Genomic DNA, 142,592 nt, shown 5'->3' on the forward strand with positions numbered 1-142,592 from the left:
CTCTGCAGTATGTTACAGGTCTGAAATACTCATTAAAAAAATCTATTAAACCTGACTACCTACTTTTCTTGTGGGTACACGAGACAAGACAGTTCTTGTTTTGCCTTTAAAAACTTTTTCTGTTTAAAAAATATTCTTGGCATGAGTACTTGGAAATAGTGGCGGTGGTTTATTCACTAAGTTGTGTCTGACTCTTGCAGCCCCATGGACTGTATAGCCTGCCAGGTTCCTCTCTGTCCATGGGATTCTCCAGGCAAGAATACTGGAGTGGGCTGCCATTTCAGTGGGTAATAAACAATTCACAACTGAGAGACTACGTGAGGGGCGGGAGACTATGTGAACTGGGAGACTATAAAGGTGCCATACTGGGAAAAGAAAGATAATAAAATTACTTCTTTCAATCATACGTAGATACAAATAGATTTTATATCTAGTAACTCTGTATCATATTTAAGATACAACTAGATTACTATACAAAGAATATGTTAATATAGTTTATTATGCACAACTAGAAATGAAATGTGAATAACCAGTGCTGTGGGTTCAAAACAGCATGTTTGGACCACTGGAAAGCAACATCTTATAGGAATTAAAAGTCGCTCAGTTTCTCCACACAGACAGTAGCTGATATATTGCTTTGTCATTCTTCATGTCAGGTATTCAGAAACAAACATTTAGTACTGCTTTAGGAACACTGAAAGAGAACCTACTAACATATGTGCATTACAGTTTCAGTGATATGTTTGTGATAAATGAAGATCATTTTGAAGAAATGAGTTTAAATAATATTTTGTGAAATTTCAGGATCCTTTCTTCCTTTAATACATCCTCTACTTTTCCTCTGTCCATTTTCTCTTTAGTCCCATGACTTTCCCTGGGTAGATGGGTAGGCTGCGTGGGCAATGGTCATGGATCTTATCTCAAAGAAGAGCTGTAAGAGAAGAAAACACACTGAGCTTTTTGCATCCAGGTGGTAATCCTGATTTTGTTGTTAACCAGCTCTGGGATGCTGACGGAACTGAAGTTCTTCACCTTGCTCCTGTCTGTAAATTTGAAAAAAAGAGAAACGAGACTAGAGAATTTGCAGGGCTCCTTCCGGCTCCAGTTCCCACCAGCTTTTCTCTTCTAAACTGAACAGTCTCCAGCACAAGGCCACTCTGGTACGTCACCATGCCTGGACTCTGTTTCGGTGCTTTTTGGTCTGATGACAGAAGACGGCCGGCAGACAACACGTCAGCGATGTAACTCGAAGCAGATAATGAAGCTGGCTGGCTCCATGAGTGGACAGGAGGCGACTGGAAAGGAAAAGTTTACCTCTTTCACATGCCCCTAAGACCAAGATGTGTCAGGCTGTGAAGGAGGTCAACTCACTGAACCAGAAGGGACTGATTATGTGTGGAGCAAATGCTCAAAGTTGTAGCTCTCAATAACCATATCTGCACACACAGATATTCATTTTTCCATGCTAGTTATCAGTTATTCAGGAGGGAAGTCCTGTTAAATTATACTGATTCCTAGTTACTGGCTTAGTAACAAGAATTTACCTAGGGTCATAATGTGCTGATAAAGACAGGAGTACAGAAGACATTTACCACAGTTACCTTTAATTAAAGTAACTTCATAATTTTTCACATACCTTCTGTGTTTCGTGTTTTCATTACAATTATGAAAGGCAGTGAGGACAGCCAATACATCTCCAGGTTACAGTGAAAGAAGCTGGGACTCAGAAAAATTAGGGAGCAGCTTTTGCATCAAAAGGTCAGATGTTTATAGATGATGAAGCTGAGGTCAGGTCCAGCTACCCTTCCTGCTAGTCCAGTGCTCTGTGCAAACTGCCACCTCGTCACCTTACAGTGCATGATGCTGATTACAGAGACCATGCGGACGGTTCCCCATCTTACATCATCACCATCTGAAAAACAACTTGTCGCGATGTTCTGGCTCAGACCTCTTAGATGACTTTAAAAAGCGGACTTCTAGCCTCTGGGATGTGAAAATGGAAACGGATAATGAGAGGGCTGTAACAACACACTGACAGCACTAAAGAGAAAATTATTTTCACAAGTACCTAGTGATGGAAAGCGTTACTTACATGCCCAGGCACACCCATAGAGCAACCACAGTCAGCCTGTCTTTTGACTATCTGCTTTTAGAACATGATTAAGCCTGCTTAAAGTTTTTGTTCTTTCAAAGGATCATTAGAGGTATTCAAAAAGTTTATCCACAATATTGTTTGAATTTAAATGTACCAGAATTTTTTTTGTGTTTCCAACATAACAGAACAATTTTAAAGTGCTAATCAATTATTAGTCATCCATTTTTTCTTTCAACATTTTTCTAAAGGGAAATTCTCTTTCCTGGTTTCTAAAGTAACCTGACAAATAGAATTTTTAAAATAATGGATTATACCAAAATTAAAATTGTTTCTTTTCTTTCAGAATTTGAGCCCAAACTCTAATCTAAAATTTTTACATTTAAACTATATAAGTTACCATTTGGGTAACTTTGCCTTTTTCCATTGAAATAAATACCTTGGCTATATGTACATACTGCTGAGGGCCTTGCTTATGGATAAGCAAGGGCCTTGCATGAGGATCAATTTGGTTCAGTTCAGTCGCTCAGTTGTGTCCGACTCTTTGCGACCCCATGGACTGCAGCAGGCCAAGCCTCCCTGTCCATCACCAACTCCCAGAGTTTACTCAAACTCATGTCCATCAAGTTGGTGATGCCATCCAACCATCTCATCCCCTTTGTCGTCCCCTTCTCCTGCCCCCAATCTTTCCCAGCATCAGGGTCTTTTCAAAAGAGTCAGGATAAGCCTAACCTTATCACAACAAGGAATGAGTTCAGAAAGGTATTAACATATGAAAGTATCTAACCATTTTATACAAAACATCTTTAATTTGTACAGGTGTGGCATTTTTGGAATAATTGTTCCACAGACGATAGGAATGCCACTTCAAACTCCTGATCGGAGAATCTGCTTACGGACGCACGGGCACTGTTTCTGATTTGGAGCCTCTGTTCTGCAGACATGGAAAGAATATGGGCCATAGTTTCAGCATAGCCCTCTTCACTTTCAGCCAGGAACCCAGTCCTCTCGCCGTGGTGAGGAATGACAATGTCGAGCTTCGGGCCCCCTGAATTGTGTGCGAGGACAATCGTGCCGGCTGCCATACACTCAACAATTCCTGAGGAACAGAAATCACGTCTTTTAAGTCTCTGAATGTGCTCATAGAACAAGGAGGAGCAGAGCCCTTTACAAATTTCAAAAGACTCGAGCAAGTTAAGTAAATGTCTGTGTCTTTCCAAATTTACTCATTTAACTTCTCTGGTGCAAAATAAAATGTAAGTTTTTCAGTTTTCAAGGCTTCACAATAATGCTGCTTTGTTCTTTTTAAAACAGACAAGTAGACACAAGAACTGTCTCAGATAATAAAACAAGACTGGAGAACGTTATTAGCAAGACGGCAGATAATAGGTATTAAAAGATAAAAGAGGTAAAAAAAGATTTAAAAAAACCCAGTATGTTAAGAGTTCAAGTTACAGCACTAGGAGAAAAAAGGGGGAAAGTGAGCCACCTTAGGGACACATTCCAAGTGAGGCTGGTGTTTACGCTACTGCCTGGATTTCCGGCAAATTAGACAGAACTGTGCGCCCAAAAGCAGCGCTGAACTACATCAAAGTTTTGGTTAGTCTCTGCCAATGATATAAACCTGGCCTGCCTTTCTGATCCGTTTCTAGAGAGAAATAAGCCCTTCAGCAAATGATTGAGGTGACTGCTTTCTTACTTCAAAGGAGGGTACAGAGCTGCTATCATCCCAGCCACACGGGAGAGAAATGGAACCACCACAACTCTCTTCAACACTGGTGAATCTCTACAGAACAGAATCTTCTGCTAATGCTTTGATCTGAACTCTTATTTGAAAAATATGAATTACACCATTCTCTGTTCAAGGCTGAGTACCATTCCTCTGTACTTACACAAAGTCTTAGAGACTCTGACCTAATCAGTTTTACTCTCTCCAGAAACTTCCACTTCTCCCTCTCTACTGGCCCTTCCTATCAGCACTTAAGCTAGTTCAAATTTGTGAAAGCAGTCCCCTGTGAGCGAGTACACACACACCCAGCCCTCTCTCCCGGTCACACGTCCTCCCCTGGCACTGTCTCTCCTTCCGTCTCTGTTTGGCAGGCAGCTCGGGGCCAGCGTGGTCTGAGCTCACCAGCTCCGCCGGCTCACCTGCACTCAGGGCTCCCTCACCGCCCCCTGGCCCTCTGCCCTCTGCTCCACTGACACCACCCCCACCCATGGTGAAGCCCACCGTGTCTTCGTCTCGCCCAGCCTCTCAGCAGCACTGAACCCTTCGCTGCTCTGCTTCCCCCCTCCACCCTCCCCTCCCGCGGTTCCCACGGCTGCTCTGCCTGGCAGGCCCCTCTTCTCCTTCGCTGGCCGCTCTTCTGCCAACTTGTGACCTGTCGCTCTTACACTCCAGGCAGCCTCTCGCTCTCCAGACTCTCCTATGCCACCCCAGCCACGGCCACAGGGCTGCAGCCACTCACTGCACAGCTCCTCACTCTGCGTTCCCAGGTCAGGCCCCTCTCCTTCCTTCAGGCTCACATAGGCTGCAGCGGCCGCACACACACTCACATGCCCCACAGCCAACTCCCACTCCAAGCGCTTGAACTCAGCGCCTCACTGGCCTCTGCTCTCAGCTGCCTCTCTGGGTGAAAGTCTTCACCCGTCACATGGCTGTCCAAACCCAACACCTGAGCCATTCCAATAACAGCATCAAATAATGAACAAAAGAACCATCAGAATCAACAAAAGAATCAAAAGTGACTGGGAAGAGCCCACCTGGGGACAGGGGTTCTTGGCTCCTGGGGCACCACAGAATCACCTGAGGGGCTTTACCAAATCTCCTCCTGCACCCACCCAGGGATCTTGATGTGGCCCCTGGGTGGGAGGCTAGGATGAGGTCCAGGGATCTGAACCAGCACACAGACGGGGTGAAGTATGGAGAGAAATGTGGGAGTTAAGAGCAGGCACTGTCTGGATTAGAATCTGCCCTCTTCTCTTACTGTGGGACTGGGCAAGTTCTAAACCCTCTCTGTGTCGTTGATGAGATGGAAATAACCATAATACCTATCGAGTAAAGTTCTAGAGAGGATTAAATCAGATAATACTTGTAAAGACCTTGAAAGTAACCACCATACAGTGAGTGGTCAAAAAATATTATCATTGGTTAAATGTTTTGTGTTAGGTCGCTCAGTCATGTCTGACTCTTTGTGACCCCATGGACTGTAGCCCACCAGGCTCCTCTGTCCAAGGAATTCTCCAGGCCAAGAATATTGGAGTGGGTTGCCATGCCCTTCTCCAGGGGATCTTTCTGACCCAGGGATCAAACCCAGGTCTCCTGCACTGTGGGCAGATTCTTTAACGTCTGAGCCAACAGGGAATATGTTTTACAGGGTCTCAAATGAGGAAAACAAACTTGGTGGACTCCGGGAAGAGACTGAGGACTGGATGAGATCAGAGTACTATTATTTTTTCAAAACCACTGAAAATGTGTTATCTCATTGCACCACCACAAACTGTTTACAGCACAAACTCACCAATCCCAAAATGCTCGTTCCACATGGTATGCAGACCAACTGTTGCTTCAGACAAGTAATTCTTTAACTCATCAAACGGAATGTTTATTTTAAATTCCACATCTTCTTGAACTCCAAGGTCCTCAGCAAGCCTTCTCAGTTGGTTTACCCTGAGTTCATCATCTTGGTTACGACAACCTCCAATGAGCACAAGTTTAAGTGGAGGAAGAGATTCACTCTCCTTCTTATTCAACAATTTAGCAAAGGCTCTGATCTGCAAAGGATGGTTCTTTTCAGGCCTGAACTGGCCAATCGAAACCACTAAGTGTTCTGAGGTTGCCTTCTCTTTATGTAAGGGAAGATCCAAGAATGTTTGTACATCACAAGGTGGATAAACAATATTAGTGCAGTTCCCAACCTTCCACAGCGAGAGAATATGGTTCAGTGTCCAAGAAGAATTGACCATGACGATGTCACTGCAAGAACCAACAAGCCCATACATAAAAGCAAATAAATAGTAGTAGACGAGCTTTACTTTGCTGAGAAAAGGATTCCTGGTAATGAAGGCTGCGTTGTTAAATCCCACATTCTGATTCTTCACGACGGAGAGCATGTCAGTGCTGATGGTGGGGTAATGAACATAGCTTCCAACTCGGCAACCACCTAGATACTTAAACAGAGGAAGCGTGAAAGCGTAGCCCATTGAATCAATGTAAACATCGGGAACACACTGCATTAGAGCTTCCCAGCCCAGAAAAATGGATCCCAGACTTTGGCCCAGCAGTGTGAAATGAGGATAGAGTGAATCTTCCACAAGGTAGCGCTTCCTTAAGAAAACAAACTTCACTGGGCGAGTTAACCTGATGTTAAATCTTCTGAACGCGCCTTCCAGTATCTGTTGGTCACTGACATCGGCATCGCCAGTATAAACAACATAAAGTGCTTCTGGATACCTAAAATAAGGTAAGAATTTCAGTAGGTTAGGTGAAAACAGCAAAGCATTGTAGATCATCATTTTTCTCATGATCATAAAGAAGCTTATTTTCAGACTAAAAAATATATTTTCCACTGATTTTATGACTCCACTCTACCTGGGTCTTTCACTGCCCTACAACTAAAACGTTAGTATTCCAAAGGAAACTTCTAGTTCTTTGCTATTCCCTCTACTAAGAGTTTTGCATATAGCAGACATCAACAAAATAGCCGATTTATAAATGAGGCATTTTCATTCTTAAGAAATGTTCAAAAATGTTATTTCGACAACTTTCTCAGTATTAAAATGGTGATTTAGCCTGTGCTCAGTCATGTTGAGCTCTTTGCGACCCCAAGGACTATAGCCTGCCAGGCTCCCCTGTCCATGAAATTTTCCAAGCAAATCTGGAGTGGGTTGCTATTTCCTTCTCCAGGGGATCTTCCTGAACCAGGAATCAAACCCACATCTCCTGCATTGTCAAGAGGATTCTTTACCACTGAGCCGGTAGTGAAATATTAATAAAATATTCATAAACAAGAGTTAACCTTCACTAAAAGTATCTCTGAGGAGGGCATGGCAACCCACTCCAGTATTCTTGCCTAGAGAATCCCCATTGAAACAGGAGCCTACAGTCCATGAGGTTGCAAAGTCAGACATGACTGAGTGACTGGGTACAGCACAGCACAGTATCTTTACACAGGATCAGAAATGCTAAAGCATTACTCAGGGATTTTCTGTGTGTGTCTCATCATTTATTTATTTATTTTTAACTTTTTATTTTGTACTTGGGTATAGCTAGTTAACAATGTTGTGACAGTTTCAAGTGAACAGTGAATATACAAACACATGTATCCATTCTCCCCCAAACTCTGCTCCCATCCAGGCTGCCATGTAACATTTACTCAGGGTTTTAATCTGAGAAATGCACAAAGGTTTTAAAAGCTGGGCCTTGAGCATGCATCACAATTATATATAATGAAAATATAGAAAAATACCCTCTTGTGATTTTAACACTTTGGCCGCACTCTGGTTGTGTTTACAACTATTCTCTGAGTCAGAGAGAGAATGGGGAGACTGACTGAAAATCCAGTGTCCTGGATCTTGTGTCGAGTCAGGAAAGATTTGTAGGAATTAACTAAGGAGAAACAGGTTGTTTCAGGAAAAAATAGTAACACTAGATGAAAAGGCAAGGAATCTTATAAAGGTATGTGCCCTGAGTTCAGTAGGCTGGAGCAAAGTATATGTGAGGGGGGTGGCGAGGGATGAGAGACAAAAAGTGGCAAGAGAAAGATACAAAAGTATCTTCCATGTCGTACTCATTATTTGGAGTTTTTTGTTTGTTAGTGAGCTGGAGGAGTAACAGGGCCACTGGGGAGTACGCGTACACATCTCATGACACTTGACTACTGCGCTGAGTTCAGCAATCCAGAGACAAGGCTAACGCACACTGTCCTGAGAAGAGCATGGGCCAGAGGAGGGAAGGCTTCAAGGAGGTGGGGATCAATAACAGGATTTAAGAAAATTCTCTGCATTTAGGGATTTATGGGAGATGGCAGAGGACACACAGAAATGGTGGCGAGAAGCCAAGATGGAGCTTACAGTGGAGAAACAGAGAGCTGAGGGCATTACTCATGAGGACTTTGAAACTGAATGAAGGGCATGTGCCAGGAAGTAGGGTCACTATGGAGAGATAACAGTCTTCCTTATACGATAAAACAATAATGGAACCTGTGTTTTGCTATGCTTTTTCTTGTGGGACTGGAGTGGGGAGAAGGAAGCCTAAAACATTAAAAGATGTGTAAAACCAAATTCTTTCTATTAAATAACATGGTACCTTACTTAAGACTATCCAACTGGTAATGATATGAAAATCAGAATCAGATGCTTTCATAGAGAATATTTGCTGTGTATCACCACTGACTCAAGGTATTCGGATTTAAAGTATTAAACGCTTCATAGTATTTGGTCAATATCTGTTTATTATTCAATCTCCTCCACATACTCTCCCAAGGTGACCAGTTATCCCCACTAAATTATGCCATAAAAGGGCAGATACTTTCTGTTTCTTTATCCTATCAATGGTAAAGATAAAATTCAATGGGATATTTAAAAAAAAGATTCACGCATTTTTGGTTCCACTGGGCCTTAGCTGCTGCGCACGGGCTTCCTCTCGCTGCGGCTAGTGGGGGGCGCTATTCTTCCTTGTGGTGAGCGGGCTTCTTATAGCAGTGGCTTCTCTTGCTGCACAACACCGGCTGCAGGCGTGTGGGCTTCAGCACTTGTGGCGTGGGGGCCCTGGAGCCCTGGCTCAGTAAACTGCGGCACACAGGGCTTAGTTCACACAGCACGTGAGGGCTTCCCTGACCACGGGCTGAACCTGTGACCCCTGCACTGGCAGGCGGATTCTCAACCTCTAGCCCACCAGGGAAGCCCTTCAACAGGATCTTAAAAGATAGGTCGGCGTATGAAAGAAGTGTTTCCTTGCTAAAGAACAGTTTACAAAAGGAATCCCAGGCTAGGAATAAGGTACCAGAAAAGACACATTCTGGGTAATGATTTTTTAAAAACAGTAATAATATACCAAATTAGCTAAGGAAGATGCATACCTACTTTTTCTGTAGAGCCCTTAAGGCACACCATAACACTCTTTCTCCTCCTCCGCCAGCATTGCAGTATGGATGGAAAAATGCAATCACTGTTTGATGTTTCCCAGTTTTGCTAGATGACGCTGACTTTTTCTTTCTCTGTAGCCACAGTCGGAGTCTCCAAAGGACAATAATAAGTAAACACACACACAAAGTTCCACATACAAATAGCCAGGGGAAGATTAATGAATAAAAAAACCTGAAACGAGAGGGGAATGGTGAAAATGGATATCATGTAATTAAAAAATGGTCCTGATGAACCTATGTGCAGGGCAGCAATACAGACAAAGACATACAGAAAAGACTTGTGGACACAGCACGGGAAGGAGAGGGTGGGACAAATTGAGAGAGCAGTGAAACATATATTGGAGACAGAAATGGCAACCCACTCCAGTGTTCTTGCCTGGAGAATCCCAGGGACGGGGGAGCCTGGTGGGCTGCCTTCTATGGGGTTGCACAGAGTCAGACACGACTGACGTGACTTAGCAGCAGCAGTGAAACATATATGTTACCTATGTAAAATAGACAGCCAGTGGGAATTTGCTGTATGATGCAGGGAGCTCAACCTGGTGCTCTGTGACAACCTAGGGGGTGCGATGGGGTGGGAAGTGGAAGGGAGGTTCAAGTGGGAGGGGACATATGTACACGGATGGCTGATTCACGTATGGCAGAAACCGATACAACATTGTAAAGCAACTATCCTTCCATTAAAAATAAATAAATCAAAAGAATAATAGGAAAAAATGAGAGGCTACAAATTGAAGTCTAGTTTCACATAACTGTTTTATATATTAGTAGCAAAGAAAGAAAATTTTATAGCTTATGAGTCTAACAAAATACACAGCTATTAAAATTCTAATGCTACAGAATATCTAATGTCAAAAGTGCAAGTCCCCTTTAATTCCACAGAGTGCTGCCAAGTCAATGTTCAAAAGTGCAAGTCCCCTTTAATTCCACAGCATGCTGGCAAGTCAATGTACAAAAGTGCAAGTCCCCTTTAATTCCACAGAGTGCTGCCAAGTCAATGTACTTTTTCTTTTTAATCAGCAGTAAAAATCAATGTTGATCCATCTTTCTCCTAATTCAGTATAGGTATTAAAGGATTAAAATAAATTTAATTATTAACCTAAACAAGATATGACTGGGAATGGCATCTGACCCCAAGATGACAACACGTAATCCAAAGAAATATGTCTTCCAAATGCTGAATATTCCACAGTTCAAAGTCTGGTGAAATACTAAATCATTTTTCTTCTCTCACGTCACCTTAAGTAGAACAAGTTTTGAGGGAAGAGGAAACTTAGATGTCTCCAGTTCTATTCTGAGTGCCATGTCTGATCTGTTTACATGCCCCTGAAACCACTGCTTCCCTAAATGTTTCTGAACCTGTTACTTATTATTATTATTTTTTTCTTAGCTGCCATGCAGCCTGAGGATCCCTGAACACTCCCAGAAAGTGGAGGTGCGGAGTCCTCACCGCTGGACCGCCATGGAGTCCCAGTCACTTGTTTTCTTTGAAGCAAGAATCAATTCCTTCATCTTCCAGAAAATACCTACTAAATGCCGAGTCAAAGGAATCATGGTTTGTCTGTCAGTTGTTCTTCCAAATAAGAACTGTGTCCTCTAAAATGTATGTCTATTTCACTTTGCGACGTAGACAGTCATACAAGAGGTTTTCCTTAACTATTTCACTCTGGTATGGAGAAGTGCTTTATGTGTTCAATCCATTTTGTCATGTAGAATGTTAGAAAGGTATGTACTCAAGATTTAACAAAATTAATAATTTTTACTGCTTCATTAAGGACATTTTAAAGAAAAAAAGAAAAACTGGCTTTATCAAGTGCCTGGAGATGAAAAACACAATGACTACTAGTACGGTTTGAGAACACTGACTTGATTTGTGCTAAGTAGTGGTTTTATCCACCAAGACTTTTGCACTATCAGTGCAAATGTCAACAAAACAGAAACTGTGTCCTCTAAACACTATATCTTAACATTATATAAAAATAATTTTTACCCAGAGGAGTCGCTGAAAGGGTCTTAGGGACTCTCAGGTGCCTACGAGCCACAATGAACCACAATTTAAGAACCACTGCTGGGAAGAATGGACAAAAGTTTGACAGAAGTGGTAAGACTGGCCACAACGTCTGGAATATATCAGTTCAGGAAAGCAATATTATCTTAACTAGTTAGCTTTCCTTTCCCAGGACAAGACAAGAAGCTGTTTAATTTAAAATGTTGCTGACTCAGAATCCAAAGATTTCCATGACATTTTCTTCAAATGACTTAAGTAGGAAAATAAATGTGATAGGATTTTCAAACCGAACTATTCAACTTACAATCAGAAAAGAATCATATTAATCACTAAAGTTAACCCAGTTCTTTTGTTTTCAATCTGTTAGTTTCAAAGACACACATACAGGTTCTATTAAGAAATTTTATCAAATATCCTACCGTACTTGTACATCAAAACTACCCACATAGAATTTGTTTAAATATAACTAAAATGTGTCATTAAATATTTATTCATATTCAAGCACAAGACTTTAAAAAGGTAAGTATAATCAACAGTGAGCCATTCCATTCAGCAAATTTTTATTTAGTCATTATCATGTGCAAAGCAGGGAGTTAAGCATATTTCAAATAGCAGAGAAGAATATGAAGGCTCTGAAAATAGACTTTCTCGTTGGAATGTTTTAAATAATCATTACAGAATTTGAAGTAGGGGGGACAAAAGTGAAAAAGAAATAATACCTGAATTCTGGAGAGAATACATATACACTGCTATTCAGGATGCTATCATATTAATGATAAAATTTCAACCTGAACAGAAATACACAGGCGTTAAAAGAGCTGTGTAGATAGAATATACTAGGTCTTCTGTTTTATTAGTGTAAGTCAACACATACAAAATACAATAGTATTACAACAACAAACGTGGGGAAAAGGTTTGGGAGTTTTTCACCAAAATGTTATCAATAGTTATCTCTGGATTGTAGCATTTCTGAAGACTTATTTTTTGCACATCTATTTCCTAACTTTTCTACCAAAAAAACCCCACAATATATTATCTATACAATAAAGACAAAAAGGTAGCTTCTCTGGTGGCTCAGACAGTAAAGAATCCGCCTACAATGCGGGAGACCTGGGTAGGATCCCTGTGGTGGAAAGATCCCCTGGAGGAGGGCATGGCAACCCACTCCAGTATTCTTGCCCGGAGGATCCCCAAGGACAGAGGAGGCTGGCGGGCTCGCAGAGACTCGGACACGACTGAGCAACTAAGCACAGCACACAGAAAATATATAACTACATTTCCATCAATCAGAAAAGAAATCAAAGGAAAATCAAGACGAGGACTCAACATAAACTTGACATTAAAATGACATATGTTAACAATGATAGTTTGGATGAGTGAAAGACGGCAAACTAAGACAACAGAAGATCCGGTTTCTTCACCAAAGAGCATGACAGAATGGAGAACGAATTCGTAGCTCAATCATAAAGGAAAATGAGGAACGAATATGAATAATTTATAACAGACTAACTGCAGCGAACGCAAGAGAAAGGAAAAGCTAAAGCAAAGGGAAAGCGAGCTCTCAGAGAGCAGTGAGGCGGTGAAAGTAAACGCGGTAAACCGAGTCTTCAACTCAACCTTCTCGTGTATACACAAGACCCCAAAGGGAATGCTCACTGGCCTTGAGAAAATAGCTTAAATTCATGACAAGGAAAGCCCCTGCCCACACACATTAGTCACACTGGGCAGATACGTAGCATTTCAGTACCGAAAACGCCTGCGAGCCCACACCACCTGCTCCTCACCTCAATAACTCACACAAGCACCAGCCCTTTTCAGCAGCCGCCATCTTCCGCCGACCCTCGAACTCAGGAAGCGTTTCGTCGTTCCTCTTCTCTATTGGCTCCTGAGGAACCTTGCGGCACTCCGCCCGCCCACACGGGGCCGACTGTGCCCCTCAATTGGTTGCCGGTAGTAGCTTCCCACGGCCCTCCAGCCAATAGAATCTCCAGGGGAGTGGACAAATTTTCCACGTGGCGCCCTGGGTCCCGGCCCCCTCGTGGGCGGAGCCGTGGGGGGAGTTGGGCATAGGGAGGGCGTGGCCTGTGATGGACAGTCGGTGCACCCGCCCTCGGCCCCCTCCCCCACCGAAGCCCCCGCTCGGGTGCCCCAGCCCCTATTCTAGAGTCCCGCCGCTGGTCGGAAACCAATGGGAGGCTCTTGCGCGTCTGGGATCGATTTTCCAGGTGCGGAGTTCACAACCGCAGCAGCTGCAGCGTTTCTGATCCGCGGCGCCCTGGAGTCAGGCGCGGAGCCCCAGAGGGAGTTGCGCAGAGCGGACCCGACTGTGACCCCCGCCACGCCGCACCTTCCCGGCCGGCAGTGGGCGAGCCTGGGGATCTGCATCTCCGGCCCGGGTCTACGCGGCTCGCCCTGGCTCCTTCTCTCCCTTGGCACACGCCCAAGGCTGAAGACAGACCGAGGCGAGAGCGCACCGGTCCAGGAGGTAGCGGAGATCGGTGAGGGGGGACGGGCCCGCCCCGCCTGGGTTCAGCTCGGCCGAGTACACTCGGGCACCGACAGGCCCATCTCCGGGTGTGGGTGAAGGTCTCCGGGTGTGGGTGAGGGTCTCCGGGTGTGGGTGAGGGTCTCCGGGTGTGGGTGAGGGTCTCCGGCCCACCCTCCCCTCAAGCTCTCATCCAGGCGCCCCCCAGGGCCAGGGGGAGTGGCGCGCAAGTTTGAATTAGCCGGTGGGGGTCGAGCTGCAGATTCCTCCTCTGAAATGCAGGTGCCGGATTGGGTTAGAACCGAACCACGCGGATGCCACCCACGGGGCGCTCCTCCTCTCCCTGGGTTTTAACACCGCGCTTCTCGTCCCCTGACCAGGTGACCTTGGGCTCCGGGCTGAATCATAGAAGAAATTAGTTACTCCGCGAGATGAAGCCAGAGGACGAGAGACCGATTATAGATCGCGAAAAGGCCAGTCGGAGAGTGAGTTACCTTCCCCGGGTGCTGTGTGCGCAACACCTGCCTGGAGGACCTTCAGCGCTCACCTACCATCCTTGCTGCGCTCGGCGCGTGGTGTGCGCGGGGGAGGCTCCCGGGCGCGTGGTTTGTTAGAGAACACCCTTTAGAAAGGGCGTGCTATTAACTGGTTTTCAGTAACAGTTTAAAACCCAACACTTTTCTGTTCGTCGGATGTTGAGGAGTTTGATGCTGGAGAGGTAAAGTGAAAGCTGACTTGTTTTGTAAGATCCCTAATTGCCCAGTTCGAGTAAATTAGCTGTCCTGAAAAGGTCCTCAAGAATTGATGCGTCGACCCCTTCATGGTCTATCCAGGTCCTGCGGTGGTGTTTTGTTGTTGTCGTTTGCTTTTGAAGAACTATTTTGAGTTCATTTAAATTATGCAAGTAATTTTAGTGTGGTCTCTTAAAAACAGGACACAAATATTTAGCACGGAAAGCAAATCTATTTTCCAATGTTTTTCTGCTCATATTCACAGATCTTCATTCATTCAGCAAATACTTACTGAAAACTTATCATTTCTCAGGCACAGTTTTGGAAAAGGAAATGCAGTGGTGTTCATATATCTGTTATGTTAATGCATATCTGTATCTCCAGAGAAATCTTTTAGGTTCTTGTGTATGTGGTTTTGTTGCAGGAAGAGGGACCCCTTCCAGGGCCCGAAACTGGGCTCTTGTCTAACACTCGGAAATGAATTGTCCGAGGAGACACATGTGCTGACAAAGCAAGAGATTTTATTGGGAAAGGGCGCCCGGGTGGAGAGCAGTAGGGTAAGGAAACCGGGGAGAACTGCTCTGCCATGTGGCTCACAGTCTTGGGTTTTATGGTGATGGGATTAGTTTCCGGGTGGGCTTTGACCAATCATTCTAATTCAGAGTCTTTCCTGGTGGTGCATGTATTGCTCAGCCAAGATGGATGCTAGCGAGAGGGATTCTGGGAAGTAGACGGACACGCAGTGTCTCCTTTAGACCTTTCCTGAACTCTTCCTGTTGTTGGTGGCTTATTAGTTCCCAATTGCTTATCAGGATCTCCTGTCATAAAACAACTCATGCAAATGGTTACTATGGTACCTGGCCAAGGTGGGTGGTTTCAATCAGTGTGCTTCCCCCAACAGTTTTAGAATATTTTTTAGTATTAATTGCTTAGTTGTGTCCAGTTCTTTGTGACCCTATGGGCTGACTGTAGACTGCCAGGCTCCTGTGTCCATGGAATTCTCCAGGAGAGAATACTGGGGTAGGTGGCCATTCCCTTCTCCAGGGGGTCTTCCCACCCAGGGATCTGAACCTGGGTCTCAGGCATTGCAGGAGGATTCTTCACCATCTGAGCCACCAGGGAAGGTTTTACCTAAAGGAGATCATATTGTGTGTGTGTGTGTGTGTGTGTGTGTGTGTGTGTTTTACCTAAAGGAGATCACATAGTGTGTGTGTGTGTGTGTGTGTTTTACCTAAAGGAGATCACATAGTGTGTGTGTGTGTTCCAGTTTAACAGTATATTTTGGAGATTGTTTCATGTTAGTACATAAGTGTCCGTGTAACTTAATTTCACCTCTGTGCAGTATGGATGCTCCATAGTGTATTTCTTCTTTTCCCATGGGTAGACATTCTGATTGCTTCTGTTTTTTCTCTCTCACAAATCATGCTGTAGTGGACATTGTTGTATGTGATTTTTCATGCTGACCTTTGAGTATCTCTCTAGGATAGATACCTGTGCTTAGTCACTTGAGTCCTGTCCAACTCTCTACAACCCTATGGACTCTAGCCCCACCCCAGGCTCCCTTGTCCAAGAGATTCTCCAGGCAGGAATACTGGAGTGGGTTCCCATTTCCTCCTCCAGGGGATCTTCCTGACCCAGGGATTGAACCCAAGTCTCCTGCATCTCCTGCGTTGCAGGCAGATTCTTTACTGCTGAGCCACCGGGGCAGCCCAGGATAGACGCCTAGGCCAGGGTTGCTGATATGAAGAGTAGACTGTGCCTTTCCTACAGATTGCTGAAATTCATTGGACAGCATTGTTGCACTCCCTTTGGGGGTGAAATTCATCTAGGCCCTGGTTGTGTAGAAAGGAAGGAAAAATGGACTATGGATGGGCAGAGAGAGGCTGCTCAATAGTTGATTCTTACTGGGATGACTCTGCATTTAATGGAGGAGCAGGGAGAGCGCCTGTGGGGGAGGGGCAACTCATAGAGGAGAGGAGACTTAGACTGCTTAGGGTGCCCGCACAGCTCTGTCCAGTAAAAAAATCCTTATCTTTCCAGGTCAAGCTCGAGACTTGCCTCTTCTTGAAACTCTGTAACTGTCTCTGTTCATGCCATGCCTCACCCTCTTCTGGATTCCACTGATAATGCTGCCAGCCAACATTATTGAGCTTCCTATGTGCTGAACACTGTGTTGAAGCACTTTCTATTTCTCTCTGTACACGCTCATTTAATCCTCATAAAACCTTTTGATGTAGGTATTTTCTTGTCTTCACCATTTATTTGACAGTTTGTTTCAGTACAAGCATGCCTTAGAGATACTGTGGCCTCAGTTCCAGACCACCACAGTAAAGCAAACAGGCTTTGTTTGGTTTCCCAGTACATATAAAAGTTATGTTTATACCATGTTGTCGTCTGTAAAGAAAGCTGAACGCCAAAGAATTGATGCTTTTGAACTGTGGTGTTGGAGAAGACTCTTGAGAGTTCCTTGGACTTCAAGGAGATCAGACCAGTCCATTTTGAAGAAAATCAGTGCTGAATATTCTTTGGAAGAACTGATGCTGAAGCACCAATCCTTTGGCCACCTGATGCGAAGAGCTGACTCATTGGAAAAGACCCTGATGCTGGGAAAGATTGAAGGCAGGAGGAAAAGGGGATTGCAGAGGATGAGATGGTTGGATGGCATCATCAACTCAATGGACATGAGTTTGAGCAAGCTCTGGGAGATGGTGAGGGATGGGGAGGCCTGGCGTGCTGCCGTTCATGGGGTTGCAAAGATTTGGACACAACTGAGCTGCTCAACAACAACAACAAAGTGTACAATAGTATTATGTCTAAAAAAAGTTCACATCCTAATTTAAAAATAACTTGATTGCTAAAAAACCATCATCTGAGCCTTCAATGAGTCATAACCTTTTTGCCAGTGGAGGGTCTTGCCACTACCAGCTAAGAATTGTCACTCGCCACATGATTCTACATGTATGAAGTCACTGGCCCCTGCAACCGTTGCCCTGCAGCACACCCTGCAAAGAGCTCAGGGCAGAGATCAGGAATGAGGTCCTCTGTGCTCTCAGAAAACTAGCAGAACAGGCCTTCAGATAGTTAGATACTTTCAGGAGATTTTATGAGCCCAGTTTCTTGGATCTTCTCATACCTAGGAAAACACTAAAGTCATTAGTGGAGACCTCTGCTCCTTGTGACTGGCAGCAGGCAACCTTCTTGAAAGAGGTATGCTTAACTGCATATATCCCCTGTCCCTAAAATCATATATATATACTGACTCCCTGCACTGTGCCGCAGTTCCTCAGAGCTATCTCATTGTAGGCCCACATGAAACTTAACTCACAACTCTCAGTCTGAGCATTTTTTTTTTTTTTTTGGTCAATACCTCATTGTTAATGAATGCTGACCAATCAGGGTGGTGTTTGCTGAAGGTTGGGGGTGGCTGTGGCAATTTCTTAAAATAAGACAACAGTGAAGTTTGCCACACTGATTGACTTCCTTTTATGAATGATTTCTCTGTTTGATAGCATTTTACCCACAGGAGAACTTTCAAAATTGGAGTCAGTCCTCTCAAACCCTGCCACGACTTGATCAACTAGTTTGATAAAGTTTATGTAACATTCTGAATCCTTTTTTGTCATTTCAGCGGGTCTTCACAGCATCTATACTGGGAGTAGATTCCATCTGTGAGCAAATCACAGTCTTCGTTCATCCATAAGAAGCACCTCCTCTTCCATGAAAGTGTATCATAAGATTGCAGCAATTCAGTCACTTCTTCAGGCTCCCCTTTAATTCTCCTTCACTTGCTTTTCCCTGGTAGCTCACTTGGTAAAGAATCCGCCTGCAGTACAGGAGACCTGGTTCGATTCCTGGGTCAGGAAGATCCCCTGGAGAAGGGATAGGCTACCCACTCCAGTATTCTTGGGCTTCCTTTGCGGCTCAGCTGGTAAAGAATCCACCTGCAATGCGGGAGACCTGGGTTCAATCCCTGTGTTGGGAAGATCCCCTGGAGAAGGGAAAGGCTACACACTCCAGTATTCTGGCCTGGAGAATTCCATGGCTGTATAGTCCATGGGGTCGCAAAGAGTCGGACACAACTGAGTGACTTTCACTCACTCACTCATGCTTGCTTTTCCAGCACATCTGCAGTTACTTTCCTCATTAAAGTCTTGAACCCCTCAAAGTCATCCTTGAGGGTTAGAATCAATTTCTTCCAAATTCTTGATAATATTGGTATGTTGACCTGTTCCTATGAGTTGTGTGTGTGTATGTAGTTGCTCAGTCATGTCTGACTGTTTGCAACCCCATGGACTGTAGCTCACGAGGCTCCTCTGCTCATGGAATTCTCCAGGCAAGAATGCTGGAATGGGTTGCCATTTCCTTCTCCAGGGGATTGACCTCAGTCTCCCCACATTGTTGTCTGAACCACCAGGGAAACCCATGAGTCATGAATGTTCCTATGAAGAGTAAACAAATAATTGTTTTTCTGATGCTAAGAGGTGTGGTGAAATAGATGAATCAGGGGAGAGGCATTAGGATGGCATGGAAGTGGAGGGCCTCTTTTAAGCAGGTGATTGGGGAGTTCTTCCTGGAGGAGGTGGCATTTGCGTGGAGACCCAAATGATTCCGATTTGGGGGAAAGTGTTCTAGGTTGAAGAACCAGGGGGTGTCAAGCTTCTAAGTTAGGAGTGACCTGAATGTCTGAGGAGCAATAAGAAAGCCAGAGTAGCTGGAGCAGAGGGAGGTGGGGGAAGAGGTAGAACACAAGGTCAGTGTTCATCATCTTTACAAATGGGGCAACTGAGGCAGAGAGAAGATAGGTACCTTGCTGGAAGTCCTGTGGCTGGTAAGGGCCAGATCTGGGATTGAGTCCCACTCAGCTTGGCCTTTCTTGCTTTCTCAGATATATATTTTCTTCCAAACTTACTTGACAATTGGTTGTATACCACTTGCCTTTTATCAAACTTTTCTTTGCCATCTAGTTTTGAAACAGAGCTTTCCTTTGCAACTCTGTGCTTCTTGAAAGTAGGTAGCAGGTTAGAATCATCTAAAAACTACTCTGCACAGCACATAGTAGGTGCACCACAGTGGCTGTTGAATAAAGAATTAGACCATGATCCCCTCCTCTGGTCTTCTCCCTAGAGGCCTCCCTGTGGGGCGGCAGTGACCCTTCCTAAATAGGAGGTGGCCTGTGACCTGGCCATTGGCCTTCAGTCCACAAACACTGGAGCACCTTCTGTTCACTTGTGGGGGCCGAGCAGAGGGATGCAGAGATGAACAGAGGTCCTCCCCGTGCTCTTGGAGCCAGCAGTCACAGGTGCTGGGCCAGAGGTGTCCTTACAGTGTAGGTTGCACAGACAAGGGTGACCGGCCTCTCCTGGGAGGGAGGGGGTGCAGAAAGCACTCCAGAGGCAGTGGTGAGGTCTTGGAGGAGGAGTGGGCATTGGCCAGACTCACAGTGGACTGGAAGGAAGGATGTTGCCAGTGGAGACTAGCATGTACACCAAGGACAGGACTGGAAGGATGTATTTGGGAGGCTGTGAGTGGCTTGGAAAGTGATTATAGAAGGCCCGGTTTTTCAGATCAGGGGTTCGGACTTTATGCCCAAGATTGGAGAGTTTGAGCATAGGACAACAGTCTTGAGACACTCCTCAAGGGAGTGGAGCTGTTGGAACCTTGCTAGAGGCCTTGGACAATGACCTGCACCATCCAGACCGCAGGTGGCTGAAGAGCCTAAAGGGGAACTGGGAGACGGCTGTTTGTCCCTTTTTTTGTGGCCTCTACGCTCCTGAGGGTCCAAATGTCAGAGGCCGGTGGTTATGCTGACAGCCCCAACACAGAGCACATTTGGAACTCTAGTAACTGGGGACTACATTACAGGGGGGTGAGCGTGCTGGCTTTATAAATGTGTGTTTACCTGACATGCGTTCTCTTCTCCATTGCAAGCATGGGGATGGGCCAGGGACATGAGCACTGTTCACTGATAGCGTAGTGTAGATAGCGAGGACATATCCGAGATCAGGTGTGTGCAGTGTTATTTCTATCTGTAGAGTTGGAATCCCTGCCAAGTGGAATTCGGGAATGTTTGTGACTTTTTTTTTTCTTAATTAGGTTAAAGGAGAAAATCTGAGTGGACCAAAGGTTGATGAGATAAAAGTAGAGGGCAGAGCAGAGAGTGACTCTTTTATTGTGATGTAACTAACACTGCAAATAAGAGTTTTAAAACACCAGTAATTGTGAAATCCATGGTGCCTGAATCTTGTAACTGTTGAAAGCCGGGTTCCTCCCCAAACTAAAAGCCACCCCTAGCATCGGGCATTAGAAACATTTAAAATTCATTGGGAAATTGCTATTATAAAAGTAATTTACCTCTATAACAAAAATCTGGAAGATAAAGACCAAAAGGAGCAATTTACTTCTATTCCTGCCACTCTCAGGATTCTTAAAAAAAAAAAAAAATTCATCCAACAACACAAGAGAAGACTCTACACATGGACATCACCAGATGGTCAACACCGAAATCAGATTGATTATATTATTTGCAGCCAAAGATGGAGAAGCTCTATACAGTCAACAGAAATAAGACCAGGAGCTGACTGTGGCTCAGATCATGAACTCCTTATTACCAAATTCAGACTCAAATTGAAGACAGTAGGGAAAACCGCTAGACCATTCAGGTATGACGTAAATCAGATCCCTTATGATTATACAGTGGAAGTGAGAAATCGATTTAAAGGCCTAGATCTGATAGAGTGCCTGATGAACTATGGAATGAGGTTTGTGACATTGTACAGGAGACAGGGATCAAGACCATCCCCATGGAAAAGAAATGCAAAAAAGCAAAATGCTGGCTGGGGAGGCCTTACAAATAGCTGTGAAAAGAAGAGAGGCAAAAAGCCAAGGAGAAAAGGAAAGATATAAGCATCTGAATGCAGAGTTCCAAAGACTAGCAAGAAGAGATAAGAAAGCCTTCCTCAGCGATCAGTGCAAAGAAATAGAGGAAAACAATGCAATGGGAAAGAGTAGAGATCTCTTCAAGAAAATTAGAGATACCAAGGGAACATTTCATGCAAAGATGGGCTCGATAAAGGACAGAAATGGTATGGACCTAACAGAAGCAGAAGATATTAATAAGAGGTGGCAAGAATACACAGAAGAACTGTACAAAAAAGATCTTCACAACCAAGATAATCACTATGGTGTGATCACTCACCTAGAGCCAGACATCCTGGAATGTGAAGTCAAGTGGGCCTTAGAAAGCATCACTACGAACAAAGCTAGTGGAGGTGATGGCATCCTGAAAGATGATGCTGTGAAAGTGATGCCCTCAATATGCCAGCAAATTTGGAAAACTTAGCAGTGGCCACAGGACTGGAAAAGGTCAGTTTTCATTCCAATCCCAAAGAAAGGCAATGCCAAAGAATGCTCAAACTACCGCACAATTGCACTCATCTCACACGCTAGCAAAGTAATGCTTAAAATTCTCCAAGCCAGGCTTCAGCAACACGTGAACCATGAGCTTCCAGATATTCAATCTGGTTTTAGAAAAGGCAGAGGAACCACAGATCAAATTGCCAGCATCTGCTGGATCATGGAAAAAGCAAGAGAGTTCCAGAAAAACATCTGTTTCTGCTTTATTGACTATTCCAAAGCCTTTGACTGAGTGGATCACAATAAACCATGGAAAATTCTGAAAGAGATGGGCATACCAGACCACCTGACCTGCCTCTTGAGAAATCTGTATGCAGGTCAGGAAGCAACTGTTAGAACTGGACATGGAACAACAGACTGGTTCCAAATAGGAAAAGGAGTACGTCAAGGCTGTATATTTAACTTATATGCAGAGTACATCATGAGAAACGCTGGGCTGGAAGAAGTACAAGCTGGAATCAAGATTGCCGGGAGAAATATCAATCACCTCAGATATGTAGATGACACCACCCTTATGGCAGAAAGTGAAGAGGAGCTAGAAAGCCTCTTGATGAAAGAAAGAGGAGAGTGAAAAAGTTGGCTTAAAGCTCAACATTCAGAAAACAAAGATCATGGCATCCGGTCCCATCACTTCATGGGAAATAGATGGGGAAACAGCGGAAACAGTGTCAGACTTTATTTTTGGGGGCTCCAAAATCACTGCAGATGGTGATTGCAGCTATGAAATTAAAAGATGCTTACTTCTTGGAAGAAAAGTTACAATCAACCTAGATAGCATATTCAAAAGCAGAGACATTACTTTGCCGACTAAGGTCCGTCTAGTCAAGGCTATGGTTTTTCCAGTAGTCATGTATGGATGTGAGAGTTGGACTGTGAAGAAGGCTGAGCACCAAAGAATTGATGCTTTTGAACTGTGGTGTTGGAGAAAACTCTTGAGAGTCCCTTGGACTGCAAGGAGATCCAACCAGTCCATTCTGAAGGAGATCAGCCCTGGAATTTCTTTGGAAGGAGTGATGCTAAAGCTGAAACTCCAGTACTTTGGCCACCTCATGAGAAGAGTTGACTCATTGGAAAAGACTCTGATGCTGGGAGGGATTGGGGGCAGGAGGAGAAGGGGACGACCGAGGATGAGATGGCTGGATGGCATCACGGACTCGATGGATGTGAGTCTTAGTGAACTCTGGGAGATGGTGATGGACAGGGAGGCCTAGCGTGCTTTGATTCATGGTGTCACAAAGAGTTGGACACAACTGAGCGACTGAACTGACTGAACTGGAGTAAAGATCTAATTGATGGGGAATTCCCTGGTGTTCCAGTGGTTAAGATTCTGGGCTCCTAGTACAGAGGGCCAGAGGAGGCGATGGCACCCCACTCCAGTACTCTTGCCTGGAAAATCCCATGGACGGAGGAGCCTGGTGGGCTGCAGTCCATGGGGTCGCACAGAGTCAGACACATCTGAGTGACTTCACTCTCACTTTTCACTTTTATGCATTGGAGAAGCAAATGGCAACCCGCTCCAGTGTTCTTGCCTGGAGAATCCCAGGGACAGGGGAGCCTGGTGGGCTGCTGTCTATGGGGTCGCACAGAACTGGACACTACTGAAGCAACTTAACAGCAGTAGCAGCAGCAGTACGGAGGGCCTGGGTTCCATCCCTTCTCAGGGACCCCACATGCTGCAAACAGGAGTTCACAGGCTGCAAGTAAAACTTGGTGCAGCCAAATTAAAAAAAAAAAAATCTAATTGGCTTTATTTAATTATTCACGAATCAGTCAGCCTCCTATCTTCACAGAAAGAAAGGGGCTCCAAGGAGCTTTACAAGGTAGAGGACGTATAGGCATAGGAGAGACAGAGCGAATTAGTTGTTCTAGCAAAGAGACGATTGTTTCAGATCAGGTCACCTTCCTATTGGGGAAAGCAGGGGTCTGTCAGGCAGATTACCCGCCTAGTGCTGCCTAGCTAGTTGCAGACTGGACTGGTTGAAGGTCATGATGTTCCCGGAAGAGACTGAAGGTGCAGTTAGGTTACATATTATGTCTTGTTTGCTGATTTAGGGTTAAGTGCAGGTGACTCCCTAAGGGTTGTGTTGTTTCTTTTCTAACAGGATGACTGTCATAAGTCTGTTGGTAAACTTCCTTTGTTTGCTATTGCTGCACTAGCTGTTGGTTTTTAGAATTAAGGCATACTTTCTTGCAATTCGAAGAGAACCGGCATTTAACGTCTTTGTCATATTTTATCCCAATCTCTTCATTTTTTTCCCTCTAAACCCAGTGGTGCCAACATTATAGATACACTTTTTAAAAACCGTTTTAAAAGCTGTCTATCAATGGGTCTGTTGTTATTATTACCATTATCGAGTCTCTGACCTCTCTTTCTCTGTCCCAACAGACTCTTGGTTTAGTTTGAATCATTCTTTCACTGGCATGCTGGACTTTCTTGCCCCTCCATCCTGTTGCTCCAGCATCAGCATACAGACTGCCCTCTCTGCTCCTCACCGGAGCCACAGAATTGCCACGGAAATTCAGGCAACCGCGTGGCCGGTGTCCCTGACAATTTGTTTCTCATCTCGATGGTGACTGCAAATGCCTTTGTCTTATTAGTCAACCTGTGAGTCAGTCTTTCAAGCCTTCGCCACCGGCAGCGAGCCCTCTGCTCAGTCCGTCTTCCCTTATTCTCAACAAATGACCACACTTCTTACCTGGAGAAAACTGACACCACCACGTGTGATTTTCTTCAACTTTCTGCCTGTCTCTCTGCGCCTTCCCTCCAGATTTTGTGGAGCTCACTTGCCCATCCCTCGTCTCAGGAAGCCCACCTTCATTTTCAAGGTCCTCCCATCTTCCCTCCTCTCTGCTGGCTCTGGAGCCTCTGTTGGTCTGATCAGGGCTTGTTTGGTCTTCTCTTCGCCTCTAGTCTTTCCCTCTCTCTGCAGGCTTCTCTCCTTCAGCCTTATAAAGCCGTCCGTCTGCCTTCACCCTGAAGTCTCCTTGCCTCGTGCCTCCCGCTGCCTGTTGGACTACTCTCTCTCCTATTCCTCAGCCTTTGAGGAAGAATCCTCTGTACTTGCTTGTTTCCACGCCTCCACTCACTTTAACACCTTCCCTTTATTATTATTAGTTTATTGAATATAAAAGACATTGATATATAAACGTGCACACATACATAGATAGTTATAAAGCATAATAAACCAGAGAGCACCTGACCCAAGAACAGGAGAATTATCAAAGCCATGGCTTCTTGGCATTGAGGGAACTCAGCTATTCCCTCCTTGTCTTCGTGTGTCACCCAGAGAAATACCCACTACAGAGGCAACTACCATCCTCAATTTTGTGCTTCTTGTAACCCAGCTTTTTTTTGGGGGGGTGGTCTTATCACATGTATGAATGCCTGAACGATATATTATTTAGTTTTTTGCTTGTTTCTGAGCTTTGCCAAAATGATTTTAAAGTGTGTTTGGTTTCTGGGGCTAGCTTGTCTGAGAAGAACACTGTTTCTAAGCTCCACGGCGGTGCAGTGTGCTGTTGGGAAGGTAGCATGGTTTATCCATTCTCCTTGAAAGACTTGGTGAGCTTTGTACGTTTCTGCAGTCTGTCCACTTCTGTTGCCTCACCATGCTCCCGAAATCTTTTTTGTTTAGGCTTCCATGAATGTCAAAGGCATATCCTCTCTAATTCTTATTTTAATGGTCCCTCTACTACATTAAACGGAGAAGGCGAGGGCACCCCACTCCAGCACTCTTGCCTGGAAAATCCCATGGACGGAGGAGCCTGGTGGGCTGCAGTCCATGGGGTCGCGAAGAGTCGGACACGACTGAGCGACTTCCCTTTCCCTTTTCACTTTCATGCATTGGAGAAGGCAATGGCAACCCACTCCAGTGTTCTTGCCTGGAGAATCCCAGGGACGGGGGAGCCTGGTAGGCTGCCGTCTATGGGGTCACACAGAGTCGGACACGACTGAAGCGACTTAGCAGTAGCAGCTACTACAGAGAAAAAAAAAAAAAGCTTGATTGAGATATGATTCACATACCATGAAATTCCCAGGTATGTGCAAACATCTTCACAATCAATTTGGGGACATTTTCATCACTTGAGAAAGAAATCCTGCCCAGGCTAGCTATCACCCCCCATCTCCCCAACAACCCCTGTGCCTGAGCAACTTCTACTCTACTTTCTGTCTCTATAGATTTTCCTGTTGTGAACATTTTGTATAGATGGAGTCTTTGTCTTCTTTCTGATCTCAGGGGGAAAGCTTTCAGCCTTTCACCATGAAGTAGGATGTTAGCTGTGGGTTTTTCATGCTCTTTATCAGGTTGAGGAAGTTCCCTCTACCTCCTAATTTCTTGAGTGTTTTTATATGAAAAGATTTTGGATTTGGTCAGATGTTTTCTCAGTGTCTATTGAGGCGACCATGTGTCTTTTACTTTTTATTCTGTTGATATGATGTATTGTTGTTTGGTCACCAAGTTGTGTCTGCAACCCCATGGACTGTAGCCTGCCAGGCTCCTCAGTCCATGGAACTTCCTAGGCAAGAATACTGGAGTGGGTTGCCGTTTCCTGCTCCAAATGGGGTATTACATTAATTCATTTCTGAATGTTAAGCCAAACTTGGATTCCTGGGACAAATCCTACGTGGTCGTGGCCTGTAGCCCTTTTTTTTTGTGTTGCTGGATTTGGTTACCTGCTATTTTGTACAGGAATTTTGTGTCCATATTCATGAGAGATGCTAGATTTTTTTTCTCGTTTCTCTTGTTTTCTTGTTTTCTCATCATGTCTTTTCTGGTTTTGATATCAGGGTAATACTGGTCTCAGAATGAGTTGAGAAATGCTCCCTTCTTACCAGTGTTTGGTGGAATTGAATTTTGAAGCCGTCTGAACTTGAGCTTTCTTTTTCGGGAAATTTTTTATTATTCCTAATTGAGTATCTTGTTACAGGCTGGTTCAGAGGATCTGTTTCTTGAGTCAGTTTTGGTAGTTTGTGTCTTCTTATGAATTTGTCCATTTCATTTAAGCTGTCTAATTTGTTGGTATATAGTTGTTCTTGGTGAAAAAGCTGGCTTGAAAATATTAAAAAGAAACTAAGATCATGGCATCTGGTCTCATCACTCCATGGCAAATAGAAGGGGAAAAAGTAGAAGCAGTGACAGATTTTCATTTCTTGGGCTCCAAAATCACTGTGGATGGTGACTGCAGCCGTGAAATTAAAAGATGCTTGCTTCTTGGAAGGAAAGCTATGACAAACCTAGACAGTGTATTGCAAAGTAGAGACAGCACTTTGCCGACAAAGGTTCATATAGTTGATGCTCTGGTTTTTCCAGTGGTCATGTATGGATGTGAGAGTTGAACCACAAAGAAGGCTGAGTGCTGAAGAATTGATGCTTTTGAACTGTGATGTTGGAGAAGACTCTTGAGCATCCCTTGGACAGCAAGGAGATCAAAACAGTCATTGAAAGGATTGATGCTGAAGCTCCCATCCTTTGGCCGCCTGATGCAAAGAACCAACTCATTGGAAAAGACCCTGATGCTGGGAAAGATTGAGGGCTGGAGGAGAAGGGGACAACAGAGAGATGGTTAGATAGCATCACTGACTCAATGGACATGAGTTTGAACTAACTCTGGGAGATAGTGAAGGACAGAGGAGCCTCACACGCCACAGTCCATGGGATTGCAAACAGTCGAACACAACTTAGTGACTGAACAACAACAAAAAGCTGTTTCTTGGTGTTCCTTTATAATCTTTATTTCTGTAAGAGAAGTAATAATCATCTTTCATTTCTAATTCTAATCATTTTAGTCTTCTGTCTTTTTTTCATAGATCATTCTAGCTAAAACTTTGTCAATTCTGTTGGTCTTTTCAAAGAGTCAGCTTTTGGTTTTGACAATTTCCTCTCTTTTTCTATTCTGTCTTTTGCTATTCCACTCTAACCTTTTTTATTTTCTTTTGAGCGTGTTGAATTGCGTTCTCTAACAGACATGTTGAAGTCTTGAGTCCTGGTACCTGTGAATGTGATATTACATGGAAATAGGATCTTCTGCAGATCTGATCAGTTAAATTAAAATGAGGTCCTACTGCATTATGGGTGTGTGTGCTTAGTCACTCAGTCGTGTCTGACTCTTTGTGACTCCACACACTGTAGCCCGCCAGGCTCCTCTGTCCGTGGGATTCTCCAGGCAAGAATACTGCAGTGGGTTGCCATTTCCTTTTCCAGGGTATCTTCCCAACCTGGGATCGGACCCACGTCTCCTGCATTGCAGGCAGATTCTTTACCATCTGAGCCACCAGGGAGAGCCCCCCTACTGCATTATAGTGGGCCCTGAGTCCAGTCACTGATGTTGGTATAAGGACACCATGTGAGCACACAGAGAAGAGGAGGCCGTGTGGTTACAGAGACAGATTGGAGTGATGCTTCCATAAACCAAGAAATGCTAAAGCTTGCCAGCATCCACCAGGAGGTAGGAGAGAGATGTGGAAGAGCTTCTTCAGAGTCCCAAAAAGGAAAATCTTGACTTCTAGCCTCAAGAGCTGTGAGAGATGAAATTTCTAATACTCAGTGGGTGGTATTTTGTTGCCTCATAGGACACTGATACACCTCCCTTCAGCTTGCTTTAGGTTTCGTCTTTCTTTTCCACTATATTAGGCAGAAATTTAGATGATTGAGTTGAGATCCTTCTTTCTTAATGGAGAAGTTCACAGCTGTAAGTTTCTCTGTAAGCACTGCCTTACCTGCATCCCATATGTTTTGTCTTATTGTGTGTTGTGTCTTCATTTTCATTCATCTCAAAATATTTCCTAATCTCCTGATGATTTCTTCTTTGACCCTTTGGTTATTTCGGAGTGTGTTGTTTAATTTCCATGTATTTGTAAATGTCCCCAAATTCTTTCTGTTACTGGTTTCTGATTCCATTGTTGTCAGAGGTCATACTTTGTGTCATTTCTGTTATTTTAAGTGAACTGAGGTTTGTTTAATGGCCTAGCATGTGGTGAAGCCTAGAGACTGTTCCATGTGTACCTGAAAAGAATGAATATTATCCTGTTGTTGGGAGGAGGGTCCTGGAGGTATGTTAGCTCTTCATGTTTTCTCTCTTGTGGGCCTGATACCAATTTCAGTGTGTGTTTTCTTCCTCCTACACCAAACAGTTCCCGGGCACCAGTGGGTGTCCTACAACTCAACGCATTTGGGATAGTGTCTATCTGGAGAGAGCATCAGCTGCTGTGGGTTAAAGGCTCAGTCCTGCAAGACGGGCGCCTTTGCCCTTCCACTTCAGACACCAGTCACAAGTCCAGGCTGTCACCTGTGCTTCTTAGGGTTTCATTTGCTAAGCAGGCCCACAACTCAGAAACATTTATCTACTAGGTTAGCAGTGTGTTACAAAAGGATGCAACTCAGGAACTGCAGGAAGACAGAGGTGCATTCGGCAAATCGTGTGGGAAGGGCCACAGAGCTTCCGTGGTCTCCAGTCACGCCATTCTCCACAAGTCTTCATGTGGTCACCAGCCTGGAAAGTCTGGAAAACCAGTCCTTGGGTTGTTATGGAGGCACGAATGCTTAAATCATTGGCTGTCAGTGGTTGAACTTGATCTCCAGCCACTCCACCCTCCCCAGAGTGTTCGATGGGACTAAATGTTTGAACCCTGTAATCACCTCCTGGTTCCCCTGGCAACCATCCCCTATCCTTGGGTCTTTTAGAAGTCACCTCTCTAGCTGTGACAAAAGACACCCTTTTCATTTTTCTAGCACTTACTTTGGAAATTCCAAGAGTTTTAGGACCTCTGTGCCAGAGGGAATGGAGACCAAATACGTATGTCTTATTATAAGACAACAGTATCACACGTTTTCTGCTTGATCTTCTGCCTAGTTTTTTTTTGTCCATTATAAACAGTGGATATTGAAGTATCCAGCTGATGCTGTTGAATTATCTTTCTTTCCATTTCTGTCAGTTCTTGGTTCATCTATATTTGTATTCTGTTATTAGATGCATATGTTTATGACTTTTCTATCTTCCTGGCAGATTGACTTTTATTATTATAAAATGTCCCTTTTTTTTCTGATAGCAGTCTTTGCTTTAAAGTCTATCTTGCTTGGTACTGGGCTTCCCAGGTGGCGCAGTGGTAAAGAATCCACCTGCCCATGCAGGAGACACAAGAGACTCGGGTTTGATCCCTGGGTTGGGAAGATCCCCCGGAGAAGGAAATGGCAGCCCACTGCAGTATGCTTGCCTGGAGAATCCCATGGACGGAGGAGCCTGGCACGACCATGATCCATAGAGTTGCAGAGAGTCAGCCGCGACTGAGCAGGAGCACGAGGGTTTGGCAGCATCTCACCCGGCACTGGCAGTGCCCTCCAAGGAGCAGACAAATAAAACGGAAGGCTCTTACAGGTGGACGGGTGGGCAGTGAAGGTATTAGCACAAAAAAGAGGAGATTATTTGGGACTAGGACATCTTTTGGGGGGCAGGGATCTTTTAACTATAAGAATATTTGCTCTAAAATGAGGTCTTTTTTTTTTTTTTCCAGTTAGAGTATAATTGTTTTAAAATGTGTTAGTTTCTGCTGTACAACAGCGTGAGTCAGCTATGTGTATACATATATCCCCTCCCTCTTGAGCCTTCTTCCCACCCCCAACGCCCACCCGCTCTAGGTTGTCACAGAGCACCGAGCTGAGCTCCCTGCGCTATACAGCAGCTTCCTACTAACTACGTGTTTTACACATGGTCGTGTATCTCTGTTGGTCCCAATCTCCCATTCATTCCACCCTCCCCTTCTCCCCCGGGCTTTGTCCACAGGGGCGTCAGTGCTGTCACTTCCCTACCTCTCTGTCTCTGTTCCTGTGCAGGGAACCCCCTCTTTATCTTGCAGGTGACCTCACTAATTTTGGTTAGGAAGTTTCAGATTGACCCTTTTATAGGTCACCTTTTTGAGAGGGGTTGAAACTACAGTTAAGCCTTGATTTGCAGGAGTCGGGGGCAAATGACTGCGTTGGGCACTTGTTATTTTTTTCTAACAGTGATATCTGAGCTTAGACTGCTGGCTTGGAGGGGAGAGGAATGGGTGAGTGAAGGAGAGAGCCAGCTTTGCATGGGGCACTTTCTGAATGTTGACTGAAAGTTTAGCAGTCAGTGTTTGGTAGCAAGCAAATAAAGTAAGCTGTTTTTAGTACTCTCTGTAATTCACTCAACAAATAGTTACTGAGAAACTTTAAAATAGACGCACTGTTTTTGTGCTGGGAATACAGTGCTGAGTGAAGAAGACAGACAGTTTCCACCCTTGTGAAACTTATATCCTACCTAGGGAGACAAGTAAACAAGTCAGTAAAATATATGTTGTTATATCAGGCAGTAGTTGAGTCCTCTGGAGAAAAATAAGTAGGAAAGGACCATAGGAAGTGGGAATGTTTGAAACTGTACCCAAGGGAACTGAGGAAGCCCCTGAGAAGGTGACCTTTGAGCAGGGACATTAGAAGGCGAGGACGTGAGTCAGCGGGTTGCAGGCTGTTGGGTTTGGGCTTCCCTGGTAGCTGAGTTGGTAAAGAATCCACCTGCAGTGCAGGAGACCCCGGTTCAATTCCTGGGTCGGGGAGATCCGCTGCAGAAGGGATAGGCTACCTACTCCAGTATTCTTGGGATTCCCTGGTGGCTCAGCTGGTAAAGAATCAGCCTGCAATGCGGGAGATGTGGGTTCGATCCCTGGGTCGGGACGATCCCCTGGAGGAGGGCATGGCAACCCACTCCGGTATTCTTCCCTGGAGAATCTCATGGACAGAGAAGCCTGGCAGGCCATAGTCCGTGGGGTTGCAAAGAGTCGGACACGACTGCACGACTAAGCACAGCACAGCATATTTGTAAGCCAGGAGCAGCAGTCAGGGACAAAGGCCCTGGGCAGGAGCCGGCCTTGCTTTGGTCCAGGACCAGCCGCATCTCAAAAGTGGTCTTGGCTGAGGAGAGAGGGGTGTGAGGATAGGCTGACTATAAGGATTTTAGGTTTCTCCTTTCTTGTAAATACGTGGAAACCCCCTGCAGGGCTTTTAGGGGAACCTCATCAAGAGAATGGCAACCCACTCCTGTTATTCTTGCCTGGAGAATCCCATGGACAGAGGAGCCTGGCGGGCTACAGTGTCGCAAAGAGTTGGACATGACTGAAGTGACATAGCATCCTCTGATGTCCCCTTTAAGAAGATTCCTCTGGCGTTTGTTTCACGAATAGACTTTAGGAGGTAAGAGGAGAGACCAAGAGGGCCCTACGATTGTATTAATAATGCAGGTGAGATGTGCTAGTGGCCTGGACCGTGTCGTCATGGGGGTGCTGAGAAGTGGTTGGATGCCGGATGTATTTGAGATAGAATTGACAGGATATGTGAGTTTGAAAGGAAGAGACGATTCTCAGCAAGGATGAATCCAAGATTTTTTTTCCTGGGTGAGTGGAAGGAAGAGTTGCCTTTTACTAAGGTGGGAAGGACTGGAAGAAGCAGGGAAGGGGCATGAGAACTAAAAAAAATGCGACCCACGAGAGCACCGAATTTCAGTGTTATTCAGGGACCATATTGAATTCTGTAGACCAGGAGACAGTCTTTAGATTGCTCTGAGAAACTGTTCCAAAGAGGCAAGGGAGGAGCCAGGGTACATGTATGAATTTTTTGCTGGGAAACACAAACAAACGTGTAATCAAACATAGAAAGATCACGGCATATCACAAAGAACAGACTTCTCAAGTTAATGATTTTAGTGCTTTCCTTTGTCTGAGATGGTGCACGGATCTAGAATTCCCAGGTGGCGCTAGTGGTAAAGAATCTGCCTGCCAGCGCAGGAGATGTAAGAGGTGTGGGTTCCATCCCTGGGCCAGGAAGACTGCCTGGAGGGGAGGACATGGCAGCTCACTCCAGTGTTCTTGCCTGCAGAATCCCGAGGACAGAGGAGCCTGGAGGGCTATAGTCCATGGGATCACAAAGAACTGGACACACGCAGGGAGTCATTGAAATTTTTCCCTAGATATGCATCTTAACTATCTCAGGACCAAAGCACGGAATGTTTCCTGTTTTTCTCCATTCTGAATTCCCGTTAGTGTGCTCTCTTGGGAGGCTTTGCAACTGCAGTGGCTGATGGCTTGATCCCCGTTGAACTGGAATGGCAGGTGACATTTTTTTCTGTTTAGACAGCTCAGTTTTAGACAAGTTAATGTTTGAGTGCATATGGAATATCCAACAGGAGAAACTGGTTAAGCTTTTAGGTCCGTACGTGTGTAGTTTGGGAGTTACTGGCTACAGGTGGTATTTCTGCTGTGCTAAATGAAATCACCAAGTAGTATAGACTGGGAAGGGATCCAAGGTCTGAGCTGGGAGCCACTCCAGCCCTCAGAGGTTTGAGGACTAGTTTCTTGTGAAGAACTCTGCAGAGGAGTCGCCAGTGGGTAGGAGGACAACCGGGAGCTGTGGGTACCTGGTGACTGACCTCGGGGACAGTGAGAAGAGTTGCTTTTGGTCGCTCAGTTGTGTCCGGCTCTTTGCAACCCCATGGACTGCAGCACACCAGGCTTCCCTGTCCTTCACTGTCTCCCTGAGTTTGCTCAAACTGATTTCCATTGAGTTGGTGATGCTATCCAACCATCTCATCCTCTGCCGTCCCCTTCTCCTCCTGCCCCAATCTTTCCCAGCATCAGGGTCGTTTCCAAAGAGTCGGCTCTTTGCATCAGGTGGCCAAAGGATTGGCTTCAGCGTCAGTCCTTCCAATGAATATTCAGGGTTGATTTCCTTTAGGATTGACTGCAGGGAAGGCTCTAAGTAGGTGGGTGGGTGGTTGAGATGTTTGCAAGTTCTTTTCTGATCCTTTGTTTTGGGAAGCAGGAGTGGGCTTATCCTTGGGGGTGGAGGGTGCTGGGTGGGATGGAGGTCTGAGAAGCAGGGAGGAGAGTGAGGAGGAGGACCAGGGAGATGGAGCTTGACTGCTGGGGGCACCAAGGCTTCTCCAGGTTAGTGGTCAGGAATCAGAGCGTGGCCAGGCAGCCTGGTGTGTTGTATCTCATCCTTGTTCAGCTCCAAGGAGACGGACCTGGAGTCAGTAGGACCTTAGAAGTGAGCAGCATTGGCCCTAGATAAGGAGGGCAGCCAAGCAAGTTGAAGGTACATGTGACTAACTGTGGGGTCGAAAGGTTGGTTTTGGCTCTTTGATAGCATCTCAGTGTTTCTCTTTTGGGCTCCATCCAGTCTCTTTAGAACTACAGTGATTTTTTTTTTCACTCTGGGCTGTTCAGCCACATGCAGTTTTGTTGAAGAGCATTCCCTCCAGTGAGCTTTGAGGTGGTGTTTTGTGGGTTTTGTTTCATATCCTGCTCATGTGCTAAGTCCCTTCAGTCACGTCTGACTCTTTGGGACCCCATAGCCTCTTCTGTCCATAGACCACCAGGCTCCTCTGTCCATGGGATTCTCCAGGCAAGAATACTGGAGTGGGTCGCCACGCTCTCCTCCAAGGGATCTTCCTCACCCAGGGATCGAACCCGCATCTCCTGTATTGGCAGGCAGGTTCTTTAGCACGAAGAACTCCCTGGGAAGTCCTGCACATAAGCTAGTGTAAAAGTCACTCAGTGTTGTTTCAGTCTGGGAATGGCCAGTTCCCCATATGAGCTGACACCTCCCCCTTTGCAAGTCCACCGGCTCCTCAAGTCGGAGTGTTTCTTTCTACTTGAGTGCCGTCCGCCCTGGTCTTCTCTCCTAACTTGCTAATAAACTCCCGAGGGCAGAAAGTGTCTGTCTTCCTTTGCATGAAGCACTTAAATGTCTGGTGCCGACTCACCTTCCTCTGTTCCTGTTCGGCCTCTGCCGTGTATGGGAAACTTCCAGGCCACTGATTCCCAGTGTGCAGCTTAGTGTCAGGTTCTGTCCTGTCCCGTCATGGGATCCTGGCTCCTCTGCCAGCCTTGGGAGGACTGGCCCAATGTTCTTTCTGAGAAACCTCCCCTGGGTGGAGCTGGTAATCTTGGTGAGGGCTGAAATAGGTGAGCCAGATGCACCTCCTCCAAGCGGGGTCCTTTGTCCCAGAGGATCATGGAAACACGAGCTGCCCCATCTGCCTCTCATAAAAATAGGCTTGTTTGGACACCAAGGGGTTTTCCTTTCTATACAGAAAAGAGATGCATTCTTGAATATAACTAAATTTATTTATTTTTAATTTAAGGGTAATTGCTTTACAATACTGTGTTGGTTTCTGCCACACATCTACATGAATCAGCCATCAGTTCAGTTCAGTCGCTCAGTCGTGTCTGACTCTTTGTGACCCCATGAATCGCAGCACGCCAGGCCTCCCTGTCCATCACCAACTCCCGGAGTTCACTCAGACTCACGTCCATCGAGTCAGTGATGCCATCCAGCCATCTCATCCTCTGTTGTCCCCTTCTCCTCCTGCCCCCAATCCTTCCCAGCATCAAAGTCTTTTCCAATGAGTCAACTCTTCGCTTGAGGTGGCCAAAGTACTGGAGTTTCAGCTTGAGCATCATTCCTTCCAAAGAACAACCAGGACTGATCTCCTTCAGAATGGACTTGTTGGATCTCCTTGCAGTCCAAGGGACTCTCAAGAGTCTTCTCCAACACCACACTTCAAAAGCATCAATTCTTCGGCACTCAGCTTTCTTCACAGTCCAACTCTCACATACATACATGACCACTGGAAAAAAATCAGCCATAGGTAGACCTATGTCCCCTCCCTCTTGAACTTCCCAACCCATCCCACCCCTCTAGGTTGTTACAGAGCCCCAGTTTGAGTTCCCTGAGTCATACAACAAATTCCCATGGGCTATCTCTTTTACTGTGGTAACGTGTATGTTTCCGTGTTACAGGATGCATTTTATTTTGTAAAGTTGCTGATAAAATTTGTACAGGCAGGAGGCTAAAAATATTTTAGTGCAGGGAGACATGTGAAGACCAGTGATTCTAGATGGAGTAGGCAGGAGTTTGAAGGAGAATGCTAATAGAGTGAAGGCGGGAGGAGAAGGGGACGACAGAGGATGAGATGGCCGGATGGCATCACCGACTTGATGGACGTGAGTCTGAGTAAACTCTGGGAGTTGATGATAGACAGGGAGGCCTGGCGTGCTTCAATCCATGGGGTCGCAAAGAGTCGGACACGAATGACCGACTGAACTGAACTGAACTGAATGGAGTTTGCCCTTGTATCGTGACGAGGGGAACAAAAAACTCCATGACAGTGCAGGGACAGAGCACATTCCCATCTGTCTGTAGTCCAGCTCAGTTCAGTTCAGTCGCTCAGTCAGGTCCGATTCTTTGCGACCCCAAGGACTGCAGCACGCAGTCCAGCTCAGTATTTATTTCACATCTGATGTTTGTTCATCACCTCCTTACATCTGTGGGCAGATAAGATGTAAGGACCTTGCCTTCCAGGAGCTTACATGTTTCCTGGTGCTGAGTGCATGCTTGGCTAAGTACTGACTTAGCTGAGAGCAATTTCAGTGTTGGGAGCAGACTGGTTCCCCAGTAATACCTGGCAAGTCTGTGGTGTTGGCTTCAGTGATACTGGAACTCAGATAAGGGAGAGCCCCAGGCTGGGCGGAGACGACTCCCCTGAGAGGCAGGACTTAAAGGATAAGGAGGATTAGATGGGGAGGGGGGTGGACCAAGGGCTCAGGTGTGAGGAAGGAGGAAGGTACCAGAAAGAGGATTTTGGATTTGATTCTCTAGGCTGGGAGTGTGGCTCATGTCCCTGCAGTTTCACTGGTCCCTTAGAATCTCTGGGAACAAGGGTGAATCCAACCATCCCCATCCCCAGAACTGCCCTCCCCCGCCCCGCCCTGTTCCCCCTCCTCTCTGCCAAACTGGAAGTGTCATCAGGTCCCCTCTTGTGTCACCTGCTGTGATCTCTTGATGATGGAGCCCGAGGGCCTCCTCTGCTGTTAATCCCACTCTGCTATTCATTTTCTCTGCTCCTTGTAACCCTGTAATCCCCGCCCCCACCTCCGAGTTCTCAGGCCTGCCCAGACTGTTTCTAAATCACAAAATGTAACCGTGTTAGTCCTCTGCTTCAAAACTGGTGTTCTCCACCGTCCACAGGACAAAGTCTAAACTTCCTACCTTTGCAGCCCAGTCTGGCCGAGCCTCCTTTTTCTGGCTGTGTTCTAGGTCTGAGTGACCATTTAGGAGAAGGAAAATAATTTTACGGTAAAGTATTTCAGATTTCCCATAGCTCATGGTGCTAACAGGATGGACTATTCAGAAGCACTTGGGACATACGAGGCTGACAGCTGTTCATAGCTACAGCACAGAAACAGATCATGGTCCTATACCACCAAGGAAAAGTTCAAGTTCAACTATGAGTAGTAACTCATATTTGAAAAAAATAACAGAAAGATAAATGACCTTTGGGGAGAATTTCCACCCAAAATGGTTAAAAAAAAAAAAAAAAAACCTTTTAAAATCTGATGCTCAAAGAGATAGATGGAAATCCATTTACAGTGCCTAGTAGAGGAAATGGGCAGGCATATATGGCTCCTGACAGATCCTATCTGGAAACATGGAAGCCACAGGTAAGGAAGCAGGATTTGCGTGATCACAGACCCACCAGGCTCATCTGCACAGACTCCTGCGTGGCTTTGGGGCCTGAGGCCCTTGTTGGCCTTCCTTGTTGGCACTCTGATTTAAATGGCATTTCTTGGAGGTCAAGTTAGATGCTTTTTCGAGCACATGGGAGATAAGAAGCCAACCCAGACACAGCTGGGAATCGACCGCCTCGAGCGTGTTTCAGAAATGGAAGCAAACAAGTAGTTTCTCAGAGGACTAAACAAGGGCAGAAGCAGAGGAAGAATCTGGAGTTCCTGGGGCAGCGATGGCGGTTTTAATAGGGGAGGAGGGGGATTGCAGGCAACCCATGAAGAGGCAGAGTCCTCAGTGACCTTGAGCCAATGGGGTTGTGTTTCTAAATGCCCTCATGGGGTGCAGGCCCCTGTGACCCCCTCTTCCTCCCGAGGGCACATACAGCAGAGGGGGTGAATTAAGCCGGGACCCAGAGTTTTACCAAACTGACTTGAATCCGTCCTTAGCGTGGACACTCCGCACGCACTTGCATACTTGCAGCAGGAGGTGTTGCCAGGATTAGTGGCTGGTGGAGCTGTTCCTCCTATGGGGAATGAGGTCGCCTCCTTCCTGTCTCTGGGCGGGGGGAGTGGGGGGTGAGGGGTGGGAAGGGAAGCAGGGCCACCCAACAGAGCGGGAGGCCACCCAGATTACCCCACTGTCCTGTATGTCTTTCTCTTAATCCTCCTGAGGAACGGCGGGTAGCCTGAGATGCCTGAATTGTGTCTTAGTTCGCAACTGTTCTGCCCCATATAAAACACGGATGAGCCCTGTTCCTGGTGAGTTCCTGCAGTCAGTTCGTCCAGAAACCAAGCCGTTGGTCCCAGGGAGAACAAAGCTGCAGGAAGCACGGATTTCTCTTACACCTTCTTGAAAATGCAAGTCATGTGGCCTGGAAAATACTTTTCTCCCCTAGTGAGCTGCACCCAGGAGCTGTGGAAGAGGCAGCTGAAGTTGTTCCAAGAAAGCGCTCTGAGCTTGGTAATAAAAGGAAGTGATATTTCGCCCCTGCCTCCAGGCTGGACTCCTGGGAGCGCACGGGGCCAAGAGGAAACGGCTGGGTGTAGGGAGATCACTCCCGGCCCTGGGCCCCCGTACACGCAGCCCTGGGCGCGTGTGGGGCTGTGTGCAAAGATCCCCAGTGCCGAATGCAATGTGATGAGTAAGAGGATGCCAGTTGGTTTGAGTGCGGTAGATCAACAAGAGCAAATATACATACAGCGGTGTGCAGCCTGCCCGAGTTCGCGGAGGCTTGGCTGGCAGCCACTCCTGGGCTGGCCCAGGGGCAGAGGGAAACCTGCCCGACTTGACACAGCAGGTACCTCCCCTCTGCTGGTTAGGAGGACGCTTTTGGAGCATTTTCTTGTGACACGATCAAATAGCCCAGAGAAGGTGAACTGCGAGGTAAAGGCGTGAACGCGGCAATGGAGAGAGCTGGGGACCAGACCCCCGGGAACCCCGAGCCATCCTCCCTGGCGACTCTGGGTGACCCACAGGTGACCCTGCTGACTGTCCACAAACAATGGTCCTTCAAGAGGAGCCCTGGGACCGGGGGCTCCAGCAGGCCGGTGATTTCAGAGGAGGAATGCCCTCCCCCATCAGAGGAAGGAGAATTTTCACAGAAGGTTTTGAATGGATCGGAAGAGATCAGTTCCAAGCAGGTGAGTGGTGTTGCAGAAGGGCTGACAAGCCAGGAGGGCTTCTTATAAAAGTTCCAGGTTATAGATGGAGATTTCCTGCTTGTCTTACATCAGAGGGGCCAGTAGAGTGGCTCTGGGGTATGGAGTGAGCCAGGAGCCCAGGGGAACTTTCCAGAGATTAAGTCCACGGTGGATAAAGCTTGGGTTTTGTTGCTCCTTACTTTCAGGATTTTTTTTTAAGCCTCTGTGGTGAACAAGTTTCTCAAAATGCAAATCAGACAGAAATGGATCTTCTCCCTCTTTTTATTTATTTTTAACACGTGTACCTTCTTGTGTTAATCTTCACATTTCAACTAAATAAGCATTTTGAAAATGTTGCTGCCAAGTGAACCTGCTCTTAAACAAATGGAAGTTTTGTTAACCCAAACGTCAGGTCACATTCAAAAGCAGGGCAGTGTGACTAATGTTTTGTAAAAGTGGTGCTTCAGTGGTATTTCCAGGTGGTGCAGGTGGTCTGTGTGGGGTTCTTCTCATTGCCACGAGTAGATGGGGAAAAAATGCTACTACGTAGACATAATGGGAAGATTTCATATGTCTTTTGCTCCTTTAGGAGTTATCTTTGTTTCTTCTGGTGGTGTTTAAAAAGTCTGTAAAACTAAAGGAGATATTGTAAGTTGAGATTTTTGAAATGAAAGAGGTTTGTGTACATTGAAGATTTATGAACGTACACAGTCAACTTTCATATTTCTAGTTGAACGTTGTAAGACAGGAAGATATAATTTTTTTTTTTTTTTGTAAAATGCTTAAGAGCTTTTCTTTAAAGTGTTCAGACTACTACTTGACAAAATTCAACTTATGTCTGAGATATTTGAATGGGAAATAGTCTAATGACTTTTGATGGCCACTTCTAACCTCATGTGACTGGGGAAATAACCAGAACCTGACTCGGGAGCCCTTCAGGAGGGCCAGGCTAGAGGCCAGGGTGGAGTCTGTGGCTGCGAGAGTCAGGTTAGGGTCTGTACCCTTACTGGGCTGTGGGATCTGGCAGGTGAGCTTGGACTGCTCCAACTCCAGATTCCTGGGATGAGAAGTCTTGCCTCCCTGGGTTGTGAAAGCACCTTGTCGAGGACTATATACACTCACAATGGTATTGTCCCTACCAAAATGATCTTCAGTGGGATTCCTAACTCTGGAGATGTGTTTGGTGCACTTTGAATGTCTGGTGGAACTGTGTTGGCCAGTTAATGTGTCTGAGCACAGTTGCAGCTTTTTTTTTTTTTTTCCCTGAAGCTCTGATTATAAAAGTTAACACCTGTTTATTATGCACAGCAAATTTAACATGAAGCAGCGGAATATAGAAAACTATAAAGACTTAAAGCAGCTGTATGCTTCAGCCATTTTGCCACTACACATATGAACATATGTGAGTTTGTGTATGTGTACAAAAGTATTACATACCTTGTATTTTTTATCCTTAATATTTTGTGGAAATACAGATATATATATATATGTGTATATATATATATATATATATATATATATATATAAACGTGTATTTGTTGTTTAGTCACTAAGACTCTTTTGTGACCCCTTGGACTCTAGCCCGCCAGGTTCTTCTATCCGTGGGACATATTTATACGTAATATAATTTGAATTAACTATCCCCAAATGGGGGAAATTTGTAGTAGGTTTATGATGGTTAAAAACCCAAAGTAAACGTCAATTACAGTTGAGTACTGGTTCGCTGTTAACGGTGTATTGACTCAAAGTCTGTTATAAATCAAACTCTGGATCTACTTGAGATAACTTATTCAGTACTTGGTGTACTGGAAGGGACTTGTCACCTCCATGTCATCCTCCTCCTCTTTTAGCAGACAGAAAAGCTGAGATCAAGAGGTTAGATAATCCGTCTGAAGGGTTGAATCCCAGGTCTGTCTGAGGACAGGCCCCTTGCTTTTTTGTTGGGACAGGGAAGTATTAACATGCAGGGTGAGATAGGGTTTGAAAACCCTATCTTCTTCTGAGTGTTGAAGAGTGCTAACATAGAGTGAACAAAAAGTTACCTTTCGGGCAGTGCATGGTTCACAAAAGATGCAGGTAGCTGCTCTCAAGAAAGCATTTCAAAACTGTGTTCGTAGTTAGTGGATTTGTGTACTTTTTACGTTTCTTGTAAAGTGTAGATAGAGTACGTTCTGTACAATGTAAAATGAAGACATGTTGAGCAAACCCTTGGTTTCTTCTGTGTTTTGCAAAGGCATAACTGGTCAGAACCGAGCCTGGAGGGGCCACCCCTGCCTCCACTTTGTTAGCGCCTCCTCTCGCTGGTGTGAGCAGACTGTGTGAGGGGAGGTTCTCGAGTGCCCCGCCATAGGCACAGCCACCCCTTCAGGAGCATGCGCACCAAGAAGGAGAAGGCGGTCTCGGCGCCCTGGCCTGGCTGTCCTAGCCGCGTGTCCGCAGGCCTCCCCGGGTCTTTGCTTCCTCTCAGGCCCAGGACAGTCGCCTGGAAAGGAACAGGCTCCTGCCTCTGAGAACCCCACTGAGGAGCTGTGGAAAGTACAGGCTCCTGGCCCTCATTCCAGCTGGAGGGTGGTGGGAATTCCCCTTGGCACTCAGATCTGCCCGCCCAGCCGCCTTACTCCTTGCCTGTGGCCAAGCTTGGCCGCTGCGTTGCTCGTCTTTCTCTTCCATATCTGACAGTGTATTAGGTTACGGTGAGCGAACTCTTGACTCAACAAATACACGAACCGGAAGTGGATTTCTGTGGCAGGAGAAAGGAGTGATGTTGCAAACACTGAACTCGACGACTGTGATGAGGGTGTTGGGTTGTGGGCCTGACCATTTTAGAAAGCAACCTACGGGATTCTTTTTGTTTTTAAGGATTTTTTTTTATTTTTTAACCTGTGGATTTTTTTTTAAGTCTGTTGAATTTGTTACAATATTGCTTCAGTTTTATATTTTGGGTTTTTTGGTCACAAGTCATGTGAGATTTTTGCTCCCCGACTAGGGACTGAGGGTGCACGCCCCTCACTGGAAGGTGAAGCCTTAACCACAGGACCACCAGGGAGGTCCCAACATACAGGATTCTGTGCTGGGTGAGAGGTGGTCAGGCTGGTTTTTTTGTTTTGTTTTTCTTGCTTACATGAAACCAAGACAACCCAGCTGGCACAGGTATATCCCAGCTAAATAAAGGGAAAAAAATGGATGAAGTGGGTGATCCAGTCACTTAAAGAAGTCACTAACAAATTGTCATGGAATCGCCGATAGCAGTACTACAGTGGTACGCACTTTTCTAGGGAACGTGTCATTTTATTTTCTTAATTTTTTCCTAAAATTAGTATCTACAGGATATAAACATCAGTAACAAAGTATAAGAGTGTGGTTTTCTTCCTCTAGAAAAATAGGATATAGTATATGCTCTTATACAGTTTTACAGCTTTTCTCCCCTTTAATCTATCATGGATAGATTTCCATGGCAATACATGTAAATTCACCTTTTAAAAAAAACTGCATAAAATTCTTTTGGATGGACACTTTATGTAAACTGTTCTCTGCAGAAGAATATTTAGATGGTTGCCATATTTCAGTATGGAGTATAGAAACGGACATTTTCATGGCCCTATGGGTCTATATGATGAAATTCCCAGAAGTACTGGGACAGGGGCACTTGATATTTTGACAAATAGTGCTTAATTCCTCCCAAAAAGGTTGTGTATGTTTATTTTTCTACCACTAGTAGTTGAGAATTCTTTTTCCCAATTCTCTTTCTTACTATATCGTCAAACTTTAAATTTTTTTTCCAGCCTGTTGGGTGAAAAGTGACAGCTGATTTACTTTTGCGTTTTATTATTATTTTCTCCCCTCATTCTTTTCTCTCTTGGTTTTATTGAGACATAATTGATGTATTAGTGCTGGGTATAAGTTTAAGGTATATAGCATAATGATTTGACTTGTATTGTGACATGAGCATCCACAATGTTTAGTGACATCCATCATCTCTCTTCTTTTTATTAAAAAAAAAAAGGGAAAAATTTTTTTTCTTGTGATAAGAACTCAAGATTTACCCTCATAGTAACTTTTGTACGTACTATACAGTAGTGGTGGCCTTTCTTTTCTGTCTGGGCCACCTGGGAAGCCCTGCCAACTACAGCCATGGTGCTGTACATTGCATCCCTGGGACTTATCTTGTAACTAGTAGTTTGCATCTTTGACCGCCTTCATCCAATTCCTCCTCCCCCCAGCTCCCTGCCTCATGTAACCACAAATCTGACCTCTTTCTCTGAGTTTCTTTTCTCTTTTTCTTTTTGTTTTAGATTCTGCATGTGAGTGAGATCATACAGTATTTGTCTCTCTCATTTAGAATAACGCTTTCAAGATCCATTCGCGTTGTCACAAATGGTGGGATTTCGTTTTTGCTGGCTAACTAATTTTCCATCCCGTATGTATCCCACACTTACTATATCCATTCAGCTGCTGGTGAGCACTGAGGTTGTTTCCATGTCTGTCATTGTAAATAATGCTGCTGTGAACATGAGGGTGCATTTCATGCATTGGAGAAGGAAATGGCAACCCACTCCAGTGTCCTTGCCTGGAGAATCCCAAGAACAGGGGAGCCTGGTGGGCTTCCGTCTATGGGGTCGCACAGGGTCAGACACGACTGAAGCGACTTAGCAGCAGCAGCAGCAGCATAGTGTTTTCATCTCCTTTAAGTAAATACCCAGGAGAGGAATTGCTGGATGAACAAAGCTAGTGGAGGTGATGGAATTCCAGTTGAGCTATTTCAAATCCTGAAAGATAATGCTGTGAAAGTGCTACACTCAATATGCCAGCAAATTTGGAAAACTCAGCAGTGGCCACAGGACTGGAAAAGGTCAGTTTTCATTCCAATCCCAAAGAAAGGCAATGCCAAAGAATGCTCAAACTACCACACAATTGCACTCATCTCACACGCTAGCAAAGTAATGCTCAAAATTCTCCAAGCCAGGCTTCAGCAATACATGAACCGTGAACTTCCTGATGTTCAAGCTGATTTTAGAAAAGGCAGAGGAACCAGAGATCAAATTGCCAACATCTGCTGGATCATGGATAAAGCAAGAGATTTCCAGAAAAACATCTATTTCTGCTTTATTGACTATTCCAAAGCCTTTGACTGAGTGGATCACAATAAACTGTGGAAAATTCTGAAAGACATGGGCATATCAGTCCACCTAACCTGCCTCTTGAGAAACCTGTGTGCAGGAAGCAACAGTTAGAACTGGACATGGAACAACAGACTGGTTCCAGATAGGAAAAGGAGTACGTCAAGGCTGTATATTGTCACCCTGCTTATTTAACTTCTATGCAGAGTACATCATGAGAAACCCTGGGTTGGAAGAAGCACAAGCTGGAATCAAGATTGCCAGGAGAAATATCAATAACTTCATATATGCAGATGACACCACCTTTATGGCAGAAAGTAAAGAGGAACTAAAAAGCCTCTTGATGAAAGTGAAAGAGGAGAGTGAAAAAGTTGGCTTAAAGCTCAACACTCAGAAAATGAAGATCATGGCATCTGGTCCCATAACTTCATGGGAAATAGATGGGGAGACAGTGGAAACAGTGTCAGACTTTATTCTTTTGGGCTTCAAAATCACTGCAGATGGTGATTGCAGCCTTGAAATTAAAAGACGCTTACTCCTTGGAAGAAAAGTTATGACCAACATAGATAGCATATTCAAAAGCAGAGACATTACTTTGTTAACAAAGGTCCATCTAGTCAAGGCTATGGTTTTTCCAGTAGTCATGTATGGATGTGAGAGTTGGACTGTGAAGAAGGCTGAGCGCCGAAGAATTTGATGCTTTTGAACTGTGGTGTTGGAGAAGACTCTTGAGAGTCCCTTGAACTGCAAGGAGATCCAACCAGTCCATTCTGAAGGAGATCAGCCCTGGGATTTCTCTGGAAGGAATGATGCTAAAGCTGAAACTCCAGTACTTTGGCCACCTCATGAGAAGAGTTGACTCACTGGAAAAGACTTTGATGTTGGGAGGGATTGGGGGCAGGAGGAGAAGGGGACGACAGAGGATGAGATGGCTGGATGGCATCACCAACTTGATGGACATGAGTTTGAGTGAACTCCAGGAGTTGGTGATGGACAGGGAGGCCTGATTCATGGAGTCGCAAAGAGTCAGACACGACTGAGCGACTGAACTGAACTGAACTGACAGTAGTCCTATTTCAATTTTTTAAGGAACCTCCATATTGTTTTCCATCGTAATTGTTAACAGTTTGCATTCCTGCTGACGGTGTACAAGGGCTCCCTTTTTCTCCGCATCTTCACTAGCATTTGTTATCGCTTGCCTTTTTGATGATAACCGTTCTAACAGACACTGCTGCAAAGGCATACAGATCGCCAACAGATGCATATAAAGGTGATAAACATCACCAGTCCTCCGAGAAATGCAAATCAAAACCACAGTGAGATATAGTGCACCCAGTTTCTCAGTAAGGGTTCGAGTGTTTTCCTCATTGTGGTCAAGGGAAAGAAACCGGCAGTAAACGGTCATTGGTGTGGATTTCCCCGGAAAGTGCACCGTCAGCACCAGGGCTGGCGATGGCCCTGAGGCCAGAGGTCACGCCGGAGCCCACACAGCCCAGGCATCCTGTCCTCTGCGGTGTTTGAAGTGAAATGCCCGAGTTCGAGTTTGTTTTATCAGTAGATAAAATGTAAATAATTCTCACTGGGAGCTCTTTCTGAAACTTTGTGAAATAGCATTAAAGGACAGTTTGAAGGGATTGGAGTGGGGATGGGGGAATGTGTACATGAGTTTTAATAATTAGTTCTTATCAGTAAAATGGTCAAAAAGAATGAGTTCCCTGCCTACTTCCCTGGACTACTTTTGAAGTTCCAGTGAGGCCTTGTTTGTCTTCATAGTCATTTTGAAAGGGCAGAAAGTGAAGAGGAGCTAAAAAGCCTCTTGATGAAAGTGAAAGAGGAGAGCGAAAAAGTTGGCTTAAAGCTCAACATTCAGAAAACGAAGATCATGGCATCCGGTCCCATCACTTCGTGGGAAATAGATGGGGAAACAGTGCAAAGAGTGTCAGACTTTATTTTTTGGGGCTCCAAAATCACTGCAGATCGTGATTGCAGCCATGAAATTAAAAGACGCTTACTCCTTGGAAGAAAAGTTATGACCAACATAGATAGCATATTCAAAAGCAGAGACATTACTTTGCCGACCAAGGTCCGTCTAGTCAAGGCTATGGTTTTTCCTGTGGTCATGTATGGATGTGAGGGTTGGACTGTGAAGAAGGCTGAGCGCTGAAGAATTGATGCTTTTGAGCTGAGGTGTTGGAGAAGACTCTTGAGAGTCCCTTGGACTGCAAGGAGATCCAACCAGTCCATTCTGAAGGAGATCAACCCTGGGATTTCTTTGAAAGGAATGATGCTCAAGCTGAAACTCCAGTACTTTGGCCACCTCATGCGAAAAGTTGACTCATTGGAAAAGACTCTGATGCTGGGAGGGATTGGGGGCAGGAGGAGAAGGGGACGACCAAGGATGAGATGGTTGGATGGCATCACAGACTTGATGGACGTGAGTCTGAGTGAACTCCGGGAAATGATGATGAACAGGGAGGCCTGGCGTGCTGCGATTCATGGGGTCGCAAAGAGTCGGACACGACTGAGTGAACTGAACTGAGCTGATGATGTTAGCCTTTTACATTCCTTTAGCTTTCATGGCTCCCCACTCCAGTGTTCTTGCCTGGAGAACCCCAGGGACGGGGGAGCCTGGTAGGCTGCCATCTATGGGGTCACACAGAATTGGACACGACTGAAGCGACTTAGCAGAACCAGCAGCTTTCAGTCCTTAGCTTTCAGACCTCCTTGCCGAACTGGAGTGCATATTATTGTTACCTCCTTTCACAGCTGAGGAAACTGAGGCTTGGATTTGCTCAGATAAGGCTGAATCTCCTACTTGAGGCTGTCAGATATCCCTTCAAAAAATTCACAACAGATGGGAAGGGCTGATATTTAAACATATGGAGTGAACATGTTCCTTAAAGCATAAGGATAAAGGATTAGTTGTGCCTGACTCTTTGCGACCCCACCTGACTGTAACCCTCCTCTGTCCATGGATTCCCCAGGCAAGAATACTGGAGTGGGTTGCCATTCCCTTCTCCAGGGGATCTTCCCAACCCAGGGATAGAACCCAGGTCTCCTGCTCTGTAAGCAGAGTCTTTACCGTCTGAGCCACCAGGGAAGCAAGCTTAGAGGATAAAGCCACGTTGAAACATGTCATCTGTTCATCATTGCTGTCATCTTTATCTCAATGATAATATTATCATTGCTTATATTAGTATGGTTTAGCAAGACATTTTCTTCTTTGCCTTAAAGAAACTGAAAAACCACATTTGTTTTCTAGTATAAAAGTAGGACCTTTTTTTTAAAATTTAAGTTTTAAAAATTGCAAAATATGTACAGACAGTAAAAAGATCAGAATGTCATAACTTACCCATAGGTAACTTCAATTTTATGTGTTAATACCTAACTATGTATTTGTCTAAATTTATGTACATACAGTTTTGCTTTTTTTTTTTTGGTGGTACCATGTTATATGCAAAATCATAGTTTCCCCAACCAGGGATCGAACCCATGCCCCCCCGTGTTGGAAGCCTGGATTCTTAACCAATGGACCACCAGGGAATTCCCCCACTCCATCCCACCGCCCACTTTTTTTTTTTACATACTGGTTTCACTGGGGACATTGATTTTTTCTCAGTGGGGGTTTTAGAGACTGACACCTATTTGCCTGGAGTATTGTTCAGTCGCTCAGTCGTTTCCAACTCTTTGTGACCCCATGGACTGCAGCCTGCCAGGCTTCTCTGTGTATTACCACACCCCAGAGCTGGAGTGGTTTGGGTGGGATCTTTTCTTGAGTCAGTCCCTTCTGACCCTCCTTCCGCTGTGAATCTGTGATGCCTAAGGAATTCTCAGATAAGAATAAAGCAGATACTAAGGGTTGCAGGCCTTAGTATCTATCTGCTTAGGCTTAGGTCCAGGCCCCCCAGCGGTCTCAGCCACACCCTCACCTCCGTATCTGTGTTCATTCACCTCGAAGGAGTCTGTTGTTACCTGACAGGTAGTGTCAGGGAGGGAGAAAGTTTCCTCTAGCCTTCTTTTTCTTCTGGCTCGTCCAAAAATGAAATTGACCCGAGACAGACTGACAGGAGAAAGGCAAACAAAAGTTAAATAACATGAATACATGGGAGACACCTGGAAAAAATAACTCACCGAAATGAACGAAGCCCTCACCTCAAATACCATCCTCAACCAAAGGCAGAGATGCTGAGGGTGGGAGCGTCAGGGTAAGTTGCCAGGAAAAGCAAGGAAACAGAGTGATCATGGTACACATTTATACCACTTCCTTCTCCATCGATCAATCGAGTTGCATTGCAGGCAGACGCTTTAACCTCTGAGCCACCAGGGAGACAGGGTGTCTCCATCCATCAGCCTTCTCTTCTGGGGACAGAGGGAGATTTCCCTTACAAATGTCTTTCTTCCAAAAAGGCAACTCTTACTTGGTTTTCAGAGCCCTTTCAGTGTTGGCTATTACCCCAAAAATAACTAGCTTGAAACAATATGCGAAGAGATGTGTTTTAGGGTGGTAAATTCTCCTCCCATGCACTAGGATGTGGCTGCTTTTGTTTTCTTCATTTTGCGCTTCAGCATTGTAACCTTTTCCTGTAATTAACATGGCGAAAAAGAAAAAAAGTAACCTTAAGATTTCCTTGAAAAATAGAAAGCCTGTTGGACTTTGAGCTGGATTTAAATCCCAGCTCTGTTATTTGTGAGGTTGGATAAACCCCTGAGTCTGTTTCAGCAGTAAAATGGTGATAAGAGTATCTCCTTACAGAATTATCTTGAGATAATTAGGGATATAAAATGCCATCCTCATAAAGTAACACTGAGAATCATTAACTATTTGCTACCTATTGGGTCTGTGTACATATGGAAAAAATCAGGACCTTTCTGTATTTTCAGTTCCCTGAAAGTTCAGGTGTAGAGAGTTGTATGGGTAGAGGTTATATACTGGATAAGTTGCAGGCATGTAATAATATTTTTGCCTCATAAATTGTTAAGGGTGTTCTACAGCTTTCAGAGTGAAAGTAGTCTCAAGATATATTGGCAAGTGGTATCCTACCTAAGGATGCTGGAGATCCAGGTGTAATTAAGATATCTCAGAAGTGGTTAGTGGTCCTTTCCTTGTGCATGTAAAAGTATTTGCCCTTTGATTTGTGATCACAGCCGTTTTTAACAGGGTGTGTCATTTCTGGGCTCTGCAGTTTCAGTCTCGCTTTGAACACTTTGCTTAAAACATGCCACCCTCACTTCTTCATATTAGAATGGCCTATCCAAAGATCTTATCCTTTCCTGGCTCCATCTTAGTGAATAAACTGTTTATATTCCTTTCCCTGCCCTTCTTTGGAAAGTCCTGGTACTCTCAGCAAATTCCATGAGACCTAGACGCCTAGAGAGGTGGCAAAGAATGGAAATTCACTTTTGGATTCCTCTCTGTAGAATTACCCTCTTCCCAGGTATTTCCAGGCCCTTCTCATCCTGATGTCTACTGTACTGATAGTTTATTGAAAATTCAAAAGCTGGTAACCTGGTGTTGGACCTGCAGAAGTCCCCAGTGTTTATTCTCAAGGAGTCTGTGATTTAGTGGGATGCAAACAACATTGGCAGTTCCACTTGGTTTTTCCTGAACGCAACCTGTTCCCTGTGTCCACTTTCCAATGTCTGTTACTTCTGATGAACCCTTCAACCTAGACGTGTTTGTCTGAACTCAGTAGATGAGTTTTCCCCTACCCTAGAGATTGTCTTCATCGAAGAACAGAATTAAAAGTACATACAGTCTGTGTGTTCACTTAGAAATGATCCAAACACCTGACAGCTGTTGTAAGGTTGCCGCTAAACCAACAGGTACACTGGTGTTTCGCAAAGTTGTGTTATTTGCAAAACCTTGTCTTTCATAACTGCTTGTCCTTAGAAGACTGCGTGTTTAAAAGGGAGACCTCTGAGAACCATTTGCTACAAACAAATGGCTTCCAACACTTCTGCAAATTCCTTTAGGAGGAACATATTAACAGGATCAATAATCTAGGGATTAAGAGCCAGCTTTGTGGCTTGGGTTTGGTGAGTTGTAGGTCGACCTAGGACCAAGACAAAGAAATTGGGTAGTAAATCATTAAGGATTTGTTTTTCCAATGGACTGGTTGAGAGTTATGTCTTATTATAAGGAGGTGATTTCTGCTTTACTAAAATACTGTTTTAAAGTGAATATCTTTGTAGTTTTTGCTGGATCTTTTTTCAGTTAAATGAGGTTTTGATTCAGTTAAGTGAGGATTCGATTCATACCAGTTACAATCAAGCCACTGCTCTGGATCTCCTTTATGCTCACATTATTTTAATTTTTAAATCAATTTTTTTAGAATCCAGTAATGCTTATACATTGTACAGTAAGTTGCACAGTGTAAAGTAACTCTTCCTACGCCTGACCCCAACTACCTGACCCCTTCAGCTGCCCAGTCCACAGACTCAGGGCCAACACATTCTGGTAGAGATAACTCCATCCATACATAAATATCTGTGTGTGTACTATTCTTTTTCCCTCTCAGTTGCGCTGGCATGCTGTGATGGACTTATTTTGGTAGCCTTCCCAGTGAACTCGGCCTCCTTGTATGTAAACCCTTATGTAATTCTCTCCTATATTGACTGAGCTTGGCCTTGTGAGGGGCCTTGGCCAGTGGTGGATTAACAAGTGTGATGCAGACAGAGGCTTGGTAAGCGCTTGTTCTCTGGGAATGCTTACTATTGTGGCACTCCCTCGCAGAACCCAGAAAACCCCAATTGTGAGGTGCCCAGCCTCGCCATGGAGAGAGACTACAGGAAAGAGAACCAAGGCCCCTACCAACAGCAGCCAGCATCAACCTGCCAACTATGTCATGAATGCGCTATCTTCTTGGAAGATAGTTCCCAGCCCCATCCAGGTCACCTGAGATGACGCTCTATGGAGCAGAGATGAGTGTTTCTTGCCAAACCTGTCTGAACTGAAAACCTGTGAGCGGCCGCGGTCTTCGTAAGCCGCCAGGTTTGGTTTGTCACATAGTAACAAATAACCGAAACACTAGATTCTAACAGTGAAGACCCCACCCCACCCCGCCAACCCAGGAGACATAAGAGACGCAGGTTCGATCCCTGGGTTGGGAAGATCCCCTGGAGGAGGGCATGGCAACCCACTCTAGTATTCTTGCCTGGAGAATCCTACGGAAAAAAGAGCCTGTTGAAGCAACTTAGTGCACACTCATAAATCACTTAATTATTCCCTTTTCTCTATTTAAAAATATTTTTTAAAATTCCTTGTAATTCTTAATCCCAAATTAGTTTATGATTTCCTCTGTGGATATACAAAAAAACATTCATAATCTGTTTCAAAAGTTATTTAAATTTTCATCTTGTTAAGCTGCTCAAAAGTTGAAGTCAAAAAGATCTGCATTTTATACACAGGGACAGAGAAGATCAGTCCACATACTGGAGATTCAACTGAAGATGAGCAGGGTTGTATAGGTGCCTAGTGACATATACTTTTTTTTTATAATCAGGTACCATATATAAAATCCTATGCCCAAACGTCTGAAGCAGGTAATAGTACTGATAAAGAAATGAAAAATTAAAAAATGGCTGTCTGAGGAGGCCTTACAAATAGCAGTGAAAAGAAGAGAAGTGGAAAGCAAAGGAGAAAAGGAAAGATATACCCATTTGAATGCAGAATTCCAAAGAATAGCAAGAAAAGATAAGAAAGCTTTCCTCAATGATCGATGCAAAGAAATAGAGGAAAACAATGGAATGGGAAAGACTAGAGATCTCTTCAAGAAAATTAGAGATACCAAGGGAACATTTCATGCAAAGATGAGCACAATAAAGGACAGAAATGGTATGGACCTAACAGAAGCAGAAGATATTACGAAGAGGTGGCAGGAATACACAGAAGAACTGTACAAAAAAGAGCTTCATGACACACATAATCACGATGGTGTGACCACTCACACTCACCTAGGGCCAGACATCCTGGAATATGAAGTCAAGTGGGCCTTAGGAACCATCACTACGAACAAAGCTAGTGGAGGTGATGGAATTCCAGTTGAGCTATTTCAAATCCTGAGTGACGATGCTGTGAAAGTGCTACACTCAATATGCCAGCAAATGTGGAAAACTCAGCAGTGGCCACAGGACTGGAAAAGGTCAGTTTTCATTCCAATCCCAAAGAAAGGCAATGCCAAAGAATGCTCAAACTACCGCACAATTGCACTCATCACATGCTAGTAAAGTAATGCTCAAAATTCTCCAAGCCAGGCTTCAGCAATACGTGAACCGTGAACTTCCAAATGTTCAAGCTGGTTTTAGAAAAGGCAGAGGAACCAGAGATCAAATTGCCAACATCCGTTGGATCATCAAACAAGCAAGAGAGTTCCAGAAAAACATCTATTTCTGCTTTATTGACTATGCCAAAGCCTTTGACTGTGTGGATCACAATAAACTGTGCAAAATTCTGAAAGAGATGGGCCTACCAGACCACCTGACCTGCCTCTTGAGAAACCTGTGTGCAGGTCAGGAAGCAACGGTTAGAACTGGACATGGAACAACAGACTGGTTCCAAATAGGAAAAGGAGTACGTCAGGGCTGTATATTGTCACCCTGCTTATTTAACTTCTATGCAGATTACATCATGAGAAACGCTAGGCTGGAAGAAGCACAAGCTGGAATCAAGATTGCCAGGAGAAATATCAATAACTTCAGATATGCAGATGACACCACCCTTATGGCAGAAAGTGAAGAGGAACTAAAGAGCCTCTTGATGAAAGGGAAAGAGGAGAGTGAAAAAGTTGGCTTAAAGCTCAACATTCAGAAAACGAAGATCATGGCATCTGGTCCCATCACTTCATGGGAAATAGATGGGGAGACAATAGAAACAGTGTCAGACTTTATTTTCTGGGCTCCAAAATCACTGCAGATGTGACTGCAGCCATGAAATTAAAAGACGCTTACTCCTTGGACTTCCCTGGTGGCTCAGATGGTAAAGCGCCTGTCTACAATGCGAGAGACCCAGGTTCGATCCCTGGGTCGGGAAGATCCCCTGGAGAAGGAAATGGCAATCCACTCCAGTACTATTGCCTGGAAAATCCCATGGACGAGGAGCCTGGTGGGCTACAGTCCATGGGGTCACAAAGAGTTGGACACAACTGAGTGACTTCACTTTCACTTTCACTTACTCCTTGGAAGGAAAGTTATGACCAACCTAGACAGCATATTAAAAAACAGAGACATTACTTTGACGACAAAGGTCCATCTAGTCAAGGCTATGGTTTTTCCAGTAGTCATGTATGGATGTGAGAGTTGGACTATAAAAAAAGCTGAGCGCCAAAGAAAAGATACTTTTGAACTCCAGTGTTGAAGAAGACTCTTGAGAGTTCCTTGGATTGCAAGGAAATCCAACCAGTCCATCCTAAAGGAGATCAGTCCTAGATGTTCATTGGAAGGACTGATCTTGAAGCTGAAACTCCAGTACTTTGGCCACCTGATGCGAAGAGCTGACTCATTTGAAAAGACCCTGATGGTGGGAGAGATTGGGGGCAGGAGGAGAAGGGGATGACAGAGGATGAGATGGTTGGATGGCATCACCAACTCAATGGACATGGCTTTGGGTAGACTCCAGGAGTTGGTGATGGACAGGGAGGCCTGGCGTGCTGCGGTTCATGGGGTCGAAAAGAGACACAACTGAGTGACTGAACTGAATGGAAAAACTATATCTAATTAAGAGAGTCGTGAGGCTGGGATCTTAGGAAGAGGAAATTTTGCTAAGTAGAATGACTGAAGCCACAACATCATGAGAAGAGTTCAGGAAATTACACTTGAGCCATGATCAGATAAAAAAATGAATCCCTTTAGTTTGGTGGAGCATGTGTCATTTTGAGTAATAACTGCAGTGGTCCATGTGGGGCAGGGACTCTGGAGGCATCTCTGAGAAGTGCCTTGTTCAGCCTGACTTCCTGTTCTTCCAGCTGTCCCCCTCCTGCTCCCCTTGGTCCCCTGGGCACTGCTGAGCTCAAGGAGCATCCTTCCTGACCCTTGGTCACAGGCACCGTGGTCTGGCCCCACGGGCTGGGAGGTGTGTCCTCAGAACATGTGCCTAGTGGTCATTAAATCTAATCCCTGCTAAGAGAATGAGACGGACACGCCTAGAAAGAGAGGCAGAATTAGGGTGTTGGCTATCCTGTATATTTGCACTCCGGCAGGACCTCCGAAATTTGAGCCTAAAGGACCAAGCCCAGTGGGGCAGTTTCAGGTGTTGACTGGTGTCAGGAAGGTCTCGAGGGACTTGTGCCCTTCTTCTGTGCTCTCTGCCTGTGTTCAGACTCGCCATGCCCGTCCCGTGTCTGTCAGTCCCATCATGGTCTCCTTTCCTGCAGAAACCTTTGCTCCATCCACAATAGAAAAACATTTCACCAAGGTGGGCTTTTGACTTCTGTGTTCAGAATCACAGAAAGAGCTGGAAGGAACCCCTCCGAATCCTTTCATTTGATATTTGTTGTTGTCGCTGTTTAGAATCTTAATTGTGTCTGACTCTTCAGCGGCCCCATGGACTGTAGCCCACCAGGCTCCCATGTCCATGGGATTCTGCAGGCAAGATGTACTGGAGTGGGCTGCCATTTTCCTTTTCCAAGGCATCTTCCCGACCCAGGGATTGAACCTCCGTCTCCTGCATTGCGGGTGGACTCTATCACTGAGCCACCAGGGAAGCCCATTCATTTGATGAGTAGTATCTTTTGATGTTCTTGTCCTCTTGAGATGTTTGGATACCAGCAGTATTGTTTTCCATTTTCTCAGGGCCCAGACAAGCTGGGAGAGTTTAGAGAACGTTTCACTTGAAGGATAAAAAATGTTCCTTCTCTTTCTTTAGATCCTGTCTAAGCTTTTCCAGCCAGCAATGAAGCAGAGCTTTGCCTTTGACAACAATGGCTACGAGGATGACCTGGATGGCGTGTGCCCCTCCCAGACGGCCGCTGGCACCATCAGCATTGTGGGCATGACCTGCCAGTCGTGTGTCAAGTCCATCGAGGGCAGGGTCTCCAGTTTGAAAGGCATTGTGAGCATTAAGGTTTCCCTGGAGCAGGGCAGTGCTGAGGTGAGATACGTGCCCTCAGTGGTAAGCCTGATGCAGATTTGCCATCAGATTGAAGACATGGGCTTCCAGGCCAGTGTGGCCGAGGGAAAGGCCACCTCCTGGGCCTCCAGGGTCTCGCCCACCTCGGAGGCCGTGGTCAAGCTTCGGGTGGAGGGCATGACCTGCCAGTCCTGTGTCAGCTCCATAGAAGGCAAGATCGGGAAACTGCAGGGCGTCGTGAGGGTCCGCGTCTCGCTCAGCAACCAGGAGGCAGTCATCACTTACCAGCCTTACCTTATCCAACCCCAAGACCTCAGGGACCATATAACCGATATGGGGTTTGAAGCCGTCATCAAGAACAAGGTGGCCCCAGTAAGCCTGGGACCCATAGACGTCAGGCGACTCCAGAGCACCCTCTCAGCGGCCCCTCCAACTCCCGTTAATCAGAATGACAATAACTCTGAGACCCCAGGGGGCCAGGGGGTCCCCCTGCACCTGAGAGTGGATGGAATGCACTGTAAGTCTTGTGTCCTGAACATTGAAGACAATATCGGCCAGCTCCCCGGGGTTCAGAGTATTCACGTGTCCCTGGAGAGCAGGACCGCCCAAGTCCAGTACGACCCTTCTCTCGTCTCCCCAGGGGCCCTGCAGAGGGCCATCGAGGCCCTGCCTCCTGGGAACTTTAAAGTCTCTTTTCCCAATGGGGCGGAAGGGAGTGGGCCAGACTCCAGGACCCCCCCGGCACCCAGTGCGCCCTGTACCATGATGCTGGCCATTGCTGGCATGACCTGTAAGTCCTGCGTCCAGTCCATCGAAGGCCTGATCTCCCAGAGGGCGGGCGTGCACCAGATCTCAGTCTTTTTGGCCGAAGGAACTGCAGTGGTTCTCTATGATCCATCTCGAACTCACCCAGAAGAACTGCGAGCCGCGGTGGAGGACATGGGATTCGAGGCCTCCATCCTGGCTGGTACGTGGTGATGTGCGTCAGGGCTCCCTGGGGGTGTCTCCTTTCTTTCTGCTCTTACAGCGTGGTCCCCGCACGGTTGGACAGGTGAGCCACACTCCCTGGCTCCCGGGTCCTCCCAGCTGACAATTCTGCAACGTAAGCTGGTGGGCCAGTTGTCAGGATCGAGGAGCTAGAATTCCCGGGTGTTTCTGTGTTGCCTCTCAGGTCACTGGGACTCAATGCTGAGTTCCTTGGACTTTTGGCTTCTTTTCTGAAGAGAACGCTGATCCTGTGTTGTTTGTAAAAAACATACTGTAGGAACACCTGGCCCTCCTCTCTCTAAAGGAGCCATCTTCGTTTGCTCAGAGATTTCTCTGCTGAGCAAAACAGAATAATAGAGACAACAGGACCTTGGTCTCAGCCCCTGGAGCCCGTTCTGTTGAAAGTGGGAATGAAGGAAAGGCGGGACGATGGTTCCTTTCCCCTGCCACCAGCCACGGCTGTGAGAAAAGGGGGACAAGACTGCCTTCACAAAGTGAGGTGCCCACAGGCTTGACCCCACCTCAGTAGACGGTTTCCTGGGTGGTGGCTGTCCCCAAGCCCCCTCCCATTGACCCACCAGCCACTCACTCGCTGCTTTTCCCACCACCTCCGTTGCACGGAGCTGTGCACGATGTCCTGACACCTGTTGTGTTTCTGCCCTTCGCCAGGCCTGTGTGAGCTGCAGGCCACTGGTCAGTGAGGCGTAGCCCCTCCGGAGAGCTCGTGTGGTAGCGAAAAGGGGGAACCATGCCGGGCCGCAGGGGTGGGCTGGTGAGGTGGGGGGCTCGGTGGTGGTAGGAAGGCTCCTCTGCAGGGGGAGGGTGGGAGTGAGCCATGGGAGATGGCAGAAACCCAGCCACTGCCCTCCTTCCCCCGCCCCTCATGGCCCACTCCCACTCACCTCCCCCTAGAGGAGCCCTTCCTAGGCAGGGGGCTCAGAGGGGCTCAGATCCCTGTACACACACCCCTGATGGGAGTGGGTGAGTCATGAGGAGGAACTAGGCCCCACCCTGTGCTTTGTCTTTGTACCAAGTTTCAGGAAGGAGTTTTGTTTTTAAACAAAAATCAGTAAGGAAAACAGCAGGACAGTAAATCCTGTCCTCAGAAGGTAAGAGTGCAGTGTGGAGTGGCCATCTGCTGTTTGCATGAGGCTTAAAGTCTTTCAACAGTGGAATCAAGTCTGTGGCAGTAAAAAGAAATTTGCCTTGAACTACATAATCCAGAATAATTGAATTGGACAAAAAGTAAACCTGGGGAGAAAACAGGGGTTTTGATTGGCCAGAATTATGAGAATTATGTTTACCCCAAGAGGTACTTAGGGTGCCAGATTTAGCAAATAAAAATCCGGGACACCTAGTTTGCATTTGAATTTCAGATAAACAATGAAGAATGTTTTAGGATTAGTATGTCCCATGCAGTATTTGAGACATACTAAAAAAAAAACCTTGTTTATCTGAAATCCAGTTTTATCTGGGCGTCCTGTATTTTACCTGTCAGACTTAATTTAGGATAAACTGTAAGTGTGCTGATGACTGTCTTTTATAACCACGTAAATGCTAAAAAGGCCTTACTTGTATTTTTTTTCTGTCACTCTGAATTGACCAGGGGCTCCTTGAGAACAGTCGTCCAACCACATGATTTGTTCTCCTTGCACAGACTCATTTCCTTGTGATAAATACCTGAAAGCATAGTTGCTGGGTCACAGGATATCAGCCTTATTTCATTCCATCACAAATATTTATTGTGCCACTACTAAGTACCAAACTGTTAGAGGTACCATTTTTGATAATACTGTTAAGTAGATTTCCAGAAAGCCAAATCAATGTGTACGCCCTCTCAGGGTTGGCATAATGGACCCAGTAGCATAGGCTGGCTTGAGTTTCTGTTCATTTATTTAAACTTTCTTTAGCAGTCTTCAGAAGCTTAGAATTTAGTTGAGTTAGACCTCTGTGTTGGAGAATAGCATGAATGTTAGTGAAACTGTTGGCCACAGTATTTGAATAGAAAGGCAAGTGAATCCAGACAGTGGTGATGGATAGCGGCAGGAGGGTTTGATGGATTAGGAGTAGGAGGTTGAATGTTAAGAGCCTGAGATCCAGAGGTGGAGTCATTTTGAAGGACAAAGTCCAGGAGAGCAGAGCTGTGCTAGGTGAGGTGATAGTCTTTGCATCCAGAAGGTGGAGGGCCTCTAAAGCTGGAGCACTGGAGAGTCTTCACTGAAGGTGCTGAAAGTGTCCATCAGCTGCACTCCAAGTGAGTGGAAGTAGTTTTAGCACTTTCCAGAAAATGAGCTTCTGTTGTAGCGGCTGTGGACTTTGAAGTAATGAGAGTTCATCGTCAAATGATGGCATTCTTTTCTACATACTCTTCAAGAGTATTTTGTGTCATCGCAGAAGTGTAACTTTTCAGAACGATGAAATCGTTCTGTGTCTTGATCTGGTTGATGCTTAGTTACATCTGTCTATACATGTGTGGTGGGCAAATGTCTGCTCCCTGATCCCTGGAACTCGGCAGAGAAAGGATGGCCTTGTCAGTATTGGAACCGGATAACTGGAAATCCAAGCAGAAAGAAATTACCCTTGACCATCACCTCAGACCTACACAGAAGTTAACGTGAGGCACATCAGTGACCTGAATGTAGACCTTCCTGTGAGATAACAGAGCTCAGTGCAGAAACCAGAGCTAGAAGAAAACATCGTGGATGTTTTCCGTGTTGAGGTAGACATGTCCATTAACAGAGGAAAGAGTGCATCACCACTGAAGCTGGTTTAGTTGACTGTACATTGGACTTCATTCACATCAAGGCCTTCTTTTATCGAAAGAGATAGCATTAGATGAGAGTGACAAAGCAAGCCACAGGCTGTCAGGCCAAGTTCACAGTGGGTACAGCTGACAAAAGGCTCCTGCCCAGAATGTATGGAGGACTTAGACAAATGAAGAGGGAAGGGCCAGCAACTCAATTAAGGTGTTTGGGGCAGTTTGGTTCTCGGAGGGGAGGGAGTGGGCCTCTGTTAACCCGGATGCTGTTGTGGTTAAAAGACAGTCCAGATGTGTAAGCTCGATTCCCTGATTTCTGAGGGGTTTGGGGCAAAGTATTTAATTTCTTATAACTCATTTCTTCATCTGTAAAACAGAATCAGTAGCAGTATTTGCCGCAGGGCTACGTTGACAGTTAAAGGAGGCCATATGTGTGCTTCACAGGGTGGGGTGCCTGGTGAGTTCTTACCACTGCTGTTATTGTCATCATCCATTAGAGCATTCGTCTACCCAGAACATTCCATCCTTGCAGTATTGGTGTGTTTTCCTACGTGTGGAATCGTGTCTCCGTCTGACTGTGGAGAGAGAGATTCAGTGATGAAATCTCCGGTTCCCCACCCTACCCATAATCTTCTCCATGAACTTTGACCTGAATATTGTTAGGCTTGACCCTCCTGTTCCAGAAAAAACTTAATTCATTCTTCTAGTTTGAATGATTTCTAATTTGAATGCTTTCTGACCTTCTGTCCTAGAAAACTGTTCCAGCAACCAGGTTGGCAACCACAGTGCTGGGAGTGCCATGGGGCCTGCGGCAGCTGGCACACCTGTGCCCATGCAGGAAGAGGCTCCCCAGCCAGGGGGGCTCCACACTAACCACATCCCCCGCCAGTCGCCCAAGTCCCTCCCGGCCTCCACCACGGTGGCCCCAAAGAAGTGCTTCCTACAGATCTCAGGCATGACCTGTGCGTCCTGTGTGTCCAACATAGAGAGGAACCTGCAGAAAGAACCTGGTAAGAGGTCCACACGGCACCGAGCCTGGAATGCTGCTGTAAGGCGGTTGTGTAGACTGTTGGGCGTCACAGTTAGCAATGTGGGGTGGTGTGTGCGCCCTTTGGCATCTCTGCTGACCACGTTTATCAGGAGCCCTCATAATCTGGTGGGCCTTCCCTGGTGGCTCAGTGGTAAAGAACCCACTTGCCAATGCAGGGCTCAGTCCCTGGATTGAGAAGATTCCCCTGGAGAAAGGGAACGGCTACCCACTCCAGTGTTCTTGCCTGCAGAATCCCATGGACAGAGGAGCCTGGCGGCCACAGTCCATGGGGTCATAAAGAGTCGGACATGGCTTAGCACACACTGATAATCTAGTGGCATGTTCATTGTATATTAGAGGATAGATGTTTCTCTGGAAACATCTGGAGCAGTTGGCATTCTGCCCTTTAAGGAGTATTTAGTTTGAGATAAAATGGATCTCTGAGTGAGTTAGCCATGGGGAATCTGGTTTAGAGGTCAAGGTACAGTCATGAGTGGCCTCCCCACCTAGCTTGTCTTGGTAGCAGTCTGTGGTTTTCCCTTCCAAAGCCTCTTACTGTCAAACACGTCATCAATAGCCTGTATTTTGTGGAGAAGTTCCAGTTTCAAGTATTCTGCCCTGTTGTCCCTGTAAATCATAAACAGTTGTAAAAACGCCAAAATTTTGTCCTCTAAACAACATTGGCCATCTGGTTTCTTAAGCCTGAAAGTGGAACAAAAATCCTGTCCCAGTTTTGTGTTTGGAGAATGTCTGAACCATGACTCTGCTGGCCTCCAGGGTCACCTTCTGTCTTTCTGTGGCTCCTTGTGACCTCCTGCTCACCAAGCCTAGGGCTTCCTGAAGCTCTAGAGGATGGTTCTCAAACTGAGGTGTTCCTGGAGCTCCCCTGTCACCCTTGGGCAGATTGCTCGGAAGTTACCCTGTGGTTCACAGGCCCATGTTTCTCTTCCTCACCTGAATCCCTCATTTTATCTCTTACAGCACTGTTTTTTAAAGTACATCATTCCTTTCATTTATGTGAATGAGCTTTCTTTTCTCCCCTTAAACAATTTTTTTTTCAGATGAAATTACGTAGTATTTTATTTTTTATTTATTTCTTTCACTCAGTGGAAGGCAGGACCTCCCTCCCTTAAACTATTAATGAGCAATAGCAGTAGCAAGATAGTCCGTGGGAGTTCTTTTACATTCCTGAAAGCAATTGAAAACGGGAAAAGAGTAAGGAAAACCACTTTTGAAAATTATTTTTTTCTCCTGTGTATGAAAGTGGAGGGAAAAAGTACCTCCTTGGTGTAACAGTAGTTGCCAGCTGCAGACTCCATCCCCTGCTTTGAGGTGTACATCCTCACCAGTGTCTCCTAGGGCCCGACTCAGAGCTGCCCCTGCTGGGGTGGCAGCATGGCTCAGCCTGGGAGTGGGGTGACCCCCAGAGTGAGCCCCAGACCCATTGAGCCAGAGTCTGTGCTTTCACCGGGGCCTTGGGTGATGTGTATGTCCAGTGCCGTGTGAGGAGCGTGGCTCTAGAACGGTGGCTCTCATGCTTGGCTGTCCATTAGAACCCCCAGGAGAGCTTTACCCTGCCTGCAGTGCAGGAGACATAATAAGACTCAGGTTTGACCCCTGGGTGGGAAAGATCCCCTGGAGGAGGGCCTGGCAACCCACTCCAGTATTCTTGCCTGGAGAATCCCATGGACAGAGGAGCCTGGCAGGCTACAGTCCATGGGGTCGCTAAGAGTCAGACACGACTGAGTGCCTAACACAAAGGGCCAGGTACGGTGTGCTCCTCCCCAGGTCATCCTCACGCCCAGCCAAGGGTGAGCACCGCTCTTCTATGAACTTCTGGGGGCAGAGGCCTTCCTCTGCTAGCTTGTATTGAGCTCATCATCTCTCAGAGGCCTGGCCCGGAGGGTTCCAGCTGTGCCCCGCTGGTTGCAGGGATCCTGTCTGTGCTGGTTGCCCTGATGGCAGGAAAGGCAGAGGTGAAGTACAACCCGGAAGCCATCCAGCCCCTGGAGATAGCAAAGCTCGTCCAGGACCTGGGCTTTGAGGCAGCAGTGATGGAAGACTACACGGGCTCGGATGGCGACCTCGAGCTGATGGTAAGCACGGCAGCTGGGCTGGAGCAGGGGGCTGGGCGGTGCAGGCCCAAGACGGCCTCCGCAGCCGGGCTGTGAGCAGGACGCTCGCCCATCTTGCTTATATCCTGTCATCGTTGGGTTCTCCTTTGAAGCCAGTGACTAGGATCTGTTTTGTGAAGGAATGCCCTCTGTGTCAGAGTCATAGGGATGCAGCGAGGGTTTTAGGAGGAGGAGGCAGTGGTGGGCGAGGAAGAGGAATTAGAGACAGCGGCTATCCTGAGCTTGGTGGTTCAAGGGAGTCAAATCTGAACACGTCCCGTGAGGCCGGGAGGGAAGCTGAAAGGCCAGACGGGTGTCCAGGCTGTGGGATGTTTGTCAGCAAGGAAGCCAGCAGCCATCCCAGGGGGAGAGGGCTCGGTCGGAGGCACAGAATGGATCTGGAAGGTGTCTGGCGACTAGAGTGTGGCCAGGCACTTGGTCCGGGGTGAACGCCGAGGTGGTTGCTGTACCCAGGGCTGCTGGAGGGGGTGGGACGAGTTGGGGCATGCATTGCTGTCTGCCCACTGTCGCCAGCTGTACTTGTCAACAAATCATGGAAGACAACAGATGGGTCTCCTATTTCACATCTAGTGTGTTCACAAGCACTTCTGTGCAAAGCTCCTTTTGTACAAATAAAGGGAGACTTAGAAGGAATCCATAAGCATTGAGCAATGCTGTTGCCCAAAGTGGCTGCGTCTTTCTTCTTTGCTATGTTCAGTCCCTGCTATTAGTGGTGAGTAAATGTTTGCAGAACGAGTGCTGAGGACATGAGTGGCACTCTGAGGTCCTGATAAGTGGTGTTCATTGTAGAGCAAGCCCTCCGCTCTGGCCAGGCCTCGGTGTGTGCAGAGGGGCCCGGGGTAGCACTCGCTGGGTTACAGCCGGAATCAGGGCTGGCAACAGGAGCAGGGCCCCTCTGAAAACCTCCAGGTCCAGAGGCACTCGTCTCTGCACAGACTACGGAATGGGAAACCTAGAACAAGACTGTCACTTGGGGGGCCTTCCCTGGTGGTCCAGTGGTTAAGACTCCATGCGTCCAATGCAGGTGGTGTGGGTTCCATCCCTGAGAGAGGAACTAAGATCCCACATGCTGTGTGGTGTGGCCAAACAAAAAAAAATAGACAGTGGGGAAGATGAAAACATTTTTTTGAACAATGTTTTGTTTTTTTAAATTGTGGTGTTATTTTTTAACAGACTAAATGGTATCGATACTTGTATTGTCATCACGTGCTCAGGTATTTTATGTCTGTATTTAGTTTGTTTTCTGGGAAGTGCTGACCACTGATACTCAGAAGAAGTGAAGAAGTGAAATCGCTTAGTCCTGTCCGACTCTTTGCGACCCCATGGACTATAGCCTACCAGGGTTACAATCCTTGGGATTTTCTAGGCAAGAATACTGAAGTGGGTTGCCATTTCCTTCTCCAGGGGACCTTCCCAACCCAGAGAATGAACTCGGGTCTCCTGCATTGTAAGCAGACACTTTTACCATCTGAGCCACCAGGGAAGTGATACTCAGAAGAGTTAGTCGTCTGGCTCACTTGATGCAGATGACAGATGGCTGACTCACTTGGAATTCCTTTCTCATGCTGGTGCACACAGCCTGGGGTGGCAGAAATGGATAACCAGGGCAGGGCTGTGAAAGTCCATCGTTACCAGAGCTGGGAGCCAGGCCTCAGTCCTTGCCATCTACTTAGTGATTGGTCTCCTGTACCTGAGGTGGGGAGGAACCACTGGTTATATTCCCTGAAGCCTCAAAATCTTGCACTGGGGGTTTGGAGGCTTGCACGTTGGGAAGGAGGACAGAGCTCTTGTGGCTGCCTGTTAACCAGCCCCCTGTATGCCATTGATGGAGTCCTCTGGACCCTAGGTCAGTGGGATCTTTGTCATCCTTTGCTGCAGATCACGGGGATGACCTGCGCCTCCTGTGTTCACAACATAGAGTCCAAACTCAGGAGGACAGAAGGCATCACCTACGCCTCTGTGGCTCTCGCCACCAGCAAAGCCCACGTGAAGTTTGATCCTGAAATTATTGGTCCGCGGGATATTGTCAAACTTATCGAGGTAAGTCATTCATCCAAAAAATTTTGCACCCACCTTTTTAAAAACTGATTTATAATCATCATATAAAAAATGAGCAAAATGTAGCTAATTTAAAAAAAGAGAGAAAATCAGCTAGTATAATATATTGATAAAATCTTCAGATTTTCCCATGGAAATAAGGTGACTTATTTTAAAACTATAAGGGTTTAGTAAGTATCAGATAATCTGAGATTGAAATCAGTGAAGGGGGCTTCCCAGGTGGCTCATTGGCCAAGAATCCACCTGCTAATGCAGGGTTGCAAAAGGTGTGTGTTTGATCCCTGGGTGGGGAAGATCCCCTGGAGAAGGAAAAGGCAACCCACTGCAGTATTATTGCCTGGGAAATCCCATGGACAGAGGAGCCTGACAGGCAACAGTCCATGGGATCTCAAAAGAGTCGGACATGACTTAACAACGAAACAACAGGAAAAAGGAAAAGATATTATTGTTTTAATTTCAAGTAGTCCCTGAGAAACAGCAGCATCACCAGGATTCCTGGTACATGATGTTAAGTCGACTAATTGTGAGAATCCCCTGGTAGTCCAGGGGTTCGGACGCTGTGCTTTCACTGAGGAGGGCCTGGCTGGGTTTGATCCCTGGCTAGGAACTAAGATTCCACAAGCCATGCAACACAGCCAAAAAAAAAAGACTAATAGTAATTTTTAATATTATTTACATCTGTGCCAAGTATCTGCAGACAAAAGGACTGTTGGTGTTGGGAAGAGTTTCCCTGCATTTGGGCCTTCTTTGCAGCAGGAGAGTTCAGTCATTTCTCCTTTGGAAAATCGGTCAACGCAGTTTCGTATACCTCCACTCCATTCCTTCCTCACTTTGTCCATAGACATTCCATATCCTCTCCCAGGTCTGTGCTGTATCAGAGCGTCAGTGGTGATCTGGCTGGGCCGAGACAGTCAAAACTGAACCAGATGAACTCGTAACTCATAATGGTGAAGTTTAGCAGGGACTGTGGCTTATGAAATGAAACATTTCAGAGCAGGCTTTGAGTTGTGTTAAATTTTCCTTTGTGTGTGTGTGTGTAAGAGAGGTATTGTCTGTTGTCTGGCCTAGCAGAGCTCTTTGATATGCAAATACTGTTACTGCTGTTGATATAGTACCTTAATCTTAGAGATAGATAACTCAGCTTCTTTATCAGATGAGGAACAGAGATCCCCCAGAGAGGTTCAGGGACTTAGATCCCCCACACCCAGCTAAAGGTTGCAAGACCTGGGACTCAAACCCAGATCTCCCAGCTCCAAGCTCAGTGGGCATCCAGTTTCTGCCATGCCACAGGTCTTATGGAACAGTGATGATAAGGCACTGGTGAGGGAGAGAAGTTGACGGATGCAATAATGATGGGGAGTGTCCAGGTGGAGCTTGGAGCATATCTCCAGTACCCTTCCTGTTTCTTTTTATTTATTTTAAAAGATAATTTATTTGGCAGCGCTGGGTGGTAGTGGTGGCATGTGGGATCCCTTTTTTAGCTGCAGCATGTGTAATCTTAGCTGTAGCATGTGGGATCTAGTTCCCTGAGCAGGGATTGAACCCAGGCCCTTTGCTTGGGGAGCTAGGAGTTTTAGCCACTGGACCACCAGGGAAGGTCTCCCCCACTTCCTGTTTAGAACACCCTGCTGGCCTCTACCCAGCTCACTGTAGCTCCCCCCTTGTTCTTACTTGGGGAATATTGCCAATGTCTGGCCCCCATTCCTGCATCTCTGGGGCATCATTTCCTGATGTAACTAGGCCGGCATTAGTTGTGAAGGATTTGTCTTCAGATGGCCTTACATGCTGTTTCTCCTACTGTACAAGTTGTTGTGTACAACCCCAACATCAGAGTCCCCGGGGCCCCTCTTTCTATTGTGCTGGCTGACAGGACATTTCCTGACAGCTTTTTCTGTGTAATTTCATAAAGGGAATCAGAAATCTAGTGATCAGATCAAATAAGGCAGAGAAGGGTGGAGGAGAGAAGTGAGGCAGCCAAAGAACTGGGCAAGATAATCCCTGAAAAAACCGCAGAGGCTGTTGGAGCCACAGTCTAGTCAGCGGGAGGGCCTGTGCTGAGGGGGTGGGGGTCCTGTGACTGGATCCGATGATGCTGTGGCTTTGGTTGGGGGTTTGACCTCTGACCTTCAGTTTCATCCTGCAGAGAGCAGTGGCCACTGACCAACTCCCCAGCTGATACTGGGGAGTCTTTCACTCACAAATCCCAAGCTTGTAACTTGGCATCTGTCAGCTCGGGGCAGGCTCAGTCACCTCCCAGCGTCCGCTGCCTTTGCCGACAGAAGGAGCAGGCGTCCCTGTGGACAGCATCTGTAGGGCGACGTGGGGACAGAAGTCCTGAGTCCTCAGAGGCAGTTGTAGGTTAACCTCATTTCCAAAGATGTAAAGTGCTTTCCCCCAATGCCTGTTTTAACAAAGTGCCTTCTTTCTTGTTTCCTCCTTTTGATAACAAGGAAATTGGCTTTCGTGCCTCCCTGGCCCAGAGGATCCCCAACGCTCATCACTTGGACCACAAGGTGGAAATAAAGCAGTAGGTTGAACAGAAAAGATAAACCGTAGCTCTGCCTATGGGGCCAGTTCTCCCCGGACCCCACCTGCCTGATTCTGTGCTAATTGGTTACCTTGTCGCCCCCCTCAACTGCCCCCCATCCCACCACCACCACCTACAGCAACTTCTGCTGAATTAACCGCCTTTACCTCGTAATGTTAACCCTTTCAACAATACTGTCCCGCGGTACCTTCTGCTATTACAGAAATGCTGTATGTCTGCATTGCCCAGTATGAAATGCAGCCACTGTGACTTAGGAAATACGTTTTTAATTCGACTTCACTTTAATTTTAATTTAAACAGCTACCTATGGCTGATGGCTAACGTGAGTTTTGAAGAAAGAACAGTAGCGGTCATAGTCTGAGGATGGTCAGCCTCTTTGGGGCTGAACTCTCAGCTTTTTCTGGGCCTTGGTTGCCTCACCTGTAGGTTGGAGGTACCACTTCGGCTATGGGCAGACCAGGGCTACGTCTAAACATTCCTGGAGCATCCTTGCAGGGAGGTTTAGACCTTTGATGTCCCCTCAAATGGCCAATGTAGGGAGCGAGCACAGCTTTCACTGTAGCCCTTGGTGGTCTGTCCTAGACACGGGGCAGAGGCAAGTCTCAAACCGAGTCCTTGGGAGGGGCCCAGCCTGGAAGCCTGGGGGCAGGCGGAGCCTGACATGTCCGTGTTGCTGCGTTGCTTTCCAGGTGGAAGAACTCTTTCCTGTGCAGCCTGGTGTTTGGCATCCCCGTCATGGGTTTAATGATCTATATGTTGATACCCAGCCATGAGCCTCAGTCCTCAGTCCTTGACCACAACGTCGTCCCAGGACTGTCCATCCTGAATCTCGTCTTCTTTATCTTGTGCACCTTTGTGCAGGTGCGTATCGGGGGCTGGCGGGAGGCACACCTGCGCGGCATGCCTGCGTGCGGCCGGCAGGTGCTGGCCGCTTAGCATGCTGTCCGTTGCTCCAGGTGCCTCTTCATTGCCTATTTCCCCACCACCCAGCCCGTTGCTGATGTTTTCTATCTTATGGCTGACACTAAGGGCCTAACATGGGGAACGAGAAAGGACCTGGCTTCATGTCAGTTCACAGATGACCAGACTCCCCTGGAACAGCAGTCCTTTCGAGGCAAGGCTTGGTGATCCAGTGTAGCGTGCTTGCTTTTTTCCCACTGAATCTGCCCTTGGAAGCAGCAGCTGGACCACCCTGGAGCTCTTGCTGCTCTCCTATATCTTGTCTTGAATGACCGAGATGCGGTCCCGGGAAATCATAATTTAAAAGGCACAGCCCTTGTGTTATGCCTACCTTGGGGACCACATTCAGGAACTAGCTGTGTTTCTGGTGGGAGACATGCCTTCCATTTATTTTGGAATATAAAATAAAACTCCTGACTTAATATTAGGCTTAATACTAGAATATTAGAATTAATTCATATTAATTAGGACTGTCTGGAGGCAAGTATCTGTGGGCTGAATTTGTTTTTTTTTTTAACAGATCTTCATCTGTATAGGAAAAATACATATTTACATACATATATGTCTGTGTGTGTATGTGTTCACTACTACAGATATAGGCCTTTTTTACAGCTGAAATAGACTTATACTAGACCCAATGATGGAGAAGGCAATGGCACCCCACTCCAGTACTCTTGCCTGGAAAATCCCATGGGTGGAGGAGCCTGGTGGGCTGCAGTCCATGGGGTCGCTAAGAGTCGGACACGACTGAAGTGACTTAGTAGCAGCAGACATACTGATCTATAACTGGCTTTGTCACTCAACCACGTACTGTGTACGTCTCTCCCATCAGCGGTCTCTTCAGGGACCACATAGCACTGTGCCCAGTATGAACGCACCATGATCTCTTTCACCTTCTTCACCATCCATGGACATTTACATGGTTGAGTCCTCCGGGTCTTAAAGGTCTCCCATGAGCATCCACTCCTGTGGCCAGAAGTCCTCTGAGTGAGGAAGTACACTTCATACGTGTCAGTTATGGAGGGCAAAGGGATGTCTGTGACGTGGGTGAGCCCAGAGTATTTGCAGACCCGAGGGCCCCCGTCACGACTGTCACTCTCCCCCACCGCCTTCCAGTTCCTTGGCGGCTGGTACTTCTATGTCCAGGCCTACAAATCTCTGAGACACGGGATGGCCAACATGGACGTGCTCATCGTGCTGGCCACGAGCATCGCCTACGTCTACTCCCTCGTCATCCTGGTGGTGGCCGTGGCCGAGAAGGCCGAGAGGAGCCCCGTGACCTTCTTTGACACGCCCCCCATGCTCTTCGTCTTCATCGCCCTGGGGCGGTGGCTGGAACACGTGGTGAAGGTAACTGCAGCCTCAGATTAAAGGCAGAGCTCTTTCCTCAGTAGCACAAACCTCAGTTCGTCTGAACACCGTGGTTAGAATTACTCAGGATACGCCATCAAGGGCACGACTCGAAGAAACGTGAAACCTACATATAATTAGGTGCCCCAGCCGCTAATCTTCAAACCAGTCGCTACCTCTAAAATCCCAGCTAATCTGGTTAATTATTAAAAGCCTTTGTTCAGGCGCCGCATGCACTGGAAAGAACTCTGGCTTTTGGGTCAGAGGTCGCATCGTCTCTTGGTAAATAACCGAGCGTGTGGCTTCCTGGATTAGATATCCACATTCCCACCTCAGGGTCATGCCGTTCTTACCACCATTGTTCCAGATGTCAGTGTGTCCTATAAGAGAGTGGAAGTCGGGTCCTAAAAAAAATTAGAGTGAACCTAAAAGAAAACCGTCAGTGGGCAGACGGGCGTTGTTTCTTCCACCTGAAATGTAATTCGCAGGACTTGGTGGCCCCAGGGTAGTGACAGCACAGCTCTGTCCCTGGGCAAGGGGTGGCACCCATCCTGAAAGCCTGCGGATGTGTGGAGGGGCTGTCAAGGGACCACCTTTCCTTGCAGGGTCTTCTCTAACACCAGCCTTGTGAGTGATAGCCTGGGTTTGCACAGGTCGGCTTACTCTCGCTCACACTTCACATTCTGGTTGTTTCTTAGAGCAAAACCTCAGAAGCGCTTGCCAAACTCATGTCTCTGCAAGCCACGGAAGCCACCGTCGTGACCCTTGGTGAAGACAACGTGATCATCAGGTAATCATCCCTGTCAGAAGTCCTTGATCAATTTATATCAGCGTGCGTGCTGCACAGCACACACCCATGGTGTATAGGACGTGACACACGACCTTGCAAGGGCCTGCGCAGCCACGACAGAAGGATCCCTCCTGTAAGCCCACTTCAGCAGGCAGAGCGTTTACATACTAAGATGAGGTTCAAGGGGGTGCATGTGTGCCAGACGCCAAGTGAGAGGTGCAGGCAGTGTGTCTGGAACTTAGAAGAAGGCTGCTGCTGCTGCTGCTGCTGCTGCTAAGTCGCTTCAGTCATGTCCAACTCTGTGCGACCCCATAGACGGCAGCCCACCAGGCTCCCCCGTCCCTGAGATTCTCCAGGCAAGAACACTGGAGTGGGTTGCCATTTCCTTCTCCAGTGCATTAAAGTGAAAAGTGAAAGTAAAGTCACTCAGTCGTGCCCGACTCTTAGTCCCATGGACTGCAACCTACCAGGCTCCTTTGTCCATGGGATTTTCCAGGCAAGAGTACTGGAGTGGGTTGCCATTGCCTTCTCCAAAGGAGGCTAGTGGTGGCCAAACAGAGTTTCCCAGGATGTGGTGGCATGAGCTGGGTCTGCCTCGCAAGATTTGGAAGATTTAGACAGGCTGAGAGATACGAGTTCAACTTGATACTGAGGTAGGATTTCAATTAGCCCAAGAATAAAAAAGGGAGAAGTGTCTTTCTTCTTTAGAAGGTTAACTGCTAAGTCACTTCAGTCGTGTCCAACTCTTTGTGACCCTATGGACTCTAGCCCACCAAGCTCCTCTGTCTATGGGGTTCTCCAGGCTAGAATACTGGAGTTGGTTGCCATGCCCTCCTCCAGGGGATCTTCCCGACCCAGGGATCAAACTAGGGGTCGAACCTGTGTCTCTTACATCTCCTGCATTAGTAGACAGGTTCTTCATCAGTAGCAACACCTGGGAAGCCCTATGCATAAGATTGGAGATATTAAAAACAATAATGATTATTGTCATCGCTGGGACTTACTATTTGCCAGATGCTGTACTAACATTATTTGTGTTTAACCAAAAGAGAAAGAAAAAGCCCTTATGAGGAAGGAACTCCTAGTATTCTTATTGTACAGATGTGGACACTGAGGTTCAGGGAGGCTAAGCAACTGGCCCAGGGTCACACAGGGGTTAAGTAGTGGAATTGGGACAGAACCTACACTGTTCGTTCCAGAGCCCATGTTCTTTACAGTTGCACATACTGACTCTTGGGCTCCCCTGGTGGCACCGTGGTAAAGGATCTGCTTGCCAGTGCAGGAGATGCGGGTTCGATCCCTGGTCCTGCAAGATCCCCCGGAGGGGGAAATGGCAAGCAGCTCTAGTATTCTTGCAGAATTCCTTGGATGGAGGAGCCTGGCGGGCTACAGTCCATGGGGTTACCAACAGTCAGACATGACTGAGCAGCTAAGCACACACACACGCACACACACACACACACACACGCACACGCACACACACACACACACACAAACTGACTCTAAATCATATCTCATAACATGGGCGTTTTTACAGAATAAGGCTTCTGCATATCTCCGGTCAGCCTCCTTTTAACGGTTAGTTCTCGGCCTTCTTTGCATCCCGGAAACCGCTCTGGTCCCACCACTGTCCCCTTTAGCCTGTGGCCTCACTTCTGGCTTCGGGGAGACGCAGCACTTCTTCTGCAGGCTGCCTCCAGCTCCTGTCTGGTTTCCTCGTCTTGCAGTCTCTCAGCCCCCTCCAGTCTTCCTTGTTCCACCACTGGTTGCTGAAGTCACTTTCGCCAGAGACATCAAATCATGTCCATGAACCAAATCCCACCGTTACTCTCATTTAATGCTCATGTCAGCCTCTCACCAGCGTTTCCCCTCCTTTTCTGTCCCTTTAAAACTTTGTCTTTTTCTTTTTTTATTAAGCTGTCACTTACCTTCACTGAAGAACATAAATCCCAAGTGTGGGGCGTGATGAATTTTATATATAGTTGCATCAACATCCACAACATCCGCATATTCAATGCCGTGGGGTGGGTATCCCCTCCTGTGGGCGCTTCCACCTGCTCAGCCTCTTAAGATGGGGTGTCCCAGGTCTCTCTTCTAGCCATGCTCCTGCGGAAGCTCTTACCATTTCCGACTTTCAATTCTGTCTGTATTTTGACAGCTTCCCAGTCTGACCTCTAATCTCAGCTCAAATCCAGTTTCTCACCCCTATTCTCTGACTCAGTGGACACGAGTTTGAGTAAGCTCCCGGAGTTAGTGATAGACAGGGAGGCCTGGCATGCTGCAGTCCATGGGGTCGCAAAGAGTCAGACACGACTGAGCAACTGGACTGAACTGAACTCTTCGGACTGGCCACATCTGTGTGGAAGTCAGGCAAGCATCTCTGGCTTACCATGTGAGACCAGAGACCTCATCTCCTCTCTTTTCCTGTTCCCCTCCTTCTGTAGCTGCTTTCTCATAGGCATCTCTGTCTCATTAAACGCCTTCTCATCTACCCAGCTTCTCAACCTGTAACTGAGAGCTCGTGCTTGCTTTTCTTAGGTGTTCAGCGCATCCGCACGTCTTTCTAACACCTTGTGCCCCCAAAGCTCCTGAGTCTCACTTCCCTCCACCTTCAGCCCAGGCCATCTTTCACTTGAGAGGCTGCCACAGCCTGACTCCTCTCTCAGCTTCTGTTGTTGCCCCTACAGCCCATTCTCATGCAGCAGCCAGAGATGTGACTTGAAAATGTGAACCGGTGTCACTTTCCCACTAAAAACCTTATGCCCAAAGCCCACACTTTGCTCTGCAAGACCCAACATGGTCCGGGTTCTGTGTGCTTCACTTAAACCCCTCCGGTCCTGCCTGCAGCCTTCCTGTTTCTCAAAGGCCCCTTCCATCCTTCCGTAGGGCTTTGCGTTAGCCGTTCTTTTTCTCCTGAATTTTCTTTTCTTTACCAGGCCTTAGTTGCTGCACACAGGATCTAAAGTTGCAGCATGTGAACTCTTAGTTGTGGTATGTGGGATCTAGTTCCCTGACCAGGGATCGAACCCAGCCCCCCTGCATTGGGACGGTGGAGTCTTAGCCACTGGACCACAGGGAAGTCCCTCTCCCTTGAGTTTTCTTTCCTTATAAGTTGGGTCCTCTGGTCATCCAGCTGAAATGTCATCTTCAAATGAGGCCTGTCCCCTTCCCTCCTCCTCCTCCACCACAGAAAACAGCCCTCCAGTCACCTCGCTGTCAGCATAGCACTTGTTTAAGTCTTCAACTATCTTGCTGGTCTGTTTGCTCCACAGAATTGACTTCATGAGGGTTGGGACTTGGCTGTCCTTCTCACCGCTGTCTCCCCAGCTCTAGGACAGTGCCTGGCACCCAGCAGCTGCACAGTATTGACTCAGGCTGTACGCAGTAGGGAAAATGACAACCGCTGCTCGGAGTAAAGCTGGCGGAGTGTCCAGAACCCGACCTGGGTGACATGCCAGGGGGCAGGCTTCCCGCGGGGCCCCGAGTGTAACCTGAGCGGCTTCTGTTGCAGGGAGGAGCAGGTGCTCATGGAGCTGGTGCAACGAGGTGACATCATCAAGGTGGTCCCCGGGGGCAAGTTTCCCGTGGACGGGAAAGTCCTAGAAGGCAACACCATGGCCGACGAGTCCCTCATCACAGGTGTGGACTCGGTCCCTTTGGGTGGGCGTCAGTGCCCTGCCTGGGCCCTGGGGACACCGATCGGGCTCCTCACGTAACGTTGGTCCCCTCCCCACCTCTAGGAGAGGCCATGCCTGTCACCAAGAAGCCCGGAAGCATGGTAATCGCCGGGTCCATGAACGCCCATGGCTCTGTGCTCATCACTGCCACCCACGTGGGCAATGATACCACCTTGGCCCAGATTGTGAAGCTAGTGGAAGAGGCCCAGATGTCCAAGGTACTGAAGGAATTTTAAAAGCAGTATAACTTCAGTTCCCTGCTTTTAGAAATTATTCCAAGAGTCCCACAGAATCAGGCAGATTTTATTGAGTTAGAGAGATTGACTAATAACTATAGTTAATGAGGGAGCTAGGAATCCCAGCCCTTGTCCACCCATGGCCGGTATATTTCTTCAGAGATTGTAACTTCCCACGATCTTGGTGTTTTATTTCCCTAGGCACCCATTCAGCAACTGGCTGACCGGTTTAGTGGATATTTTGTCCCATTTATCATCATCATTTCAACTGTGACGTTGGTGGTATGGATTGTAATCGGTTTTATCGATTTTGGTGTTGTTCAGAAATACTTTCCTGTAAGTTGAATGCTGTGGGCAGTGTGGTTGCTGTGTTTTAAATAATCAATTGCCATTAATAGTGTTTTTTCATGTCTTAGATTCATTGGGCTTTAATTCTCCATTAACTTATTTGTTTGCTTCACTTATTGGCAGCACAACCTCGGCCAGGGCGGGACAATCAATCAATCGCTCGACTCCTGCAGGGTTTTTTTTTTTATTCACTAAAGACACTTTTTACTTACTGATAATTTCAAACACCGTTGGCTCTCAGTTGTAATGCTTAAAGCATTTGCATTTTTGCACTGTTGGCCATTTTTGAGGTTGTGAAACACACATCATAGAAGACAGGTCACATCAGTCACGATTTCAATTATCGTTTTTGTTGTTCAGTCGCTCAGTCGTGTCTGACTCTTTGCAACCCCATGGGCTACAGCATGCCAGGTTTCCCTGTCCTTTACCATCTCCCAGAGTTTTCGTGCAGTTTCAATAGCATGATAATATTCTTTAACCATTTTTAAGAAAAATATATTTTTGGCTGGCTGTGTCCATATAAATCTAACCTTGCAGCTTCCCGAGTAATGCTAATAGCTTTTTGATAATTATTAGGCATTATATATGAAACAGTGGAATATACATTTTTGAGTTTAAAAAGTGGAAGAATACTGTCTTCGGAAATACAGTTTTATCAAATTTCAAAAAGTTACAAAAAGTTTCTGCTTCAAGGACTTCCCTGGCGGTCCAGTGGTTAAGATTCGGCGCTAGCACTTCAGGGGGCGTGGCTCCCCCCCCACCCCCGTCAGAGAACTGAGGTCTTGTATGCTGCATGGTGCCGCCAAAAAAACACACCTTTTTCTGCTTTAGAAATGACTGTGTACATGTGTGATTCCCAATTGGGGGTGATTTTGGTTGACAGTGTCTGAAGATGTTTTTGGTTGTTGTGACTAAGGTGGGGGCTACTGGCATTTAATAAATAGAGGCCAGGAATGCAGCTGAACACCCAGCAGTTCACAGGACAGGCCCCCATAACAAAGAATTATTTGGCTCCAAATGTCAGTGGTGCTGAATTTGAGAAACCTTGATAGACAGAAAAAGCTGATGGCCCACTGGGAATAGCATTTGATAACTGCCCAGTGAGTGGAACAACACTTTCCCTTATTTTTAAAAATATCTCAGACTTAGCCCAGTCTAATGCATATTTTGCCTTAGAGCCATAAAATAAGAAACTGTAAATACAGAATGAATATTAAAAAAAAAACACATTTTTTTCTATAGAGGCATATCATATATTCTCGGGTGCATGTCATTCACTTAGCTGTCATTTTGTCCCTCACATTTCCTTGCTTAAAATGAAAGATGTCCAAGTTAGATACTTTCTGACATCTAAGGAGATTTCTGTGCTTAGAAGAGAACCCTGTGACTGTATTCCTAGAACTTCTTGCCAGTGGTTATTATGGCACGTGACCACCAGAAATTCTGGTTTTGTGGGAGAGCATCTCGTTGGCACATGCCTGTGGGAAACTCAGTCCTGAACAAGTTGGAATGGGTGGCTTCCTGCTGATCCCTGCCTTTCTGTCTTACTTTTGCTTCTTTTGTTTTTATTTGCGATATCAGGGAGGATGCTGGCACCAGAGGTACTATATGTTCCTTTAAGACACTGTTGTTACTCTGCTCTGTGAAAATCGTTTGTAGGGACAGGGTTCATGTTCCCCTCCAGAAGTGCACCCCACCTCCCTCAAAATGTGAGGTGTGATTTTGACAAGAATCCCTGGCTTTAAAAAAGCACCCATCTTTACGTCTAAAACATCACACGATGGGTTAAACACCATGCCCTTCTACCTAAATCAAACTGTTTCTGTGAAAACTGAATGACCCTTACTAATGCATCTTATTTTAGAATCCCACCTTTCAAATACTAGATCGAAGCTGAAGAGATGGTGGTCTGTATCCTCCATTTAGAAAACAGACATTTCACTGTAATTAAGTGACTCCAGCATCTCTCAGTTGTTCACCAGAGCCACTAGCCATTTTGAAAGATAAACTGAGATCACTCAAGATGTTAGATTACAGATAATCATACCGATGTGTGTCACCAGGTAACTGGAAAGGAGACCTGTTTTTTTTTTTTTTTTTGGTTTAGGATTTTTAAAGGAAACGGTGAAAAACAGAAGAAAATAAAGATGGCTCCAAACCCCTATGCTTTGGTGAACATCTTTGCAGGATTGTTGAAGGGCTGTGTAGAGATAAAGGCAGATGATTTTGCACTAATTAACATATGCCATTTTGTGCTTGTTTTTTTAAGTCAGCAATGTAACTGATATCTTTCCATGTGAATAAGTATATGTGTACATCATCATTTTAACATCCACATAATATTCCATTATGCAAGCCATACATACAGTTTAACCAATCCCCTATTGATTGTTCCCAGTTTTTTGCCTTTATGAAAAAACACTATGAGAAATATCTTCATGATCTGTTCCCACGTGTTTATTACCTTCGAGTCAATTCCCTGGAAATCTATAATGTTTTAAAGCTTTATAATAATAATAAAAGAATAATGATAATGTAATAGTTATAATTGCTCAGAAGCTTCTCTTTCTATGTCAGGAGCGGTCTTATGTACATTTATATTTATATGTATTTATATGTGGTGGTAGTCGCTAAGTTGCGTCCGACTCTTGTGGCCCCATGGACTGTATATTATCTCCTTTAATCTTTACAAAAACCTGGGAGATGGGCATTATCATCTCCGTTTTGAGGGAGCTGAGACACACCGTCAGGGCCATGACGTGGACCTACATGGTCCAGTTGTAGACTCTGTGTTCTTCCCCTGTTGGGGATTTGTGTGTAATTCTCTCCTCTCATAGTGCCTTTCCCTGAAGATCAGGTTGGGAAGGCGGGATGTGGAGCAGTAACGTGAGCCATGCAGTAGCGCGTCCTGAGCCCAGCACCCTCCAGCCATCTCAGATCCCCCGACTGCACTGGGATGTTCTTTTTTATTTTTTTAATGAATTTTTATTGGAAGATAGTTGATTTACCGTGTTGTGCTAGTTTCTACTTTACAGCAAAGTGAGTCAGTTACACGTACATATATCCACTCTTTTTTAGATACTGTTCCCATAGAGGTCATTACAGAGTGAGACGTTCTTTTGTGATCAGAGTTCTGTGTGATGCCTCGTCTGACTCTCACCCTGCCTCCGTCTCTCCCCTCTCGTCAGGCCCCCAGCAAGGGCATCTCCCAGGCCGAGGTGGTCCTGCGGTTCGCGTTCCAGACGTCCATCACGGTGCTCTGCATCGCCTGCCCCTGCTCGCTGGGCCTGGCCACGCCCACGGCCGTCATGGTGGGCACCGGGGTGGCCGCCCAGAACGGCATCCTCATCAAGGGCGGCAAGCCCCTGGAGATGGCCCACAAGGTCGGCTCCCCCGCTCCCTTCGAGGTCTCGGGTGGGGTGATTTTGTAGCTGTACAACTGCGCAATTTTTTTTTTCATTAGTCCTAGTGAAAAGAGTACTTGTTTAAATTTCATATTCAAATTTGAGTTTGAAAATGAGAAAAACCTGAAAGAGGGCTCGTTAAGCCCTGCTGATTAAGTAAAACAGAAGCCACGACTCACTGGGGATGACGTAGGGACCACAGCAGTTCACAGTTAAAGGACTGAATGCTGTATAAATAATCTCAGTGACAGCACGGAGGCGGGGGCTGGTTGTGTCCATTTTATAGGTGAGGAAAGTGCAGCGGGGGCGCCGGGGCCTTGCCAGGGGGCCTGAAGCTCAGACATGCAGAGCCAGACTCAGGGCCAGGTGGTCGGGCTCCGGGCAAGGTCCCGGGACCTTGGGGTGGAGAAGCGGGTGGCAATATCTGTGAGCAATCTCCTTTCAGCCAGCAACCCCAGCCTTCCGTCCTCCTTTTATTTCTTCGCTATCTGTTGAGTGTTTACTGTGTGGATCCCGTGCTGGGCCCCAGCTCTGAAGGACCTTACAGTCTAGTGAGACAGACAGACCTGGGGCAGGTAAACTGCATGTGCCATGCAGAGTGTGAGCTGCCGTGAGGACGGTGTGAGAGGCCTGACTGTAGACTTGTGTGTGTTGGATGGGACGGGGGTTGATGCAGGTGGACAGGGAAGGTCTGGGACCTGCCGGTTGGCAGCACTGGAAGGGGGTCCGGCCACGGGACCAGCACATGGAAGGGACTCGGAGGTTGCGATGCCTGGTCCCAGACCCCGTAGATCGGGAGACCGTGACTGTTTCCCCGCAATTGTGTCCCCGGTGTCTTGCCCGGAGCCCGACACGTGGAAATCACCCCACAGATATTTTCTGAATAAATAAATGAGGACAGTCATGGAGTGAGAGATGGACAGGAGAGGAAGGGAGGAAGGAGGCGGAGAGAGGGGCCTTGAAGAGCCTTGCAGGTTTATTTAGTCCAGGATCCACAGCTTACCCAAAAAACGGGGTGAAGTGGGGTCAAGCACCTGCATGATCGCAGGCTGGGAAGATCCTCCCGGCGGCCTAGTTGGGGCTGGAATAAAAGCCGGCCAGAATGGTTGAGGGAAGACCCGTTAACGGTGTTGAAGTCAGAAACAAGAAGGGGAGTCTGTTGTTTGCTAAATGGGGGCAACCGAGCCTGCAGGACGCAGTCTGAGCACAGCAAGGGCCGACCTTGTCCAGGCTCCGGGGACTGGTGGACTTGGCCATCTAAGCGCAGTAGCCGAGTATGGCCAAGCCCAGACCCGCAGAGACCAGTGCAAGGCTGCTGTTGACCGAGGGGGACGGGCCCTCAGGCTGGCTCTGTGGTTACTTGTAAGTAAGGCCAGGGAACACTCCCTTCCTGTCTTGAACGTGGAGCTGGAGAACGCTGTTCTCTGTAGGCTTTTGCACTGACACGAGCCAGAGAAAACAGTGCTTAGTCCGGCAGACAGGGTGGACAGGGAGAAGGGCAGGCCCCCAGGGTCGGCCTCCTGACGTGATACCAGGAGAGATCTGCACGGTGTTACTGTCTGGGGAGGGTACCATACCGCCTCCCGTTACATCAGAGTGAGAGCTCCTGTGGAGTTTTTGAGAACTGGGCAGAGAGGGAGCTAAGTTTTTTGCAGCAGGAAAGGTTAACCCTTGGGGTGGGCATAGAGGATTCTGTTATGGGATGTGAAGGAGTGTTGTTACCTGCTTGGGGTGGGTCGGGTGAAGTTCTGCCTTGAGCTTGTGAGGGCTCTGAGAGCCCCATCTGTGTTTGGTCACTGAGGTGGGGTTGTTTCTGGCAGATAAAGACCGTGATGTTCGACAAAACCGGCACCATTACCCACGGGGTCCCCAAAGTCTCGAGGGTCCTCCTGCTCGTGGACGTGGCCACGCTGCCCCTGCGGAAGGTGCTTGCTGTGGTGGGGACCGCGGAGGCCAGCAGTGAGCACCCCCTGGGCGTGGCAGTGACCAGACACTGTAAAGAGGTAGGTGCCCTCGCTCCCCCCAGCTCCCCACTCCCACCAGCTGCCCCGAAAGACTCGCAGCTCCTTCCTCCACACACGCCTTTTCTCCTCGCCGCCCCTGGCCCCCTGAGCCAGCTGCTGCTGGCAGGGGGCCTTGGCATGTGTGCTTAAAGAGACTGGCTCAGATGGTAAAGAATCTGGCTGCAATGCAAGAGATGCAGGTTTAATCCCTGGGTCGGGAAGATCCCCCTGGAGAAGGGAATGGCAACCTACTGCACTAGTCTTGCCTGGAGAATCCCATGGACAGAGGAGCCTGGTGGGCTACTGTCCCTGGGGTCGCAAAGGGTTGGACACGACTGAGTGACTCACACTTTCACTTTGGTGTGTGTGGCCTGGAAACGGCTGGGCAGGCCCCCCTTGGAGCAGGTGGGGGTGCAGCTCACAGCGGCAGGTCCCCTCTCACGTTTCCAGATGATCACAAAGCAGCTCAGTGTGCAGGGTCATTCATTAGGCATTCCCTGAGCATCCGAGCTCGGGACAGTAAGAATTAATAAGATGCGAACTCTGCCTGCTGGGAGCTGAGGGTTGAGTGAGGAAGACAGATACACGGATTCAGTCCTTTATGAGCATTTCGTGCAAAGGGATACAAACATGGATGGGCTGTTGGGGCGAGGGCAGGAGAAGTCCACTCCACAGGGGACGCCTGGGATGGAGGTGAAGCAGCAGAAGTGACCAGAGGCCTGCGGGTTGTTGGCAGAGTCAGTGGTGAGCCATCACCCTTGACTCTCCAGACAGAAGGGCCAGGTGAGCGTTCTCTGTTTTCAATCTGAACATGGAGGCCCCAGGGATGTGCTGGAATATCGCCCTGAACAACGTGTAAACTGTCTGGACGGTACAATCACCAGTAAATGTCATGGTGACATGGATGCCTTGAGGAAAAGCTGACAACTCTTGACGGACAGGGAGTCTTCTAGAACGCTCATGTTGTGTTGCATCCTTTGTGTGGGGCTTGGCTGTTTCCCCTCTCAACCTCCTGATGTTTCAAGAAAGATTCAGCTCACCCCAGGCATCCCTTCTGTTCTGTTAGCCGAATAAGCCCAGGTCCTTTCTCCTGCCGTGTCGCCCCTTTCCCCCAGGGTCTGTACACGGACAGTTAGCTCAGAAGAGTTAGTTACCACTTACCTATTCTGTAGTTTTATGAAATTATTTTCAGCATAAAAATAAAATCTTCCCCTCCTCTGGCACCTTCAGCCCTGCTGGCCCCAGCCTTTACTTGAAAGTGTTTGATGTGCACGGCCTTTGTCCTTTCTGGACCACATCCTGTCCAGCATGCCCAGGCATCCAGACTCTAGGAGAGAATGTCGCTCAGTTGTGTCTAACTCTTTGCGATTCCATGGACTGCAGCATACCAGGGAAGCTCCATCACCAACTCCTGGAGCTTGCTCAAACTCATGTCCATTGAGTCAGTGATGCCATCCAGCCATCTCATCCTCTGTCATCCCCTTCTTATCCTGCCTTCAGTCTTTCCCAGCATCAGGCTCTTCCAGTGAGCCGGCTCTTCACATCAGGTGGCCAGAGTTGAGGCTGTTTTAAGCATCTGTGTCAGATGAGAGAAAAAGAGCTGCTGGCTCGAGTCCCTCTCTCTCCCTTTCCGGGAGGTTCTCCCACCGTCCCTCCCTTAATTCCCAGCAGCGGCTGCTCTCCCCGCTGCCCTCACCCCACCCCTGTCCTGCCTCCCTCTCAACTCACCCCTGTTCTCTGCTTCCTCTCCCCGTGCTCCCCAGGAACTTGGCACGGAGACCCTGGGGTGCTGCATGGACTTCCAGGCGGTGCCCGGCTGTGGAATCAGCTGCAAAGTCAGCAACGTGGAGAGCATCCTTGCCCAGGGCGAGCGCCCGCAGGGCCCACCAACTGCTCACCAGAACAGAGTCGGCAGCGAGCCCTCAGAAACAGGTATCCTTGGCCTCGGTCTCCACCGCTTCGTCTGCCAGGGGCTGGGTCCAACCACCGAGGGCGCCAAGCCAGGCTCACCCCGAGGTTCCTGCTTGTGAGAGGGTTGACTAGGGGCTGGTGTGCTGCCTATCTGCCTCCCAGGGCAGCCTGCAGCTTCTCTCATGTCCTCTGATGTGGCTCGATGCTAATGGTAGACAGAAGTGGCGTATGACTTAAAATTCACTTTGCTTTTTGTCGTTGTTCAGTCGCTTAGTCGTGTCCAACTCTGCAACCCCATGGACTGCAGCATGCCAGCTTCCCTGTCCTTCACCATCTCCCTGAGCTTGCTCAGACTCATGTCCATTGAGTCAGTGATGCCATCCAACCATCTCATCCTCTGTCGTCCCCTTCTCCTCCTGCCCTCAACCTTTCCCAGCATCAGGGTCTTTGCCAAGGAGTCGGAGTTTGCTTACCTGCCCCCTAATCTTGAGTCTCCTCTTTCTTATCCCAGGCCAGTCTTGCTTCTCGTCAGCTACAGGGTAGACCAATGGGAGTCCTCTTGTTCTTGATAACCAGGAAACCTCCATGTGGTCGTCTCTGATGGGATATGACGTATTTACGAAGCTAGCAGCAGTCAGGGACAGAGGATGGAAATGGTCTACCTAAGGAAGAGCGGACACTGGAGGGGCAGCTGCTTTTTGAATGATGGCCCTGGTTTTTTAAAGAGTGGTTTTAAAGAGTTGCTAGCCATCAACATAAGAATGGAACCAAAGCCTCAAACCAAAAAAAACCCAGGTTGAGTTTTGCTAAGTATATTAGTAGTTAAATTTTGATTTAGATTTTATTGTTACCCCCCTTCTAGCCATTTAAAGCCCCTGATGACCTTTTCTCTGCCTTGCAGGGACCTGCCTGTCTGTGTCATCTGAGTTAGAGGTGACAGGTGCAGGGCTCACCTGGCCTTTTAGGAAGTGTAGCCTCAGTGTTTCACACACATGGGCTGGTGGTTGGCTGGTTCACCTTGTGTCGTCTGTACTGAGCCGGAGAGGAGGCTAGTCAATTCTGAACACATAATTAACTGCTCTAATCCCTGTAGAAAATTGCAGCAGACACCTCTAAAGGCCAGTAGGTACACTACGTGGCATTTAATGTGTGTGTAACACCTTCACACACCTTAATTCACACCACGGTTCTGCATGTTAATTGTCCTTTTTCTCCCCCCTGGTCCTTCAATGCTGGTGGCAAGAGATGCTTTCCAGGTTGTGGTTTTTCCAGAACCATCGGGTGGACATTTTGCTACAAGAAGGATCCCGTGGTCTTCAGTGCTTTCTCACGGTGACCTCGGGCTCTGTGGGAATAACCGCACCCTCTTTCGAGCAGACGCAGCCACTCAGACCTTCTCTGTGCTGATCGGAAACCGGGAATGGATGAGGCGCAACGGCCTGACCGTCACCAGCGACGTCCGCGACGCCATGACCGACCACGAGACAAAGGGCCAGACGGCCATCCTGGTCGCCATCGATGGTACTGCCCCGCTCCCCTGCCCTCTGCTCTCGAGGGGAGCTGGAGACGCCAGGCAGAAATCGAGGCTTCCTTTAAAAAAAAAAGTTCCTCTCTGTTATTTTTAGTTCTATTTTCTCCTTCTCCCGAGTCCTTTAAACCCCCCACCCCCTCAGCTCAAGAGCTGGAACTGACTCAATTAAAATGCCTCTTACCCACCTTCACTCTCGTTTCTCCATCACGCCTCAGCTCTCACACACCTTCCTGTGTCAGTCTCCAGAGTCACTAAAAACAAAACTCTACACAAGTGTTCTCTGTAGGAAGAGACCGAAAGGAAGGGTGGATTTCCTAGCTGTTCGGACAGCTGTCACTTTTTATGTAGCATTTGTTGTATATCTCCTGTTTTAATGGCTAACGGTTATTGAGTTATTATGAGTCAGGCACTCCACAAAGCAATAGATGTTCCTTACAGAAAATGTGGAAAATTCCAAGAACTTTGGAAGAAATGGAATATCCCTCATTTTCCCACCCCTCAGGGAGCCGCTGCCAACTTTCTGATAGTCCTTCCAGACTTTTGTGTGCATCTGGAAATGTATATAAATTTAAAAAGCAAAATCAAAGCAGTGTGTCCTGTTGTACAATCCGGAGTTTTGTTTTGGCCTGTGACATGGTGTTAGGGACGCTGTCTCTGGCGGCCGAGTCTGCCTTGCTCCTCCGCTGCCCGGGCCCTGGCGCGTGCTCACCCATGGTGTCTCCGGCAGGTGTACTGTGCGGCATGATCGCCGTCGCGGACTCGGTCAAGCAGGAGGCCGCCCTGGCCGTGCACACGCTGAAGAGCATGGGCGTGGACGTGGTGCTCATCACCGGGGACAACCGCAAGACAGCCAGGGCCATTGCCACCCAGGTGCGGGCCAGGGGCTGGCGTGTCTCCCACCTCGGCAATTACAGGCAGTTTTAAGCTGGCAGAAACAGTTGGAGGAAAGGTGACTCAGTGGTAAAGAGTCGGCCTGCCAGTGCAGGGGATGCAGCTTTGATCCCTGGGTTGGGAAGGTCCCCTGGAGAAGGAAATGGCACCCCACTCCAGTGTTCTTGCCTGGAGAATCCAATGGACAGAGGAGCCTGGCGGGCTACAGTCCGTAGGTTCATAAAAGAGTCAGTCACACGACTGAGTGACTCAGCAATAACAGCAGCAGTGCGTGGAGCACTCAGCTTTGCTCTGCTCTTTTCTCTCCGCCGGGGCTTTCCTCTCCACCTGCTCTGATCTGCTCCGAGCCCACAGGGGGACCACCTTGCTGCTACCCCAAAGGCCACATCGCTGGAGCCCGGGTGCTATAATTTCTGCACTGCTGGCTGCAGCCCCAGAGAAGCAGTTACAGTGTTCTCTACTTCCCAGACTCTGCAGTGAGAAAGAAAGACCATGGCTTTAGGGCTGCGATAAACACTTGCTGCCTTTATGTTAAGGGAGTGTTTTGCCGCCCAGCTCTTCTCACGCCGCACCAGCTGGCTCCTGGGTCCCAGCAGGTCTCCCTCTGCGCTTGGCTCTGAGTTTGCAGCACAGGGGCGGCACGGCTGCCTGCCTGCCTTCCTGGCCTGCTGCGCGGGGATGGCTCCAGTGCAGACTCCTGGCAGTTATACACCAGCCCTTCGGGAAATGTGTGTAAAGCTGTCTGCTTTTGAAAATGACTTGGTTCTTAGAGGGGAGCAGTGACACCTGTCTTAGCCATCCTTCTAAGAGTACTCACTTTCCCTAGTTAAAGCTCATTCAGGCATTCAGCAAGCACTCACTAAGCCGCGTCGAGAGCATGGCCCTCGGGGAGCTCACAGTTCTGTTGAGAGGGTGACCCAGGGGCGAGTGTAAACCGTGTACAGGGGGCTGCCAGCCTACCCCTCAGCCTGGCAGACAGGGACACCTTCCAGGGGAGAAGAGGCCTGAGTCAGGGGTGGTCCCCAGTCAGAATGGGGAGGGCTGGGGAAAGAGGAGAGCCCTTTGCAGGACCAAGCAGGTAGCGTGGCACCACCCGCAGGTGCCAGTGACGGCTGCTTTGGAGAGGTCACTGGGTCAGCATGTGGAGAGGAGCGCTGGAGGGTGGGATGTGGGGGTGGCATTGGGACCGGAGTGGGGGGTGCGTTTGCTGTGTGCCTCACAATCTGCAGGGCTTGCTGTGGGGTGGGTTTGGGGTGGCTCCTGGGCTTCTGCTCCTGCTGCTGCCCCCTGGCAACACCAGATGTTATTGTGTACTGACTTCTTAATCCAGGGCCGTTTCTCTTTCCTTTCAGGTTGGCATCAACAAAGTCTTTGCAGAGGTGCTGCCTTCTCACAAGGTGGCCAAAGTCCAGGAGCTGCAGAACCAGGGGAAGAGAGTGGCCATGGTGGGCGACGGCGTGAACGACTCCCCAGCCCTGGCGCAGGCTGACGTGGGCATTGCCATCGGCACGGGCACTGACGTGGCCATCGAGGCGGCCGACGTCGTCCTCATCAGGGTGAGCTCGGCTGCAGCTCCCTGTCCCCATGGCCCCCACCCACCCCACACACCCACTCACCTATGGTCCTCTCCCACAGAATGACCTGCTCGATGTGGTGGCCAGCATCCACCTCTCCAGGAGGACCGTCTGGAGAATACGGCTCAACCTGGTGCTGGCGCTGATCTACAACCTGATCGGGATCCCCGTCGCGGCAGGTAGGCCCCTCACCACCCTGTTCCCTCGACCCCACCTGCGGCCAGAAGCCTCTGGAAAGAGTTAATTTGCTTATGTTCTGCTCTGTAAGTGTCTAAGGTAGAGGGTATGGGAGGGCATGGCAGTCAATACTCCAGTATTCTTGCTGGGAGAATCCCCATGGACAGAGGGGCCTGGCGGGTTACGGTCCACGGAGTCGCAAAGAGCATGAAAGATGAATGAGAAACTGCAGGGAGGAACCAGGCCTCCATTCACTCCAGGCCGCTCTGAAAAGCTGGCCAAGGTGCTTGATCCTATTTACCATGGCTTATTTTCCAGAGCATTATTAAGACACACAGTCTGAAAAGTAATCATTCTTAACAGTTATGGGGCACCTGCTGCATGCTAGGTTCAGGGATCAATGCTTCAGAACTTTACCTTAAGAATTAATTCCGCCCAGGTTTTACCCTGACTCAGGAATAGCTGTGGAAAGCGATGGACGTTTTCTGCTTCCTAACCTCTCCCTCCCCCACTGAATCTTGTGTCACCAGACAGGGAAAAGTTCTAGACCCTCATGCAAGGGAAACGTCCATGTGGGCCAAGACCTGTTTTTTTTCCTTTTCTTTCTTTTTTTTAATTGGGATCTTCCCAGATCAGGGACCAAGCCCGTGTCTCCTGCATTGGCTGGCAGGTTCTTTACCACTGAGCCACCAGGGAAGCCCCGAGACCGTACTGAAACAAGACTTTTCCCACCGCACGTGCCCCTCTTGTGCCTGAGCACACGGTGGATCGGCGTGTCCGCCACAGCCTGGCTCTGGTAGATACACTTCCTGCCCCAGAGCTGGCTCAGCGGCTCGTCCCTTCCCATGCTTGTGGCTCTATCCCGGGACCTGGTATCATCACCCTTTATCAAGGGCTTTGACGCCCTCGAGGAAGGACCTTCCGTGTAGATGGGGACCATGTTCATTAGCATCTTGTCCCAATGCTCACACCTCTGAGGGGCCCCAGGATGGCTGCCCCAAAGGGTCCCTGGGGTGCCCTGTCCTCTGGAGCTTCCCCCAGACCAGTGATGCCACCTCTGGACGGTCCCAAGAAGGTCTGGACAGGTGGGGGACTCAGTTCCCTCGACTCAGTCCCCACTGCCCAGCTCTGAGTCAGCCTGCCTCAGTTCCACGGGCTCATGGCCAGCATCCAGCAGGAGGCTTCTGAGCTGCCCAGAGGACAGCATTGGGTGGGCAGCGAGGCTGGGCCCTCCTCGCTGTCTGCCCTGGGCCACGGCCTGAGTGTTGTCCTCCCCTCGGCCAGGTGTCTTCATACCCATTGGCGTCGTGCTGCAGCCGTGGATGGGCTCAGCGGCCATGGCGGCCTCCTCCGTGTCTGTGGTCCTCTCGTCACTGCAGCTCAAGTGGTGAGTCCCCGTGGTGGGCCTGGGCCGGGGCGGGTGTGTGGCTCACTCCCTCACTGGGGACACCTGCCACGGCCACAGCCAGAGGCCCTGAGCATGGCCAAGCATGTGTTTGTGTAAATGATTTCTCAACCTTGAGCCAGCGGTTTGCCACTTAGCAGTCACCACGTGTGGATTGTTCCAATTATTCTGCTCGAGGGCTGTTTATGTAAATACATGGTCACAGGATCCTGTTTGTTATCATTTTGCCTCTTATACAAGAGACGCTTATTCCTGTTTTCATCTAACAAGAGTTAATAACAGCCTACTATGTACTGGGGGCTTCCCAGGTGGCTCTGATGGTCAAGAACCCACCTGCCAATGCAGGAGACACAGGAGATCTGGGTTCGATCCCTGGGTTGAGAAGATCCCCAGGAGGAGGGCATGACAACCCTCTCCAGTGTTCTTGCCTGGAGAATCCCATGGACTGAGCAGCCTGGTGGGCTACAGTCCTTGGGGTCGCAGAGTAGGACACGACTGAAGCAACTTGGCACGCATGCTCTAAACTATGTACCAGGCATCTGGACTGAAGTTTCTAAATCAGGCAGAGCTGAGCCTTAGCAGTTCAGTGGCCTTTCCTTTAAAACCCACGAGGTTCTGATACTGCGTGTCAGTAGAAGACTCGATGAGAGGGCTGCACGGGGCTTATTAAAAGGGGGGGGGGGGGGCAGGATGCTGTGCGCCCAGGCTCAGGCGCTCTTGGATCCCCGCCCTGCAGCTACAGGAAGCCGGACCTGGCGCAGTACGAGGCGCAGGCGCACGGCCACATGAAGCCCCTGAGCGCGTCGCAGGTCAGCGTGCGCGTTGGCATGGACGACCGCCGGCGCGACTCCCCGCGGGCCTCGGCCTGGGACCAGGTCAGCTACGTCAGCCAGGTGTCCCTGTCCCCCCTCAAGTCCGACAAGCTGTCCCGGCACAGTGGCGCGGCCGACGACAGGGGCGACAAGTGGTCTCTGCTTCTGAATGACCGGGACGAGGAGCAGGGCATCTGAAAGCCGCCCCCGCGGCTGAGGCTCCCAGCCCGCAGCGGCAGCAGCAGGCGGCCGAGCCCCTCCAGGCCTAGGCGAACATTCTGGATCACCCCTTCCCTGCGCCCGGGGGCGCGATTCCCCGGGTTCCATGGGCTCAGGGGAAGGCGTGCTTGCCTACGCGCTCGTGGGCTCATCGGACACCTTGCTGCGGCCTCAAGAAGAGGAAGGACAAGCCCTCCTCGCATCCCCTGCCTTAGCATTTGTGACACGACCAGTCTCATTGGGTCCAGCATCTTCGCTGCGCCCCTCCACAGAGCTCATAGAAACTTCGGGGTCTGGCTCTTTCTGACAGCACCCGTGCGCATCGCGTGCCTGAGACCACCTGTACCTCAGGCGCCCCCTTGTTTTCTGCTGGGGCCTTCTCTTCCTCCTCTGCCCTTGACAGTGGGGGTGTGACACCCCGTCATCTGAGGGCAGGGCTGACATCCTCACATCCTCTCTGCTGCTCTCCAAGGGGCTCCTGTGCTCCTGCCTGAACCCCTTGCCCACGCAACCACCAGAAAGCCTGCCACACTTCTCCTTGGTGACCAGAGGTCTTGGTTGCCCGCGAACCGCTTCTTCCTAGAGTCCCGGCTTCTCATGCTTAATCCAGTGTGGTTGCTGACTGTCGCTGCCTAGCTGGGCTGAGGGTCTGAGAGCCTGAGGCTTGAGAAATTCGGCTTCCTGTGGGGTCCTGGGGGAGGCATGTGGCTCAAGATACTGCTTGCCTGGTTTCAGGGGCTTCAGTTGCATGGCCTGTGGTGTGACAGTCACCTCACAGGGTCTGGTATGGGGTTCAGGTCTGTGCTCCCCAGAGCTGCGCAGCCCTGGGGCAGTGAGACCCAAGTAAGAGGACACCCCAGCCCTCCACACGCTTCGACTCCTGCACATGGAGCTGGTGCCTTAGGAAGGGGGGGGGGGTGCCCACCACTCCCAAGGGAACTGTTTCTAACTTCCAGTGGCCTTTATGGTTGCATGATAATCAGCGCAACAGCAGTGGGCCCACGGCAGACTCCGAGCTTGGTGGTGATTGGCAGAGCCTGTGGAGGTCTGGTAATGCTAGCCAAATCTGACTAAGTGAGTAGAGCCTGTTCTCAGTTTCAAGGGAGAAGCCCTTATCACACACTTCACGCACACTTTAGTTATTTATTGTCAGTTATTTTTCAGGGGGATATAAGCACTTTTTATTGCTTACCTCTAATCGTCACAATGAACTAGCAAAGTAGATACAACATTGTCCACATTTCACACAGGCGGGAAACAGGCTCAGAGAGGCTAGGAATCCCGCCAAGGATCACACAGCAAGTGTGCGTGCCGGAGCAGGGATCTGAATTCATGTCCGCGGGCCCTGAAGTCTTTTCGCTAATTTGGCCCTACCGTCAACTGTTTGTTTGATAAGAAGCAACAAGGAAAAAGCCCTTGTTCCTGGAAGAACAAAGCTGCCAGGTGACGTATTCCCTGAACTGGCTTGAAATGTGACCTCGAGGTCATGTCACATTGCCTTTGGATAGCTCCTTCCCATTTGCATGTCATTGAGTCTATGCTGCATCTTACCCTCTAAAATCCGTGTGCAGGGTGGAGGTGTGGTTTTGTTTCCAGTCTTCCTTCCCCAGCCCCGTCCTGCTGTGTTCTCAGTTGTGTCCTTCTCCGTTCCCAGCTGCTGCTCTGGGAATGTTTCCTGTTTCCTTGGAGAAGGCTAATCATATCTAAAGAATACAATTGTATCAACTTTTCAAAAAGCTTTTAGGACCATAAATGTTATGTGTATAGGGACATGGAGATATTTATGTAATTGTACAGAAGATAACCTTTTAGATGTTCAAACAGTGTCAGGAATTTTTTTTGTTGTCTGTGTTTTTTTGGTCAGGAAAGAAGAATTCATATTTCAAAAACATTCCATGCTATATTTAGAATAAAATTTCTTTTTTTTTATTCATCTAAAAACCTGCCTGTGCCCTGCTCTGTGTGAGAGGGAAGTGTGTATGGGCTGGTGTGGCTCCATCTTTGGGGAGAACTGAGGCGCTGGCTTTGCTTGGTGCCTTTCCGGGGGCAGAGATGGGTGGGGGGTGGCCAGAGCCCCCTGTTGGGCCACTGTGTAAGCCCCTCCCTTCAGTGCCTGCCTCAGTGGTTTGTGGGGAGAGCTCAGGAAAGCACTCCCTCAGAGTGTCAATGCCGCAGGTTCAGACATGGACTATATTACCCCATCAGATGCTGGTTGAGAGCGATTATCTACAAAAGGCTGTTCTCTGATGCATACATCTTCATCAGGAGGGTGATGTTTTGGGATCCTCGTCCCTGAAGGAGTGAGGTGGGAAGAGGGGTAGAAAAGTCTGGAACAAAGCACTCTGCTGGGAAGCCTCTGGAGAGATCCTGGGGTAGGTGGGGATGTTCTGAGTAAGCAATACCTAGAAGTGAAGCCACAGTGTCATTCATCATCCAAACCAGGACACTTTCAAGAGTGAAAGGAGGTGCTATTAATAATTACACCAGGGAATCTGGCCTAAACTGGGACTACCCAGGCTAACTGGGGTGTGTGGTCACCTGCCTTAAAAGGGAAATAGACACTGTGCAGTTTTCACTGACACACACAATAGTAGCTTCACACACACCAGTTGTAGGTTTCGTGCATGCTGGTGGCTTAATCTTTCGTCAGACGGGGAGAGCTGCCCCATTGTTGCATTCTAGCACCAACCCTTCTCTGTAGAGTCACCGAGGTGATGGTCTTGGGGCTCAGTGTGACGCACAGCCGGAGAGTCACGCACAGGCTCTCCTAAGTGCCCTCCTGCGCCCTTAGGAGTTCATGCCAGGTGTGCCAGGCCTCTCTTCTGGATGCCCCAGCTGTGGGGATTTCCTGTCGTATGCACGTCCCATTGTGGAAAGGGAAGGTTGATACCACCTAAATAAGGGAGTCCATTTCTTTAGAAAACAGATTGTCTTCTAAAACTTGAGCAAATTTGCCTGATAGAATTCCACATGCACCAGAATAAATCATAACATCTGTCCATTCCTGAAAACTTTTCAGTCTTTAAGACCTCAATGAAAAATTGTGAAAGGATCACCATTAATATTTGTGTTAGTTGCTCCGTTGTGTCCGACTCTTTGAGACCCCATGAACTGTAGCCCACCAGGCTCCTCTGTCCATGATATTTCCTAGGCAAGAATACTGGAGTGGGTTGCCATTTCCTTCTCTAGGGGATCTTTCTGACCCAGGGATCAAACTGAGGTCTTCTACATTGCAGGCAGATTCTGTACCATGTGAGCCACCAGGGAAAGATAAGTGAAAAACTGTGATAGGATCACCTATTAAATGAATGTAATGATTCTAGTTTTTCTTTTTTTCTTAAATGGCACCTGGAAATTGACATGTCAAAATATAGTTCTGTTCCCAAATTGTTCTGCTAGCTTAAGATGGAATAATGAAAATGACTTTTTAATTGTTTTAATTTTGTGTATTTATTTTTGGCTGCATCAGGTCTTAGTTGCAGGAGGCAGGCTTTCTATCATCGTGGTGTGTGGGCTGTTGCCCTGCAGCACGTGGGGTCTTAGTTCCCAACCAGACACTGAACCTGCATACCTTGCATTGGAAGGCAGATTCTCAACCACTGGACCACCAGATAGCTCCCAAAATGACCTTTATTTTAAGAAAACCCAGCAGAAGCCAAAATCAGCCAATCAAATAGGTGAATTAGAAAAAGGTTATTTGAATTATAGGATTTTTTTTTTTTGCTTTGAAAAATTCCTAATGATATATCAGCAGATAAGTTCCCTAATACATATAAAATTCTTCCCAAGTTAATAAAATTTTATACACAGACAACCATTTTATCACTGCATCTTTTGTTTTGAAAAACGTTGAGGGGTGCATAGACAAAGAAATGCTTTAAGGAACCACTCTTGTTGACCCTCAGTTTCCCTTTCAGATTACCTTGATGTGTGGGAAAGCTGAGTGGGTGTTGGAAAGAATTGTGGAGTTCTTAGGAATGAAACCACCCTCCTTTCTTCATTTTCAACCTTAGCTTGGGCAGAGACACGCACACCACTGTTTGGGTTCCTTCCAGAGCGAGGTGTCTGCTTGTCTGCCGTGTTCCTTTGTGTAAAGACAATGACAAAGGCTGAAATTACAGGATAGAACCTGAGAGCATTAAATAAGGCCGTGAAATCCCAGAGTCTTTTTACTCTGCTCGAAAAGATGGAAAACACAGACTGATGGAAGGCCATCCAAAGGCTAAATGAAAACAAGAACTGATGGAAATTTAACACTTTTTCCCTCCAAAAAGGAAATGGTGATTATTTCTTGCTGATATAAACATGAAACTGCTTATAGGAATAATGTAAGCATGTAGAAATTTATCAAGGCGGGGAAGAGGCTGTCATACCCCCACCCCACAAAAGGAAACCCCATGGAGGTGACTTCTTGAGGGGTGTGCTTTGTGGGTGGACAGCGCTGGGACACTAAGGGAGCAAAGCCTGCCTGCCCATGGGGGCCCCAGCTCCCTGATCACATGGTAACCATCTGAGCATAGGGGCTGTAGGGGTCCCGGGAAGGACCTATTGTGAAACTGATCCCTTACCGGGCTCCAGTAAGGTCAGGGGACAAGCAACATTCAAATACTGTGGGCACCACCATCGAGTCCATCACTCTCAGCTCAGCTGGCCCTCACAGTGGCCTTAAGAGCTCTTTACCTCCCTGCCCCATTTCAACAGTCAAGCTGGCTGTCCAGGACACAGAATGCAGGTGAGTGTTTGAACCCACTCCCTCCAGCCACAAAGTCCTAGTTCCATGTGCCCCTCTGGCCCACCCCCTCCCTGCAAAGGTGACTCTGGGTACTCCGTGTAGCAGAAGAAGCTGGGTTTTCCCCGCCACTCCTTGGTGCTGTGTTTGGGGCAGAAGTGTCCTTTGACAGGACCGTGTGGTTTCTCTCGAGGGCCACCAGGTGTCTCTCTGACCAAAACAACTTAGTCTGTAGCCAGAGCCCCTATTCTCTTGATCATTTTGTTTTGTTTTGGATGTATCTGGAAACTCAAACTAAGCATCATCTTATTGAAAATGTAGGCGATGGGTCAGAATGTGAGGGTGGAGTTCAGCCCTGGCACTGGGTCCCTCTCTAATGGCGGCAGAGGATAACATGGTTGGATAGCATCACCCACCCGATGGATGTGAATTTGAGCAAACTCCAGGAGATTGTGGAGGACAGAGGAGCCTGGCGTGCTGCAGTCCATGGGGTCGTAAGTAGTCAGACACAACTTAGCCACTGAACAACAACATGATGTGTTTATATCTGTCCTCGCAGCCCAGAGTTTCAGCACCTCCTCAAATTTGCTGTGTAGAATATAGGGCTTCTCAGGTGATGCTAATGGTAAAGAAACTGCCTGCTAAGGAGCCACAGGAGACTTGTGTTTGATCCCTGGGGAGGGAAAATGCCCTGGAGTAGGAAATGGCAACCCATTCCAGTATTCTTGTCTGGAAAATTCCACTGATAGAGGAGCCTGGCAGGCTACAGTCCGTGGGCTTGCAAAGCGTCAGATACGACTGCGTACACACACACCGTGGGATGACTCAACAGTGACCTCTGACATCTGTACATGACTACTGCGACTCCCCAGAGACTCCTTCTGTCTTTCTTTCTCTGAACTAGCCTCCCCTGCCCCTGGTCTGGCAGACACGGCAGCCCAGTGTGCCGTCCTGAGTCTAGCCTGCTGGAGGGAGTGAGTCCTCTTTCAGTCCCATTTTCTCTGAGCTGGCTTCCCCTCCTGCACAATGTTTGGGATCTTTCCCGGGGCCAGTCCTGCCTCTTTGCCAGCTGCCTGACCTCTCATGCCCCTCCCAGCTCCTCCTCTCCTCCATAAAAGCAAGCGCTCTTTCTTGCCTGGATTTGCCTGTGGTCTGCCAAAGCCGCATCACTGTTGTTCAGTCGCTAAGTCGTGTCCGACTCTTTGTGACCCCATGGACTGCAGCACACCAGGCCTGTCTGTCCCCTGTCATCTCCCAGAATTGGCTCAAACTCATGTTCATTGAGTTGGTGATGCCATCCCACTATCTCATCCTTTATTACCCCCTTCTCCTCCCGCCCTCAATCTTTCCCAGCATCAGGGTCTTTTCCAAGGAGTCTGTTCTTTGCATCAGGTGACCAAATTATTGGAGCTTCAGCTTCAGCATCAGTCCTTCCAATGAATATTGAGTGTTGATTACCTTTAGGATCGACTAGTTTGATCTCCTTGCTGTCCACTGCATTCCCAAATTACAATTCCTCTGGCTAAACTCATTCCGCTGGTAGGATAAATGGCTCTTTTATTTTTTTAAATTGACAAAGTCTTGTCTTTTATCTGTCTAGGCTTAGCTGGCTTAAGACAATGTAGTTTCACTTCATCTGAAAAACTACCCAAGTTAGTCTTTAACTGGCTTTTATGAGAGGTCTGTTTAAGTACTAGTGTAAAATAGAGACAACCCAATAGTGCCATTGGCTATCTAGTCCTTTGATGCTGACCTTGATGATGGAGACTTCTATGGCCTGCCTCCTTCCCTTCTTTCCTTCTCTCCTACCTTTCCTCTTTCCTTCCTTCCTTCCCCACTCCCTCCCCTTCTCCTGCCTCCCTCCCTTTAGTTAATCCATTAATAGGTATGAATGGGCTTCCCTGGTGACTCAGAAGGTAAAGAATTTGCCTGCAATGCAGGAGATCCTGCGCTGGAAAGATCCCCTGGAGAAGAGCATGGCTCCCACTCCAGTGTTCTTGCCTGGAGAATTCCATGGACAGAGGAGCCTGGCAAGCTACAGCCCATGGAGTCACAAAGAGTCAGACAGTACTGAGCGACTAACACTTTCACATAACGTGCTAAACAAATAGCGTAGAGATAAGAACGTACTCTCTGCTTGGGGTTGAGTGGTGCAATAAGAAAAGCAAACAAGCACCGGAACGTGTTAAAGGGCCGTTGGTACGTGACGCACAGTGGAAAGTGCACGCTTGTACATGTGCACACAAGGAGACCTTAGAGGACGGTCACTGCTGCAGTGTGTGTCCATCCACAGGGGAGTAAGGGGAAAAGTTGTGCTGTGCCATCTACTGAAATACTCTGCAGCATTCGCCGTGCACGAACCAGAGCTTCCTGTATCAATATGGGTGACCTGGTAAGCACAATGTGGAAGGAAAAAAGTTACAGACAGACACAGACAGGGAACTTGCTTTCTGTAAATTTACAAAATAAAAAAGTTCCACAGATTGCAGGCTTATGTAGTCACGGTGTAAACGTAGTCTGGAGACATTGGGTTCAGAACAGGGGTTTTCTCTGGGGCAACAGGGAAGAGAGGTGGGTCTGGAGAGTCTGAGATGTGTGTTAGGGTGTTAGGATCTTTAACGACATTTGGAAAACGTTGATTCTAAAACTACGAAGGAAATATGGCTTCCCTGATGGTTCAGACGGTAAGGAACCTGCCTTCAATTCAGGAGACCCAGGTTCAGTTCCTGGGTCAGGAAGATTCCTTGGAGAAAGGAACGGCAACCCATTCCAGTATTATTGCCTGGAGAATTCCATGGACATAGGAGCCTGGCAGGCTACAGTCCATAGGGTCTCAAAGAATAGGACGTGACTGAGCGACTAATATAACACATGACAAAATGTCAGTGCTGGTTAGCTGATAGATTTATGAGTTTTGTTACAGTTCTCTCCCTCGATATATATATATATATATGAATGTATATAGATAGATACAGATATATATACATTTGAAATATGACTGAAGCTATAGAGTCAGGGCATCTTCACAGAGAACTCCAGTAAAGCAACAGGGAGGCCCAGCCCATAGAGTTGTGACTCAGAAGAAGTGAGCAAAGACTTTGGGTAAAACACATTTTTAAGGGAGAAGGTATAGAAAGAGAAGGAACAGAGCCAGGATGGATGTGTGAGCAGGAGTTCCAGCAAAGAAAAAAATTTTTTAAATTATAATGAAAAAGGTCAACTGCTCAAGAGTGTATACAAATATGCAGACTACCACAGGGAATCCCCTTACACCCAGGCTGAACCTCTCCTTGAACTCAATAACTGTCGAGATTTTTCCACATTTGCTTCTTCTATTTCCTCTTTTCTTCCTTTTCCCCCCTTGTTTGGTTGGCTAAAGTGGTTTAAAGAAAATCTTTGACGTCATGTCTTTCCACCCTTTTTACAGTGTGTATTTCTGAACTCTCCAGACACTGAGAAAGATGTTTTTTTTTAAGCAAAGCTTCTTTTAAAAAATATTTATTTGGCTGCACCAGGTCTTAGTTGCAGCATGTGGGATCTAGTTCCCTGACCAGGTATTGAACCACAGCCCCCTGCATTGGGAGCACGGAGTCTTAGCAACTAGACTGCCAGGGACTCCCCTGTGAGAAGGATTTGTAAGGAGGGAAATGTGAGTGCATTAAATGTGGCAAATGACTTGAGGGGGAAGAGGACCAAGGGACTGTCACAAAAGTTCCAGGTGCCAGGACGGGCACATCTGAGGGTCCTCTCCACCTTGGGGTTGGCCCTGCACACTGCATGCAGCTTTAAGAGGCAGGAGAGCAGGTGAACCCTGGCATTTTCATTGTGATGAACATGAGCTGGCTGACCTCTACCACCCAGCTGGCGTAGGTTGCCATTTCCTTCTCCAGGGGATCTTCCTGACCCAGGGATCGAACCTGGGTCTCTTGCATTGCAGGTGTATTCGTTACCGCTGAGCCACCAGGGAAGCCCTATGAAAGTGGCTTAATGTGACCCACCTCATAGGGTTTTATGGGATTAAACGAGGCGTTCTATGATACATTCCATGACCCTACTAATGTTGACCCCATAGCTCCTTGGAAGTGGTTCTTATCCCTGGACTAAGCTGAACTTGGTAATCAAGTGGGTACTTTTTTCAGCTTGTGCCCCCGGCTTCCTTCTTCCTGCTGTGTGTTAAGAAGATGCTGCGTTGAAACACAGGGACATCTGGAAGCATCTCAAAGCCTGCAGAGCGTGGAGCAGAGGCTCGGGGCTTGCCACAGCTAATTGTTCCCTGGCAGATGTCAGCTTCGCCTGACTGTGTCTCTTCAGGTGCTTGCAGCCGTACAGCAGACTGACAGCCACTGGCGTTCTCCTCCTGTCTCAGTCCTCCCTAGTGCACCCCAAATCACAGCCACGCTGCTTCATTACCACAGGCTCACCTGGCGGCAACACGCTCCTGTGCTCTTGTTGTCTTTAGAGCATGTGTAGTGATTTTTTTGTTTTTCAGAGACTTCAGACATTTGTCCTGTGGATAAATTTTCCAGGAGAGTGTGTTAATCACTCAGCTGTGTTTGACTCTTTGTGACCCCATGGACTATAGCCTGCCAGCCTCCTCTGTCCATGGGGGATTCTCCAGGCAAGAATACTGCAGTGGATTGCCATGCCCTCCTCCAGGGGATCTTCTCGACCCAGGGATCGAACCCGGGAGTGCCCTGTGTCTCCTGCACCGCGTGCGGATTCTTTACTGGTTGAGCCATCGGGGAAGCTATCTTTCCGGGAGAAAATGCCAACAGATAGAGATGGGCTGGGTTTTCTAAATGTCCTAGTTCTCCGGAGCCTTTGTTTTTTTTTCAGCATTGCCCCAGAGGGACTCGTGCTATTATGGCTGCAGACACGGGGTGGTCCTGCCTTAGGCACTGTAGCCAAGAGGTTCTGACTTCCCCATCAGGGTGCAGCCTGGTTTGGGTGACTTGAAGCTACCCCTGCAATGCAGCTGTGCACCCGGAGAAAGAGAAACATAGAACCTGCTCACTGAGCACTTGCTGTCAGTGGCAGAGAGAGCAGGCAAACAATATAATTCCAGTCATTCCCAAAGTTTCATTCTGCTGAATTGCCCCTTTAGGGGGCAGCCCTCCCATTTCTTTGGAGCCAGTACAATTTTTTTAAAAATCACTTGCAAATTTCAAAATGCTACAGGTAAAAGCAAACCATTTTCCTTAGCTCCTTGGTTATTTGTTCAGGATTTTATGTCTCAGATCTTTTTCTTTTCTTCTTTTTTTTTGGCAATGGATTGAGCCCCCTGGCTCTGCCTTTTAGGGGAAGAGGGGAGACCAAGAGCAGAGGGAGAAGATGACCTCAAATGCATCCACAGAAACAGTAGCTTCAGGGCAACAACACACAGACAAGCCCTGGCAGTGCAATTTGTCTACTCATCTCTTTCTTAATTTGGTGTCTGAATCAACAGCCTTTGTGGCCAGAGGGAGGAAAAGAGGGAAGTTGTGAAATTTCTTTCCCTGGAAAGCTTTGTTTAACCGGCACCTGTTAGTTCTGAACATCAGACCAGAACCCTGAGCCCGGAGGGGTGGATTTCATAACTCTGAACATCTTTCTCATAATCATTCCCATCACTCTGCTTTACAGAGTCCAAAGGATTTCCCCTGCTTCGTTCACTCACACAGCCACTCGTTCATTCAACAAGCATTTATTAAATGTGAACCCCGTGCCAGGATGGCACTGGGTCCTGGGGATGCTCTCCTTTCTTCCAGTGGCTTAGGAGCCAGTGTGGGAGGCAGATGTGCAGGCAGTGTGGTGCGTGCCACTCTGTTGGGAAGCCCAGGGTCCGGGGGCACCTGCCCAGTCTGTGTGGGGGGACAGACCAGGCTCCTTGGAAGGGACCTGATTGTACCTGGGGGCTGCCTAGAAAAGAACCTTGGAGAAAGAACAAAGAGAAGTGTTAAGGGAGATTCTTTTAAAGTATGGCCAAAGGATGCGCATGGAAACCCTTTCCAATCCCCCTCCCCCCATCCAGTCTCTAGCTAGAGATCCCTTTCCTGTGAAAGCATTGTGGGCTGGGAGCTGAGTCAGGGATACACAGCTGGTGCTGACCTTTAAGGGAATAGATTACACCTGAGGCCACTGTCCCCACGGCAGACAGAGAAGTCTGCTCGCAGGGCAGTAACAGGCAGCAACAGAAAAAGCATGAACACGGGTCACAGGAGGTCTGCATCCCTCTCGTTTATTCAGTCATTTCTAAGTACTAATGGAATGCCTGCCGCACTCACAGGTCCAGGCTCTTGGGAGTACAAGCCACCGAACTGCATCTCTTTGGGCCTTTATGTAATGATGGGGAGGGGGAGACAATTCACACACAAGCAGATCTGTGGTGTGGGTCAGATGGTGATGGAGAAAGACAAGGAAATGAGGCAGCGGGGGCAGAGGGAAGTGGATGGGGAGCAGGTCCCAAGTGCAGGAAATGGTTAAGTGCATGAGCTCAGGCAGTGCACTTAATGTTTTCAGGGACAGACAAGAAGGCCAGGGAGGCAGGAACGTGGGAAGGAGCAGGGCAGGGGCCTGAGGGCTGCTCTGAGTGGGCAGTGGCGTCCGGGCAGAGGAGTGGCACAAAGTGACTTTTGTTTAGTAGAATCGTCCACAGTCAGGTCAGAGCTCAGTGCAGTCTCAGTCTCAGAGCAGAGAACGGGTGCCTTGCAAAAAAAAAAAAACAAAAAACCATGGATCACAGAAACTGAATATTTAAGCAAAAATATATAACAGGGACTTCCCTGAAGGTCTGGTGGTTAAGACTCTGAGCTTCCAATGCAGTGGGCACAGGTTCAACCCCTGGTTATGGAACTATGATCCCACATACTGCATGGCCAAAACATTAATAAAAAATTAAAAATACATATGTATCATAGAACATCTGGTACCGAATTAAGTCATATAGCCCCTGCTTGGGCCCTAGCCCAGCCCAGGATCTCTGCTTCCCCGAGGGGTAGGCTTCTTTTTCTGTTAGATTCCAGCAGAGAGTGGGCTTCCCTGGTGGGTCAGAGGGTAAAGAATCTGCCTGCAATGCAGGAGATGGGGTTCAATCCCCGGGTCAGGAAGATCTCCTGCAGAAGGGAACAGCAACCCACTCCAGTATTCTTGCCTGGAGAATCCCATGGACAGAGGAGCCTGGTGGGCTACAGTCCATGGGGTCGCAGAGTCAGCGACTGAGCAGGGACGAACAAAGGAAACCAAAACCGAAACCAAAGCCAAGCTCAACGCAGCACGAACCTAAGTTGCCAAGGAACGGAGAAGCGGGAACTAAGCTCACAGATCAGCTTTCCACCCACCTGTTGAGAGTTTTTAACTTTAAAGAGTAAAAACAAGAGGAGTGAGGCTAGTGATAGGGAGGTACATGCATAAGTCTGGGGGGTGGTGGGGAGCAGGGAAGGGCAGAGCTTCTTCAAGGAAGCGGGGTGCCACCCCTTTGTTATCCAGTTTTGGTCCTTAATGTCCGGTCCTGGCCAGCGGTAGGTATGTCGTTTATATAGGCAAATATAGGCAGATCAGTGTATACTGAGACATGGGGTCAGTTTCAGGTCAGATTCCTCCCTGCCTTGGTTCCAGCAGCTTCCGTCTGGTTTTTCCTTTGCATGCACGCACAAGAAGCTTGGCTTCTGATCTCTGGACTCGTTAACTTCAAGATGTGTGTTCACTCCTGCTAAAGGTGAAGGGGAGGTTGGCAGGTTCTGAGCAAGGACACTGCTGCTCCCCGAGGCGGGTTGATGGGTTTCCAGCAAACATCTGAGCGGCTGCGACAACACACCTAGTCGGTGAAGGACCCTTTGCTGGGCGCTGTGGTCGTTGTCCGGAGGAGCGAGCCCTCTGGGTGAGTGGAGGTGTGTGCGTGTGCCCCGAGACAACAACCCAGGGAAAAACGATAGGTCACGCGTGTTCACGGAGGTGCGCAGTCTCAGGAACTGAGAGCATAGCAGAACTGCTTGGACTGACAGGGAAGACGGGTGCTCGCTGTGCGCCCGCGCCCTTCTGAGCGCCTTGGGTCTCCACCTGGGGGTGGGCTTAGTGTGTTTCAGCTGCACGTGGGGTGGTTGAGGATCGCGTTAGGCAGCGGTGAGCCACTCTGCCCTTTCCTAGAGGGGTAAATCCGGAAAGCATGATCCGTCTGTCTCCTTTGGGAGGAGCTAAGTAAACAGCTTTTCAATAAAGCAAAGGTCAATACAGAAATTTGAATTTTATTTATAAAACTACCTTCCAGCGGCTGAACAACCACCACCAACACCGCAAGGACCTCCTGCACGTGTAGGGGAGGGTTGGCATAGCTCTGAGCTGATGCCCCACCCCCGGCCCGGCCCCGCCTCCCAGGATGTACCAGCCTACTCTGCCAAGGAGCCCGGGGCCTGTTTGCCAACTGCTTAAATGCCTCGGGGTCAGGCTCTCTGCTCTTATTTTCTCATCAGGAGGTAAAGTAACCCTGTAACTTCTCACATAGAAGCGCAGATGCTTTATTATGAAAGTGCCGTTTGTAAAGCATGTGGAATTGGGCCAATGCCAGCTAACGGTCATGTCACGTTTTAGGGCCCCTGGAGCACTTCTTTGTATATTCTTCCTCACAATCCTGGTGTTGTAGGCGTCATTTCCCTAGTTTTCATAGGAGGGCACTGAGGCTCTGGAGTCTCAGGGGCTCACTGGGGTGTCCTGTATTAGCCTGGGGCCCTAGGAGGGGCACTGAGCCCACAGGTAAGGCGCCCTGCAAACCCACCCCTACTTCACGTGGGGGCTTCAGGGAATCACTGCAGTCCCCCATCACCTGCTCTTCTGTCGGCTGTGCTCACTGGGGGAGTATTTCGCCCTTGGAAGCAGATGCTTCAGAGAGTCCCCTTAGAGACTGAGGAGTTGAGGGGACACTGCTCTGACACCCCCCCAGATATGGCCTGCCTGCCCACAACTCTGCCCAGCCTTTGATCCAGAAACCCCAGCTGGGCCGACCACTTGCAGGGAGTGGATTTCAGTCCCTTGACAACGCATAGCGTGAGAAAAGCCAAGCTAGCTCTCAACTCCAGACCCCAAATCACCTTTGAGGTGCAGCCGCAGATTTATTCTGGTGAGTCATTGTTCTGCTTCTGAGAGTCTGAGCTAGACACCCACCTGTCTGCTTGAGAACCCCAGCAAGTGACGCTGTTCCCACAAAGAAGGCTGAGTCCTGGCTGAGTCCTTCTTCAGCACAGCGCCCTGGGCCACTGTCCTCAGATGCCCATGGACATTAACCAGGGATAGTGAGGACCATCTCTCACTGTAATATCCTGTTTCTTTGGAAACCAGAGTGCAGTCTCTTAAATGCTTAACTTGTGATCACACTGTGCATTTCCTAGAACTCAGAGGCTTCTTACAGACCCAGTAGGGACTGGGGGCAGTGGTTACACTTCAGGATTCCATTTCCCAGCTTGGAGGGTGGGGTGACTCTGTTATTTGCCCCTCGTTGCTCTGCTCTCAGAAGTAATTTGCCAGTCAGGAAAAAAAACAAAAAATCTCAGAGAGTTGCTTGAAAGGAATCCAGGCTTTCCTTTGGACACTTTGAAGAAGATGCTGTCTGAACAAAAGGGTTTCAAGAGGGCAAAGCATCTCCCTGTCTGGGGGATGATCTGTGGCTGGTATAGCCTGCATGGTGAGCAGAGGCCCGTGGTCCCACTGTATCCAGATGCTCTGAAATCGAACCTCTGTAGTTGTTGTCTCTAGGGCCTACTCCTGTTGATGGCTCTTTTCTCCAGAGAAGAACAATCTCTTCCTGCACAAACCACCTTCAGCTTGACTTTTTTTCTGTGTGGATCTTCTCTGCCAATTGCTTTGCTGTGTCTCCCTTTTCTCGTAGGGTTCTCAACCAGATGTAATCTTGATCTCTCTCACATCAAAAGGCAGGCTTCCCAGGTGGCTCAGCAGTAAAGAATCTGCCTGCCAATGCACAAGACCACAGTTTGATCCCTGGGTCGGGAAGATCCCCTGGAGGAGGAAATGGCTTAAGTGCCGGCATCAAGTGCCAGGGATGCCCAGGACCACCCTTTACCATGAAGAATGATCTGGTCCAAAGGTTACCAGTGAGGAGATTCAGAAACCCAGCTTAGGGACTTCCCTGGGATCCAGTGGTTGAGACTTCGCCTTCCATTGCAGAGGGGGGCACGGGTTCTGCCCCTAGTCAACAAGCTAAGATCCCACATGCCTCCTGGCCAACAAGCCAAAATATGAAACAGAAGCAATATTGTTACAAATTCAGTAAAGACTTAAAAAATAAAAAGAATTCAGCTTAAAAAAAAAAAAGAAACCCAGCTAATGATGGCATCCTTTTCTCCAGCAGATAAAGTCCAAGATTCTCCCCTTCTGCATCAGTACTTTTCACAATACCTTGAAAATGGGCTATGTCTCTTTCATCTCTTTCATGTTGGTGGTATAGTGGAGAGCGCGGCTGCCTTCCAGAAATACAATTGATCTTTGTGTATTGATCTTGTATCCTGTCACTTCACTCTACACGCATATTAGTTCTGATATTTCTTTCAGTGGAATTCCTTAGACTTTTCTATATAAGAGATCGTATCATCTGCAGATCATTTCTGAGTGGATAAACAAGAGCTGTGGCTGTGGAGAACAGAGTGGAAACCGTCTGTAGAAGGTGGCCTTGAGAAGGCCAACAGAAAGGGGTGGGGATGGAAGTGGGAAAAGAAGCCAGGAGAAATGGGAGAGTCAAGTGAGTGGCAGCTCATAAAATCACAGATAACAGGTTGCCGGCTGCTCAGTCATTTTTATTGCTCTTCTAGAAGGCTGGGTGCCTCTCTTGGGACTCATTGAAAGGATTCAATGGACTCCTTTCAGCAGAGCCACCAGTAGCAGGAAAAAGACATAAATCTGAGCCATTCTTGATGCACAGCCAGGACAGTTTCAGGCAAGGCCATGAAGCAGGCAAAGCGTGGAAGAAGAGAGAGAAGGACTAAATTTTACTGCCTGCTGTGTGCCAACATTTTGCATGTATTGTTTCATTTAACCCTCACAGTATTCCTATAGCTGCAAGTTTGAACCTGGTGTTTATTTTTTATGCAGAAATAAGGTAGATTTGTGTTGTGGTAGCTCAACCATAAGGCAGTGGCCCATTGCACAATTCATAATACAGGATGAAAAGAGCTCATTTGTCTGGGACTTCCCTAGTGGTCCAGTGGCTTGGGCTCCATGTTCCCAATGCAGGGGGCCTGGGTTTGATCACTGGTCAGGAAGCGAGATCCCACACGCTGCACCTAAGAGTTTGCAAGTTGCAACAAAAGATCCTGAATGCCACAACTAAGATTCAGCACAGCCAAATTAATGAATTAACCTTGAAAAAACCTCATTTGTCAATTAATTGTTTGAAAAATGAACCGCCTTTAGATTCAGAAACAATATCCTTCACTGGTGATTCTTAACCAGGAGTGTATTAGGAGAAAATTCTCCACGCATCTTTTGTATTTTGACATGTTGTAAGAGCTGGGAGCACTGTACTTCTCATCAGACTATCTTTTTTACGGAAGATTATAAAGCAGATTGCCTTGGGAGACAGAAATAGTGTCTCCTTCCAGGGCAGAGGGCAGATTTTCTTGGTATCTGGGAGAATGAAGATAATGTCTCTCTCTGGTCTCAATGTTGGGTAGGTCAGCCTGCAGTCCCTCTGAAAGATGTGGGTTTCTTGAACTCGGGCTTTCTCTGCTGTAACATAAACCCGCTGTGTGCTCAGTATCTGCCTGGGCCACTCCATATTACCCTGCAGTACTTGAGGAACAAGGGGACCAACTCGAGCCTGAAGCTTATGTTGCTTGCTGTGCCATGAGGAATAAGGTCCTTTGTCTCTGACCCAGGACTCTGATGTCTTCTCTGGCACCTATGGAACCTTTTACCTCTTCTTAGCCTGTCTTTGTGTGCACTCAGTCACTCAGTTGTGTCCGACTCATTGCAGCCCCATGAACTGTAGACTGCCAGGCTCCTTTGTCCATGGAATTTTCCAGGTATGAATACTTGGGTGGGTTGCCATTCTCTACTCCAGAGCCTCTTCCCGACCCAGGGATCGAACTCATGTCTCTTGCATCTGCTGCATTGGCAGGCAGATTCTTCTGCCTATAGAAAACTTTCTGATTTGGGATCCTTTCTTGCGTCTACTTTCTTACGGAGGGAGACAGAGCTTTTAATGCATTTAATACAAACAAATTCTTGTTAGATGGCCAAAACAACAGATACAGTTTAAACTCTCTTGATCCCCTAAGTAAACGTTTGAGTAAAGCAAATAAAGCATGTTAAGCTAACCTCCACTCAAGAAGGTCTTTCTGGGGCTTCCCTGGTGGCTTAGTGGAGAAGAAGGAGTCTGCCTGCCAATGCAGGAGCCTTGGGTTCTATCCCTGGCCAGGCAAGATCCCACATGCCACAGGGCAGCTAAGCCCATGCGCTCCATAACGAGAGACAAGCCCGCACAACAGTGAAAACCCAACAGAGCCAAAAATAAATAAATAAATACTTTTTACAAAGGTCTTCCTTAGTGGCCTTCCCTTCTGTGGACCCTTGGAAAAAGGCAGCTGGGTGCAGAGCCCCTGCCAGGGTGTTCAATCACGAGGCAAGATGTGGGTGTTTACTGAGTGTGTGCCTACAATTCAAAGAGAAGGAGGGGTGGAATTTCACTGTTCATCAGAGAATAGAAAGAGAGACAAACAGATTAGCTGGGAACACTCACTGTGGCTTCCCTGGGGGCTCAGTGGTAAAGAACCCACCTGCCAGTGCAGAAGACATAAGAGACGTGAGTTCCATCCCTGGGTCAGGAAAATCCCCTGAAGGGAGGGCATGGCAACCCACTCCAGTATTCTTGCCTGAAGAATTCCATGGACAAAGGAGCCTGGCAGGCTATAATCCATAGGGTTGCAAAGAGCTGAACACAGCTGAAGTGACTTAGCATGTACCCATTGCCTGTGCTAAAGCTGTGTTTTAGTCTGGGAGCAGTCAAGAAGGCAGATCCCAGAGAAGAGAGTTTAGGAGAAGGAATTAACGCAGCAGGCTAGTTACAATGGGGCTGCAAGAGCTAAAAGGGGTTGAGGGGAAGTCGGGGGCGGGTAGCGACAGGGGATTAACAGCTTCAGGCACTGCTATCCACTCCTAGGGCTGCTCCTCCTCAGAACGGAGGAGATTGAGTCCTCAGACCCCAGGAGCTGGGAGCTGGAGCTATGTGGGAGGGACTGCCTGGGGACCCCAGGGTTTTGGCTGCTAGGCAGGACCTGCGATTTGGGGTGAGGGAAGGCCATGGTGGTGATGGAGGGAGGGGCAGAAGCAGGGCAGGGCCTGCGAGGCAGACCTGGGTCCAAGGAGGACAAGTGGTCCCTGCCAGAGGCATAGCCACCGCCCAAGGCAAGCCTGGAAAAGGTGGAGGGCAGGGTGGTCTAGGGTATACCAAATTCTTCTCATCATTCACTTCCGCCTCTCACTGGCCCAACCTAATGAAAGGCAAGGGTACAGGAACTCGACCAGCCCCCAGCAATCTGAGGGGACAGGGGAGCAGAGATGCGTCTGAAAGTGAGTAGGCAGGTGAACTGCTTACCTGGGCAAACTGTTTCCCTGCCCTGGAAGTCTGGTGTACTCAGGTACTCAGAGGGGTCAGTGGGTGTCCCTGAGACAACAGTGAGTGCTGCATGCTAAGCTGCTTCAATCGTATCCGACTCTCTGCGACCCCATGGACTGTAGCCCACCAGGCTCCTCTGTCCACGGGGATTCTCCAGGCAACAATACTGGAATGGGTTGCCATTTCCCCCTCCAGGGGATCTTCCCAACCCAGGGATCGAACCCACGTCTCTTGGGTCTATTGAAGTGGCAGACAGCTTGTTTACCTCTCGGGCCACCTGGGAAGCCCGAGATGACAGTGGGGATGAAGAATGCAGAGTCCTAGGGATTGGATACTCCTGCTTCCAGGCTTCAGTGGACACAAACCAATAGATCTATAGATGGCTTATGGGAATAAAAGATTCCAGTTTCCCAAGCATCTCAGAGTAATCCTGAAAGTGTTAGGCACTCAGTCATGTCTGACTCTTTGTGACCCCTTAGACTGTAGCACTTCCAGGATCCTCTGTCCATGGAATTCTCTAGGCAAGAATACTGGAGTGAGTGGGTAGCCATTCCCTTCTCCAGGGAATCTTCCTGACCCAGGGATCAAACCCAGGTCTCTTGCAATGCAGGCAGATTCTTTACCAACTGAGCCACCAGGGAACCCCAAGACTAATTCTGTTCTTCCTTAGTTTCCCCAGAGCTGGTTGCTGCTACAGGACTCAGATGAGGCTGGGAAGGATCGTCTCTCAGCTCCCCTCCTTGACCCAAATTTCCTTCACCCCGTTCTACCTCTGGAAACGAAAATAAGATGTTCAGTTCAGTTCTGTCGCTCGGTCGTGCCCGACTCTTTGCAACCCCATGGACTCCAGCACACCAGGCCTCCCTGTCCATCACCAGCTCCCGGGACTTGCTCAAACTCATGTCTATCGAGTTGGTGATGCCATCCAACCATCTCATCTTCTGCTGTCCCCTTCTCCTCCCATCTTCAATCTCTCCCATCCTCAGGGTCTTTTCCAGTGAGTCAGTTCTTTGCATCAGGTGGCCAAAGTATTGGAGTTTCAGCTTCAGCATCAGTCCTTCCAATGATTATTCAGGACTGATTTCCTTTAGGATGGACTGGTTTGAACTCCTTGCAGTCCAAGAGACTCTCAAGAGTCTTCTACAACTTCTTAAGACGTTCTTCTCAAGAACTCCTCCACAGTTCAAAATCAATTCTTTGGTGCTCAGCTGTCTTTATAGTCCAACTCTTACATCCATACATAACTACTGGAAAAACCACAGCTTTGACTAAATAAATAAGATGTTACTTATCCTTAAAAAGAGAGAGAGAGAGACTGTATTGCTGCTGGGTGAAAGCTAAATCCCTAAAAATGATTTCTGTATTATGTAATCGATCCACCTGATTTTCAGTTTGATTAAGCCAAATTTACAGATTTTTTTTTAAATCATGGCCCTTACAAAGCTTTTATTTTCAGATCCATTCAATTCACTGTCTGCTCCTCCACACCTCAACAACAATGATCAAGCTCACCCTCTCGCCCTCCAAATATTCTTTCCAAGCATGTTAATTGAGCATCTATTAAGGACTTGAAGATGAAGATTTGAAAATTAATAAGACCACTGCAGAATCCTTTCTGCAAATGGCGTCTTCCTGAGGAAAATAACACACAGTGCAAGACCCAGATACCTCAGGGCCACCACCCCCAACACCTTCTCACCCCTCCTGACCCGAGCACCCTCGGGCACAGACTTGGAATCCCTGAGCCTTTGCCAAGCAAGCTTTATAAACTCCTGCTCTGGGGCAACCCATAAAATAACATCAACTCTTTAGCAAAACTGTTGGGAAACAGAAAGAACACAATTTAGGCTTGCTGTAAAAATTGCTAAATTGTACCATCTATGTGCCCTTTGGCAAATCTGATAGCTGAGTCAAGTGATCCCAGTGCACTAGACCAGGCTTTGTGGGAGAGAATCAAATGGAAGAATCAATTTGAAAGTGGTTTGCAAACTCTAAACAGATATCAGGGTTTTTGGTAAATTTCCTTCCTGGATAGAAATTTCCAAGAAGATTGAAGAGAAAGAGCATCACAATGGTGGGGAAGCTTGGTCGTCTTCCTTTGATTTCGGCGGATGAGTGACCACTGGGTGATGGAGGCCAGCGAGCTCCCCAAGCACTGGCCCATCACTGAAGTTCAAGTGTGAACAGCGACCTCCCCACTTCCCATTTCAGAGCCCTCCTGAAAGAGATGTGGCTCCAGTGACACCTCCTCTGGGCCCTCACCGGCACCCCGGAAGGCACGACATGCACAGAAGGGAATCTGTGGGAGACCCTCCTTCACCAGCATCGTCCTCTCTCTGGCTGCTTGTCAGGCTTCTCTTGGGGGCTTCATGAACTCAAGTTCATGCTGACCTGAGATTCCTTCTACCTCAGGTGGAGGACAGGACCCAGGGGGAGCGGTGGGGAAGAATGCCTCCCAAATCTAATCTCTTGCCCCCAGTTTCTCTCCCTCCCACTCTATTTTCTGGTCCAGGAAGGGTCTGTTGTGGTTAGTTTGTTTCTAGGTCTCCCCCCTTGCCCACATTCTGAAGGACTGGGTTGTTCTTTTCACTAGAGCAGGATTGCTATGCAGAGGTGGAGTGCCGGCTGACTTTTTCCTTTGCTTCTTCTTTGTTGTTGTTCAGTAGCTCAATCATGTCTTACTCTTTGTGACTCCATGGACTGCAGCGCACCAGGCTTCCCTGTCCTTCACCATCTTCCAGACTTTGCTCAAACTCATGTCCAAGGAGTCGATGATGCCATCCAACCATCTCATCCTCTGTCGCCCCCTTCTTCTCCTGCCCGCCCTCTTTCCCAGCATCAGGGTCTTTTCCAATGAATGCATCAGCTCTTCGAATTAGGTGGCCAAAGGATTGGAGCTTCAGCATCAGTCCTTCCAATGAATATTCAGGGTTGGTTTCCTTTAGAATTGATTGGTTTGATCTCCTTGCAGTCCAAGGGACTCTCAAGAGTCTTCTTTGTGCAACAAAAAGTATTACTTAAAAAAAAAACAACTATTCCCTCATTACTCGATGTCTTGGACATCCCAATCAGGTTCTAAAAACCAACAAATTCTTCTTTCCAAATGTTTTACTACTGTAAACCCATGCCTCAGAGTAATAACATCCAGAAAGGAGGATAATAGTTACAGCAGTCTCTTCAACTATTTCGAGTGATTCTCCGTTCTTTGTTCACAGCTTAGCTTAGAGTTGTTTTGGGTAGAAGAATTTAAATGTCAACAGTCTAGCAACTTCGAAATTACTGCAGCTGCCTACTGCCTTCCAGAAATAAGCCCCCATGAACACTACAGACTCTGTTTTTTACCCATACCTGTTCCATCACTAGTGTTCTCAAATCAAATGAAAGCTTGGAAACGACTTTGTTGACCACCCATCCCCGCTTCACTGCACGATCAGCGAAGCCACGAGGGTGGATGGAGCATCAGGCTCGGTGCTGTCAGTGAGGCTGTCAGTTGAGGCATCCATAAGGACTTGATGCCCTGTTTCCCCCTTATTTCCTTTGCTTCTTTAGGAAGACCTTCCTGATGCCCTTGTTGGGCTAAATGACCCTGCTCCACACTACAAAGCTCCCCCCTTGCAAAGCATTCTCTGAGTACATACAAAAATTTGCCTCACCTTCTTTAGCGTCTCGGAGAAGGCAATGGCGACCCACTCCAGTGTTCTTGCCTGGAAAATCCCAGGGACGGAGGAACCTGGTGGGCTGCCGTCTATGGGGTCTCACAGAGTCAGATACGACTGAAGCGACTTAGCAGCAGCAGCAGCCTTAGCGTCTGGCACAAAACAGGTGACCCCAAATTCCTGATGGGAAGAGAAGGATTGTGTGTGTGGTGGGGGTGTGGGTGGTGAGACTATGAAGGACACGTTTTTCATTCGCGTTCATATGTGCCCCTCACCGCAGGTGGCGCATTGGTGAAGAATCTGCCTGCTAGTGCAGGAGACTTAAGAGACGGTTTGATCCCCGGGTTGGAAAGATCCCCTGGAGAAGGAAATGGCAACCCACTCCAGTATTCTTGCCTAGAAAATTCCATAGACAGAGGAGCCTGGTGGGCTACAATCCATGGAGTCGCAAAGAGTCGGACACGACTGAGCATACATACAAAAACATCGCAACGTCACCCATGTTCCAAGGCTTCCTCTGAATCTTAGAATTTTCTGATCATTGCATCCTCCGTTTGCAGGTTCAGAGGACCCAGGAACTCCTTAGAGTCATCTCAGCAATGTTCCCAACCCTTCGATTGATGGATTGCTTCTGCCAACAGCTACAGTAGCCGGTTTGTCGGGTCCACAGCGGAGACAGCAAAATCTCTGGTTGCTCACAAAGATGAGTCTTGTTCCATGGGACCTTTTTCAGGTTCAGAAAATAGAAATCACTTAAAACTAAGTTAAGTAAAAATGGAGAAAGTCTTACAAGGACAGCAGAGCGTCTCGTAGAGCAGCCCAGACGTGGACGGTCAGGGACCAGAAAGCAGTGGGGGTCGGTGTCCCTGGCTCTCACTCTGCTTCTCTCTGTGCCCCTGGCTGGTCTGCTCTGCTTCTCAGGCCACGTGATTGGGAGATGCTCTTGCCAAGACCTCTCACCTTTACACAGTCTCTGTATTTTATTTTCACTTGGCTGTGTCAGGCCTCAGTTGCAACTTGCGGAATCTTCGTTTTGTTAAATGGGATCCGTCACTGTGGCGTACAGACCCTGGTTGTGGCGGGGGGTTTAGTTGTTCCCCAGCATGTGGGATCTTAGTTCTGTGACCAGAGGTCAAACCCGAGTCCCCTGCATTGGACGGCGGATTCTTCATGACTGGACCACCCGGAAAGTCCCTATACAGACTCTCTTCTGTTAGACCAAACCTGAAGTGTTCACCAGCTCCTGTCCTGGTGATTTCAGACACCTGCAGCACTAAAGCGTAGTTTGCAGTAAGCAGCAGTGAGCGCGGTAGCTAGAAGCAAGGTCTTAGTTTCCCAGATCGAGAGTCCTAACCTCTGGACCACGGGGGCAAGAAGTTAGGGCTAGAGTCCTTAGTTCTTGCTTGCTTACTCAGGAATGAATTCAGGCAAGGGGACAGAAGGTAAAGAGTCAAGTAAGAAGTTTACTGAAAAGAAAAGTACAAGCGGAAAGGCACGTGGGCGAGCTCAGAGAGAGAGAATCACGTCTTTCGGAAGTTTAAATCCTTTATAAGGGTGCAGTTTTACGGGTCTTTTTCTTCCCTCAGGCCACTCGTCTTGCTTTGTCCCCACCCTGGTTAATTTGTCTCAGGACCCTCCCCTGGGGTGTGCGTGCACCCCTCAGCCAAGATGGAGCTTGAAGTGAAGGCTGCTGGGAAGAGCGAGACTCGTCATGGCCTGGCATTATCCCTTGACTTTGGGCCCACATGGAGTCTTTCGGCACGTGTGTAGTGTCACCCCTGTCATGAAAAGGGGAGAAGGGGAGAGCCCTTAATCCTTTCCTCAGTTTTTTGTTTTTTCCCTTTTCATCCTTGCCATGATTATTACCTTGAGATGTTTAGGAGAGACAAGGACTGGCTATTTGTAAACAGGAGGCTGATTGTAAATTCCTCAGCTGGGGCCCACCTACCTTTTCTCTCAGGAAATGCAAACAGGAGGCTAGCCGTAAATGTCCAGCCTGGAGCCTATCTATCTCTTATCTCACTGGGAGGCCCAGTTCTGCTCAGCACTTCCTCTCCTGTAATTCACTGTGACCAAAGCAGTTACAAAGCTCAAGAATCTCTAACAAGATAGAAATAATAACATTTTTGTCAGCTGGTATTTGTGGTCTGTGGGTCTTGTGACTGGGCCTCTCTTGCCTAGCTAAAGGAGGTTCACTCTAGGCCTTAAATTCCCAGGATCTCTGAGTAGATTCAAATCAGTCCATTATTAGTACCAAAAACTAACCCAGGAAGCCCAGTGTTACCATTTTTATATAACGTCCTTTTGGAAATTCTGACCAATGCATTAAAACGTTAAGTAGAAGGAACAGACACAAAAATCATATTATGTATAAATTTAGTATATAACAAAGGAGGCTTCACGTGGAGATAGGAAGTTATTTAATACGTTGTTAAGGAATTCCTAATTAGCAATTCAGAAAGATATCTCTGGCCCTGATCTCTCTCCATACACCAGATACTAATTTAATTCCATCTACATTCAAGAGTTACACACTTAACAACAAGCTATTGGAGAGAGAAAATCCAGAAGAAAATAGAAGTGAATATTTACCAAATCTCGGTATGAAGAAAAACTGTCTAAGTGTAAATTTTCCAGGAAAAAAAAAAAAACAACAACTGCAAGCTTTTTAAAAATTAAAATTGACCATGGTAAATCAGAAGTAAAATCATACAGCAGAACTTCAATAACACAGTCAACAGCAGAGTGGGAAAAGGATTGCAGCAAGCAAAATAGGAGTAAATATCTTTAACCTGTAAATACTTTTTACAAATTGATAGGAAAAATGCTTAAAATCCTGTAGTTTAGTAAACAAAGGATGTGAGCTGACAACCCACACAAAAGAGGAAATAAACCTAGTAAAGAGGCATTAGGAAATGTGCAGTCTCACAAGTCAAATTTAAAATAAAGAATAAGGTCCCGTTTTCACCCATTTGCATCTTTTTTTCTTTTTTAATGGAAATACCCAAAGTTAATGAGAAGGTAGAAAAACCAATGCCATTTATACAAGGCTGGCAGAATGATCAATTAATACAGACACATAGGAAAATAACTGGGAGAAACTTACCCCTTGACCCACTATTTCTACTTCCTTGAGTCCATATCCAAAATAAGAACAAATATATTCATTGTAGTGATATTGATAAAGAAGAAGAGTTTAAAACCAACTTAAGGTTCGAAGCTGGTAGACGTGTTGGCAAATTATGGCTTATTCTATCACACACACATTTAATGAGCACTTACTATCAGCCAGGGTCTGCACAGGAGCTGAAGAAACAGATGGACCAGGCAAATTCTCAGTAATGGGGCATATTACATGAGGTAGAGGGGAGAAAAGGCAGGGAGTAGACAGTTATTGAGGAACTGCTATGTGTTTGGTATTTTACATATATTACTCTGAGGTCCTGAGCCACATAGTGTGAGAGTAGAGACGGGTCATACAGCCCCACTCATACAGAGCCCGCCTGTGTTTCATTCTTTCTCTCTTCCATCTCTTGTCCTCCCTGCTTGCCTCTCAGATTAGCCCTATAAACGATGGTGGGTGACAAGTTTTGGCTGGAAGAAGGGGATTTAGCTTCTAGGCTCTATGCCAATTAAATCTCCAATGCCCTGCAGAGCAGAAATTCTAGAGCTGCTACCAGCTAAGAATTCTGATGATTTTTCCTCTTAGCATCCCAAAGAATTGCTGTCTTGTATCTCAAACTCGCCAGATTATTCTGCCAATAAATGTTGCTTTTTGATAGAATCCCATCTCCTGTAAGCCGGTTGGGACTATAAATGGAAAAAGAAATTTTCACATTAAAAAAAAAAACATGCAAGCAAACAGACAAAAACCTTTAACTGCTTTCCAATACCTAATATTAAATTTAGACACTGATTTTTCCATAGCCTCCATAACCCACTTTCTCAGCACCTGTTTTCTCTAAAACGTCATCTCCATTCCATCACATTCCACTCAACAAGCCACTTTGCAGGCAGTGACTCAATTTTGGACTTGAAGATATAAGACAACACAGTAATAGAATCAGACATACAAATTTAACAGTAAATCATGAAAGAAATGCAAATGATGTGAAAAGTTAACTGGGTTATCACCCAAGACACAAACAGGGTAAACTTTGTAATGTGTGTAAGTTGCTACATATGTAATGATCATTAAGAATGTATCAGGATATCTGGTACTAGCCATTAAACTTACTTTCAAACTGGTGACACATATGCTAATGAATGACTTCACAGCTCCCTGGTCCCCTGCCTGAGGGACAACAATGGGCTACTGACCACAGGTCAAGGGAAAATTCAACCCAAGGAACTTTTAAAAGGAAACAGAATTTGGGAAGAGATGGTAGAATCTAGGGAGGATGTGGGAGATGTTCCAAAACCCAAGAGAACAAGTGGTGCCTGGTCGCCCACCTGCCTCTTTCTTTCCTGGAGCCCCCCACCTCCCAACCCAGGAGAGCTGCCAAGAACAAACTAGAAGGAGGGAAAGGGGCTGAGGATGAAAAGGGGGTAAAGAAGCTCCAACTTAGAAAAAGAGACCTGGGCTAGGAGGCAGCCACCCAGTGGATCAAAGGCAGACGCTGAAAAGTAGCTACAACAGAAGTGCCTTGGCCTGAGCACCCAGGATGCAGGAAGGGCAGGGTGGAAGGTAAAAGGCTGAGGTTTTGGAGTAGGGTCTAAATGGATCTTTGTGGCAGAGGAGAAAGAGACATGTCTTGTTCCCTGGGGCTTTCAGTAAGGGTGTCCTGGGTGCCAGGTGAGTCTCACCAGGAGATTGTGGGCATTGGAGAGGGGTGTGGTCACCCCAGGCTAACAACTCCCGCAAGGGCGCTCTTTCCTCCCAATTCTCTCTCTCCAGCCAGACCGCCCCCCACGCCCCCTCACCCCAAGTCACAGCCTCCCATCACCCAGAACCAGGTCAGACCTGCTGGGGACACTGGGGCTAAGAGTGTCCCCTGGGCCACATTAGAATCTCGTTGACATTCTGCCCGGTTTGGAGAGTGACATGTGGGTGGGGAGTCAAAGGAACTCTCATTAGAATATCTTCTTCGTGATGTGTCATGCAGGGCGGGGGGGCGTGGGGTGGGGGTGGGGAGGGAGGGTGGCCGGCTATCAAAGCCAGGTCATTCACTGATGAGCGTTCTTAAGATGGAAGGAGTATGTTAAACTCAGCTTAACTCTTTTTGTTGTTGTTGTACTGGGTTTTTGTAGCTGCGCTCAGGCCTTCTCTAGTTGCGGCGAGCAGGGGCTACTCTTTGTTGAGGTGTGCAGGCTTCTCATTGTGGTGGGTTTTTTCTCATTGCAGAGAACAGACTCTAGGAGCATGGGCTCCGGGGGTTGTGGCACATGGGCTCTGGGGGTTGTGGCACATGGGCTCTGGGGGTTGTGGCACATGGGCTCCGGGGGTTGTGGCACTTGGGCTTGGTAGTTGTGGTGCATGGACTTAGTTGCTCTGTGGCATTTGGAATCTTCCTGGACCAGGGATTGAACCCGTGTCCCGTGCATTCGCAGGTGGATTCTATGCCACCAGGGAAGTCCCTGCAGCTTAACTTTTTACGTGGCTGAAGAATGTTCAATTCTGCCTTAACTATTTAAAGGCAGAGGCATCTGGGAGTGCCTACGGAAGGGGGGCATTTTAACTTAGTTGACGAAAGCTTGGGTTCTGCAGCAGAGACAATCTGGATTCTAATGTCCATTCCACCTCTTACTGATTGCATCACCTTGGGCTCCATGTGCTTCAGTTTCCTCATTTGTAATTGAAGCTAATGCTGGTGCTGTCTCACGGGGTTGTGGTGAGGATTAACTGAGTTGTAACGAACGCAGTGGGCAGTGCTTTGTTGTTGTGTAGTCGCTAAAGTTTTGGCCAGCTTTTAAAGCAGAGTGAGTGCTCACCCACAACGAACAAGCGCTCTCTCTTCTCCAGGCTGGCCGGGTCTTCTCCCTGTGTTGATTAGGAAAATGTAGATCTAGAACTAGTGAAACCAGCATCTCATTTCGTTGCTAAGCAACCAGCTCTGAGTTCTGCAAAAAGCACATGGTGGTGTGCAGTGACCCCCTAGCAATCGATCCCCAGGCAGGCTGTTGCTAAGCATGGTTTTGTGTTCCCCAAAGCTCATTTCAGACGTGGAGGAGGAGTGAGGCATGCACACACCACACAGTCCTTGAGCGTGAGCAAAACCAGCCTTTCCAGCTGGAGGGGCTCACAATGGGCAAAGAAAACAAAAAAGAAAGCAGGACTTCGCTGATGGTCCAGTGGTTCAGAATCTGCCTTCCAATGCAGACAATGCGGGTTTGATCCCTGGTGGGGGGAATGAGATACCACATGTCTCAGGGCAACTAAGCCCATGCGCTAGAATTAGAGAAAGCCCTTGCACTGTAATGAAGACACTACATAGTCAAAATTAAAATAAATACATAAGAAATAAAATTAAAAATTCAGTTTAAAAATAAGAAGAGTAAGTGGTGGTGTGTGCTTGTACCCACCTGCAGGAGTGAGAGAAGTCACCCGTATGATTTCCCCTTCTCTGGGGTGAAAGAGATTGTCATATGTCTTCAGGGTGCTATTCTCTGCAGAATAGGGGCTGTTTGTCCTTTTTCCCTTGGGGTCTGGGGTTGCATGACCTGGGTACGAACCTGGATGTGTGGTTCCTAGTTGAGAAGGGGCAGGGCTGGAAGCATCTACCGCCATGCACATGCCTCCCCTCAGGGAAGTCAGGGGTCAGGGCACTGAATCCAGGGGACCTGTTCTCCCTCATCCGTTCATTCACTCATGCATCTGTATCCTTAAATAGGTATTGAGTGCTAAGTGCTCAAGATTTGCTAGGCACTGGGAATAAAGCCTAAAGCAGGACAGTTACTCTCCATCTTGTCCTGAAACTTAGTTAAAAAAACAAAACACACTTGAGCTAGTTTATCAGAGTATTTTTTGAAATATACTAGGTTGCTTACAGAACCTCCCCAACAGTCAGGGAAGTGGGGCTAGTGGCTACACAGCTAGGCACGTTGCCGGGAACACAGTTCTCGATGGCTCTTGCAGTTGGGCTTGGGCCTGAGCCAAGCCACTGTCCCAGGTTGGGGCCCTTTGGCCAGGACCTCAGCCCTGCTGCCTCTGAGAACTCACTTCTTGCCACTGTCACACAATGACTCTGCCTGGCCTCCTTCACTGAAGTCTGGCATGGATGCAAGTGATGAGTGGAGCCTGGGTTGCATATCTGAACCCTGGCTGCAAGGGAGGCTGGGAAATACATTTCTGGCCTTCTCGTACAAGGTGAGAAATTCTCCAAACATGAGAAGGGTATTCCAAAGGTGCTGGGATCCTGGGATCTCAGGGCAGCCACAGAGCTTTCAGATATGCATTGTCTCTGCCCTCTTAACCTTTACAGTCTACTGGAGGATTCAGGCAAAAAAGTCAGCGAGGACAGCCTGTGTGACCAGTGAGTGTTGTGCCAGGTGGGGTTCAGCTGTGAGAGACACCCAGAGGGATCCCTACCCAGATGACGGGGTCAGGAAGGGTGACCCAGGGCAAGTGATACCAGGCTGATCCTGATGGATGAGTGTGAACCTGTCAGGAAAGATGAAGGATGAAGGGAGGAGAACCCTCCTGATTCCAGGTGTGGGACACTGGTGTGAGTCACTAAGGAGTTCAAGGAAGGAGAGATGTTCTGGGCTGCTGGAGGGAGGGTGTGGCTGATATAGGCTAAAGTACTAGAAACACTGCTGTAAATAAATATGCTCTGTCGCTGCTTTTTGCATTTTCCGTGTTGGACTAATACATCCTATATGCTAAGTCGCTTCAGTCGTGTCAACTTCTTGTGACCCCATGGACTGTAGCCTGCCAGGCTCCTCTGTCCATGAGATTCTCCAAGCAAGAATACTGGAGTGGGTTGCCATTTCCTCCTCTGGGGAATCTTCCCCACCCAGGAATTGAACCCGCGTCTCTTTACGTCTCCTGCATTGGCAGGTGAGTTCTTTACCACTAGCGCCACCTGGGAAGCCTGACTTCCCACAGTGAAAAAGGAGCAGCTTTCCCATCCTTCCTCTTATTCCAGTATTGCGCATTGTAACTGTGGTTAGATCACAATCAGTATTTATATTTTACTATGTAACCGCTATTCATAGCTGAGCGTGTAGCGTTCCACTGTGGTTTTTCCTTTTCTGCATGTGTCTTTGTTTCATATTATACAACTGTTGCTTTCTTCCCTTTGCTCAGTTTTCTGCCTACTCACCAGTTGATTATTCATCCTTAGACTCTCCACCAGCAGTGTTCATCTGCTCTCAATTCACTCAGTCACAGTGAGGGTGCCTAGCTGTTTCCCTTGTCTTCACACAAGCATCTTGTTCCCTCTGCTTACTGACATCTTTGCCTGTTGAGACCTGAAGATGCAAGTCTGGGTGTGTGGCAAAGGAGGAGGTGGATCCCAGTGCCCTGGCCCTGACTCCTGAGGGTCAGAGGCCTTCCAAGGAACCCCAGCTTTCCCACAGTGATACGGAGCCATGGAGGCTGTTCATGAAGTCAGCCCACTCTCCTGGTACCCAGATGTCTGCTCAGCATACCCAAGGGGACTCTGTCCTCTTTTCTCCGTGTTTTTGGAACACCACCCCAAACCACAGTGAAGTCTCCCAAGCGCTTTAAGGCTCATCCAGCTCTGACACTATCATTGGCTGAACGGGTCTAAAGCCACATCCTATGACCCGGGCTGTGTTCGAAGAGGAATGGGACCAACTGGCAGACAATGTGGGTTCTTCTTCTGGACCTTCTGGTTGCAACCAGAAGTCCCTCTGCTTCTCCAGGTCTCTTTCTTCACATGTGCAATGGACCTTCCCTGTCAACCTACAGAGTTGTGAGGAAGGTTACATGAGCTGGCAGATGTGAACGTGCTTGTCAAGTAGTAAAGGTGGGCACATAAGTGGCTGCATGAATGAGAGTGAGAGCCAGGCCCAAGAAAAGGGGAAGCAAGAGCTGTTGGCCTCGACATTTCTTACTACTCACCTTCTGGGCCCTTCCATATCAATGCCTATATATGTAGTCTGACACCAGAAGAGAAGCTGGGTGTGTAATGGCTGATCACATTAGCGTACATTCATTTAGTGTTCTACTTCCCTCAGCCATTTTAATTGAGTGGAAGAAGGGAAACACAAAGGAAGGGATTGATAATGTAGAGACACAAGTATCTGAGACCTGAGTATTTAATAGGAGTATAGAGCAGGAGGTCTCCCTTACACCTTGCAGGTGGCCTCACCTGGTCCAAGGAGTCCAGCATCAGAAAAGGGGAGTGGGCGGAGCTCTAGAGCCTCAGCCTAATGCCACGCCCCTTTCTCAGAGAATGGGAAGCAAAGTTTGGTGGAAACCTGGAACAGTGAGCAAATGAGTCATTAAGGGATGCTGTCTGTGTCTAAATAGCCTGCCAGGTGAGGAAAACCCACGAATGAAATGTTAACACCACTACAGCCTTTTCTGGAGAGCTGTCCACCCGCCCCAGGCTTCCAAGACTGCCCAGCTGCTGCTGCTAAGTCGCTTCAGTCGTGTCCGACACTGTGCGACCCCATAGACGGCAACCCACCAGGCTCCTCTGTCCCTGGGATTCTCCAGGCAAGAATACTGGAGCGGATTGCCATTTCCTTCTCCAACGCGCGAAAGTGAAGTCGCTCAGTCGAGTCTTCGCGACCCCTGGGATTTTCCAGGCAAGAGTACTGCAGTAGGTTGCCATTTCCTTCGCCAGGCAAGACTGCCCAGAGTGGAGGAGAAACGACTACCTCAGAATGGACAGAGGCAGAAATGTCTCTGCCCTTCTCTGGCCCTCCATATCTCTCACTGTCATTGTCTGAGCACCTCCCCCCACTTCATTTCTGACTCTTTTTTAAGGCGAGCCCAGGGCCTCCACTCACATCCACCCACTCCTGCCAGGTTCGCCGGAGCTGCCAGCCCTAGGGACAGCAGTTATAGCCCGTGGAGGATGTGACGGTGACCTCGGAGAATCACAAGACCTGGGAAAATGCAGCTGGCCCTCCCTACAAAAGTTGGTTTTCCAGACCTCTCCTCAGGACTTTATTAGATCTTTTGAAGGCAGGAGACAAATAAGAGCATTTTTTTTTTAGGCATGCGGGGTCACCCTGAGTGTGACTCCACTTGAGTCCCAATCCAGTGCCTCTTGCACTCACGCCCTGCCCCGGGAGGAGGCTGGCGACCGGGGCCTGCCACTGATGTGGCGGTGCCCGCCTTCCAGCACCTGCTGCTCCACAACCGGAACAACCCCTTCCACCCAGGCGGCCTTCTCCTCCTCCCAGAGGGCATTCTCCTCCTCCCAGAGGGTCTTCTTATCCTCCCAGAGGACCTTCTCCTCCTCCAGAAGGGCTCTCTCCTCCACCCACAGGGCCTTTTCTTCCTCCCACAAGGCCTTGTCCTCCTGAAGGAGGTTCCGGTCTCTTTCCCACAAGGCGTTGTCCTCCTTCCAGAAGGCCCTGTCTTCCTTCCAGAAGATTCGGTACTTTTTCCAAAAGGCCTTCTCTTCTTCCCGGAAAGATTTTTCCATTTCCCAGAAGGCTTTTTCCTCTTTCCAGAAGGTTTTCTCCTCTTCCCAGAAAGGCCTATCCTCTTCCCAAAAGCCCAAGATCTCACCGCGGAAGGCACGCATCTTGCTCCGGAAATTCCACATCTCTTCCCGGAAGTCTTCGATCTTCTCCCGGAAGTGTCTCATCTCCTCGCGGAAGGCCTTTTCTTCCTGGAGCTTGTGGATTAGTTTTTTTTGGCGAATGCTAGAGGAGGAGACCACCAGCGAGCGGAAGCAGGCAAGCCCCATCCATTTTCTCACCTTGAAGGGAAACATAGTCCCAGTTGGCCCGGATGGCGGGGTGGCTGTGATGGAGGACAGGGCCACTGGCCAGGATCAGGTCAGCTGGTCCAACCCTGTGGGGGGACGGGAAAGAACACACCCTTGAATATAGCATCCCAGAGGGCAAGCCTTGGAGTCTGTGTAGCACTATTGAGATTTTTTTTAAAAAATCTTACATCTTTTTTTACATTTACATGTATCTAGTCTTTTGCAAATTCTTTTCCCATTTAGGTTATTACAGAATATTGAGCAGAGTTCCCTATTCTACACAGTAGGTTCTTATTGGTTATCTATATTATATAATAGCAGTGTGTACATGTCAATCCATCGCTCCCCCCAACCCTTACCCCATGGTAATCATAAGTTGGTTCTCTAAGTCTGTAAGTCTGTTTCTCTTTTGTAAATAAGTTCATTTTATCTTTCTTTTTAAGGTTCCACATATAAATTATATCATATAATATTTGTCTTTCTCTGATTTACTTCAATTGGTATGATAATCTCTGGGGGCATCCATGTTGCTGCAAATAGCATTATTTCATCCTTTTTTATGACTGAGTAATGTTCCATTGTATATATCTACCAGTTCTGCTTTATCCATTCTTCTGTTAATGGATATTTAGGTTGCTTCCATGTGCTGCTGTTGTAAGCAGTACTGCAGTGATACTGCCAGGATACAATGGGGTGCTCATATCCTTTCGAACTATGTTTTCCTCTGGATATATGCCTAGGAATGGGATTGCTGGATCATGTGCTAGCTCTGTTTTCAGTTTCTTAAGAAACCTTCATTTTGTTCTTCATAATGGCCATACCAGTTTGCATTCCCACCAACAGGGTAAGTGGGTCCATTATTGGGAAATTTTAACCATTGTTCTCTTTGTCCTCCTGCTTGTGTTTTTGAGGGACAAGCTTTGGTAGAGAAAGATGCTGGATGATCATGGCTTTGGGCTAAAGAGGTGGTCAGTACATTCAAAGCTCAAGGCCACTGAAAGAACAGGCCAACAAGGTCAGTGGTTCTCAATTAGGATGTCAGGGCACACAAGTGTAATATGATAAATTAAGACATATGACAGTTTTTGTTTTGCTTTTAAATAATCAAGTGCCACAGCCACATAGTGATTTATTTGTGTTGCATCAACCAGAATATATCTGAGGTTTTGGCTCTCTCACTGGGGAGTTGCTCATAACCTTCTGATGGGTGTGCTCAAAGCAGGGGGCCACACATGTGCATGTCCTCTGTTACAAGCCATGTGGGAAACAGAAGATGAAACCCTTCGACCTACAGGAGTCAGTTTAGTAGGAGGGTCTATTTTGGGAACATAAGTTTGAAACCAAGATGTGAAAGAGGACACAGTGTTTTCTAGGATGTGGGAAAGAGGAACTGTTGACACGGTAGCCAGTAATAGTGAACAATGACACAATATGACCCAGTAGGTTCGCTCCCAGATATGTGCCCTGAGGCAGCATATGAACTATGTCCAGGTTATGTGCACAGGAACGTTCAAGCAGTTCTGTTCACAGGGCTCGACAATGTAAGCAATCCAGTGACCATAGCAATAACATGGAGTGCAAATGTAGTGGTCTGTTCGTGCAATGGAGAGCATAGCTACGTGCAACCATGTAGATGAACCTTGTAAACAGAATGCTGAAAGAAAGAAGCTGGCTCAGAGACTTTGAAGGAAAAATTTTCAAACAGGCAAAATTAAATTCTGTTGTTTAGGGCAATATTCTTAGGGGATAATACAAAAGAGACAGGCAAGGGAGTAAATCCCATTAAATCAAGATGGTAATTATATAGGAGGTTGGGATTAACATATACACACCATTATGTGTAAAACTGGAGAAGGGAATGGCAATCCACTCCAGTATTCTTGCCTGGAGAATCCCATGGACAGAGGTGCCTGGAGGGCTATACAGTCCATAGTGTTGCAAAGAGTCGGGTATGACTGAGCCAACTAACACACATTCATAAAATAGATAACCAACAGAGACTGAGACTGTATAGCACAAGGAACTCTACTCAGCATTCTGTAATAACCTATATGGGAAAAGAATCTGAAAAAGAATAGAGATACGTGTGTGTATAACTGAATCACTTTGCTGTACACTTGAACCTACCACATCAACTCCAATATAAAATAAAAATTTAAAAAGATAGTAATTACTTGTGTGTGAGGGAGGGGTTGGGGAGGTAGGATACTAGGGGTCGTGATTGGGTGGGTATATGAGCTGGCTTCTGAGGGGCTAGTAGTCATATTCCATTTCTTTATTTGGTGGCACTGGTGTGTGTACTCATTATTTTTTTAAAAGTGCTAAGTTGTCTATGGATATTCTATATACTGTAGTAAATGTACTGTATTTCACAGTGAAATAAAAGCTTGGGAGGGAGGAATAAATAAAGATAGCGGGGAGGAAAGAAGGAAGGAAGGAATGAGGGAGGAGGGGAGGAGATGTCCACACACTGCCGTTATCTGATGTATCAGGTGTCAGAACCCTCCACAAAAATCCCGGTAACAAAGGTGGGCTGAGAGATGAGGAAAAGGTCTGAATGTGATACAGCAGTTAGAGTGCAGGGAAGACAAGGGTTTGGATTTCGACGTCGAGCTTTCTGGAAGCATCCTCCAGGGTCTGGCCTCACACAGTGGGCCTTGCCAAGCACCACAACACCATGGAGCATCGTGAGTCCTTTCAGGAGATTTACAGACTTTCTCCCTCTTTTTCTAGTTTCTGACTCAAGAGCAGGGAGTGAGGGAGAAGGAAAGAACACATAGCCAGCGTGTGTGTGTGTGTGTGTGTGTGTGAGAGAGAGAGAGAGGGGGAGAGATGACATTTGTATCCAGCATTGGACTGATGGCAAAAATATTTAGCAACTTTGTCACTAATTTTAAATGAAATCTTCCCTCCTCATGCAACCCTACAGCTAAAGGAAAATATAGATACCCACACGAAGAAGCAAATGTAGAAACATTGGACGTTGTCACTGAAGACAATAATCTATGTTTCAAAAGACAATGAAGCAAAGTTTACAAAAGTCTTCTTTTCTGTGTGGGACCTGTCTGTCCCCAGTGAGTCCCCTGCACAATAAACATTTGTGCAGGCGTCTCTGTCTTTCTTCTGCGGCATTTCCTGTACATCTCCCAGTGCAGACAGTGACCACCTTCCAAATGACACTAGAATTTTATTTCTTATTCCATAAGCAGTGTTTGCACAAGCTAGAGAATTCACTTGAAACAATTTAATAAATTCCTCTTTCCTTTATGCCATAGATACCGATAACCACCCAGTTCTACATTTCACCCCGTCCATGTGATCCCCAGCTGTTATTTTGTGGCTCTTTCTGGCCTCACACTTTCTGCAGGTCTAACATCAGTCATTGCTTTTAGTTGGCTCTACTTTTAGGGCTGGTCTCCTCAAAGAAACCGAGCGTGTCTCCCTTAATGAAGAGAGAACGCAAAGCTGAGTGGAGAAGTCAACTCACGGGAGCTGGCCCAGCCCATGGAGTCCCTTGAGAATAGAGCAAGCTACATACTGAAGGTCAGCGAGCACTGAGGGCCCACTGAACACAGTTTTCTCCTGAATCTAACTCCCCATGTGGGGAGCAGCAGGGGAAATCTGCTTATGACATTCATTGTGGCAAGTGTTTTGTAGAAATATACATAAGAAAAGTATTCAGGGGCACTTCTTGTTCTCAGAAGCATCATCAAGAAAACAGAGGTCCGTCAACTGGAATTCCCCTCCAGCTCACTCTCTTGGCGTCCACCTCCATCTTGAATGCCCTCTGGGCTCCCAGGCAAGGCTAAGCTTTCCCCCATCTCCTCCCAACTGCGTGGTGACCTTAATTTCATCAGTGATCCCTCAACTCACGAGCTGTCCACATCTTGCCCTCTGCTCAATCTGACCTCTCAGCACACAAACACATGCTCAAGTCTGCTGCTGCTGCTAAGTCGCTTCAGTCGTGTCCGACTCTGTGCGACCCCATAGATGGCAGCCCACCAGGGTCCTCCGTCCATGGGATTTTCCAGGCAAGAGTACTGGAGTGGGGTGCCATTGCCTTCTCCCTCTCTATTGCTAGTTCTCTGATGCTGGGAGCCAGCATGGGGAATCCCGCCCATGGCAAAGGTCATGAAGAAGAGGCCTGACGGACAAAGGCGAGATCAGGCCTCGAGGGGCCCCCCTTATCGAACATCTACCCCCAAACCAAAATCTGTCTGTTTTACTATTTCATGACTTTCACCGACTCCTCAGACATTAACAGGGGGCTATCCCCGACCACCTTTCTCTAGAGAAAATCAACTTAGGGCTATAGCTAAAAAGTCTCCTGGACATGAGAAAAATATTTCAAATCAAACCCCCTCTGTTAACATTCTAGCTTGCTTGGCAGATATATCCAGACTCTTACAGCTACACATATAATTATTTACAGCCTCCCAACTGTGAGAGACACAAAAAGCCTAAAACATAGAGCCTTTTAAAGAGTTAAAAATTATTAGAGTAGTGCTGGTGTAAGATTTCATTATTGGGCCAATGCTTGTTACAAAGTTCCCATATCTCTTATCCACTGTGCACGTGAGAGTACATTAGTTAACATAGTTGAAATGTAAAAAAAACAAGTGTAGCCTTAAAATTAACCACATCAGACTTTTGAGCTAATTGGTTTTTTCTTGTAACTCACTACACCTTTACTCCGTGAAAAATATAACTGTTTAACATTTTCTGAGGCTGACATAGATTAAAAATATATTTTTTTTTAAAAAATTGAAAAAAATAAGTTTTCTGATTGAACAACCTTTTTCAAAAGAGGGCCATGAAATGTTCACAGGCCTCCAAGGCCAAAAGATAATATACACAATATTATTTATGAAAAAGGTATACAAAAAAAATCCTGGTTTCGATAAAGAGAAAACAGATGTAATGTTTAGGCTGACTCTATATGACTTTACATCTTTCATTTCCCTCTATAGACAAATAAAGATATAAAAGACCCTTTTAAAAATAAAAATAACGGGCCTCGCTCACCAAAACAGCTTGGTCACCCCATGTTTCTTTTTTTTTTTTCTCTTTCTTACTCTCTTTTTCAGGCTGATCCCTTAAAACATAGAGGCTCCCTACGTTGACTTATCTGCCCAGGTTTCTAAGATCTAAACAAAAAGACGTTCTGCGTCTTCACTCCCTTAAGAGACAAAAGACACCTGTGGCCTCCATAAACAAGACAAACTCCTTGTCTCAGAGTTTTATTGGTTTTCTATATAAACCAAAAAATATCAGCCTCTTTCTCTCCTCTCTTTTCTTATCTACAATATTCTTTCCTTATCTCTCTAAATCATCCGCCGACGCCGTTTTTCCTTCAGGTTCCCCTAAATCCTGCAGGGGCTAAACCCCGACACTCTAAATAGTCTTCTTAAAAGAGCAGTTGACAACAGCCATCCCCATTCCTATATTGCATCTGCACCACCATGCTTCAGCAATCTTGTGCCCCGTAAGTTCACCAAAACACTGTCTCTTCAGATCACCAGTGACCCACTGGTTGTTCAGTCCTTACCTTACTGACCTCTTGGCAGCACTGGACATGAATCCTTTTTGAAACTCCTTTCCCCTTGACGTCTATAACGCCGGGCCATTATGTTCTCCTCCCACGTCCCTGATGGTTCTAGTCTCTTTGTGGACTCCTTTTCCCAACAGGATATATTTTATCCATTTCAAGCAGAACCTACCTCATAGGGCTCTTGTGGGTAGTAAATTGGTATGTTGAGTGCCAAGTACAGTGCCTGACACAAGCAAGTCCTCAATACATAGGAAATAAGGATGACTATAGCTACTATTTTGTATCATTTTCAGTCTTCTCACAGTGCATGTCAGGACAGTCATGATCCACCCCTACAAACATTTTAGCCTTACCTCTCAGCCATCTCCCCTAACACCTGTGCTCTGGTCACCTGGAATTCCTCAAACGCTGAGTTTTCCCCACTTCTATGCCATGCTGTTCTCTCTCCCTGGATAGTCTTGCCCAAATCCACTTCCCTTCGTTCAGCTAACACTTCAAGACTCAAGGAGTCCCCTCTCTTAGGCAGCTTCTCCTGAAACCCAATACTCCTCCACCAAGTTCAGACTGAGCAAACATCCTCCCTACCCACCCCACCCCCGTCTCACCTGCCTCCTTCCTGCTAGGAACGCATCATCTCCCATCTGTCTGTGCTGCGTTTAGCACGTCTGGTACATAATAGATGTTCACTAAACATCAGCTGACTGAATGGCAGTCTTTCTGGGTTAGAATGTTGGAAAAAATTAATCGCCAAAGTTTTCCTTATTACCACTTCAATTATCTTTGAGAAAGAGATAAAATAAGTACCGTGTCAAATACATAGATTGCCCATTTAGATATAAAGTACAATATAAAACTGTAAATGTGTGTCTATATGGGTATAAAAACATGAGTCAAAGACACATCTCTAATCTTCAATCTTATAAGTCAAGGCTAGGAACTTATTTCGCTATGTTTAGAACTAACCCTACCCAATCTAAAGCCAACAGTTACTTACTGCTTAGCTGTTTCCCAACTGGGCAAGTTCTGCAGCCCTCAGAGGGCAGGCAATCATTGTCACATCAGATCTCTAGTGATGTCACTTTGACAGGCTCCCCTAACACTGTTTGCAAAGACCCCTCTGTTCCCTCTCAGTCCTGACTCACAGGGTCGAGAGGGCCCAGATAGGACCCCAAATGAGAGACTCTAAAGAGGGAGGAAGAACCTGGAAAGACTTCATCTTCCATCTTTGACTTCATCAATAGGCCGGCACTGTTGATGACTTGCAAATGATTGTTACCTCACATTCTACCTGGATCGTGTCCAGGAGCAGTCTTCCAGGGAATAACGTTCAGTGGAGTGGGGAGAGGGTTGAATGTCATGAACCATTTCTTTTGCTGCTTTCAGGATTCCCTCTTTTTCTCTCTCTTTTGACAGTTTGACTGCGATGTGTTGAAATGTGGGCCTCTTTGGGTTTGTACTGCTTCAAGTTTGTGGAGCTTCTTAGATGTAGAGATTTGATGCAGATTTTCCTCACATTTGAGAAGTTTACGGTTATTTCTTCAAATAACCTTTCTTCCTCTTTCTTTCTCTCCTCCTAAGATTCCTATCATACATATGTATCTGTATCATATGTAGCTTGATGGTGTCCCACCAATCTCTGAGGCTCTGTTCATTTCTCTCTACTCTTGTGCCTTTCTGTTGCTTAGGCTGGATCATCTTAATTGACCTGTCTTCAAGTTCACTGATTCTTCCTTCTGCCAGTTCAAATCTGCTGTGAGCCCCTCTGTTTTTCATTTGTAAGACCAGAATTTCTATTTGGTTCTTTTAAAAAAATAAATTTTCTTTATTGATACATCATTCTCATGCTTACCTTTAATTCTTTAGGCATGGCCTCTTTTAGACCTTTGATCACATTTATAATAGCTGTTTCATGTCTTGGTCTAGTAAGTTAACATTTGCACTTCCTCAGAGACAGTTTTTAACCAAAAAGAAAATAACTCAGAATCATAGTTTCTTTTTTTTTCCTCTGTACCAGTGTTTTATTTTATTATTATTTTTTAACTTTTTAGTTTTACTTTATTTTACTTTATAATACTGTATTGGTTTTGCCATACATTGACATGAATCATAGTTTCTATTGACTCCCTTTCCCCCCTGGGTATGAGCCATTCTTTCTTGTTTCTTTGCATGTCATGACACTTTTTGTTAAAAAGTGAACATTGAAAATAATATAATCTTAAATATTACAATGTGATCATTCTGGAAATGAGATTTCCCCCTCATCAAGTTTGTTGTGTTTTTGTTATTATTACTATTTGTTTCGTTAATTTTTCCTGGACTAATTCTAGAAAGTTTGTATTTTTTGTTGCCCGTGGCCACTGAAGTTTGCTTGATGCTTAGTGGTGAGCTAATAATTGAACTAAGAACTCTTCTTGAACTGATTAGTCTCCCTCCCTTTGTGTGTGTGTGTGTGTGTGTGTGTGTGTTTGCACGTGCTTGCATGTGTTGGGACATGCCTTCAATGCTCATGCAGGCTGTTTACAATCCTTGCCTTAGCTTTCACTTCCTGCTTATGCAGGACCTCAAGGTCAATCTAAGGTATGGAATTACAGCCTCCTCACTTTTTTGGGCATGTGCACACTCACATGCTTGTGACCTTCCAGATTCCCAGAAATATCTCCGAATTCTTTATAAAGCTTCTATCTTATTCCCCAGTTATTATTGGTCAGCCTCTTACTAGCCCAAGCTAAGTAACACTGCCTCAGGCAGCTGTGATATTAAACAATGGCACTCTTTTTTTTTTTTTTTTTGGACAAATGCCTTAAGACTAGAGTTGTTTGCATAAACTAAGCATTGCATTAGGTCAGATAAAGACAAGTCCTGTGGATAGAGCTTTTCAGTAAACTGCTTTTCAGTGACTTGTTTACAAGTCAGTGGTTATACTTTGGCCACCTGATTTGAAAAGCCAACTCATTGGAAGAGGTCCTGATGCTGGGAAAGACTGAAGACAAAAGAAAAAGGGGGCAGCAGAGGATGAGATGGTTAGATAGCATACCCAACTCAGTGGACATGAATTTGAGTGAACTCCAGGAGATACTGGCGGACAGAAGAGCCTGGTGTGCTGTAGTCCATTGGGTCACAAAGTGTCTGACACGACTTAAAGACCAAAAAACAACAACAAAACCCATCCTGTCCCCTTATTTAGTCATTCTGAGATTCCTGATTCATTGCTTTTTATAAATTTATTTTTTATTGAAGGATAATTGATTTACAGAATTTTGTTGTTTTCTGTCAAACTTCAACCTGAATCAGCCATAGGTATACATATATCCCCTCCCTGTTGAACCTCCCTCCCATCTTCCTCCCCACCCCACCACTCTAGGTTGATATAGAGCCCCTGTTTGAGTTTCTTAGCCATATAGCAAATTCCTGTTGGCTGTCTAATTTACGTGTGGTAATATGTTTTCCAGGTTATTCTTTCCACACATCTCACCCTCTCCTCCCATCTCCCCATGTCCACAAGTCCAATCTCTATGTCTTTCTCCACTGCTGCCCTGTAAGTAAATTCTTCGCTACCATTTTTCTAGATTTCGTGTATATACATATGCACTAGAATATGATATTTATATTTCTCTTTCTGTATACTTCTCTTTCTGTATTATAATTCCTCTGTATAATAGGTTCTAGGTTCATCCACCTCATTGAAACTGACTCAAATGTGTTCCTTTTTATGGCTGAGTAATATTCCATTGTGTATATGAACCACAACTTTTTTTTATCCATTCATCTGTTGATGGACATCTAGGTTGCTTTCATGTTCTAGCTGTTGTAAATAGTGCTGCAGTGAACAATGGGATACATGTGTCTTTTTCAATTTTGGTTGCCTCAGGGTGTATGCCAGGAGTGGGATTGCTGGGTCATATGGTGGTTTTATTCCTAGCTTTTTAAGGAGTCTCCATACCATCTTCCATAGCAGCTACATTAATTTACATTCCCACCAACGGTGCAAGAGAATTCCTTTTTCTCCACACCCTCTCCAGCATTTATTTTTTGTACACTTTTTGATGATGGCCATTCTGACTGGTCTGAGGTGATATCTCATTGTGGTTTTGATTTGCATTTCTCTAATAGTGAGCGATGCTGAGCATCTTTTCATGTGTGTGTTAGCCATCTGTATGTCTTCTCTGGAGAAATGTCTGTTTAGGTCTTTTCCCCACTTTTTGATTGGGTTGGTTGTTTTTCTGGCATTGAGTTGTATGAGCTGCTTGTATATTTTGGAAATTAATCCTTTGCCAGTTGTTCCATTTGCTATTATTTTCTCCCATTCTGAGGGTTGTCTTTTCATCTTGCCTGTAGTTTCCTTTGCTGTGCAAAAGCTTTTAAGTTTAATCAGGTCCCACTTGTTTACTTTTGTTTTCATTTCCATTACTCTAGGAGGTGGGTCACAGAGGATTTTGTTTTGATTTTTGTCATCGAGCGTTCTGCCTAAGGTTTCCTCTAAGAGTTTTATAGTTTCTGGTCTTACATTTAGATCCTTAATCCATTTTGAGTTTATCTTTGTGTATGGTGTTAGGAGGTGTTCTAACTTCATTCTTTTCCCTGTAGCTGTCCAGTTTTCCCGGCACCATTTATTGAAGAGGCTGTCTTTGCCCCATCATGTATTCTTGCCTCCTTCGTTAAATATAAGGTCCCCACAGGTGCATGGGTTTATTTCTGGGCTTTCTATCTTGTTCCATTGGTCTATGTTTCTGTTTTCATGCCAGTCCCATACTGTCTTGATGACTGTAGCTTTGTAGTATAATCTGAAGTCAGGAAGGTTGTTTCCTCCAGCTCCATTCTTCTTTCTCAAGACTACTTTGGCTATTTGGGGTCTTATGTGTTTCCATATGAATTGTGAAGTTTTTTGTTCTAGTTCTGTGAAAAATATCACTGGTAAATTGATGGGGATTGTGTTGAATCTGTAGATTGTATTTGGTAGTTTAGTTGCTTTCAAAATATTGATTCTTCCTACCCAGGAACATGGAATATCTCTCCATCTGTTTATGTAATTTTTGATTTCTTTCATTACTGTCTTATAATTTTCTGTGTACAGTTCTTTTGTCTCCTTGGTTAAGTTTATTCCTAAATATTTAATTTTTTTGTTGCAATGGTGAATGGGATTGATTCCTTAATTTCTCTTTCTGATTTTTCATTGTTAGTATATAGAAATGCAAGTGATTTCTGTGTATTGATTTTGTATCCTGAAACTTTGCTAAATGCACTGATTAGCTTTAGGGTTTTTTATGTACAGTATCATGTCATCTGCAAACAGTGAGAGCTTTACTTCTTCTTTTCCAATCTGGATTCCTTTTATTTCTTTTTCTTCTCTGATTGCTGTAGCTAGGACTTCCAGAACTATATTGAATAATAGTGATGAAAGTGCACACCCTTGTTTTGTTCCTGATCTTAGGGGGATTGTCTTCAGTTTTTCATCGAGAATAATGCTTGCTGTAGGCTTATCATATATGGTCCTTACTGTGTTAAGATATGTTCCTTCTATGCTCATTTTTTGAAGAGTTTTAATCATAAATGGTTCCAAATAGGAAAAGGAGTATGTCAAGGCTGTGTATTGTCACCCTGCTTATTCAACTTATATGCAGAGTACATCATGAGAAATGCTGGGCTGGAAGAAGCACAAGCTAGAATCAAGATTGCCAGGAGAAATATCAATAACCTCAGATATACAGATGACACCACCCTTATGGCAGAAAGTGAAGAAGAACTAAAGAGCCTCTTGATGAAAGTGAAAGAGGAGAGTGAAAAAGTTGGCTTAAAGCTCAACATTCAGAAAACGAAGATCATGGCATCTGGTCCCATCACTTCATGGCAAATAGATGGGGAAACAGTGGAAACAGTGTCAGACTTTATCTTTTTGGACTCCAAAGTCACTGCAGATGGTGACTGCAGCCATGAAATTAAAAGACGCTTACTTCTTGGAAGGAAAGTTATGACCAACCTAGATAGCACATTAAAAAGCAGAGACATTGCCAACAAAGGTCCATTTAGTCAAGGCTATGGTTTTTCCAGTAGTCATGTATGGATGTGAGAGTTGGACTGTAAAGGAAGCTGAGCGCTGAAGAATTGATGCTTTTGAACTGTGGTGTTGGAGAAGACTCTTGAGGGTCCCTTGGACTGCAAGGAGATCTGACCAGTCCATTCTAAAGGAGATCAGCCCTGGGTGTTCCTTGAAAGGAATGATGCTAAAGCTGAAACTCCAATACTTTGGCCACCTCATGCAAAGAGTTGACTCACTGGAAAAGACTCTGATGTTGGGAGGGATTGGGGGCAGGAGAAGAAGGGGACAACAGAGGATGAGATGGCTGGATGGCATCATTGACTCGATGGATGTGAGTCTGAGTGAACTCCGGGAGTTGGTGATGGACAGGGAGGCCTGGCGTGCTGCGATTCATGGGGTTGCAAAGAATCGGACATGACTGAGTGACTGAACTGAACTGAATCATAAATGGGTGATGAATTTTTTCAAAGGCTTTTTCTGCATCTATTGATATTATCATATGTTTTTTATCTTTCAATTTGTTAATATGGTGTATCACATTGTTTGATTTGTGTATATTGAAGAATCCTTGTATCCCTGGAATAAACCCAACTTGATCATGGTGTGTGAGCTTTTTGATGTGTTGCTGAATTGTTTGCTAAAATTTTGCTGAGGATTTGTGCATCTATGTTCATCAGTGATATTGGCCTGTAGTTTTCCTTTTCTCTGTTTTTATCAGGTTATCTGGTTTTGGTTTTCAGGGTGATGGTGGCCTCGTAGAATGAATTTGGAGGTGTTCCTTCCCCTGCAGTTTTTTGAAAGAGTTTTAGAAAGATAGGCATTAGCTCTTCTCACAATGTTTGATAGAATTCTCCTGTGAAGCCATCTGGTCCTGGGCTTTTGTTTTCTGGAAGATTTTTTATCACAGCTTCAATTTCTGTGCTTATAGTTAGGTTGTTCATAATTTCTATTTCTTCGTGGTTGTCTTGGAAGATTGAACTTTTCTAAGAATCTGTTCATTTCTTCCAGGTTATCAATTTTATTGCCACATAGTTGTTCATAATAGTCTCTTATAATCCTTTGTATTTCTGCATTGTCTGTTGTAACCTCTCGTTTTTCATTTCTAATTGTGTTGATTTGATTCTTCTCTCTTTTTTTCTTGATGAGTCTGGCTAAAGGTTTATCAATTTTGTTTATCTTCTCAAAGAACCAGCTTTTAGTTTTATTAATCTTTACTATTGTTTCTTTCATTTCTTTTTCATTTATTTCTGCTCAGATCTTTATGATTTCTTTCCTTCTATCAGTTTTGGGGTTCAATTTTGGGGTTTTTCTTTTTCCAGTTGTTTTAGGTGTAAAGCTGTGTTGACTATTCAATGTTTTTCTTGTTTCTTGAGGTAGGATTGTATTGCTATAAACTTTCCTCTGAGAACTACTTTTGCTGCATCCCATAGGTTTTGAGTTGTCGTGTTTTCATTGTCATTTGTTCCTAGAAATATTTTGATTTCCCTTTTGATTTCTTCAGTAACCTGTTGTTTATTTAGAAATGTGCTGTTTAATCTCCATGTGTTTGTATTCCTTACAGTTTTTATCTAGTCTCATAGCATTATGGTCAGAGAAGATGCTTGATACGATTTCAATTTTCTTGAATTTACTGAGGTTTGATTTGTGACCCAAGACATGGTCTATCCTGGAGAATGTTCCATGTGCACTTGAGAAGAATGTGTATTCTTCTGCATTTGGATGGAATGTCCTGAAGATATCAATGAGATCCATCTCATTTAATGTATCATTTGACTTGTGTTTCCTTATTAATTTTCTGTTTTGATGACCTGTCTGTTGGTGTGAATTGGGTGTTAAATTCTCTTACTATTATTGTGTTACTGTCAATTTCTCCTTTTATGTCTGTTATTATTTTTCTTATGTATTGAGGTGCTCCTATGTTGGGTGCATAGATATTTACAATTGTTATATCTTCCTCTTGTGTTGATCCCTTGATCATTATGTAGTATCCTTTCTTGTCTCTTGTAATCTTTATTTTAAGTCTTTTTGTCTGATATGAGGATTGCTACTCCAGCTTTCTTTAGCTTCCCATTTGCCTGGAATATATTTTTATATCTTCTCACTTTCAGTCTATATGTGTCTTTAGGTCTGAAGTGGGTTTCTTGTAGACAGCATATATATGTCCTTTTTTTGTATCCATTCAGCCAGTCTGTGTCTTTTGGTTGGAGCATTTAATCCATTTACATTTAAAGTCATTATTGATATATATGTTCCTGTTGCCATTGTGTTAATTGTTTGGGGTTGATTTTGTAGATCTTTTTCCTTCTCTTGTATTTCTTGACTGTATAAGTCCCTTTAACATTTGTTATAAAGCTGGTTTGGTGGTACTGAATTCTCATAACTTTCTTGTCTGTAAAGCTTTTTATTTCTTCATCAATTCTGAATGAGATCCTTGCTGGGTACAGTAATCTTGATTGTAGATTAATCCCTTTAAGTACTCTAAATATATCCTGCCATTCCCTTCTGGCCTGCAGAGTTTCTGCTGAAAGATCAGCTGTTAAACATATGGGGTTTCCCTGGTATTTTGTTTGTTGCTTTTCCCTGCTGCTTTTAATATTCTTTCTTTGTGTTTAGACTTTGTTAGTTTGATTAGTATATGTCTTGGCATGTTTCTCCTTGGGTTTATCCTGTATGGGACTCTCTGTTCCTCTTGGACTTGATGGACTATTTCCTTTTCAATGTTGAGGAAATTTTCAACTATAATCTCTTCAAAATTTTCTCATACCCTTTCTTTTTCTCTTCTTCTTCTGGGACCCCTATAATTCGAATGTTGGTGCATTTGATATTGTCCCAGAGGTCTCTGAGACTATCCTCAGTTCTTTTCATTCTTTTTACTATATTCTGCTCTTCAGAAGTTATTTCCACCATTTTTTCTTCCAGCTCACTGATTCATTGTTCTGCTTCAGATATTCTGTTCTTGATTCCTTCTAGAGTATTTTTATTTCAGTAACTGTGTTGTTTGTCTCTGTATGTTTATTATTTAATTCTTCTAGATCTTTGTTAATTGATTCTTGCATTTTCTCCATTCTGTTTTCAAGGTTTTTGGTCATCTTTACTATCATTATTCTGAATTCTTTTTCAGGTAGTTTGCCTATTTCCTCTTCATTTTTTTGACTTCTGTGTTTCTAATTTGTTCCTTCATTTGTGTAGGAATCCTCTGCCTTTTCATTAATATATATTTTTTAACTTACTGCATTGAGGTATCCTTTTCCCAGGCTTAAAGGTTGAATTATTTCTTTATTCATTGCTTTTTAACCATTCTTTTCTAATGCAGAAAGTTACTGTAATAATGGAAGTAATCTGAACCATGAGTAGTATTTTAGCTGGTGAGTCAGAGAGGAATAGATGTAGACGCTACAAGGAATATTTCGAAGAAAGACTCAACAGGTTATCAGATGGCTGCATGGGATGAAGATGGAGAAAGTAAGGACAGGGCTAAGGTACCTGGTCTCAATGCCCCAAAAGTGACCAGGCACTGATTAGAAATTTAAAGTTGAAATAGAGTTGATTTAGATGAGCTGGTGGTATTCTTGCATAAAATGTTGGGATCCTCAGTGATTCACAATTCGTAAAATGTTTATTACTCTAAGTAAATCTTAAAGTCTCTGGAGCAAATAGTAAATGTGATTACTATTGTTAAATGTGAATGGGCACTAAAAAATAAATTGATCCTCAGCATCAGTGAGCTCACATTATTGGAAAAGATAAGCTTTTCTCTCTTATACTTTGCTGCAAATCAACTGCTCCTTTTCACTCAAGACATAAAGTTTAACTGAATTTTTTTCAATCTGTTATTTAAAAAACAGTGTTGTCAATCTTGTTAGTCTTCAAAGCAATACAGATTCACGGTAAAAAGGAAATATTAGAAAATAGAACAAAGATGAAGAAGAAAATTAAAAATCATCCATAATCCCAATACTCAGAGGTAACCACTGCAAACACTTTGGGGTAGTGTCTTCCAAAGTTTTTCCTGCACTTACAGCTAGATAGACTCTAAACAGTTGGTTTTATGCTGTGCATACTGTTCTATGGCTTGCCCTTTCATGTAATAATATATCATAAAATCTCATTTCTATAAATATTTCTGAGAACATGATAGTTGTATGAGTGCACATTCCTATACTTTGGGAAATTGATTTATTCCTTTAGGAACATAGATTATTTTCCTGGAAGATTAGGTCAATTTGGAAAATTGCTCACAAATGATGGCAATGGCAACTTCATTAATCATCATTGCCTATGGCCTCAGTCTCTGGGTTGAAAGAAGAGAATTCTTCCTGGCAGCACAGTCATAGAAAGGAATCATTCTTGGGAAGTTGGCCTTGTGAAGGCAGACTTTGTTTTGTTGCTGTTATCCGCAGTGCTTATTTTATGAAGAGCTTTCTGAAATCGAGCAGAAAATGACTAATAACCCAATATATAAATGACCAAAGGATGTGAATAAATTGATTGCAGACAAGTGCAAATAGCTCTTTAACATATGAAAAAAATTTCCAACCTCAGTTATAGGGAAATGAAATTGAAAATAAACATTGCATTTCTCTCCTATCAGATTGGCAAAAATCCAAAAATTTGACAATATACTGTTAGTGAAACTGTAAGAAAATGGCTCCCCCTTTACAGTGCTGGTAGGAATCCAGCACCTCCAGTCCCTATAGAGGTACATTTGTCGGTGTCCAACAAAATTATAGATACATTTATCTATTGACTCAGCAGTTCCATGTCTAGAAGTCTGTCTCCCAGGTACACAGGTGTGTGCATGTGTGCGTGCATGCTGTCGCTTCAGCCGTGTCCGACTCTTTGTGACCCTATGGACTGTAGCGTGCTGCCAGGCTTCTCCATCCATGGGATTTTCCAGGCCGGAATACTGGAGTGGGTTGCCATGTACTCCTCCAAGGGATCTTCCCAACCCAGGGACCGAACCCATGGCTCCTGTGTCTTCTGCATCACAGATGGATTCTTTACCTCTAAGCCACTGGGGAAGCCCCAGGTACACTTATACAAGTACAAAATAATACTTGTAAAAGCTAATTTAATTCCTTGTGGATATTATTTGTGACTGCAAAAAGATTGTACAGAAGCCAATTTTCCAGCAGTCGGGAACAGCTTGATTAAACTATGGCATGGTCACACAGAGTACTATGCAGCTGTTAAAAATTGGGCAAAGGCTTCAGTGTGTTGATACGAAGAGATCATCAAGATATATAAAGTGAGAAAAACAAGGTGCAGAATACTGCTACATATTGTGTAAGAAAGAAAATAAGAGTGTATACCTATGTGTTTCCTTACATTTGCACAAAGCAGTACTCAAAGAAAAACACCAAATTAATACAAATGGTTATTTTTGAGGGAAACAATGGAGGAGGTAGGGGTAGAAGCAAGACTTCTTTGTGAATATCCTTCTAGAAGGTTTTGGTCTTTAAATAATTGTGAAAAAAATTATTAATATTAGATACAAACACATGAGGATAACCATATATCTAATAGTACCATAAACACACAGAGGAGGAAGGATTTATTTCACCTGACTTTAGGGCACAATATTTTGACTCTAACTCCTTAGTGAGATATATTGAAGGATGAAAAGAGCTACAAAGAGAGACTTCCCCAGCAATCCAGCGGTGAAAGACTTTGCCTTCCAGTACAGTGGGTGTGGGTTCAGTTCCTGATCAGGGAACTAAGATCCCACACGCCTCCTGGCCAGAAAGCCAAAACATAAAACAGAGACAATATTGTAACAGATTCAATAAAGACTTTAAAAATGGTCCACATCAAAAAACATCTTGGGTGGAGCTACAAAGAAATTTCGAATCTTGCCTTGGTCGTTTTATTTCTTTAGTAGTGTTGGTATTGTTAGTTTTGAAACTTTCTATTATATGACACAGCATCTAAGTAATTGAATCAAGTTTTCAATATAAGAGAAAAGATGCACGATTATAATTTCAAGGAAGTAAAATAAAATGCTATGTAGTATTAAATTTAAAATTTTTAATGAACTCACGATTTCAACCCACTCCAGTGTTCTTGCCTGGAGAATCCCAGGGATGAGGTAGCCTGGTGGGCTGCTGTTTATGGGGTTGCACAGAGTCGGACACGACTGAAGCGACTTAGCAGTAGCAGCATGATTTTAAACATATGCATGTGTATCTCTGCTTATTGTAATGGACTAATAGCAACAGTATTCCAGAAACCATGAATATCTCCCTCAGCCTTGAATACCATCCCCCTACCAAGAGGAACCAGGGTGCCAATGTTAAATGACTATTTCTAGATATAGGAAAAGGAAGGTACAAAGAGAACCTGAGACAAGTTTTCCCAGAAATCAGGGAAGTTTTCTTGTCATGTCTAAAGGAGCCAACTTGAGTAGGTTCCCACTGACCAAAATTGTGAGAATTTGACCCTTGAAAAGAATAATGCTTGTGGTTGAGTGAAATCTATTCAGTCTCTAAAATCCATGAATCTGCAATGATACTAATGATTTAAACAGACAGAAAAATTCGTTTGTCACCACTGAAAGTACAATTAAGGCTATTAACTCAACCACTCTGAAAATTAGAAAATTAAAAGAATATTTGAAAATTAAAGGGCAGTTGAAAGAATGAACAATGTATGCTGCCTTTCATTTAGAAACTAGACCATGCTGCCAAAAACAGTCCCAGTTGATGTGGGAAAAATTTGCAGAAGAACCTTGGCTGATACATATAGAAGGAGTGATAGAATCAGAAAGAAACTTCTGTCTCACATTCATAATGATATTTTGGACATTTTTGTAGTTTTTAAAACCTTTAGATAAATGATTGATGGGGAAACTAGACATTTGTACTGTCTCAGATAATGAAACAGGTTCTATGTCTAAGTGGAATATAGAAGTGTACCATTGTATGATGGACGGATCAGACTATCATTCTTATCCAGGGGTTAATTTAATACCCTAAAGTGTGGGTCAACCATTTATCACGTGCCTTTTGACGCAGTGCAGTGTGACTATCTTATATACGTAAGGTGGTCTAGAAGCAGAGCCTGAGGTCTAGTGGGGAAGGGTTCTTGGGAGGAGGATGAGGGAAACAGGAAACAGAGGTGAAAAACTGTGTCAGAATATGTCTAACTTGGAGAATAGCAACATCCTGATCTACCGGGTAGCTAGGGAGCTTGAACTGTTCCGCAGAGTTGATCGCACCTTGAAGTCCATGTTTATGCTGCAGGTGTCCCTCTGGGCATCCCTTGCCACCATTTCTATGGCCTCAGCCACATGATGTTGCTAAAAGGACATGACGTGGAGTCCTAGAGTATAACCTTCATGAGCGTGTTACAGGATGAGTTGTGTGCCCCTGGATTTCATATGCTGAAGTCCTGATCCCCCAGAATGTGACTGTATTTGGAGATCCTTCTTTGTAAAGAGGTAGATTGCAAGCGTGCATGCATGCTAAGTCACTTCAGTCGTGTCCATGGACTGTATGTAGTCTGCCAGGCTTCTCTGTCCATGGGGTTCTCCAGGCAAGAATACTGAAGTGGGTTGGTTAATGAAGTGAAAAGGAGGTTATTAGAGTGGGCCCTAATCCAATACAACAGGTGTCCTTATAAGAAGAGGAAATTAGGACACAAACACACAGAGGAAAGACTGTGTGAAGGCTCCCTGAAGACCCAGGGAGGGGGCTTCCCTGGCGGAATCCACCTGCAATGCAGGAGACATGGGTTTGATCCCTGGTCTGGAAAGATCCCACTTGCTGTGGAGCATCAGAGCCCGTGTACCTGAGTTCTCGAGCTTGAGCGCTGCTACAAGAGATGCCACCGCAGTAAAAAGCCTGTGCACCACAATGAAGAGTAGCCCCCACTCACCACAACGAGACAAAGCCCACGTGCAGCAACAAAGACCCAGTGTAGCCAAAAAAGAGCACAGGAGTAAAAGTACAAGCCAAGGAGAGAGACCTCAGAAGGAAGGAAACCTGACGACACCTGGGGCTTGGGCGCCAAGCCTCCAGACCTGTGAGAAAAATTGATCTCTGTTATTTAAACTACCCATATGGTACTTTGTGATGGCAACTCCAGAAAACTGATACCGTAGGGATTTCTGTTTTGTTTACTACTTCATTCCAGCAGTGTCTGGCATGGAATAAACAGTTATTGAATGAAGTTCTAGAGTTTCAAATCGAAGCAGGAGAAAGGATCTCCCCTTGCAGATTTTCTCTCTGTGTATCTCTGCTTCTGCTTTTGTTTCTGTGCGTTTGCTCCTCACCACCATATGTTTTACCCCAGGAGAGGTTTCGCTCTTACCTCTCTGTCCCATCCTCTTCCAGCAGAAGACAGACTTTACTCACCAGCCTATCCTCTGGAGGTTGTGTGCACGTCACATTTTCTTCTGTGCATTCCTCGGGATTTTTTGGTTTTGGTGGTTACAGTAGATTGGATTTTCCAAAGATGGCCTTGCCAGGATCCCTCATGCCTTCCTCTCCTTATACTGTGACTTTGCCAGTGCTCCATCAAAAGGCAGAGTCTGTCTCCTCCCCCTTGAACCTGGGTGGGCCTGTGGATCAATCAACAGGGCACAGAGAAAGTGGTGCCGTGTGAGTGCTGGAGCCCTTGTGCCTGCGAGCCAGCGACCATGCGCATCCTTCCCCAGCTCCATGCCCAGTGGAGTCATGCCAGTAGCCTGAAAATAGCCAGGGTGGGATTATTTATGTCATGGGCTGCATGCTAAGTCACTTCAGTCATGTCTGACTCTGTGTGACCCCATGGACTGTAGCTCGCCAGGCTCCTCTCTCTGTCCATGGGGTTCTCCAGGCAAGAATACTGGAGTGGGTTGCCATGCCCTCCTCCAGGGGATCTTCCTGACGCAGGGATCGAACCTGTGTCTTTTCCTTGCCACCCACAGAAGCCAGCAAATGCTACAGTCATAATTATACACAAACACACAGAGCTGGTTGTCAAACATTTACCAGCAAACCACCATTTCTGAGGCTAAATCATAACAAGTGTACAGATTCCTGGGGTTCTCCCTCTCTTAGTACATGCCTCCAAGCTGGGAAAAAGCCCAGGGCCCATGCAGAGGCCACATGTGGTGTTCTGACTGACATCCCCAGCTGAGTCCCAGCCCCAGCGAGCATCAGTCACCATGATCCATGTGAATGAGGAAGCTTACTGATGACCGCAATGCCAGCCACCATCTGTCTGCTGAGCCCAGTCAACCCCCAGGGCTGAGAGATATAATAATAATAAATGATCGTTGCTGTTTTTTTGCCACTTGGAGCAGTCGTGCAATCATAGATAATCTGAACACTGATAACTTGCTCAGTTCTTCACTAAGGCATTATAAGTTAAGAGGAATGAAAATGCACCAGTTTCACATTGAAAAAAAAAATCTGTTATGCATGATAAATCTTCATGTATAAGATTCATAAGTAAGAATTCACATATAAGAATCAGAGTAAGATTCAATCATTCATTCATTTATTCAACAAATACTTATTGAGGGCTAGCTAATTAAGCATCAAACCCTGTGCTCACTCAGTGTTAAGGGTGGAGGAGTCCCCAGTATGCAAATGGAGACGAAATGGACACAACCCAGTGCTAGTGTGAAAGGTGCCAGAAGTGTGCTCAGGGTCCACCGGGGCTAGCGGGGTTGGGGGGAGGGCGGGCACAAAGGAAGAGGGGCCAACTCTTTAAAAAACATTTTATTGAAGTATAGTTGATTTACAATGTTGTGTTAATTTCTGCTGTACAGCAAAGTGACTCAGTTATCCATCCATCCATATATATATATTCGATATTCTTTTCCGTTATGGTTTATCACAGGATGTTGAATATAGTTCCATGTTCTTTACAGTAGGACATTGTTTAATCCATTTTGCATACAGCTTGCGTCTGCTCATCCCAAGCTCCCAGTCCTTCCCTCTCCCATCTCCCTCCCGTTTGGCCATCCCAAGTCTGTCCTGCGTGAGTCTGTTTCTGTTTCCTAGATGGGTTCATTTGTGTCGTATATTTTACAGAGTAGTCTTACTTATTTGACTGCCCCAGGTCTTAGCTGTGGCGTGCAAGCTCTTCGGTTGCAGCATGTGGGA

At 46.6% G+C, this 142,592-nt stretch overlaps 3 protein-coding genes across 8 annotated transcripts; 1 reads left to right on the top strand and 2 right to left on the bottom strand.

Annotated features, from left to right (window-relative positions):
* ALG11 (ALG11, alpha-1,2-mannosyltransferase) lies at positions 402-13,117 on the bottom strand. Of its 4 annotated transcripts, none has more exons than XR_001918949.1 (5): positions 13,030-13,117; positions 9,176-9,409; positions 5,614-6,545; positions 1,637-3,191; positions 402-1,295 (listed from the first exon to the last, which is right to left on the bottom strand). XR_001918949.1 is itself a non-coding variant. In XM_018056701.1 (5 exons), the coding sequence occupies exons 1-4, from the start codon at positions 13,071-13,073 to the stop codon at positions 2,899-2,901; spliced, it is 1,503 nt and encodes a 500-aa protein (XP_017912190.1). In that variant the 5' UTR covers positions 13,074-13,117; the 3' UTR covers positions 402-931; positions 2,880-2,898. The 4 variants fall into 4 exon arrangements, 2 of the variants coding, with proteins under 2 accessions (XP_017912190.1, XP_005687529.2); XM_018056701.1 differs by having other exon boundaries at positions 402-931; positions 2,880-3,191; XR_001918948.1 differs by having other exon boundaries at positions 482-931; positions 1,033-3,191.
* Positions 13,299-89,869, top strand: ATP7B (ATPase copper transporting beta). 3 transcript variants are annotated; one of them, XM_018056700.1, is made up of 22 exons: positions 13,299-13,730; positions 14,111-14,215; positions 55,071-56,241; positions 59,772-60,029; positions 61,982-62,145; positions 64,063-64,224; positions 66,693-66,769; positions 67,480-67,651; positions 68,867-69,100; positions 69,799-69,890; positions 73,402-73,529; positions 73,631-73,785; positions 74,005-74,139; positions 77,340-77,534; positions 79,376-79,558; positions 81,322-81,490; positions 82,847-82,990; positions 83,728-83,870; positions 85,244-85,447; positions 85,527-85,644; positions 86,927-87,029; positions 87,784-88,278. In XM_018056700.1, the coding sequence occupies exons 2-22, from the start codon at positions 14,162-14,164 to the stop codon at positions 88,055-88,057; spliced, it is 4,335 nt and encodes a 1,444-aa protein (XP_017912189.1). In that variant the 5' UTR covers positions 13,299-13,730; positions 14,111-14,161; the 3' UTR covers positions 88,058-88,278. The 3 variants fall into 3 exon arrangements, with proteins under 3 accessions (XP_017912189.1, XP_017912188.1, XP_017912187.1); XM_018056699.1 differs by lacking the exons at positions 13,299-13,730; positions 14,111-14,215 and adding an exon at positions 38,360-39,095 and having other exon boundaries at positions 74,005-74,085; XM_018056698.1 differs by lacking the exons at positions 13,299-13,730; positions 14,111-14,215 and adding an exon at positions 38,859-39,095 and having other exon boundaries at positions 87,784-89,869.
* Positions 120,126-127,478, bottom strand: CCDC70 (coiled-coil domain containing 70). The gene is made up of 2 exons (XM_005687471.3): positions 127,459-127,478; positions 120,126-120,999 (listed from the first exon to the last, which is right to left on the bottom strand). Exon 2 carries the CDS (start codon positions 120,917-120,919, stop codon positions 120,251-120,253), a length of 669 nt encoding a protein of 222 aa, XP_005687528.1. The 5' UTR covers positions 120,920-120,999; positions 127,459-127,478; the 3' UTR covers positions 120,126-120,250.

Source organism: Capra hircus, chromosome 12 (genome assembly GCF_001704415.2).
Source record: "Capra hircus breed San Clemente chromosome 12, ASM170441v1, whole genome shotgun sequence".
In the NCBI taxonomy this organism is placed as follows: domain Eukaryota; kingdom Metazoa; phylum Chordata; class Mammalia; order Artiodactyla; family Bovidae; genus Capra; species Capra hircus.

Coding starts and splice junctions, on each gene's coding strand:
- ALG11 (XM_018056701.1), bottom strand. CDS start 13,073: ATGGCGGCTGCTGAAAAGGGCTGGTGCTTGTGTGAGTTATTGAG. Junction 6,546..9,175: donor TTAAGGGCTCTACAGAAAAA/GTAGGTATGCAT, acceptor ACCTTATTTTAG/GTATCCAGAAGCACTTTATG. Junction 3,192..5,613: donor GAACGAGCATTTTGGGATTG/GTGAGTTTGTGC, acceptor TCTGTTCCTCAG/GAATTGTTGAGTGTATGGCA.
- CCDC70 (XM_005687471.3), bottom strand. CDS start 120,919: ATGTTTCCCTTCAAGGTGAGAAAATGGATGGGGCTTGCCTGCTTCCGC.
- ATP7B (XM_018056698.1), top strand. CDS start 38,859: ATGGAGAGAGCTGGGGACCAGACCCCCGGGAACCCCGAGCCATCCTCC. Junction 39,096..55,070: donor AAGAGATCAGTTCCAAGCAG/GTGAGTGGTGTT, acceptor CTCTTTCTTTAG/ATCCTGTCTAAGCTTTTCCA. Junction 85,448..85,526: donor CCGACGTCGTCCTCATCAGG/GTGAGCTCGGCT, acceptor CCTCTCCCACAG/AATGACCTGCTCGATGTGGT.